This window comes from Bos grunniens, chromosome 6 (genome assembly GCF_055505025.1).
Source record: "Bos grunniens cultivar Pamir isolate PY7600 chromosome 6, Bosgru_T2T1.0, whole genome shotgun sequence".
Taxonomy (NCBI): Eukaryota; Metazoa; Chordata; class Mammalia; order Artiodactyla; family Bovidae; genus Bos; species Bos grunniens.
The window spans coordinates 25,160,977-25,305,155 of NC_141170.1; the positions used below are offsets into that span (position 1 = coordinate 25,160,977).

The window sequence follows — 144,179 nt, forward strand, 5'->3', positions numbered from 1 at the left end:
TGATAACCGACCAGCCTCCCCGGCTCGGCTCTTCACTCATGCCAAGAGAAACGAGTAAGAAAACAGCAAGGGTAAAGGAGAAAATGGGCAAGAGAACTGGCAGCCCCGCGCGCACGCGCACTACGGCCAAACGCGGCGCCCTGGGGGCGGGGCCAAGGCGCAGAGCTGAAGCTCCGCCTCCTCCCCCCTCACCCCACCCCTCCGCGCGGGGGAGTGACTGACTCTCGCCAGCCCCTCCACGTCAATCAACCCTCCTCCTTCTCGCACTCTCCGCACCTTGTTATTAATCTCAATACCGATATCCCGCGGACGCCTCTCCCCCGACTCTCGGGGGTGTGAACGTGTGTGAGCGAGAGCGGAGGCACCGAAAGCTGGCGTCTCGGTGCAGCACTCTCGGCCCCGGCAGCAGCAGGCGCAGCAGCAACCCCCGCAGCGGCGGCAGCCCCAGCGCCAGGAGGCCAAGGCCAAGGCCAGGCTCTGCGCGGCTCTCGGAGTAATAGCCGCGGCTCCAGCGGCTGCGAGGGCGCAGCTTCCTCGGGCAAGGGCCTTCGCGTCGGCGGCCGCGGCCGCGGGGCCTCTCCTGCGCGTCCGGGGTCACCGTCCCCGAAGCCCGGCGGCGCGGCCCTTGGTCCCCTCCCCGCCCCCCATCCGTCTCCTTCTCGCTCCCCTCAGCCGCCCTCCTCGCAGCCGCCTTTGCGGTTCCTCAGGCGGCCCGGCCCGGCCCGCCCGCCCCGCGTCCCCTCCGGCCGGTGCCTCTCCCCCCGGCGGGCTGCCTGCATGTCTTTGCTGCCCTCAGCCCCGCCGCCACCGCCGCCGCCGCCTCCCCCGCCGCCGCAGCACCAGCAGCAGCCGCCCCGCCGCCGCCGCCGCCGTCGCCGCCCGGACCCCGGCGCGCTGAATGCAGGTGAGGAGGGGGTCGCAGGCCCTCGGGGGACCCCAGGCCCGGGCGCTCTGCGCGCCCGTCCCGCGCGAGCTGGGTTCTGGGCCCGGCCGGCCGCCGCCGCCGCCGCGGCTTCCCTTCGGGGCGGGCTGGCGGGAGCGAGGCCCGCCCGTGGGTGTTTGTGTTTGCGTCTGCGGCCGCGGCTCCGGAGGGGAAGCATCTGTGGGGGCCGGGTGCGCGCGCGCGCGCGCGTGTTTGTGTGTGTGTTTCCCCTGCCGCGGGGAAATGGCTGCTGTTGCTCCTTCTGGGCCGGAGGAAGAGAATGAGGTAGAGTGTTTTCGTGCCTTCGAGTAGTATCCAGAGCGTTGGGCAGAGGAGCGCGACTCCCGGGGAAATGAGGTGGGAGAGGGCCGAATGTGCGAGGGGGTGTCGTGCGAGTTGGGACTCCGGCGGGCGGCGAGGCGGCCAGAGGACTCAGAGCGAGTGGGTGTGTGTCGGGTGCGGGGCTGACCCGCGTCTCTTTCCGAGGCGGCGAAGGTTCCGGTGTGTGTGTGTGTGTTGGGGGGTGGTCCGTGCCCAGGGCCCGGGACTCTGGGGGCCGATTCAGAGTGTCCGGGACCCCCGAGTGGCGCGTCCCTCCCCCCTTTGTGGCCGAGGCTCCGGAGAGCCTCGCAGGTGAGAGCTGCCCCGCGGGGACCGGGGAGGGTGAGTGTGTGCGCGGCACACGCACAGCAGCCGGGCCCGGGAGCCGCGGGTCGGGGCCGCGCCGCCGTTGCCGGGGCCGCGGCAGGAAGCGCGCCGGCCTGCAGCGAGGCCTAACCTCCTCGGCTCCCGCCCGCCCGCCGGCCGGCCTCCCTGCCTCCCGCCGGCCGGCCTCCCTGCCTCCCGCCGGCATCCCCGGACGCCTCGCGGGGCGCGGGGCCCTGCCTCAGGCCTGGGCAGGTGAGGGTCGGAGGCGGGACGCGCGGATCGCCGCCGCCTCAGCCGCCCCCGCGTCTCCTGAGGAGCGGCGGAGGCAGCTTTTGGCGTTCCAACTGCGAGCTCTGCCCGTCGCCGGCGGTGGGACCCGAGGGAAAGTGAATCTAAGCAGTAAATCTTGCGAAGACGCGGTGTCGAGGTCTCTTCTTTTAATCCTTTCCTTAAGGCTGTGTGTGGAGGGACGAAGTACATATTTCCTTTTTTTCGTTGCAAATACTTTCCCGTTGATAATACGCTTTTTTTTTTTTTTTTTTAAGATTAAATTTTTCTCAGAGGGGCGGGGGAAGAAATGGAAGCTGGCTTCCCTGTCCTGTGGTGGTGGAAGGATTGGATGGAGTCTATGGGTTTGAAATTGTTTTATCCTGCCTCCTAGGGGGAAAGGCGTGTACGCGCCGAGCTGAGGAGGTCGGTGAGGAAGAGGAAGTTACTGGAGCTGTCATCCTCCTCAGCACGGCCAACTCTCGAGCTTAGGCTGTTCAGAGATGCATTGTGTTGAGGGAGTTGGGTACACAGGGGAAGCTCAGGACTGTATTTCAGGGGATACTGCCTTACTGGCTCTAGTTCCCTTAGTTATCAATCAAGATAGTCACTTATTGAATACAAACAAGTTTTCCCTCACAGTCTCCAAAACCTAGAGCAAGCCTCCTCTTTTGTCTGCTCTAAGCGTGTGCTCTTAGAAAGCTATTTTGAGAGTAGTTTAAGCAGAACGCAGCTGTAAAGGTAGATCTGCTGCCAGTAGGCGTACGCTGCATCTCAGAACCAAGTATCAGTGGTGGTTGGATGCTTATTTGCTATTTACTTTATCTTTCCCACTCTCTAATTACGTCTAGTTAGCTCATCTAGCTAGCTCATCTAGCTGAAAGTTCAATGGATGAAATCTTTATACAGATTCGATCCTTGTCGGCCACGCTCCGTGTCATGTCCAGAGGTTGCTCCTTTCTGAACCTAGTCTCACAAAGAAATGTTTCCTGCTGTTCGTGGGGGGAAGTGTCAAGGGGAAGAGGACGAAGGGTGGCGAGCTGTTTTCTGTGACTACTACTGGAAAAACAACACACGTAGTTTAGTGGTCAGAGGACTTGTTTTAAGGACCTCAGAACTCTGTGCCATTTATCTTAGTTCTTTCACTTTAGGCAAGGTACCTAATGTCTCTTAAGCCTGTTTTCTTCATCAGTAACAACGAGATAAGACATTTATAGTAAGGTCCTGAGGATAAATTAAAAAAAAAAAAAAACTTTGGGACATAGTAGGTACTTAGTTAAATATTAGTTTTTTGTTTTTTTTCTCCTACAGCCCAGATTGTGGGCACTGAGATGCGTGTAAGTACAAATACTCATTGGATTACTGAGAGCAATATTATGTCACTGTATGTTAAAAATCAAGACAATAGAATATTTCAGATATTTCAGAATATTTCAGATATACCTTTGATATACTTAATGTATTGAATATATCAAAGCAACGTTAAATGTTGTATTTTAGAAGTCTTTTTCTTAGAACGAAGACTGTCAGTAAAATAGCCTAGTGTCCTAATTTATAGAGACTATCTGGTCATACCTAATTTGTTCTCATATTTTTGAATAGGGCATCTTTCAGTTTCGTTTACTCTTTTTTTTGAGTTCTTGCTATGTAGTCCTGTAACAAAATCTTAAGCTATATACAGCACATATATATTAAGACACAATCAAGTGTGAAAAAGGATCAAGGGCCTAGAGTTTATTTATGAATATAAGTGCCACACAATTCCCATGCAATTGTTTCAGTTCAAAACCAAAAGCTTTTGGAATATTTTCCTGAATGGAAGCAAAAATTTTCTATCAGTAATTTCAAAAATCTTCTATCAAAAATCAGCTTTCAGTAATTTTCCATTTTAAAAAATTCTGTGAGGAGTGGTAAATGTGGTGTTCATTTAATTTTAATTGTACTGTGGTGGGAAAAAATAGCGATATGGAAAGGTAAAGGCAACAGAGAGGTTAAATAGTTTTCTTCTTATTTGCGGAAGGCAGGGTGAAGATGATGTGGGAGGAGTTTCATTAGTTTAAATTTGTAATACCTCTGTTTACTAACACCAGGTTTCCTTAGGCCTTGTATCATTGTTATTTATATCAGCAATGTTAAGCTTGAAAAAACCCAAGTAAAGCATTAAAATTTTAACACATTTGTGAAGTATGTTTGTGAAGGATAGGGGAGAGAACTTTATTAGAATGGAAAATGTCATGGTTTTGTTAAAGTGTATATGTTATGGGTGTGTGTGCATTTACAGTGGACAGAATTATCTGCCATATGGTTATATTTAAAGGAAAAATTATTTAAAATTAGGAATAATTTTTAATCTTTAAAAACAATAAAATGGAAATGAATTTTGCCCTTAACTCAGGCAAAATTTGATAGTTTTTATTAGACATTTTGGATTATTATTAGACATGAATATTACTATAAGAAAATAATTTGTAATTTTTTAATTGGGAAAATCGAGGAAGACATTTTTCTATTATAATCGTGAAAATAAATGTTAATGAAATAATATATTAAGTGAACAGTGAACTTTATTATTTACAGTGGGACTCTTGCTATCATTTAAAGTAGTTTGCAAGAAAATTAAGGTGGAAAACTGTTTAGGTTTTAAAATTTAATGTTACTTAAATGGGCTTTTAGATAATCTTTCCAAAATAGCCCTTATAAATGTTTTTAATTAGGGAGAATTGAAATATTTAAGATTCATGCATATTTTACTTTGGGTAATGCTAATTAGGGTAATAAATACATTCCAAAATTTCAGTGGCTTAACACATGTAAGTTTGTATTTTGCTCACATTAACAGACTAGTGCAGGTGCTCCTTGTTAGCAGGCTTGTGGCTTTTCTCCATGTGGTAATTGAGGGACATAGATGCCTTACATCTTATGTCTCCACTGTTCCCTGGAGCCTTGGAGCCCTGCCTGTAACCTACAGGACATTTAAGAACCCCCAAAGACAAACATCTGCCCACATTTCATTGGTAATAATTTGTCACACAGCCTTATTTGAATGCAAGGGGAATGGGATTGTTGTCTCTGGGTGGTGAACAGCTTGGGGCATTTCATGAAGTTATTTCAGGTGGTAGCATATATTTGTGAAATTATGTCTAAAAGGTGAATTATAATACTTAAAATTGCTTTCCTTCTTCAAAAAGTAAAGTTGTGTGAAGAGGTTGGGGAGCAGTGGGAAGAGAAGGGAAGGGGTAAGAGCCACAGGAGGAGGAGGAGAGATGGACCTCTCTTCTAAGGTGGGTTTGAATGACAAGTAAATGTCAGGAGCTATTTAAAGATACAGATTTTACAAAGAACTTTACAACTGGATTTTATAACCTTTAGTGGGTCTCTCCTGTACTCTCCAGTTGTTGATGGCCGTTGTGGTCTACTGGGTTCTGACTGTTTGAGTTATTTCTGTTTGTACTTTGAAAGCTGTTAACTTTGAATTTCAGTTTCTGAAGTATAGTTTCGTGGGAAACATATCCTTTGAATTTTCTTTTTCTGTTGGGATAGAGCATTATTATCATTATTATTTTAAAGGAATATCATTTAGATGGACCTTACTGTTTTTTAATGTTTTCTGTTGCTGTTTTTGTAATTCTAAAGTCATTGTAATTAATATTTTGTGAGCCTTAACCCAGAAAGAGCAATAAAATCATCAAGTAAACAACAAAGACTTATTAACTTGTGCTCATGTTTCATGATGAAAATACTACAACTTTCTTTGACCACCTGCACTAATACTGAACCTTTAAATTAACTTTATTTCTGGACAACTTTAATTTTAATTGAATTGTAGTTTATCTTTTATTGTCTAGGATTGTTCTAATGTGAAAACTTGTTCTAGGTACACTTTTATTTATCTTTATTCTGAAGAATTTGATTAGGAATCTGGGGAGTTTTGTGTATTTCTCTATTCCCCAAAAGGAAGATTTTAGAGTAAGTCTGACTAACTTCTATATGCTAAGTAATTTCTAATGTTTTGCATTTTGAAAATTAGAAACCCTATTTGAGGGCCTATTTTGTACCCATTATTATGTTGTTGTTTACTCACTAAGTTGCATCTGACTCTTTTGCAATCCCATGGCCTGTAGCCTGCCAGACTCCTCTGTCCACGGGATTTCCTAGGCAAGAATACTGATGCAAGCTGCCAGGGGGATCTTCTCTACCCAGGGATCGAACCCACGTCTCCTGCATTGGCAGGCCGGTTCTTTACCACTGAGCCACGAGGGAAGCCCACCCATTATTGTACTTGGTTCTAAAAAGAAAGAAATAGAAGAGACTGTTGTGAAGCTTATAGCTTATGAATAAGTGAAGTAAGGCATATAATTTAGTTATTTCAATACAATAAGTGAACAAGTGGGAGTTACTACAATATAAACTCTTTACAGGCATTCTGAGAGAGAGTAACAAAATGGATTGGTGGGTGGGCCAGGGACTATTCAAAGTTGAGGATTTTTTTGGTTAACAGCTTTTTTTGAGATATAATTCACTTATAGAAGTAGCCCATTTAAAATATATAACTCAGTAGTGTTTAGTATATTCACATTTGTGCAGCCATCCCAAAATTTATAGAACATTGTAGTCACCTGAAATATAAATCCTGTATTCTTTGAGTTATCTTTCATTTCCCCGTGTCCTTAATTCTAGGCAAACACTGATCTACTTGTATTTCCGTATACATTTTAGGATTAGCTTATCAATTTCTGCAAAGAAGCCAGCTAGCATTTTGATAGGAATTGTGTAAGTTTGTAGCTCGATTTGGGGAACATTGCCATCTTGACAATTTTAAATAAGTCTTCCTGTTTATGAAAACGCTTTATGAAAAATCTTTCCATTTATTTAGATCTTTAATTTGTTTTGACAGTGTTCTGTAGTTTTCATAGTATAAGTTTTAAGCTTCATTTGTTGTATTATTCCTAAATATTTTATTCTTTTAGATGCTGTTGTAAAAAGAATTCTTTATTTCATTTTTGGGCTGCTCACTGCAAATATATAAAAATACAATTGACTATTGTGTGTTGATCTTGTATTTTGCAGCCTTGCTGAACTTGATTATTAGTTCTAATAGTTGTTTTTTAAATGGATTCCCTCTGGTTTTCTGTATACCAAGGATCATGTCACCTGTAAATAAGTTTTACTTCTTTTCCAGTCTGAATGCATTTTATTTTGTTTTCTTATCTGCCCTGGCTAAACCCTTCAGTCCTTTGTTGAAAAGAAGTGTCAAGAGCAGATACTCTTGTCTTGTTTCTGGTCTTGGGAGGAAAGCATTCTTTCTTCCACTGTTAACTATGATACTGGCTGTGGGGTTTTCGTAGATGCTGTTTATCAGATTGAGGAAGTTTCCTTCTGTTTTAGTTTGTTGAGTGTTTTTATTATGAAGGGGTGTAGAGGTTGAGTTTTGAGGGAAATATGAAATAAGTGAAAAAAAAAATGAAGATGCTAAGACTTGTAATAAGTGGCAGATAATGATGCTTAACTTGTTTGGGAAAGAGGGGCTAAGCTTTTTCCCCGTTCTTTTTCCCTCTCCCTTCTTTTCTTTCTTCCCTATCTCTTTCATGCTCTTTAATTGTCTTCCTATTAATCCGTATACACATTTGGAGGGTCTTTAATCCTTTAGTGAAGATTTTTTGAATAACTCATATTTCTTGATCAGTGGAGAATATTGCTTCTTTTGAAAACATTTATTAAAAACAGTGTGGAGAATTTTTAAAGTTAGTTTGATGGCTAGATTGGAGGGGGACACAGGAAGCAGGGAGAAACTAAATCATCAATGAATTACTAAACATAGAACCTTGAGTATTCTTTGGAAGGACTGATGAAGCTTCAATACTTTGGCCACCTGATGCGAAGAGCTGACTCATTGGAAAAGACCCTGATGCTGGAAAAGATTGAGGGCAGGAGAAGGGGGCAACAGAGGATGAGATGGTTGGAAGGCATTACTGACTCAATGGACATGAGTTTGCGCGAACCGTGGGAGATGGTGAAGGACAGGGAGGCCTGGTGTGCTGCAGTCCATGGGGTCGCAAAGAGTTGGACATGACTTAGTGACTGAACAACAACAAAATAATTGAAAAAAGGGAACAAACCTTTGTGGTATCAAGTGTATGTTTAATTAAGAATTCTATGTTTACTTTGAACCTGGCTGTCACCTGACTTTTTCTCCAAAACATTTCAGAATCAATTGTTTTGCCTCTGTAAGTTTTCTGCATAGTTTTCTATGAAATTTAATAGATTTTTAAAGGAAGTTTTGTGCTCCAAGGTAAGGTTATATTTCACTTGATGTAGTGATTATTCTTCATTTACTTTTTGAAATTTTAATTGTTTCCATGCAGCTACATTCTGATTAAATGTTTTTTTTTTTTTTTTTAATTTCTGTCCTTCATGTTGTAAGCCTCAGAAATCAAGTAACTTTGGGTCTCAAGGCAAAAACTGATAAGTAGTAACAATTTTTGTTTTGTATTCTCTTTTGTACCAGGATTATTTTCATTAATCTTTTAAGTCACCTTAAAATCTCTCTACAGGTAAAATTTTATTTCTAATTTTTTGAAGAATAAGTAGTTCACTTTGCTGTGAGGCTCAATATTTCATACTAAATGGATATCTGGTAATCGGGGCTTTTAGATTGTTTTCATTTATTAACAGTAGAAATTGGTGACTCAGATTGGTGATACAAAATAGAAGTTACAACACTTTATCTTTCTTAATATTCGTCTTGAACCTCTCTCTGTAATCTTACACAGCTTAGAATCTTTTTTTGTTTTCCTAAATTACTTAAATTCCCTGTGAATAAAATAGATAAGTTATATAATACCAGTTACAAATACTGCTAAGAGAATAGAATAAATTTAGGATACACCAACCTTAATTTCTTTCTATACGAAGACTTTCTTGGGATCTTTACATATATATCCGTTGCTTTCTGATCATAATGTTTATATTTAAGTAAAACCAAAAAAACTGACAGCATATGTTGTGCTGTAGATTCCTGTGTAGTGTAGTCTCCTGCAAAATTGACATACAAATTTCTGAAATAATATATTGTGATTATGTACAGAATGATAACCTTGAAATAACGAGAATGTGAATCACCAAAGTATATCTAACCTATTAATAAATATTTATTAAGCTCCTACTGGCTACGTACTGTTACATTGAGGATTCTGGGGAATACGTTCAGAATATAGTCTTTCATACTAGAAAGTGGAACTTGTGTTTATTGGACTACTGAATTCTAAGGACTATGAAAGCCATCCCCTTCACTTTTAAATATGTAATCTAAATTAGTATACATAAAATTCCTATGAATGAGACAGTCTGATTCTCATTCTCTTGCTGCTTAAGAATGTGAGCCTTTGATCCTTCACTTTTCTAGTTCTTGGGAAAATTATTTAACTTCTCCATGCTTTAGTTTTCTCATCCGTCATAGGGAGATAGTAATTGATAGTCCTTATCTTACAGGGTTGTTGTGAGGGTTAAATGAAATAGTCATAAAGTGCTTAGAACAGTGTGGCACATCAGAAGTAAAAAAGCAAAGCAAAACTAGAAAACTCTTATGTGATAGCTGTGACTGTTTCTTGTTGTTAGGGAGCCATACAAGTTAAATAACAAACCTTAAACATTGAAAAACACAGTATTTAAAACAAGATCTGTTTGACTCCAAAATATTTACTCTTGATACCACTTTCACTTAGAGTGGATGTAAGCCTGAGTAAGTAGTTAGCTAGTGAAGGCAAGTATGCTAACTAACAAAGAACATTAAGTGCTATATCATATACCAGAGTACATATGGGTGTGTAGCCTATAGGGATATAGACAGGAGGTAGAAGTTGATCTCACCTGTATAGTTAGAAGGAAAGAAAGGAAAAGTTAATGGATTACTGCAGCATTCTTGCTTGTTTCCCACATCCATTATGCTGTTTTAACTTCTGTTTCTTTGTATGTGTTATCACCAGAGAAATCCTTTAAAGATTTATTCAGTATTTAAAATTCTTAATAATGTTACTATTTTTTGGTTGTCTATTTTGTGCTAAGGCTAGGAGTTGGCAAAATTTGTATGTGAAAGGCCATAAGGTAAACATTGTGGCTCTGTGGGTCGCAAGATCTCTGTTTTGTATTCTTCTTTGGTTTCTTTCTTTTTTGTTAAATAAACAATCCTTTAAAAATGTAAAACCATTCATTGCTGGCAGGCCAAGCCATAGTTTATTGACTCCTGTGCTAGGAGATTTTTTACATGAATTAACTTCTCTTTAGAATCTTGGCAAAATTGATATTATCAATTTCTATTTTGTATTTGAGGAAACTGAAGCTTAGAGAGGCAAATTTGATGAAAGTCACATAGCAAATAAATGACACAAGAGGTCGAATTCAGATTTAGGTCATGGGAATTCCTCAACTTGTCTGCTTTCCAGCATATCCTGCTGCTACTTACTGATTTTGGAATAAAATGGAGCTTTCATAGCATTATATGTGAGGCTCATTATGATTTTGTCCCCTTGTACCTTTCCAGTTTTATTGTTTATTACTCCTCTCTCTTCAAACATATTCTCGAGCCTAGCCAAAATGAGTGACTTTTACGTAGTCTGGTTTGTGCTTTATATGTGCTTACAATACCTTATACTTTATGATCTCACGGACTTCTTTAATAATTCACGTTAGGTGCTCCAACTCCAGGAAACCTTGCCTCCCCCTTCTAGTCTTTGCTTTATGCTCTTTCTCTGTGCTCCCCTAGCATCTGTGCATCCCTCTTTTGTGACATTTACCATACTGTCTTGTATTTACATGGTTTATGTCTCTGCTTTCTCATTAGACAGATTTTTAAAGAATATTTATTTGACTGCACCAGGTCTTAGCTGTGGCATATAAGATCTTTAATTGCGGCATTTGGGATCCAGTTCCCTGACCAGGGGTTGAACCCCAGGCTCCAGCATTATGAACATGGAGTCTTAGCCAGTGGACCACCAAGGAAGTCTGTGTGCTAAGTCACTTCAGTCATATCCGACTCTTTGCAACCCTATGGACTGTAGCCCACCAGGCTCTTTTGTCCATAGGATCCTCCAGACAAGAATACTGGAGTGGGTTTTCATTCCTTCCTCCAGGAGATCTTCCTAACCCAGGGATTGAACCAGTGTCTCTTATATCTGCAGGCAGGTTCTTTACCACTGGCACCACCTGGGAAGCCAAAAGGAGTCTCCTAGACTGAGATTTAAGTATTTGTTACAAAGTAGGAGCTTAACCCCTACTATGTACTAAGTGTTTAGTATATTTTAGGGGCCTAGTAACTGTTTATTGAATGAATGAATCAATCAAATGTCATTGCAAATCATAGAAGTTATATCAGCAAATATGTAGTAGCAGAAAGTCATGCGTCCAGATTCCAGGAGGAAGAGGACATTGAGTTAATATCTGGTTAAATTCTGGAATTTCAATGCGAACAAGGGAGGTGATAAGGCAAACTGGAGCGTGATTATTATGGAGGGGTTTGAATGAGGAATTTCAGTTTGAACCTAGGTTTAACCGTAGAGCACCAGGTGGCTTTTTACATTTATAAATTAGATTTCTCTTATTAATATGTGAATTTTATGTCATGATATTGTTTGAATGATATAGGACATGGCTGTAGAATTGTTTTGATAACTATTAATAGTTATTGCAGATATGGCTCTAGAATCATGTCATTATCAATACTATTAAAGACATTGGGAGCATTGAGTGATATGGAGAGATTGGGGCAGTTTGAAAATAATTATTTAAGAAGATTAATCTGGTTGAGGTATGCAGAATCAGTTAAGATCAGAATGAGAAAAGGGAGGCTCTTTTTTAAAGAATTAAAATACGAAGTGATACGTCAGGAGAGAGATCTGTGTCAATTGGGATAGAAAAGAAAGCTTTTAAGTGACATCAGTGATTGAAAATGAAGGAAGAAGTCAGAGGTAGCTGAAAAATCTGGAGGAGGATATGATTTGGGGAAGAAAATTTTGAATTTTGTATTAGACAAACATTAAAATTGGAATTTATTTATTTTTGTCTGAATTTAGGCCCTGCTTACTTTATGCCTGAATAATTAGAATACGCTATGATTGGTTTTCCCTTCCTCTGTCTAATGTGTGGGTGTTGAGCTTGGATATGAGTGGATGTTTGGTTGTATGGACTCTTTGGCAGTCTGGAGGAGACTGTGGAGCCTTTTTAGAATAATGATTTTAACTGAATGAAATAAGATTAAAAAGGAATGTGTTATATTGAAATACATAAAAATAAATATGATATATTAATGTATGTGCCCCTGTATCAATGCAGTTAAAAAATAAGATCTAGTAGTGAGTCTAATAACTACCATAATTTTAAAGTAGTGATACATATGTAGATGATATTTTGAGGTATATGTAACAACTAACGTTATATGAAAATACAGCTTGTATTAGTGATAAAAATCCTGGGTACTGCTAGCATTACTATGGTAGATTGTCTAGGTCTGGCTGAAAGAGGTACTAAACTTTAATTAGAGGTTAGTGAACCTAGGGATAAAATTTTTTTTCTTTTACAAATTTACGTTCTCTGACATTTATGGATCCCAGGTCAATAATCTTTGCTGTTGTCTCCTGGTTTCAATTTGCTGTATTTATTTTTGTCATATTATTCTTTTTCCTTGCAGATGGTAATATTTTTTCATGTTTACTTTTGTAAATAATTATGTACTCTTTGTGTAAAAAAAAAGATGCTAAAGAGCATAATTTTCTGGTTATCCTGTCTCATGGAAATCAAGACTGTTAGTATAATATGTATAGGAATAGATATACATTATCTATTTCTGGGTAATATGACCTTATATAACCATATTAACATAATAAACTTTGTTGTTGTTCAGTCAGTCAGTCATGTCTGACTCTTTGAGACCCCCTGGACTGCACACGCCAGGCCTCCCTGTCCTTAACCATCTCCTGGAGCTTGCTCAATCTCATGTTCGTTGAGTCGCTGATGTCATCCCCTTCTCTTCCTGCCTTCAGTCTTTCCCAGCATCAGAATCTTTTCTAATGAGTCAGTTCTTCACGTCAGGTGGCCCAGCTATTGGAGCTTCAGCTTCAGCATCAAACCTTCCAATGAAAATCAGGCTTAATTTCCTTTAGGATTGACTGGTTTGATCTTGCAGTCCAAGGGACTATCAAGAGTCTTCTCAAACATCGCAGTTCAAAAGCATTATGATCCAGCTCTCACATCCATACATGACTATTGGAAAAACCATTGCTTTGACTATAGAGACCTTTGTTGGCAAAGTAACGTCTCTGCTTCTTAATATGCTGTCTAGGTTCTTCATAGCTTTTTCTTCCAAGGAGCAAGTGTCTTAATTTCATGCTGCAGTCACCATCTGCAGTGATTTTGGAGCCCAAGAAAATAAAGTCGGTCATGTTTCCATTGTTTCCCCATCTATTTGCCATGAAATGATGGTACTGGATGGCATGATCTTCGTTTTTGAATGTTGAGTTTTAAGCCAGCTTTTCACTCTCCTTTTTCACTTTCATAATAAATTAAAAGACGCTTACTCCTTGAAAGGAAAGTTATGACCAACCTAGACAGCATATTCAAAAGCAGAGACATTACTTTGTCAACAAAGGTCTGTCTGGTCAAGGCTATGGTTTTTCCAGTGGTCATGTATGGATGTGAGAGTTGGACTATAAAGGAAGCTGAGCACTGAAGAATTGATGCTTTTGAGCTGTGGTGTTGGAGAAGACTCTTGAGAGTCCCTTGGACTGCAAGGAGATCCAACCAGTCCATCCTAAAGGAGATCAATCCTGGGTGTTCATTGGAAGGACTGATGCTAAAGCTGAAACTCCAGTACTTTGGCCACCTGATGTGAAGAGTTGACTCATTTGAAAAGACCCTGATGCTGGGAGGGATTGGGGGCAGGAGGTGAAGGGGACGACAGAGGATGAGATGGCTGGATGGCATCACTGACTCGATGGACATGGGTTTGGGTGGATTCTGGCAGTTGGTGACGGACAGGAAGGCCTGGCGTGCTGCAGTTCATGGGGTCGCAAAGAGTCGGACACGACTGAGCAACTGAATTGAACTGATACTGTTATTAAAACTTGCTTTTTGATTTAACATTATATTATTGACAATTTTTCTATCAGATATGCATTAAAAATTTATAGCTTAAAAAAATTGAGGTATATGTCACAAACACAAAATTCACCATTTTCAAGTGTACACTTCAGTGGTTTTAGTGTTTTCACTGTGTTGTGAACCACCACTATTAATTTCAGAACATTTCCATCACCCTCAAAGGAATCTCATATCTGTTAGCAGTTCAGATTTTCCCATTCATTAATTTTCTGACAACTACCAATGTACTTTCTGTCTCTGTAAATTTACCTATTCAGGGCATTTAATGTAAATGGAATCATATAATGTGTGACCTTTTGTGTCTGGCTTTTTTAACTTAGCATAGTGTTTTCGAGATGATGCCATGTTGAAGCAGGAAACACAACTTCATTCCTTTCTATGCCATTGTATGGATATGGGCTTCCCTGGTAGCTCAGACGGTAATGAATCTACCTGGAATTCAGGAGTTTGATCCTTGGGTCGGGAGGATCTCCTGGAGAAGGGAATGGCTAGCCACTCCAGTTTTCTTGCCTGGAGAATTCCATGGACAGAGGAGCCCAATGGGCTACAGTCCATGCAGTCACAAAGAGTTGGATAGACAATATTTTACCTGTTCCCAGCTGATAAATATTTGGGTTGGTGCCAGTTTTTTGGCTGTTAAAAATAATTCGCCTATAAATATTCATGTAAAGGTATTTTTTTTTTTTTGGACATAAATTTTCTTTTCTTGAGTATATCCCTAGGAGTGGAATTACTGGATCATCTGTATTTCTGGGTTTAACTTTTTGAGGAACTGACAGACTTTTCCACAGCAGCTGCATCGTTTTATATTTCCATGTATCATTTTTTTAAGTAAAAAAATTTTTTTATATTTATTTTTAATTGAAAGATAATTGCTTTACAATATTGTGTTGGTTATGCTTTTTAATGACTGGATTGTAGTCAATTTTATTGATGTGCTGTATAATTCAGTCCCCTATTGATTGGCAATTAATTGATTTCCTTATTTTCTGCAGTTATAAACAAACACCTTTGTCTACTGTTTTAAAGGGTAAATTTCTAAGAGTGGACTTGCTAGATTAAAATGATTTCACATTCAAAATTTTGCTATCTTATCAGGTTGCACTTTTATGCTCCTACCGGTTGTGTCTATTTCCCCACACTTTGATATTAATCTTTGCCATTTTGATAATAAAGTCACATGATTAAAAAAGTCTTCAACTGATGATTAGTGGAGTTACATTTTTTTCACTTTTTTTGGTCATCGTATTTCTTCTTTTGTGATTTGCATGATCATGACCTTTAACCCTAATTTTTCCTTTGAGAGGTTCACATTTTTTTCTTATCGATTTGTAAAAGCTGTTTGTATTTTAGAAACATTACCTCATTGCCCATAAAAAATATTAGAGACCTTTTGCTCCACTTTGCTCTTGAGTTTATGACTTTGCTCTTTGTCTTATGGACATTGATGTTTAATTTGTCATTGTTTTTCTTTAGTCTTTACCTTGCTTTGAAGTCTTTTTACTCCAAAATTACAAGATTATTATTCTTCATTTTCTTCTAGAAATGTCTAAAACTTGTCATGGTTTAGTAGAAGCAGTTTAGATTTTGCAGTTGGATTTAGCCATGTTTAAATTCCAGTCCAATCATTCACTAGCTGTGAGGTGTTGGATATTTCACAACTTACCTGTATTTCAGCTTTCTCATTGGTAAAATGGCAATTAACAAGTAGTTTATAATTTTAGAAAAATTAAATGTATAATGCATGCAAATCATTTAGCACAGTATCTGGACATATACTGGGCTTTCGATACATGTTTTCTTCTCTCACATTTATAAACTCTTATCTTCCTTCAGCCTACTTAAAATCTAATTCTGAAGATAAGATGGGAAAGTTTCAGGAAGAGAATGGTCCTCAGTTTTTAAAACCAGAGAACCACGCAGAATGAATATTGACTGAAAAAGGGATTGAAAATCAGTTTAGTAATTTGAGTCCATATATGTTTAATAAGAATACTTTTTTATTAGAGTGGTAAGAGAGACAGACATATTTTAATAGGATGAGGACTAAATAAAGCCATACAATGTACTCAGTCATGTCCGACTCTCTGCAACCCCATGGACTTCAGCACGCCAGGCTTCCCTGTCCATCGCCAACTCCCAGAGCTTGCTCAAACCCATGTCCATTGAGTTGGTGATGCCATCCAACCATCTCATCCTTTTCATCCACTTCTCCTCCTGCCTTCAGTCTTTCCCAGCATCAGGGTCTTTTCAAATGAGTCCTTCATATCAGATGGCCAAACTATTGGAGCATCACTTTCAGCATCAGTCCTTCCAATGAATATTCAAGACTGATTTCCTTTAGGATTGACTGGTTTGATCGCCTTGCTGTTCAAGGGACTCTTTCAAGAGTCTTTTCCAACACCACAATTCAAAAAGCATCAGTTCTTCCATTTCAACTTTATTTATGATCCAACTCTCACACCCATACATGACTACTGGAAAAACCATAGCTTTGACTGTACAGACCTTTGTTGGAGAAGTAATGTCTCTGCTTTTTAATATGCTGTCTAGATTTGTCATGGCTTTTCTTCCAAGGAGCCAAGTGTCTTTTAGTTTCATGGCTGCAGTCACCATCTGCAGTGATTTTGGAGCCCCCCAAAATAAAGTCTCTCGCTGTTTCCATTGTTTCCCTGTCTATTTTCCATGAAATGATGGGACCAGATGCCATTATCTTCGTTTTTTTGAATGTTGAGTTTTAAGTCAGCTTTTTCACTCTCTTTTTTCTCTTCCATCAAGAGGCTCTTGAGTTCTCCTTTGCTTTCTGCCATAAGGATGGTGTCATCTGCATATCTGAGGTTATTGATATTTCTCCCAGCAATCTTGATTCCAGCTGTGGTTCATCCAGCCCAGCGTTTCTCATGATATACTCTACATATAAGCTAAATAAGCAGGGTGACAATATACAGCCTTGACGTACTCCTTTTCCAATTTGGAACCAGTCAGTTGTTCCATGTCTGGTTCTGACTGTTGCTTCTTGGCCTGTATACAGATTTCTCAGGAGGTGGGTAAGTTGGTCTGGTATTCCCATCTCTCTAAGAATTTTCCACAGTTTATTGTGATCCACACAGTCAAAGGCTCTAGTGTAGTCAGTGAAGCAGAAGTAGATGCTTTAGTCAAAGAAGTAGAAATAGATCACATGAAAGATGATTTTCACAAATGCAGCATGTATCTATCATTAGTATATCTCTGAGGAATAGTTGTGATTCTTCCTTTTTCTCTCATTGGTAGAATGTTGGTTAGAGGATAGGGTTACCAGTACAACATATATTGTGTGTATAAATTGTACACAAACTTAGGTCATTTTTACTGCTATTAGTTACAAATTACAATGCTTGTAGCACATTTCACAGTCACAACCCCTGAAGACTGTTGCTCCATTCAAATTTTATTCTTCTTAGTAGCTTATTGTTGAACTTAAACATTTCTTTATTAAACTACAGTTTTTGTAAATAGTTAAATATTCTTTGTGGTAAGCAACTTTAAGTACATTTTAGAAAGAGATAGGAAAGATGTAAATGTTTACAATGTGGTAATCATTGTTTACCTTTTCCTCATCTTTCCTAGACGATAAGGTTTTTGGGCCAAGGAACACAGTTCTAGTAATTAAAGATATAATGGATTTTTGATGTGTTTTTAAAGCATTGAATTTTGTTTTAGTCTTTTTTAAAACAACCTCAGAGTTTTAAAAATTTGTTAATAAAACTCTTGGCGTTCATCATAGGAAGAAATAAAAGACATGGATTATGTGCAACTGGGTTTTAGAAAATGATACCAAATTTTATTCCTTGATTCTGGGTAACTGTCTGTTGTTCTTACACCGTGCTCATTTTGTCAGCCTCAAAACAAGAAGGAGGAAATTCTGTATTGGTTAGTTCAGGAGGAAGGTAATGAGTTTAAGTAACAAAACAGGAAATTTGTTCCTCTGTGACCTTTGATGCATTTGTGAATTTGGCATTTTGACTATAAGATTGAAATTTAGAAGAGTTTCATATTTAGTTTACTTTGTTGCTTTTGGAGAGTATCTACCTGTCAGGGAAAAACAGGACTCCAAGTTAAAGGCTCCGCTGCCTTTGTGGGAAATAATGGACAATACTCTTCGTTTTGCTGACAAAATCTGGGTATCTGTGTTTTACAATGGCTGGGTTTTGCTTTCACATACAGCCAGAGTATCCTTTTCCTGGAACCAAGCGTGACTCAAAGCCTTTGTAAGTTCTCCTATTCTTTATCCTTTTAAGCAACTATTTTAGGAACTGTTTTAAAGCTGACACCCCTCCCGTTCAAATCTTTTCCTCTCAGCACAAAGCGCCACCTTCTTGGCAGTCTTTTGTATGAGTGGAGTGGGTACTCTCCTTAGGCATTTATTTCTGTCAAAAAGTGGATTAGCTGCATTGTTTAATGCTATCTCGTTCGGATCAGTGTAAGTCTGCATTGGCCTTGCCTTTTAAATTCTTTCATAATTAAGATGCTGGCACCTTGGAACTCTTTCCTGGAAGGAGCTTTTCTTTGTGCCTTTTATTGAGTCTGATCCTGGAGTTTGGTTACTAAGGTTTTTCAGTTTTATTTCACTGTTTTAAATGGAGATTTGTAGATTTAGATACAGCTTTTCCAAATTCTAAACTCTGGTTCTCAGATAAGTGAGACTTTTTAACACCTCTCTATGTATATTTGGCTATGTGTATCTAAGGCAGGTTGCTGTTTTTCAGTTGATAAATCTTGTCCAACTCTTGTGACCCAATGAGCTGCTGCACTCCAGGCTTCCCTGTCCTTCACTGTCTCCTGGAGTTTGCTTAAACTCATGTCCATTGAATTGATGATGCCATCCAACCATCTTGTCCTCTGTCGCCTCCTTTCCTCTTGCCCTCAGTCTTTTCCAGCATCAGGGTCTTTTCCAATGAATCAGCTTGGCTGTTCACATTTTGTTCAGGTCAAAAAGTATGGGACAGCGATTATGATTACTCTCAGACTTTGATGTTAGTCAGGAAAACTTAGTATTCAAGATTTAATTAAATTATTTCCCCCAAAGAAATAGAAAAGCTATTATGAAAAGGGTTCATTAGTTAAATCCTTAGTTTTTGATTCAGCTATCATGTTCAGTTTTCTAGTAATGGAAACCAAATGTTTTCTTGAATTAGTTGTTTAAATTTTCTTGAATGAAGTGTTTAAATTTTCTTGACGTAATACAACTTTCATAGTTAATACACAGATGATTTTTTTGCTTATATAAACCAACTTACGGAGAAGGCAATGGCAACCCACTCCAGTACTCTTGCCTGGAAAATCCCATGGGCGGAGGGGCCTGGTAGGCTGCAGTCCATGGGGTCACTAAGAGTTGGACACGACTGAGCGACTTCACTTTCACTTTTCACTTTGATGCATTGGAGAAGGAAATGGCAACCCACTCCGGTGTTCTCACCTGGAGAATCCCGGGGACGGCAGAGCCTGGTGGGCTGCCGTCTATGGGGTCGCACAGAGTCGGACACAACTGAAGTGACTTAGTAGCAGCAGCAAGGCAGAACCTGAAATTAGAAGATAGGAGAAAGAAAAAGATGAAGTATTCTGTTTTGTTATGAAGTATTAGCATAATACTTCACATATAACGCATTGGACTAAGTCCTATTTTTCTAGTAGATTTGTTATTTCAAGTCATAGGAACTTTCGTACTCTTGATGTGCTTACTTTTAAACAGTGTGTGACTTATCTATGTGATCTGTGATCGTTTTACAAGTGCCCTTGTAGCCTGTATCAGTTTGGGTGTGAACATACTTACTCTTCACTTTCTTCAGCTAGCAAAGATGTTTTCATTTCTGGTATGTTCAAAACAACAGACTTTGCTGTGGATTCTTAGTATGCTTTCAGATTGCACAGAGAACTGGTTGAAGAGAATAATAAGTATTCTTTGAGTAATACTTATTACTGATTAGCAGTTTTAGGAGAATGCTTGCAGTGAATTTTCTGATCTTAAATTGTAGACATCTTTAAGAATAGAAAGGCTTCCCTTGTGGCTCAGCTGGTAAAGAATCCGCCTGCAGTGTGAGAGTCCTGGGTTCAATCCTTGGGTTGGGAAGATCCCCTGGAGAAGAGAAAGGCTACCCACTCCAGTATTCTGGCCTGGAGAATTCCGTGGACTGTATAGTCCATGGGGTTGCAAGCAGTCAGACACGACTGAGTGACTTTCACTTTCACTTGAGAATAGAATACTTTTGCTTGTGTTTTTTCTCCTCTCTCTAACTTTGGTAGATTAACTGTGGTGGAGAAGAGGAATTCAAAGGAGAAATCCTAGCAATCAGATATAGTGACCTTTTATGATTAGTACGTTAAGGACAGTGCTGGAGAATAGACCAACAACTTCGCTTGTTTATTTTTGAACACATGCCAGATGTGTTGGATAGTTCCCTCTTGACTACATAATAGCATCTCGAGTATATAACAGTATGGAAATTTTTTTCTCATCCTGTGTTTTTTTTTTTTCCTGCTTACCTGGGTATCTTACAACTATCCTTCAAAGAGGGATGTGAGGGCTGTGGAATTAAATCCTCAGAGAATTTGGCAGATAAGAGTATAAAATGTAAAAATCCCAAACCATTTTTCTTATTTTGTCATTGTATTTGTGATTGAAGTAGGAAATGAAAGAGAGGAACTGCTAGTGTGAGAATTCATTAGAGAAATGGGAAAATATTTTCCCTTGTGTTATCTCAAAGTTTGTTGAATAATAAGCCACACTGTAATGGATGTTACATTTGTTGTGCCTGTAACAGAAAATAGAACTGTTTCTGAGTTACTGTGTACTCCAGGTTACTTGGATTTGGAATGTTAGGAATATGATTTCATGTTAGGAATATGATTTCAATAGGATTTGGGTAGCCCTGGATCTCTGACTGTACTCTCATTTGCCTATCTGTCCAGCTAGTTAGAGTTGTACTTGTCTCTTTGGGGTTTCTTTTTTCTTTTTCTTTTATTGGAGTGTAGTTGATTTGCTGTGTTGTATTAGTTCTTTTTCTGACTTCACTTAGTATGATAGTCTCTGGGTCCATCCATGTTGCTGCAAATGGCATTATTTCATTCTTTTCTTATGGTTGAGTAATAGTCTAGCTGTAAATCTTTATCCCTTTCTCCCTCCGTGGGGAAATCTTTATCCATTCCTCTGTCCTTGAGGTTTCTGAGGGGACTACATACATGAAGAAAAATGACAATTAGCAATTTATTAATATACAGGCTTTGTGCTGAACTGTTTTAAAGTCAAGACCTGTATAGACCTCCTACTCCTCAACTCTTCTGTTTCTAGATGAACTTCTTGAAAAATCAATTTTCCTAAGAATCAATTTGCTGAAATTACCAAAATTAATTCCATTCACTCAGCAAAATTATTTTGAAATTTATTCATGTTGTTGGGTATATCAATTGGTTGATCTTTTTTCCCATTTTCCATAAACGTCTTTTATTTTTGTTTTTATTCTTTTAACCTGTTTTAAAAATTGTGGTTAATTTATAGCGTTGTGTATGTTTCAGGCGTACAGAAAACTGATTCAGATATATATGTGTGTGTGTGTGTGTGTACATATATATTTTCAAATTCTATTCCATTATAGCTTATTCAGTTCAGTTCAGTCGCTCAGTTGTGTCCAACTCTTTGCGACCCCATGAATTGCAGCACGCCAGGCCTCGTCCATCACCAACCCCTGGAGTCCACCCAAACTCATGTGCATCAAGTCGGTGATGCCATCCAGCCATCTCATCCTGTCGTCCCCTTCTCCTCCTGCCCCCAATCCCTCCCAGCATCAGAGTCTTTTCCAATGAGTCAACTCTTTGCATGAGGTGGCCAGAGTACTGGAGTTTCAGCTGTAGCATCATTCCTTCCAAAGAAATCCCAGGGCTGATCTCCTTCAGAATGGACTGGTTGGATCTCCTTGCAGTCGAAGAGACTCTCAAGAGTCTTCTCCAACACCACAGTTCAAAAGCATCAATTCTTCAGCGCTCAGCCTTCTTCACAGTCCAACTCTCATATCCATACATGACCACTGGAAAAACCATAGCCTTGACTAGACGGACCTTTGTTGGCAAAGTAATGTCTCTGCTTTTTAATATGCTGTCTAGGTTGGCCATAACTTTCCTTCCAAGGAGTAAGCGTCTTTTAATTTCATGGCTGCAGTCACCATCTGCAGTGATTTTGGAGCCCCAAAAAATAAAGTCTGACACTATTTCTACTGTTTCACCATCCATTTCCCATGAAGTGATGGGACTATTACAAGATGTTAAATACAGTTCTTGCGCTATATATATAGTAGGACTTTGTTGTTTATATATATAGTAGGACTTTGTTGTTCACCAGTATATATATAGTGGTTTGTATATATGTGTGTTAATCCAGAACACCTAATTTATCTCCCCTTTCCCTCTGATGTCCCCCTTGGTACCATAAGTTTGTTTTCTGTGTCTGTTTTGTAAATAAGTTCACTTGTGTCATTTGTTAGATTTCACGTTTAAGTGATATCATGTGATACTTTGGAGACAGGAATGGCAATCCACTCCAGTATTCTTGCCTGGAGAATCCCATAGACAGAGAGGCCTGGCAGGCTACAGCCCATGGGGTTGCAAAAAGTCAGACACAACTGAGCAACTAACACTATCCCTGACTTTGGGCTTCCCTAAAAGCTCAGTTGGTAAAGAATCTGCCTGTAATGTGGGAGACCTGGGTTGGAGACCTGGGTTCGATCCCTGGGTTGGGAATATCCCCTGGAGAAGGGAAAGGCTACCTACTCCAGTATTCTGGCCTGGAGAATTCCATGGACTACGGTCTATGCGGTTGCAAAGAGTCGGACACGAAAGAGTGATCAGAACACACGTGATATTTGTCTTTCTCTGTCTGACTTTGCTTAGTATGATAATCTCTAGTTCCATCTGTGTTGCTCCAAATGGCATTATTTCTTGGACTTCCCTGATAGCTCATTTGGTAAAGAATCTGCCTGCAATGCAGGAGATCCCAGTTCGATTCCTGGATCAGGAAGATCCCTGGAGAAGGGATAGGCTACCCACTCCAGTATTGTTGGGCTTCGCTGGTTATTTCATTATTTCATTCTTTTTATGGCTTAATGATATTCCATTGTATATACGTACCACATCTTTAATCCTCTGTAGGTGGACATTTAGTTTGCTTCTGTATATTGACTGTTCCTGTAGTTACGTACAGGTGTGAGTTGGACCATAAAGAAAGCTGAGCACCGAAGAATTGATGCTTTCAAACTCAGGTGCTTGGAGAAGACTCTGCAAGTCCCTTGGACAGCAAGTAGATCAAACCGGTTAGTCCCAAAAGAAATCAATTCTGGATATTCATTGGAAGGACTGGTGTGGAAGCTCCCGTATTTGGCCACCTGATGCGAAGAGCTGACTCATTGGAAAAGATCCTGATGCTGGGAAAGATTGATGGCAGGAGGAGAAAGGTGACAGAGATGGTTGGATGACATCACTGACTCAATGGACAGAAGTTTGAGCAAACTCAAGGAGAAAGTGAAGAGCAGGGAAGCCTGGTGTGCTGTAGTCCATAGGGTCACAAAGAATGGGACACAACTTAGCGACTGAGCAGCAACAACAAATGGTGCTGCAGTGAATATTGAGATGCACATATTATTTCAAATTAGGGTTTTCTTCAGATGTATGCCCAGGAATGAGATTGCAGAATCATGTGGTAACTCTGTTTTTAGTTTTTTAAGCAACCTCTGTACTGTTCTCCATAGTAATTGTACCAATTTACATTCCCACCAGTGGTGTAGAGGGGTTCCTTTTTTTCCACACTGTCTCCAGCATTTATTATTTGTAGACTTTTGGGTGATGGCCATTCTAACTGTTTCATGGTGATAAATCATTGTAGTTTTGTTTTCCATTTCTCTGATAGTTAGAAATGTTGAGAATCTTTTCATGTGCTTGTCATTTATATGTCTTCTTTGCAGAAATGTCTATTTAGGTCTTCTGCCACCCAGCCCCCCCTTTTTGGATATTAAGCTATATGAACTGTCTGTATATTCTGAAAATTAAGCTCTTGTTGGTTACATTGTTTGCAAATGTTTTCTCCCAGTTTGTAGGTTGTCTTTTGGTTTGTTTATGGTTTCCTTTGCTGTGCAAAATCTTTTTGAGTTTAATTTAGTTTTTATTTTGTTGTTATTCTCATTACTTTAGGAAGCAGATCCAAAAAACTATTGCTGTGATTTATGTCAGAGTGTTCTGCCTATATTTTCTTTGCGTTTTGTAGCATCTGGTCTTACATTTAGGTTTTTGATGCATTTTGAGTTTTTTTGTGTATGGTGTTGGAGAATTTCTGATTGCATTCTTTCACGTCGCTATCCAATTTTCCCAATACCACTTATTGAAGAGACTGTCTTTTCTCCATTATGTATTGTGCCTCTTATGTTGTAGATTAATTGACCATAGGTGCTTAGGTTTATTTCTGAGCTTTCTGTCCTGTTTCATTGATGTATATTTCTGTGTGTATGTCTCAGTACCTTACTGATGACTGTAGTTTTATAGTACATTCTCAAGTCAGGAAGCCTGTTTCCTCCAGCTTCACTTTACTTTCTCAAGATTTCTTTGGCTTTTCATGGTCTTTTGTGTTTCCAAACAAATTGTAAAATTTTTTGTTCTAATTCTGTGAACAATGCCCTTGGTAATTTGAATAGAGATTGCATTGAATCTGTAGATTGGTTTGGGTATTATAGTCATTTTTGCAGTATTTATTCTTCTAGTCTAAGAACATGGTATCTCTTACCATCTGTTTGTCTCATCTCTGATTTCTCTGAACAGTATCATATACTTTTCTGAATACAGATCTTTTGCCTCCTTAGATATGTTTATTCCTAGGTATTTTATCCTTTTTGATGTGATGGTAAATGAGATTGTTTCCTTAATTTCTTTTTGTGATATTTCATTGTTAGTGTATAGAAATGCAACAGATTTTTGTATATTTTGTATCTGGCAACTTTACCAAATTCATTCGTGAGTTCTATTAGTTTTCTGGTAGCATTTTTAGGATTTTCTCTGTATAGCATCATGTCATCTGAAAACAGTAAACATTTTACTGCCTCTTTTCCAATTTGTATTCCTTTTATTTCTTTTTCTTGTCTGATTGCTGTGGCTAGGACTTAAAAAAGTATATTGAATAAAAGTGGTGAAAGTGGGCATCCTTGCTTGTTTCTGATCTTAGAGGAAATGATTTCAGCTTTTCACTGTTGAGTATGATGTTAGCTGTGAGTTTGCTATATGTGGTATTTCTTATGTTGAGGTATGCCCTTTTATGCCACTTTCTGAAGAATTTTTAACATAAATGGATGTTGAAATTTATCAAAAGGTTTTTTCTGTATCTATTGAGATAATCAGTTGGTTTTTGTTCTTCCATTTGTTAATGTGGTATAGCACACTGATTTGTAGATATTTAAATATCCTTGCATCCCTGGAATAAACCCCACTTAGTCATGGTGTATGATTCATTGAGGAATTTTTCATTTATGTTCATCAGTGGTATTGGTCTGTGATTGTGTGTGTGTGTGTGTGATTTCTTTGGTTTCAGTATCAGGGTGATAGTGTCCTCATAGAATGAGTTCAAAAGTGTTCCTTCCTCTGAAGGTTTTTTTTTTTTTAATGATAGTTTCAGAGGGATGGGTGTTAACTCTTCTCTCTAAATGTTTGCTGGAATTCACTTATGCAGCCATCTAGTCTTGGACTTTTGTTTATTGAGAGTTTTAAAATTGCTAATTCAATTTCAGTACTGGCAATTGGTCTGTTCATATTTTATATTTTTTCCTGGTTCATTCTTCACAGATAGTACCTTTCTAAGAATTTTTCCATTTCTTCTAGATTGTCCCATGTTATTACTGTTCAGTTTCTCATTGTAGTCTCTTTTGATTCATTGTATTTCTGTGGTGTTTGTTATAAATTTTCCATTTTTAAATTGTATTTTACTGATTTGAGCCCTGTCCCTTTTTTTTCTGTATGGGTCTGGCAAATAAAGGTTTATCAATTTTACTTATCTTTTCAAAGAGTCAGCTTTTTTTATCTTTTCTGTTAATTTTTTTAGTCTCTATATCATTTATTTCTGCTCTGATCTTTATGATTTATTTCCTTCTACTAACTTTCAGTTCAGTTCAGTCGCTCAGTCGTGTCCAACTCTTTGTGAGCCCATGAATCGCAGCACGCCAGGCTTCCCTGTCCATCACCAACTCCCGGAGTTCACTCAAACTCACGTCCATCAAGTCAGTGATGCCATCCAGCCATCTCATCCTCTGTCGTCCCCTTCTCCTCCTGCTCCCAATCCCTCCCAGCATCAGAGTCATTTCCAGTGAGTCAACTCTTCACATGAGGTGGCCAAAGTACTGGAGTTTCAGCTTTAGCATCATTCCCTCCAAAGAACACCCAGGGTTGATCTTCAGAATGGACTGGTTGGATCTCTTTGCAGTCCAAGGGACTCTCAGGAGTCTTCTCTAACACCACAGTTCAAAAGCATCAATTTCTTTGGCACTCAGCCTTCTTCACAGTCCAACTCTCACATCCATACATGACCACTGGAATAACCATAGCCCTTGACTAGACGAACCTTTGTTGGCAAAGTAATGTCTCTGCTTTTGAATGTGCTATCTAGGTTGGTCATAACTTTCCTTCCAAGGAGTAAGTGTCTTTTAATTTCATGGCTGCAGTCACCATCTGCTGTGATTTTGGAGCCCCCCAAAATAAAGTCTGACGCTATTTCCACTGTTTCCCCATCTATTTCCTATGAAGTGATGGGACCAGATGCCATGATCTTCGTTTTCTGAATGTTGAGCTTTAAGCCAGCTTTTTCACTCTCCTCTTTCAGTTTCATCAAGAGACTTTTTAGTTCCTCTTCACTTTCTGCCATAAGGATGGTGTCATCCGCATACCTGAAGTTATTGATATTTCTCCTGGCAATCTTGATTCCAGCTTGTGCTTCTTCCAGCCCAGCATTTCTCATGATGTACTCTGCATAGAATTTAAATAAGCAGGGTGACAATATACAGCCTTGACTTACTTTAGGTTTCATTTATTCTTTTTTCTCTAGTTGCTATAGATGTAAGGTTAGGTTGTTCATTTGATGTTATTCTTTTTTTCCTGTGGTAAGCTCGTATCACTATAAACTACCCTTTTAGAACTGCTTTTGCTGTGTCCTATAGGTTTTGCATCATCATATTTTTGTTTTCATTTGTCTCTAGGTATAGTTTTTAAATTTCCTGTTTGATTTCTTCAGTGATCTATTGGTTGTTTCATAGCATATTATTTAGCCTCCACATGTTTGTAGGGTTTTTTTTTTTTTCTGTGTATGTGTAGTTGATTTCTAGTCTCAAAGCATTATGTTGGAAAAGGTGCTTGATAAGACTTCAGTTTTCTTAAATTAACCAAGGCTTGCTTTGTGACCAGTTATGTGATCTATCCTGGAGAATGTTCCACCTGGACTTAAGTGTATTCTGCTGCTCTTGGATGGAATGCTGTGAATTAAGTCACACTTAAATGTGGTCTAATGTGTCATTTAAAATCTGTGTTTCCTTATTGAGTTTCCATCCATTGATGTAAGTGGGGTGTTAAACATTCCGTTATTATGTTTTTGTTAATTTCTTCTTATATATCCATTCACATTTGCCTTATTGAGGTGCTCCTTTGTTGGGTGCATATATGTTTAGGATTGTTATATGTTTTTCTTGGATTGATCTTTTGACCATTATGTAGTATAGATAATTTCATTTTATTGCTGAATAGTACTTCATTATGTGCATGTAGTTACCAGTTCTACTTTCTGTTAAGCTGTTGATAGTCTTTTTTTCCCCCAGTTTTTTATTCTTACAGATAAAGGTACCAAGAACATTTGGGTTCAGTTGAGTCTTTGCATATGTTGTTATTGCTCTTCAGTCACCAAGTCATGTCTGACTCTTCACAGCCCCATGGACTGTAACATGCCAGGCTTCTTTGTTCTCTACTGTCTCCTGGAATTTGCCTAAGTTCATGTCCACTGAGTTGGTGATGCTATCTAACCATTTCATTCTGTGCCATCCCTTTCTCGTTTTACCTTCAGTTTTTCCCAGTGTTAAAGTCTTTTACAGTGAGTCAGCTCTTCACATCAGGTGGCCAAAGTATTGGAACTTCAGCTTCAGCAACAGCCTTTCCAATGAATATTCAGGGTTGATTTCCTTTAGGATCGACTGGTTTTATTTCCTTGCTGTCTAGGGGACTCTTTAAAGAATCTTCTCTAGCACCACAATTTGAAAGTATCAGTTCTTCAGTGCTCAGCCTTCTTTACGGTCCAGCTGTCACACCTGTACATGACTACTGGAAAAACCATAATCCTTTTGGCAAAGTGATGTCTCTGCTTTTCTATACAATTCTAGGTTTGTCATAGCTTTCCTTCCAGGGAGCAAGTGTCTTTTAATTTCATGACTGCAGTTACCATCTCCAGTGATTTTGGAGCTTTTTGCATCTCTGTCTTTATTGTATGGGCTAGAATCATCAGTACAAAGTTGAATAGAAGTGAGATCAGATATCCTTGCCTTGTTCATGGTCTTAGTAGGAAAGCATTCAAAATTTGACTGTTAAGTATGATGTTTTTCAAAGAGTTCTTTTATCAGTTCCTGTAGTTTGTTATATTGGCTTTGTCTTCTTCAGCTTCCCTGCCCAACACTCGGCAATTGATGGCTTCTGCTTAGTACTCAAGACCCTGAGTTCTTGGTGAAGTTTCTTCCTTTTATGTTGCTCTGTCCTCAGACTTTTCCATTTCCAGCATATGAAGCGTTATTGGTTGTATTGGATAAGACTGAGACTGTAGGCCCAGACTGCTTGTGTTAAATCCTAGCTCTGCTACCCACTAGCCATGTGACCAGAAGCAAGTTCCCTTTCCTTTCCAAAATAGAGGTAATTGAAACACATACAACATAGAGTATTTATAATTACCAAGTGAACATACATAAAACACTGTAGATAATGTTTTCATATGGTTGGTGCTCATCGAATACTAGCTGTAATCTGATATTTGTCTCAAGGTGGAAATTGCTGAGATGCTCAACCTTTGGTGGGATTACTATCTCCTTCTATTAGCACCTAGAGACAACTTTAATTGGCCAGAATGTTTTTAGTCAAGAACTTATGAATAAATATAACTCCTAACCTTTGAGTTTTCCCTCTCTGTCATGTGATTTTTTTGTAATAGTATTTGATTTCTCTCAACACGTGTTTAACATACATTATACTCTGGTTTCATTTTTGTATAGGATTCCCAACCTTGGCACAACTGACATTTTTGAGTCAGATATTTCTTGTTTTGAGGGCCTGTCCTGAGTATTGTAGGATGTTTAGCAGTATCCATGAACTCTGCTTACTAGATGCCATTAGTGACATAACCCCCAGATCATGACAACCAAAGATAATGTTCAGACATTGCCATATGTCTCCCAAGGAGAAGATCACACCTGGTTTGAAAACTCCTTTTTTAGAGCAGACTCCTGTTACATGCTGTGATATGAGACTGTGAGTAGTTATTTTAGTATTTCTGGGAGATAGCTGTGATGGTTTTATTAATCAGCACTTATTTTTTAGGTTGCTACTAGTTTTATTCAGTAGATCTTTCTCATATTTTCACTTTTGCATAACTGCTTGATTATTTGTTGCTACTGGGATTGATCAGTATGTTCTCTCTCTTTTTTTGGTGACTGTTCAAACTGATGGCTTGGAAAAAAATCTTTTCTTGCCCATATAGATGCAGTGGATTTAGGCATCTAGGGAATTTTTCTTTCTGTTTTTAAAAATTAATTTTTATTGGAATATAGTTGCTTTACAGTGTTGTGTTAGGGAATTTTTCAGTGGATAACAGCATCTAGCCTTAACCTTTTTTATATGTCATTGTACTTTGGTTTCAAAAAGAAGAGACAGGAAATCACTTATCTTTTTGAAGATTTCACTTATTTTATTCTCAGAGGTGGTTGGGGAAACAAGTATTTCCTGCTGTAAGAAAGGAAATTTTTGTTTGAAGGTAGTCTGTTGTCTTTAGGTATTCATAAGTGACCTTTAAAAAGAATCTTAAAAAGAATAGTAATGCTAGGTAATTTATTTGAATTAAAATTATTGAACAACTCAAGAATAAATACATTGTAAAGTGTTATTAGCAGTAAGTTTTTAAACATAAATTTGAATATGATCTTTATGCCTCAGGCATGTGTTCATTTTCTGGGAAGAATATGGTTTTGATTTATAAACTAAAAACTAGCATTTCTTTTAGATGTGGTTTGACTTAGAACATTTTCTTAATGCCAAATCATTTTTAAAATGTTAGTATTATGTTGTGTATATGCATGATTGATAGAAGAAAAACATCTTACATTTATAGTTTAAATAATACCAAGCAAAATCAGATTAATTTCCTCAACCAAAAAATAGAAAAAAATTTAGAAAAATATGGGTTCAAAGGATGAATAAACTTTAGATAAAATTATGTGCCATAGTATGCATCTAGAGTCTTAGGCTTATAATAAAAAACCAGTTAAGCATAGAAATGGCTTGCATATACTGCTGGACAGTGATCTCTTTACATGACTCATTAATGTTGTGACTTAAGTATTCTTAAATTATCTTTCTTATTTGGCAGAATTTTATTTCTTGTTTTGTTAATCTTTGTATTTTACAGTAGGAGCTTATTATCTTGATATTTTTGCAGATATCTTTAGGTAAGATACAACTTTATGAAAGATACAACTTTATGAGTATTGATAATGTGTGAGGTAGGTTATTATCAGAATTATGAAAAATACTATTTTATACAATGTAAAAGTTTTACATATACCTTCAAATATATGTCAGGTGCCTTTGAAATTTATAATTAAAAGAACTCTTTGTAGGACTTCCCTGATGGTCCAGTTCTTGAGACTCCACCTTCCAATGCAGGGGTCATGGGTTCAATCCCTATTTGGGGAACTAAGATCTTCCATTGTTATTGGGAATGCAAATTGATACAGCCACTCCGGAAAGAAGACTATTAGGCAGTTTCTTATATGCATGCATGCTAAATCACTTCAGTCATGTCTGACTCCTTGCAATCCCATGGACTGTAGCCCGCCAGGCTCCTCTGTTCATGGGATTCTCCAGGCAAGAATACTGGAGTAGGTTGCCATGCCCTCCTCCAGATGATCTTCCTAGGTCTCTTATGTCTTCTGCATTGTCAAGTTTGTTCTTTACCACTAGTGCCACCTGGGAAGCCCAGTTTCTTATATAAGTAAATACATTATCATATGATCCAGCCAGGAGTCATGCTGTTCGATATTTACCCAAATGAATTAAAAACTTAACAGCTACCCAAAAACTGGTACCTGGATACTTATAACAGTCTCTACTCAAGATTGCCAAAACTTGAAAGCAGCCAAGATATCCTTTAGTAGGTGAGTGGATAAGTAAACTGTGGCACATCCAAACAATGGAAATATTATTCAGCGCTAAAAAGCAATGAGCCTATCAAGCCACGAAAGACATGGAGGAACCTTAGATGCATATTACTGAGTGAAAGAAGCCAGTCTGAAAGGCTGTATACTATATGATTCCAACTGTATTGTTGTTCAGTCACTAAGTCGTGTCTGACTCTGCGACCCCATGGACTGCAGCACCCCAGGCTTCTCTGTCCTTCACCGTCTCCCAGAGTTTGTGGAAACCTCATGTCCATTGAGTCTGGATAGTTGCCATCCAACTGTCTCATCCTCTGCCACCCCCTTCTCCTCCTGCCTTCAGTCTTCCCCAGCTTCAGGGTCTTTTCCAGTGAGTCAGCTCTTCACATTAGGTGGCCAGAGTATTAGAGCTTCAGCATCAGTCCTTCTAGTGAATATTCAGGATTGATTTCTTTTAGTTTGCATTGACTGGTTTGCTCTCCTTGCTATATGACATTCTGGAAAACACGAAACCATGGAGACAGTTAAAAAGATCAGTGGTTGCCAGAGGAAGGGATGAATAAGCAGAGCACAGAGAATGGTTCAGACAGTGAAACTATTCTTCATGGAGCTACACTGGTAGATTCTTGTCATCATACACATGTCAAACAGCAAGAATGGCAGAATGTGAAACAGCAAGAGTGAACCCTGTTGTAACCTATAAACTTTGATAATGTGTCAGCATAGGTTCATTGATTATAGCAAATGTTTTGGACGGTTGTGCTATGTGGGGACAGGAATATATATACTTTCTGCTCAATTTTACTATGAACCTAACTATGTGTGTGCTAAGTTGTGTCCAGTTCTTTGTGACCCCATGGACTGTAGCAGTCCATGGAGTTTCCCAGGCAAGAATACTGGAGTGGGTTGCTGTTTCCTTCTCTGGGGGAATCTTGTGACCCAGGGCTTGAACCTGTTTCTCCTGTATTGCCAGGCAGATTCTTTACCACTGAGCCACCAGGTAAACTCAACTATGAACCTAAATTTGCTCTAAAAATAAAGTATATTAATAATAAAAGAAGTCCTTTTGTCATAGAAAATGTGTTAGTTGCTTAGTTGTGTCCAACTCTTTTGCTACCTCATGGGCTGTAGCTCACCAGGCCATTCCCTTCTCCAGGGGATCTTCCTGATCCAGGGATCAAACCTGGGTCTCCCACATGGCAGGCAGGTTCTTTACTGTTGGAGCCACCAGGGAAGTGCTTTGTTACGTATTTTATATTTGTCATAGAGAATATAACTAAATAAGAAAAATTAAATTATATTCCTGTTATTGTTTTAGATATTTTTCTACACATTGGTACAGATTATGTACACATTGTTTTGTTACCAGGATAGGATTATGCCATATGGAGTCAGTTTTTGTTTTCAGTTAGCAGTACATCTTGATGTTTTCCCAAAGATTTAAATGTTCAAAAATTTTTTAAAACTTGATTTAGTGCTCTTCCACAGTTGGCAAGTGGACTGTTCCGATTTTTAGAGGTGCTCTTTGCTAAATTTAGATTACTGACTTTCTGGTTAGGCTACAGAAAATAAGCATCCACTCTATACTGATTATAATGATGTTATTCTTAAGGATTATTTATTAATAGAATTACAGATTGGCACAAATGTTAGGACCAAATGATAGAGTTCTGGGTAGACCAATGTCTGTAGTATTTATACTTCATGCATTTTGCCATTATTTGAATATCATGTGTTTTTTTAAAGTAAATGATGGGATTTTAAGGCATTTATTTATTAAAGGAAACTTAAAATAGGCTGTTATCAATGTAAAAGAGCTACTAGTTTTACTGGAGACTAGCTTTTAAAAACAAGGGTAACAAACAATGAAAGTTGATTAAAGTTAATTTTACCAAGATTGTATAGAATATGTGATCTTTTGGTTACTATTGTACATATTTTTGGTCACCATTTTGGGATGACTAGCATCACTTCTTAACCATCATTGGAGAGTCCATTTTCATTTTGGAATTATTCACTTTGGAATTGACTCCTGAGAACATGGAAGTTTATTATTTAATAGTTATATTTCTTGCACTCTTAACTTTTCCTCTTCAAAGAGAATCATGAAGAAACTGAATTGTGGAGAAAACCCCCCCTGAGGCACTTCGTTTGCTGCCTCAGTTCTGTGGACTTGGGCTGCTGTAGCTCTTTTTCATCCTGTATTTCATGTGTCTCTGTAGACAATTAAATTACAGTTTTCACTAAATAAGTATTAATTTAGAAATCATATGGTATTTTTAATGCAGCAGTTTATGTATACATTAGATTATAGTGTTTTTCATTAAGTATGTGTTAATTTTGAAGTTTTTGAATAGAATTTGCTGGGACAGCCAGTAATGAAGCATTTCTAAAATTACAGTCAACTGTCGGTAAGTGGGAATTTTAAATTAACCCTTGGGGCATAAGCTTGAGATTTTGTTGCATTTCTTCTGTGGCATAAAATCATTCTTTTAGATGTAATAATCTAAATCTGGATTTATACATTACTTTTATTTTCAAAACCTGAAAAAAGGATTTATTTTAGAACTAGAATATAGGTTAGTTGCTGGCCCTAAAGAATTATGAGTTTTGAGATAGTCTCATTTAAGTATATTTTCTCAAAGAAGAACATGCGTGCACATTTTAGGATTGGGTCTTTATTAGGTTGGTACAAAAGTGATCTCGATTTTGTATTGTTCAGCTTTGCCATTTGATATTGGAATGCATTCTTAAGTAAATGTGGTTATGTTATTAAAAAGAGAGTTGGGTCTTAGACTAACTGAATCTGTTATAATCTAGTGATTATAATTGTGCATTCTGAAACACTTGGGTTAAATGTGGTACCAGTCAAATATTGTTCTGTAGTCTGCTTTTATGATGGGAAGAAATAAGAATATTTTCTATTTTATATGGATCATATAAGGATGTAGACTATGAGACAAGTTTTACAGATTGAGCATTCTTACTACAGACAAGAGGCAAATAAGGAACATCTTTGGCAGAAAGTCTCCTAAATTACATTCAAAGATAACTCTCCTTGAGTTACAAGAACAACAAACTCTAGGGAGATGAAGTCTTTGGAAGCTCTTAACAAAGCAGCTAAAACAGGAAAACTGGCTATCTGAAGAAAATGTCAAGATTATAGAAAACTGTTTAGCAACATATGAAGTTACTGTGATATAGATTAAAGAGGTTTTACAGTTTGTGACTTTTATATAAGGTTTTTGTTGGCCAAACTAAATTCTATGTAAAGTGAACTTTTTCCTGTGTAAAGTTCTTAATGAAGTTAAGCAAGTGTTCTAATGTTGTGAACTGCATCCTGTTCTTTTTATGCTCATTTTTGAGAAAAACTAGATAGTTGTTGGGTAGATGACATTTCATTACTTGTTAATTTTCAAAATTTAAAGTAAAAATGTAGTGAATAAATAATATGATTAAGTCATAAAATGAGAGAACACAGATACGGTAAACAAGAGCCCAGAATAGAAGTCAGGTTGAGGAATCAGTCCTTCTTCTGCCATTGAGATGTGTCTTGGACAGGTTACTTATTAAAATTGAGTCTCAGTCTCTAATTTGTAAAAGGAGGGCACTTAACTAGATCTCTAACATAGTCCGTTTCTATATAGTTTCTTCCTTTTCTAGAAGATACTTTAAATAGAAGAAGTTCTCTGTATGGTAATTTTATACTTACACAAAAGTAAATGCTGGCTAGAATTTTATATTATTAACTGTTGGATTCTTCTCAATGTATTTTAAATTCTGTGTTGCTTGACCTTTGGGCTATAACTTTTTTTTTGTTATACAGCTTCCCTGGTAGCAGCTTTGATCCCTAGGTAAAGATCCCCTGGAGAAGGGGATGGCAGCTTTCTCCAGTATTCTTGGCTGGAGAATTCCATGAACAGAGGAACCTGGAGGGCTGCAGTCCATGAGGTTTCAAAGAGTTGGACACAACTGAGTGACTAGTACTATACAGGGTTTTTAAGGCCTTCATAAATTTTTCAGATAATTTATGCATTTTATTATTCATTTTAATTTTCTAAAACAAGTTTATAGTTTAAGACTGTGACAGCTGAATCAGTAGATGATATAGGTCCTCTTGGAAGTGTGACTAGAAGAAATGCTGTTGAGCAGAAGAAAGTAAAATGGAATGCCTGAAGGCGGCAACCAGGACTGATAGTGTCATGTTTATTATTAGAGTCTCTCAAGGTTGGCAGTTTTTCATGTTAGGAAAATGATCTGTAGGAAAGCATAAACAGATTTTTGAACTTTCTGTGATCTTTCCTCCGCCCACCTATATAGCACCATCTCTCCATTCCTACAGTGATATTTTTAGCAACCCTGAACTGCTTATAATCCCCCTGTACTGTGTGTGCGCACGTGTGTTAGATTTGGCGGGGGAGTGGCGGGGGAGGGATTTCCTTTTCAAATGGCCTAGGTCACATATGCTCTGATAGCATTTATTATTTAATAATGAAGTTGACTTATTATAACTCCTTGACATTGTTACTGAGAGTTCGCAAAATGCTGTGGACTGAACTTTCCTGATGTGACTTGCTGAAGTTCACTTATACTATTTTTAGGCTAACGTATTTATAAATGCCTTGAGATGAAGCTAGAGATAGGGAATCATATATTCTGTTTATTTTTGGTTTATACCCACTTACGTGGCATTTTGCATGAGAAAGCAATTTTCCCCAGATTGTTTTGCTTTACCAAGAGATAAGAAGGCTTAAGTTGTTTTGTTTCCTGAGTGTATTTCTGATGATGATATGAGTAATTATAGATTAACCAGTATGTCTAGTTCACATAATCACACAAAAAAATTCCTTTATCCTCATTATAGTCCATCTGTCCCTCCACCCTTAACCCTTGGCAACCATTTACCACTTTTCTGTTCCCATAGTTTCAATTATTCTGAAATATCATATAAATTGATTTGTACAGTACATAGCTTTTAAAAAACTTGAGATGTAATTGACACATATTAGGTATACAACATAATGATTTGTTATATGTATATACTGTGAAATAATTGTAATGAGAAAGGTCTAGTTAACATCCATCACCTCCACACAAGATCTCTCTTAGCAACTTTCAAATATATAGTTCAATATTGTTAACTGTAGTTACCATGTTATACATTACTTCCTGAGGACTTACTTGTTTTTTAACTGGAAGTTTCTACCTTTTGATTCCCCTCACTCATTTCACCTATTCCGCCCACCCCACATCACCACCTCCGACAGCCACCAATCTGTTCTCTGTATCTTATGCATGTGTGTGTGTGTGTTTTGGCTTCCATGTACGAGTACAATCATACAATTTTTTCTTTATCTGACTTACTTCGTTTAGCATAATGTCTTCAGATCTGTTTGCAAATGACAGATTGCCTTATTTTTTATGGCTGAATGATATTTCATTGTGTGTTTATATCACATATTCTTTATTCATTTGTCTGTTGATGGGCATATAGGTTGTTTATACTGTGTCTTGGCTGTTGTAAATAACGCTGCAGTGAACCTTGGGGTACAGATGTCATTTCTAAATAGTGATGTTGTTTTCTTGGGATAAATACCCAGAAATTGGAGTTGCTAGTTCATATGGTAGTTATGTAAGTTTTTGAGGAACCTCCTTACTGTTTTCCATAGCAGCTGCACCAGTTTACATTCTTACTAACAGTACATACAAGTTCACCCTTTTCCTCCACTTTCTCACCATTTATCTGGTCTTTTTAATAACAGCCATTTTAACAGGTGTAAGTTGATAATTCTGTTGTAGTTTTGATTTGTATTTCCCTGATGATTAATGGTGTTGAGCCCCTAATTATCAGGGAAATGCAAATCTGTGTACTTGTTGGCCATCTGTATATTTTCTTTGGAAAAATGTCTGTTCAGATAGTTTGTTCATTTTGGCGGGGAGGGCTTCCCATTTTTTAATTGAAGTTTTTTGCCATTGAGTGGTGAGTTCTTTACATATTTTGGATATGAACCCCTTATTAGATATATGATTTGCAAATACTTTCTCCCATTCTGTAGGTTGCCTTTTCATTTTGTTGATGGTTTTCTTTACTGAGCAGAAGTTTTTTTAGTTTGATGTAGTCCAGTATGTTTATTTTTGCTTTTGTAGCCTTTGCTTTTCTGTCAAATTAAAAAAGTCATTAATGAGACCAATGTTAAGGAATTTATGACCCCCTGTGTATTCTTCTAGTTTTATGGTTTCAAGTCTACATTCAAGTCTTTAATTTTGAGTTGACTTCTATGTATGGCATAAGATAAGGATTCAGTTCAGTTGCTTTTCTCTCTTTTTTTTGCATGTGGCTCTTCAATTTTTGCAACACTGTTCATTGAGGAAACTGTCCTTTCCCATTGTATATTCTTGGCTCCTTTGTTATAAATTAATCACATGTTTGTGGGTTTATTTCTGGGCTCTCTGTTGTGTCCCCCTGATCTGTTTTTATGCTAAAATCCTGCTGTTTTGACTACTGTAGCTTTATAATATGGAGAAGGAAATGGCAACCCACTCCAGTATTCTTGTCTGGAGAATCCCATGGACAGAGGAGCCTGTGGGCTACAGTCCGTGGGGTCACAAAGAGGTGGACATGACTGAGCAACTAAACCTCCACCACCACCACCAGCTTTGTAATATAGTATAAAATCAGGAAGCATCATGCCTCCAGCTTTGTTCTCTCTAAATTTTTTTGGCTTCTCTGGTCTTTTGTGGTTTCATGTACATTTAAGGATTGCTTGTTCTATTTCTGTCAAAAATGGCACTGGAATTTTGATAGGGTTAGCATTGAATGTGCAGATTGCTTTGGGTAGTATGGACATTTTAACAGTATTCTTTCAATCCATAAGCATAGAATATCTTTTCATCGTTATATGTCTTCTTTAATTTCCTTCATCAGTGTCTCACAGTTTTCAGTGTACAGGTCCTTTTTTTTTTTTTTTTTTTTTAAACCATGGTGAAAGTATTCCAAAGTATTTTATTCTTCTTGATGCAAATATTAATGGGGGTTTTCCCTAATTTCTCTGCTAGCTTTGTATTAGTGTATAGAAATACAACGGATTTTATGTATTGGTTTTGTATCCTGTCACTGCACTGGTTTCATTTAACATCCTTTTGAGTTTTTAATGTGTCATGTCATGTTATCTGCAAGCAGTTTTACTTCCTTTCTGATTTGGATCCCTTTTTATTTATTTTTCTTACGTAATTGTACTGGCTAGGACTTCCAGTACCACGTTGAATGAAAGTGACAAGAGTGTGGGCATCCTTGTCTTTTTCCTGATCTTTGAGGAAAATTTTTTAGGTTTTTACCATTGAGTATGATGTTTGTTGTGGGTTTATCATATGTGGCCTCTTTTATGTTGAAATTTATTGAATATTGCATTTTAAGTTTGGCATCTTTAATTTAATGTAAAGCATTTGACAGTCATCCATGTTGTGTGTGTTAGTAATTCAGTCATTTTTATTGCTGAGCGGTATTTCATTCAGAGAAGGCAATGGTACCCCACTCCAGTACTCTTGCCTGGAAAATCCCATGGATGGAGGAGCCTGGTAGGTTGCAATCCGTGGGGTCGCTAGGAGTCGGACACGACTGACAACTTCCCTTTCACTTTTTACTTTCATGCACTGGAGAAGGAAATGGCAACCCACGCCAGTGTTCTTGCCTGGAGAATCCCAGAGATGGGGGAGCCTGGTCGGCTGCCGTCTGTGGGGTCGCACGGAGTCGGACACGACTGAAGCGACTTAGCAGCAGCAGCAGAAGTATTTCATTGTCTAGCTATACCACAGTTTTATTCATCAGTTGAAGGGTATTTGTATTGTTTCCAGTTTTGGGTGATTATCAATAAACTTTAGCTGAAAACATTTATATGCGGGGTTTTTGTGAACGTAAGTTTTAATTTTACTTGGGCACATGCCTAAGGATGAGATTGCTGGGTTCTATAAATGTATGTTTACTTTTATGAGAAACTACCAGACTGTGTTCTGAAGTGACAGTACCATTGTGTTTTCCCATCCGTAAAATACTAGGGTGTAAGTATGTATATGTATTTATATACTAGACGCTTACTCCTTGGAAGGAAAGTTATGTCCAACCTAGATAGCATATTCAAAAGCAGAGACATTACTTTGCTAACAAAGGTCCGTCTAGTCAAGGCTATGGTTTTTCCTGTGGTCATGTATGGATGTGAGAGTTGGACTGTGAAGAAGGCTGAGCGCCGAAGAATTGATGCTTTTGAACTGTGGTGTTGGAGAAGACTCTTGAGAGTCCCTTGGACTGCAAAGAGATCCAACCAGTCCATTCTGAAGGAGATCAGCCCTGGGATTTCTTTGGAAGGAATGATGCTAAAGCTGAAACTCCAGTACTTTGGCCATCTCATGTGAAGAGTTGACTCATTGGAAAAGACTGATGCTGGGAAAGATTGAGGGCAGGAGGAGAAGGGGACGACAGAGGATGAGATGGCTGGATGGCATCACTGACTCGATGGACTTGAGATGGACGTGAGTCTGAGTGAACTCCGGGAGTTGGTGATGGACAGGGAGGCCTGGCGTGCTGTGATTCATGGGGTCGCAAAGTATCGAACTGAGCGACTGAACTGAACTGAACGTATCTATTTAGAAGCACACGTACAAGGATGTGGGGCACGTGTGTATGTGTGGCTTCCTTGTCAGTCCTAACTATTAAATTTTCAATGTAATTGTTCTAATAGGCATGTAGCGATATCTCATTGTGGTTTTAGGTTGCATTTCCCTAATGCCTAATGCCAAGCATCTTTTCATGTATTTATTTTATATCTATATATCTTCTTTGGTGAAGTATCTGTTAAAATCTTTTGCCACTTTAAAAACTGGAGTTTCTTACTACTTTGTTTTGAGAATCGTTTATATATTCAGGAGTACTTTTTCAAATAAGTATTTTGCAAAATTCTCAATCACTGGGTGTATCTTTTTAGTTATCTTTCAAAGAGCACATGTTTTAAATTTTCAAGAAATCTAGTTTATCAGTATCTTTTTCTTTTATGGGTCATGCTTTTCTGTTTTATATAAGAAATATTTGCTCGATCCAGGGTCACAAAGATTTTTCTCTTACGTTTTCTTTTGTAAGTTTTATAGATTTTGCTTTTACACTTAAACTTACGATCCTTGCAAGTTAATTTTGTGTATGGTGCAAGGTGTGGATTGATGCTTCTTTATTTTTGCATATGGATATCCAATTGTTCCAGTACCACTATCCTTTCTCTGTTGAATTACCTTTTTATCTTCATGGAAAATCTATTGACTCTATTTGCGTGGGTCTATTTCTGGTTTCTCAGTTCTGTTTCTTTGAACTATATGTGTCTTTCTTTCCATTAGTACCAAATGGTCTGGATTATCATTGCTCTCTAGTAAGGTTTGATATCAGATAGTGGGCATATCCAAGTTTATATTGCTTTTTAGATGGGGAAATATTCTGAAGAAAAGAGAAAAGATGACTTAAGCCATGAAGAATGGATAGGAATTTGACATCACTGAAAAAGATGAGAATGTACATACTAGAGGAAGTAGAAAACACAGGCTACATGAAGGAAAAAAGGCAGGGGGAAGATAGGGTTTTGGAAAAGTCATAGTCCTGGGAAAATTGGTGTTGAAATTTTCGATCTAGTCTAATTACCTCCTGTTTTCTGAGATAGTTAATTGTATTCCACATCTTTAGATTGAATGGGAGGCAGTAAATACAATAAGCATTAAAGACACTGATTGTTTAATGGAGACCAAGACCTAATTTGGAATGATAGGGCAAGAGTGATAAGCTTTGGTTGTCTAAATTGATTACTAGTGAAATAAAATGAAGCTTGTCTAATAACAGCATTATTTTGGAATTTTGAAGTGCTTGTAGATTTGTCATTCCAGGTCTTTATTTTTCTCTTAGAAGTTATGTTTTATGTTGCTGCCGCTGTTGTTTTCTGGTATGCTACACATGGGAGAAAATTTTTGGCTATGTAGAAAAGGAGTTATAGTTTTATTCTTTCTGCTTTTCCCCCGCCTTTTGATAGTATTTTAGTAGACTAACCCTAAAACTTACCTTTTGCAGAGTAATAGATTATCTTTCTGGAACCCTAAAATTTTCTTTCGATTACCGTTTAAAAAAGAAGTATAACAATCATTACAGCTATCTCATTTTTATCCAGGGGCTTTATCGTTACATCAGGAAGCAACAGTTATAACTGGACGTAGAACAACAGACTGGTTCCAAATAGGAAAAGGAGTATGTCAAGGCTGTATATTGTGACCCTGCTTATTTAACTTCTATGCAGAGTACATCATGAGAAATACTGGGCTGGAAGAAGCACAAGCTGGAATCAAGGTTGCCGGGAGAAATATCAATAACCTCAGATATGTAGATGACACCACCCTTAAGGCAGAAAGTGAAGAAGAACTAAAGAGCCTGTTGATGAAAATGAAAGAGAAGAGTGAAAAAGTTGGCTTAAAGCTCAACATTCAGAAAACTAAGATGATGGCATCTGGTCCCATCACTTCATGGGAAATAGATGGGGAAACAGTGACTGACTTTATTTTTTGGGGCTCCAGAATCACTGCAGATGGTGATTGCAGCCATGAAATTAAAAGACGCTTACTCCTTGGAAGGAAAGTTATGACCAACCTAGACAGCATATTCAAAAGCAGAGACATTACTTTGCCAACAAAGGTCCTTCTAGTCAAGGCTATGGTTTTTCCAGTGGTCATATATGGATGTGAGAGTTGGACTGTAAAGAAAGCTGAGTGCAGAAAATTGATGCTTTTGAACTGTGGTGTTGGAAAAGACTCTTGAGAGTCCCTTGGACTGCAAGGAGATCCAACCAGTCCATCCTAAAGAAGATCGGTCCTGGGTGTTCATCGGAAGGACTGATGTTGAAGCTGAAACTCCAGTACTTTGGCCACCTGATGCGAAGAGCTGACTCATTTGAAAAGACCCTGATGCTGGGAAGGATTGAGGGCAGGAGGAGAACGGGATGACAGAGGATGAGATGGTTGGATGGCATCACCGACTCAATGGACATGGGTTGTTTGGGTAGACTCCAGGAGTTGGTGATGGACAGGGAGGCCTGGCGTGCTGCAGTTCATGGGATCTCAAGGAGTCGGACATGACTGAGCAACTGAACTGATACTGATGCATTTCAGTTCAGTTCCGTTCAATCGCTCAGTCGTATTTGACTCTTTGCGACCCCATGAATCACAGCGTGCTAGGCCTCCCTATTCATCACCAACTCCCGGAGTTCACTCAAACTCACGTCCATCGAGTCAGTGATGCCATCCAGCCATCTCATCCTCTGTCGTCCCCTTCTCCTCCTGCCTGCAATACCTCTCAGCATCAGAGTCTTTTCCAATGAGTCAACTCTTCACATGAGGTGGCCAAAGTACCGGAGTTTCAGCTTTAGCATTTGGTGGGGTAGATAACTGGTTATGAAGGAGATCGATAAGGATAAACTGACTAGAAATAAAACATATTGAGTACTAGTATTTTTAAAGGCCAGAAAAATCCTTGGTACTACTGTTTCATCATTATGCAGTTTGTTAGTAAAGATCATAGAAAAAATATGATCATTGGATTAGAAAACCATTTGCTATTATCACCTTAAGTGAAATATACTGGTGTGTATTATCCTTTTATCTTTGATCTTATTCCTCAATTTTAAGCCCTTTAAAACTTGCCATTCTTGTTCTGGGTATGCTACTCTTTAATCCTATCCTTGTCCATTCTATAGGTTATCTATTATTCATTACTCTCATCTTCTGTGATAAAGATCTTTTATTCTCCCTTTAGCTGTATGTTTCAGCATAGTGGCTATAGGGAGAAATGCAATTACCTGATGACGGGGAGAAAAGTACTAACAAAAAGAAATGAAAAATTGTTTGTGAAATTATTTGAAATCAGAATATTCTATAACTTTATTTTTCACGTAGTAACCATGAAAATGGTGTAAGCTCCATGAGGGCAAGGATGCCCTTTGTCTTGTTCACTGTTGAAGTCCTAGTGCTTGATACAGTACATGATGATAGCAGGCCTGCAGTGAATGTTTGCTGAATAAATGTGAAAGTGGTCCGAAACAGGAAATTCCAGAAGTCCGAAGGTAATTTTTTCCTTAATGATGGGTGGCTTTACCATTGTAAAACTTGAATTTTGTTTTGTTATTGTTTAAAGTGGTGACAGATTGGGAGATACGAAGATTTTGAATGGCTCTTTTTGAGTGTTTCATTATTGAAATGATGAAACAAGTCTGTATTCATCTACAGACTTGAGTTGAATATGTCATTGAAGACAAATGTCACCCGGAGGCCTTTGGTATAGAAGAGGAGTAGGAATGTGGATGAAATTGTTGTTTATCACAAGGTGTCTTCTAAGCTCTTGTGATTGCCATCAATCTTTATTTTTATCAGTATGATTCTACTTTATGCAGTGTGATTTGCTGGAAGCTGTTTTTTAAGTATCAGCTGTGAGCTCCTGGGCTCACAGGCAAGGTATAAATTTTGTGTGACAGTTGTAATGATTAATACTTGTGTGTAGTTAAAAATAGATATTGATGAGGAAATAGAAACTTCCAGTGCTGCAGTGCAGTGCTTATTTTTTTTTTATTAAAAATGGTAAACTTAGACATATTTTCTCAGAAAGGAAAGTGGTCTTAATGATTAAGGCCAGATGGCAAGGATAGATGTTAGTCAAGGTGGGTATTCAATAAATAACAAATAATGTGTTCCATGGTCTTTGGAAATAAATGCTGACAGAAGACAGATTTATTTGAGAATATGTAAAATGTAATAAGACACTGACATCTTGGTCTAAAATGTAAGCAGCGTAGGCTTAATTTTGTCTTCTTTTAACTTTGAGAACTCTACATCTCTGTCTAAGATTTCTTCGCAAACTGCTGTTGAGATGATGACTTAATATGTCTGTGGCTCCAAGTGCCTATCTACTGGTTTATACTTTAGGGTTGGATTCATTGAGTTGGAGGTCTGGTTCACTGTGATTGGAGCATTCTTTCTTATTGTGAATGCTAAATGAAGTAGGATTAATTTCTGAAACTGTGCTGAACTATAGACTGAGATAAAATGACCTTAAATTTAGAGAAGGGGGTAATCTGAGGGAATCTGTGGTTTAACACCATAATGACTTATATCTTTATATCCACTATAGAGTCTGCTATTTTTTTGTTTTTAGTAAGCTTCTCCAGATAACCAAAATTAGCAGAAGCTTAGTTCTGGCCTTTAATAGTTGCTCTGATTTGGCTCAGATTATTATTTAGTGGGGAGGACAATAGGGCAGGGAGGAGTCATGTTGCAGTATTTTCCTCGCCCCAGATACAAAACCTGAGATTTGGGGTTCCTTGGCAATAGTGTATTTGGTGGTAATTCATGTATATTTTGCAACAATTTATTCATTGAACAGCGTGTTATATAGGAATCTTGTATTTTATTTACAGTTTGGGAATTGTAAATTTTTTAGGGCAAAGTAGCCCTAGTGTTACATACAGTGTTACTTTCAGCCAGAAAAGGACTGGAATACATCTTCCATGAAGTTAGTATTTTACAAGTTTACTTGAAGTTTTTGCGTAATTTTACAGAAGACTCCAAGAAATAAACTAATGAAAATCTTCACTGTATGTCATAATTAATCATCCTTCAGTGATGATTTTCTTTCAGGATAGTTCACGTAGAAACTAAGAAATAATCAAGTTCTTTGTTCAGGACTGACAGTTGCTCTCAGAACTAGATTTAGACTAGATTCTGAGAAGCCTGCATTGGTGATATAAGATTCAAGGAATGGAGGAGAGAGGATGGCAAGTTCAAAGAAGCTTATGTAGTCAGTATTTGGGGAGCTATGTGGAGTATTTTTCATAGTATTGAAGAGTGCAAGTTAAAAAGGCTGTTTTGTGAAGGGGGTTTTAGTTTACTCTTGTTACATTAGTAGGATCCCCTCCCCAGTGTAAATTAGGTTGATGTAATGGCATGATCCTTTGGGAACTGATGTAAGATATTGCAGAAATGAGAAATTCTTGGAAAAACCAATTGAAAAACCTGCCTTTCATCAATTTAATAAAGTTAGAGAAAGGAATTAGCTGTTAGACTTTGCAAAATAAAACATTTCTCTTCCTTGGATGAAGTGTGTCCATCCAGTATTTAAACCTTGGACTGACCTGTATCTTAGACTGTTGAGAAAGCACATTATCAGTGTCACATTTAAACATTTAAGTTATAGTTGAATTATTATTTTATACATTGTTATTTTGAAATAGGTTTTTGTGATAATGTCTCCAAGATGGAAGATTGATGCTGAGAAACTGAACAGGAAGATAAAGCTGAATAGGAGGTTCAGTAATGCCAATTTCTTAAATTTGAGCTAAGTTTTTAAGTAGCATATTTGAAAACCTGATGCTTAGGACAGTAGTGATCACCAAATCTATAGACTCTACTAAATTAGTTAATGCAAATAAGTGTTTTAACTTCAATCAGACTATCCAAATTTAGTGTCACTTTGAAGGATTAAATGACTTGTATTTTTATTGACTTCCTAATCAAATCCAAAAGAGACCTTTGATGCGTAATATAACAGTATTAATTGTACTTTGGTTTTTACATATTATAGACATTGGTAAGCATTTTATGGATATGATAAACAGATTTTGTAAATTTTAATAGACTTACAAAGATGGAGACTTATAAAAATTTTTTAAAAAGAAATATAGTTCTTATATAGTAGCAATTTCAGATATTAACATTTGTGGGCCAGAAGAGATGATGACTATTAATCTCCTCTCTAGATTTCTAAATTATTTAGGGAAATTGATTAATGACCATTTCATGAGATTAATTTTTAGAAGAGGATTGACTGTTAATTGGAATAGGTGGGAGAAAGCTGGTAGTTTTTAGGATTAAAAAGCACATGATCATTCCACAAATACTTACTAGGTGCCCACTGTGTGATAGGAGTGCTTTGCAGTGGTAAAGAATCTGTCTGCCAATGCTGGAGATGTGGGTTTGATCCCTAGGTCAGGAAGATCCCCTTGAGTAGAAAAATTGCAACCCACTCCAGTATTCTTGCCTGGGAAATCCCATGAAGAGAGGAGGCTGGAGGGCTACAGTCCATGGATTGCAAAGAGTCAGATACAACTGAGCACACACACATGTGATAGGAACTGTATAGAGACAAAGAGGATATACCTCCATTCTCATTATCCCTTAAGTAACACACTGTCCAGTGGTAGCCGTGGTTAAACTGCCAAATTAAGTTGACCGATGCACTTTTTTTTTTAATTGGGGTATAATTGCTTTACAGTGTTGTGTTAGTTTCTGCTATACAACAAAGTGAATCAACTGTGTGCATATATCCCTTCCCTCGTGAATCTCCATCCCATTTCCCCCATCCCTCCCCTCTAGGTCATCACAGAGCGCTGAGCTGAGCTCCCTTTGCTGTATATATAGCAGGTTCCTACCAGCTATCTATTTTACACATGGAAGTATATATATGTGTATATATATAATCTCCTGATATGTCCCACTCTCCTCTTTTCCCCGTTGTATCCACCTGTCTGTTCTTCATGATTACGTCGCTTTTCTTCCCCTGCTGTAGGTGCATCTATACCATTTTTTGCACTATGTTTTATGAAAATGATTTAAAATTAATGAAAGTTAATTTGAAAATTTCATAGTCTTAGTTTTACCCATTGTTATTGTTGATGAATTTGTAGCATGTCTTTGGATCTGAATCCATTTGATTTGGTTTTGCTTATTAATCTTGTGTTTTTGTAGAATCTTACATTAGTGTGTAGGAGTATCCACAGAGATACATGTGCCTTATGGTGCATAGTAGAAATTCTAAAAACCTTATTACCTAAAAATGTTATATTCAGAAATATTTTACATAGGCCACATAGGGTAAAAATCAAGTTTTTCCCCTGTGAAAAATGATCATACTCTTTGTGCTGTATGAAGATCCGGGACATTTATGGAAAATAAAACATGTTTCAGTATCACACAGTTATGTGATAAGATTAGAGCTGAAGAGCTTAACCAGGTTTGGAAGCTAATTACTGTTAACAGATGAAAAAAATCTGGAGAACTTCCTCTTTGCTCCTTTTAGTAAATGGGAAGAAATGACGGTTTTTCCTTCAGAAATACTAGGGCAAATTATGGGATGGGAAATTTTGATTGTACTCTTATAAACTAGCTTTGATTTCTTGATACATAATAGAATTCTTCCTGTTTTTCTTTCTATGTAACAAATTTCAGACCATCTGAAAGTAACTCTTCCATTGAGATAGAGGTTCTAAACTACTTGGAAACAGTCCCAGTTTTAGACATTTGGTTTTGGTGTCTGTATGTATATCTGTGTGTGTTAAAGTGTGAGCAAAGAAGCAACTATAAATAGTATGCAGATACTAATAGATGCTTTTGAATTGTGGTGTCGGAGAAGACTTGAGAGTCCCTTGGACTGCAAGGAGATCCAACCATTCCATCCTAAAGGAAATCAGTCCTGGGTGTTCATTGGGAGGACTGATGTTGAAGCTGAAGCTCCAATACTTTGGCTGCCTGATGGAAAGAGCTGACTCATTTGAAAAGACCCTGATGCTGAGATTGAGAGCAGGAGGTGAAGGGGATGACAGGGGATGAGATGGTTGGATGGCATCACTGACTCAATGGACATGAGTTTGGGTGGGCTCTGGGAGTTGGTGATCGATAGGGAGGCCTGGTATGCTGCAGTTCATGGGGTCTCAAAGAGTTGGACATGACTGAGCGACTGAACTAAACTGAAATGATAGCATGCAGGAGTTTAAGACCTCTTGAATGGTTATTTTTATGGCCATTTGTCATCTGATTCATACATTGCACACTTGAGGAGTTTTATGTCTATTTGGTTGTCACTGATGATTGTTCAATTATTTTTGCAGTTATATAAAGAAAACTGTATAATACTACTTTAAATTAGGGCAGCCATGTAACTTATCATCCAAATTGGACACTTTTGAGCATTATATTAATAGTGACCTAAGAGTAACAGATATAAACCAAGATTGGCCCATGTAAACCAAGATACATGATCTTAATTAAGATGCTTTTGATTACAGTAGCAGAAAACACAAACTAGTAGTTTAAACAATAAGCAAATAGACTGGTTTGTATAGTCAAAAAACCCAGTGCTGAAGAATGCTACAGGAGTGGTTTGGTGAGGACTCTGGCTTTGTTTCTCTGTTTTCTAGTCTCTGACTGCTATGGCTGGCTTCCCTTCTAGTTGTTGAATGATTGCCAAGAGTAGTTGGGGTTATATTCTTTTTCATGTATGACCAATAGGAGAAAGAAGCTTGCTCTTCCCATAAATGTAAAATTAGTCTTAAGCCTAGTGATTATTAGATATTTCTGAACTAATCTCTGTGACAGGGAGAATATCTTGTGCTTATTGTTTTAGACATGGAATATTTGAATAGCATGAAGCAAGGAGGATAGAATTACCTTGGTTCTCTTAGACCAATCAGAGTCCATCAAGGAAACTCTCAAAGGGTCAGTCTGTCTTGGAAAGCACAGCAGTTAAATGAAGAGGAAGGGGTGCAGTGAATGTTTGGGAAGCAACGACCATGTTTTATTGTGAAGTCCAGTGTCCCTGCTTCTTTGCATTTTCCTTGAGGCCTCTGTTACTAAATTCCTGCAGCCTAGCCTACTTTGCGTGTGTTTTCCTTCTAATGAGAATTTAAGGGTAGCCTGGTAAGGGGGAAGCCAAAGAAAACTTAGCGTCCCATTTTTCTCCCTCTGTTTTTATGTATGACTATAATAATTGGTCATCTTTTTTCTTTTTTCTCACAGACTAATAGGGATGCCAAAGGAAAAATATGATCCTCCAGATCCTCGCAGAATTTATACCATCATGTCAGCAGAGGAGGTAGCCAATGGGAAAAAATCTCACTGGGCAGAATTAGAAATCTCGGGTGAGTGAAATCTGAAACATTTAATTTGGGATATGTGGCTCAGACAGTAAAATGTCTGTCTACAATGCAGAAGACCTGGGTTCAATCCCTGGGTTGCGAAGATCTCCTGGAGAAGGAAATGGCACCCCACTCCAGTATTCTTGCCTGGAAAATCCCATGGATGGAGGAACCTGGAAGGCTACAGTCCATGGGGTCGCAAAGAGTCAGACACGACTGAGCGACTTCACACTTCACACACACATAATCGCAAGAATGAACAAGAGTTGAGTATTACATTTTTGTCATTGCTATACATTTTGAGTTAGATGAATTAATTGAAAAAATCCAAATGCTGAGGTACTTGCTGCTGCTGCTAAGTCACTTCAGTCGTGTCTGACTCTGTGCGACCCCATAGACGGAAGCCCACCAGGCTCCCCCGTCCCTGGGATTCTCCAGGCAAGAACACTGGAGTGGGTTGCCATTTCCTTCTCCAATGCATGAAAGTGAAAAGTGAAAGGGAAGTCGCTCAGTTGTGTCCGACTCTTGGCGACCCCATGGACTGCAGCCTACCAGGCTCCTCCATCCATGGGATTTTCCAGGCAAGAGTACTGGAGTGGGGTGCCATTGCCTTCTCCGGCTGAGGTACTTACTAGTGTTCAACTTACTGTTTTATCTGTGACTAAATGTCTTTGTTTCCATTGTTTCTTTTGAGATTAATACCATGGGCCACAGGTGGCATCTAGAACTGAAGGCATTGGGAGTGCAGTTTCTAAGTAAAACCTGCTTCTTTGATATAATAGATTTTGTTTTTCTATCACAGAGTAATCATTTTTGCAAGTTGATATCTTTGCCATCATCCTATCATCCCATTGTTGGCAGAGTAGGAATCCTAAAAGCTATCTGTTTATTCTATAAAGTGATAACTGCTACATGACTTTACATGTTTAGGATTTGTTAAAATAGAATCTGATTTCTGAAAACTCATAACCCCAGTCTAATAGTGAGAAAAACATCAGACCAACTGAAGGACGTTCCACAGAGTGATTGTCAGGGTCCTGAAAACAAGGAAAGAATGAGAAACTGTCATAGACAAGAGAAGACTAAAGAGACATGGCAACTAGATGCAAAATGGTATCTTGGATCAAATCTTCTAACAAAAAGGTGTAAAAACTGGTGAAATTCAAATAAAGTCTGTAAATTAGTTAATAACGAAAGTAGTAATCTTAGTTTCCTAGTTTTGACAAATGTTCTTTTTTGGGCTTCCCTGGCGAATCAGATGGTAAACAATCTACCTGCAATCCAGGAGACCCAGGTTCGATCTCTGGGTCAAGAATATCTCCTGGAGAAGGGAACTGACTCCAGTGTTCTGGCCTGGAGAATTCCATGGACAGAGGAACCTGGCGGGCTACAGCCAATGGGGTCACAAAGAGGTGGACATGACTGAGTAACTAATTCTTTCAGTTAACAGGCTTCCCTGGTGGCTCAGATGGTAAAGAATCTGCCTGCAAGGCAGGAGACCCAGGTTCTGTCCCTTTAGTTGCTAAACTGTGTTTGACTCTTTGTGACCCTACGGGCTGTAGCCTGCCAGGCTTTTCCCAGGTAGGGATTTCCCAGGCAAGAATACTGGAATAGGTTGCTGTTTCCTCCGTCAGAGGATCTTCTCCACCCGGGGATTGAACCCGGTCTCCTACATTGGCAGGCATGTTCTTTACTACCGAGCCACTAGGAAACCTTTTACAAATGTACAGTGGTAATATAATATGCTAGTAGTAGGGAAAACTGGCTGGGGGGTGTATAGGAACTGTGTTGTCTGGTAACTTTTCTATAAATCTACAATTATTACAAAGTTAAAAACTTATTAAAAATAAAAGTATAAGTACAGTTTTTCTTTTATGAATCGATATAATACAGACTGTACATAGAATGTAATTTTTTCCTCAGTAGGCTTTCATTGGAAGAGTTAAACCCACATTAGAGTATAGCAGGAACTATGTGTATCTTCGATAAAAAGTAGCTGGGTGGATAGGTGATTGGTAATTTTAAAATAATGAATATGAGCAAATCCTACTAGGTTAACCCAGGATTTCTCAACTTGGCACTGTTGACACTTCCGGGTAGACAGTTCTTTGTGGTTGGAAGTGGTTGTGGCACATCGATGTTCAGCAGCATTCCTGGCCTCTACCCACTAGATAGTGGTAGCACTCCTCTGGTTTTGACAACCTAAAATGTTTCCAGATTGCCAGAGTCCCAGTGTTGTCTCTGGTTGATAATCCCTGGTTACCCCTAGGTAAAAACTTAAGTGTTTTATTTATTAGAACCTCTATCACTTGAAAACTTTGTTTCCTATTAAAATGCAAAATCCTAGTTAATACTTTAAGCCTGATTATAGACAAGGTCAAGGAACCTGTGATAGAAAGAACCCTGGACAGAAGATCTAAATTTGAGTCTACTGCTTGATAGCCACACGAAAAACAACATTTCCCTATTAAGATTTTTTTGCCCTCTGTACCTTCCACTGCTCTTTTAATCAGAATCTTTTACCATTTCACTTTGGTAAAAAGTTTTTAAAGTCTCTTCATATAAGTTTATTGTTAAGATAATACCACGTTGTACAGAAGTTGAAACTCTGTGATTTGCTTAGGCTTAATATGGCTAACAAATGGTAGAAATTAGGACTCTGAATCAAGTCTTCTAGCTTTTTCCAGTATGTGTTCTACCATAGCTGTCGGAGGCTGAGTCACTGGTAAAGCGTAATGTGTGACCATTTCCTGGAGTGTGTTGCACTTAATGCAGAATCTTAAACCAGATTTATTAATGTATAATTGAAATAGGAGAAAGCTGGGGAAGATATCTTCTTTGGGAGTAAAATGATTTTCCTGGTGGCTAATCTAAGATTAGTTCTAAATCATAGCAGTTACTCTTGTCTATTTAAAGTATGTAGACTAATTCAAACCCTAGGTGTAGATTAGCCTTGTACTGTTAATTTTCATGAAGTATGTGAGAAGTGCTTTGTTAGTACCATGACTTAAAAAAAATTCATAACCATTCTATTGCAAAAGCTCAAGTCAGCCCCATGCTTTCTCCTTGAGACATGTGATCACCCTCAATCCAAGGGTCTCCTTGTTATATTGCGTTTTATTTTAATACATGGTAGATTTGTGAGAAAGAATGGTTGTCAGACAAAAGTTGCATGGAATTAAAGAAGGACCAGTTATGTTTGGAAGCAGTCAAAAGCATTTAATGCAAAATTAAAATGTCAGAGTCAGAGTATCTGTATGCATTTATGGGCTTTTCTCCCACTTTTTGGTGCTTGTAGCTCATTTTTTGTCTTGGACCTAGGTTTAATGAATCAATATTTTGCCTTTTAGGTAGAGTGCGGAGCTTAAGTACATCACTTTGGTCATTGACACACTTGACAGCGCTGCACCTAAATGACAATTACCTTAGTCGCATTCCACCTGATATTGCCAAGCTTCATAATCTGGTTTACCTGGATCTGTCATCCAATAAACTCAGAAGTTTACCAGCAGAACTAGGAAACATGGTGTCTCTCAGGTGAGAACATATAAATGTGACACAACTGTATAAAATTGTAAATTTACCAAATACAAATATGGGAGGTTACTCATCTTAAAGTAAGTAGGCTTTCCATATGTGTGTGAATATTAAATGATATAAATTGTCTAAGCACAGTACTTGAGTTGGCCTTCATAGAATGCTTCTTTTCCTTCCTTCCTTTAAATTTGGAGTTTTCTAGCTGGAAATGTGCGTGTATTACCAATTTCTTTTGACAGACTTGAGGTGGGATAGGGCTAAAATACTTTATTCTTGCTTTACACTCAGGTGACAAATCTCATCAGAATTATTTGGGGCTAGACTAGTAGTAGACTGGAGTGGGTTGCCATTTCCTCCTCCAGGGGATCTTTCCGACCCAGGAATTGAACTCACATCTCCTATGTCTCCTACGTTGCAGATGGATTCTTTACCCATTGAGGCATGGGGGAACCAATGAAAACAAAGATTGCTTTCCTGCCTTTTTACTGCTGAGTAGTAATGTTAAAAAATTGCTATCATATGTTTAAATTTAAACATTTAATATTTTAAAAATCTTGTTTTTTCACAATCCCTTTACTGTATGTGTTTTTTTTAATACTTCTTAGGTGTCTGATTTTATACCTTTTAGTCATTAATTAATAACACTGGCCATTTATTTTCTCTATAATCTGCCCCAAATTTCACAGTCATAAATTCAGATCTTCATGTGTGCTGTCCTGTTTATACTGTCCTATGCTTTATTTTTAATGTTTATATTTTCTGTCAGTGATTGTTGTATCTTGAAGTGATTATAGTTGTAATGCTATGAAATTTGAATGGGTTACTGGCTACTGTGTAGTAAATCCTGAAGTTTATTAAAAAAATTTTTTTTTCCCTGTGATTGAGGCTGGGTTTGAGGATATCTGCTATCTTTGGGTACATAAAATATCTCTCTCTCTTGATTTGTATCTGAGAGGAATTTTGGGTGAGCGACAAAAGGGAGTGGATTTGAGAGTGATACACAATTCCTATATCTTTAATTTGTGTTCGAGAATGAGTAAATTCATAGAAACACTGTTAATGAATGTGGTAGTTATAACATTTTGGAATGAATATAGAGAAATAATGCCTTGATTGTAGATATCACTCATGGTATCTTAAAAGGCAGGTTAAGAACAGCAACTGTGGATATGTTAATAAAGTTTGTTTTTTTTTTTTCTTTAAAACAGGGAATTGCTTTTAAATAACAATCTGTTACGGGTTTTGCCTTATGAACTTGGTCGGCTCTTCCAGCTACAAACTCTAGGTTTGAAAGGTGAGTGATTTTTCTTTTTTAAATGATAGCATTGACACTCAGTATTGAGGCTGTGTTAACCTTTTAAAGGCCATTTTGGTTACAGTTAGGTCAGGTTTTAGTATAATTTTGAGAATATAACCATATGTTCCTCTTAAGAGAAAAGTGATTCTTCTATATCAAATTGAGCTTCAGGATTTCAACAAGCTCCCATCATTTTAACAAGCTTGTATGGAGGGAACATTTTTTAATTTTATTTTTAATTTTCTGTAAACCTTTGAATTTTCTTAGAGGAGATATTTTAAGTTAACACTTAGCATTGTAGTTTTTTCCCATTTAAAAAAAAATTTAAAAACAATGATGTAACATAATAAATTATAACCTCAGTCAGAATGTCTGATTTTAATAGAGTAGATAGCATTAACATATTATATAAGGGAAAAGCATAACAGTAAAAATGAGCTACACATAGTAAGTGTAGTTGTTTGTATATAAGCATATTAATCCATCCTCTGGTGGTATCATCTCAGTTTGGGATGAAAGTCATACTCAAATCACATAAATACTTGTTTTGTATGTTTTTCTCTTACAGCATAGCATAGGAAGACGGGCTTATTTTGAATGCAGAGGACTGTGTGTAGATTTACTGTATTGGTTAAACATTTTTTGTGCTAATAAGGAATGAACATTAATCAAAGCCTTATAAAATACACACTTTGTTTTATTTTCCTTCTTCAAAGACTACTAAGTCTCATGAACATGTTCTGTTTGTGTTTGTTAAAGTCATACAATGGAGCATTAAGAAAGAAGCTCGAATAAGAGTGGTAGGATTGCTGATGTTACTTGTTGAAATGAATGAAATGGAAACAGTGGTATTAGGCTTTCTTATACAATTAACCCTTTGTAAATTAGGTCATTATATGAATGGTCTAACTTGTGATTTTAGTTTCTTTGTAGGATTTTACTGCTTTGTTTTTTTTTTTTAAATCATGTATGAAGTACAGACAGGGGGATACTTATCATCTAAAATATTTTCTTGAGGATTCACCCAAGGTGTGAATTTCACCTTACTCTCTATATGTTAAATCTTATTCTTATAGTTGAAACAATTATCCAGCTAGAGTTGGAGTGGGGGCTTCTGTTCCTCTTAATAAGTATGAATGGTTATCATTTTGTATAATCTTAGATTTCATGAAATATGGAACTCACAATTTCATACTGGTTATAATAATTGTATATTTTTTTCTCCAAGGATAACTATTATTTCTTTCAAGATCAATCAGAAGGGCTGTTTTCCTCCTTCTCATATTGATGGAGAGCATGTTAATGACAAATGAATAATTTGCTATTGAACCCAGTTAGACTTAGCCTTTATACTTTGTAACATTCCTAAAAAAGCAAATATTATATATCTTCTGTTTCACAACTCTATTCCATGTTATCTCATGTAGAGACGTGTTCTCAGAAAATTTATACTGTGTACCAACTGAATGAATCATTCTGAATATCTATTGTCTCCTTAGTCCTTCATTCTTTTTTATTGGTTAAAATGTTAGTCTTCCAAACTATAATCTTTGGTTGGCCTTTGGTTTTAGAGATTTGTCTGCTGATGATTCACATTTGTTAAAATCTCCCTTTAGACTTTTAAAGTCAGGCACCAGTTCTGCTTTACTAGATGCAACTTAGTTTTCTCTGTGCTCTTGAATAACTTCCTTTTCAGTAAACTTCGGTTTGTTCTGTGGTAAATGCCTGTATGCAGCCCTTTCCTCTTCTGTGAAGATTTGTTTTTCTGGCAGTGCTATTTTATGTTCAAGTAATCAGTATGGAGGAGTAAGGACCTTTTAGACATGAAAGAAAATCAGAGCCCTTCCAACCTTCTTTCATAACTTTAAGATGATAAAAAACAGGGTTGGTTTTATGAAGGAATTAAAGGAATAAAGGTCCCTAATGAATGGTAGCTGTATATTCTTAGGGAGGTAAAACTTGAAATAATTCATCATCAGTTTTAATAACCATGTAGTGGTATTTTGTGTCTAAAAAAGGGGGAGGGAGTAGAATGGAGCATTTAAAATAGTGTTGTGATATATTTAAAAGAAACAATGAAAATGGATTGCCTCTGAGATTCCATTTTGTCTTCAAACTAGAAAAAGGAGTTTTTTCCTGTCTTTTCCTTCCATTTCCTGTCTTCCTCTGAAGCATAGATACTGACATTTTGATAATGATTTTGATCATCCTGGCTCACCAAGTTAATTTTTAGAAATTCTGTTTTGAGACTTGAGGAGTATGAGTGGTGGGTTGGGTATTTTAGGAGTTAGGATAGGAAGAAGGCCAATTTAAAAACTACATACATGGCCAGTCCAGTAAGCTGGAAATGTTCTGTTAAGTCACTTAAAAAACAAATTCAAACTTTATTAGTTTTTATGAAAGAAAATGTGTAAGTTTTAAATAATTTGAAATTCATGTCCTAAGGTAAAGCAATGCTTTCTCTGACATACGGGCCAAAGAGTTCCTCAAGCATTAAACATTTATGTCCCCAAATAATAAAAAATTTATGACTTCAATAACTGTGAAAATTTCTACCTTTCTCCCACGAATTGCTTACCACCCTTGAAATAAAAAGGAGTGCGACAGTTTAAGATTCTTTTACTATGTGAACTTTTACATTCACTAAATATATCATAATATAAAAAGTAACATTTTAAAGAAAATAATAAAATGAATACATATCCGTTTATCTAACATTCTCAGTACCTTTTTAAAAGTAGCATTTTAAAAATCCAGTTGTCACTCATATAGGAGGCAAGGTACTTACTTCTGTATTATCTAATGAGCATCTATAAATCAGTAAGTGAAAAATAATCTATCAGAGAGCATTGTTGTTCAGTCGCTAAGTAGTGTCTGACTCTTTGTGACTCCATGAACAGCAGCACACCTGGCTTCCCTGTCCTTCACTATCTCCCAGAGTTTGCTCATACTCATGTCCATTGAGTCAGAGATGCCATCCAACCATATCATCCCCTGTCACTCCCTTCACCTCTTGCCCTCAATCTCTCCCAGCATCAGAGTCTTTTCCAATGAGTTGGCTCTTAACAGATGGCCAAAGTTTTGGAGCTTCAACATCAGTCCTTCCAGTGCGTATTCAGGGTTGATTTCCTTTAGGATTTGACTGGTTTGATCTCCTTGCTGTCCAAGGGACTCTAAAGAGTCTTCTCTAGCACCACAATTCAAAACCATCAATTCTTTGGCGCTCAGCCTTCTTTATGGTCAGGCTCTCACAAACATGCATGACTATTGGAAAAATCATATCTTTGACCATACAGACCTTTGTTGGCAAAATGATATCTCTGGCTTTTTAATATGCTAAGTTTGTCATAATTTTTCTTCCAGGGAGCTTCTTATAATTTCGTGGCTGCAGTCACTGTCTGCAGTGATTTTGGAGCCCAAGAAAATAAAATTTGTCACTGTTCTTAGTTTTTCCCCATCTATTTGCCTGGAAGTGATGGGACCAGATGCCATGATCTTAGTTTTCTGAATGTTGAGTTTTAAACCCGCTTTGTCACTCTCCTCTTTCACTTTCATCAAGAGACTCTTTAGTTCCTCTTCACTTTGTGCCATTGGAATGTTACTGTCTGCATATCTGAGATTGTTGATATTTCTCCTGGCAATCTTGCTTCCAGCTTGTGAATCTCCTAGCCCGACATTTCTCATGAAGTACTCTGCATATAAGTTAAATAAGCAGGATGACAATATACAACCTTACACTCCTTCCCTAATCTTGAACCAGTCTGTTGTTCCGTGTCTGGTTCTAACTGTTGCTTCTTGTCCTGTACAGGTTTCTCAGGAGACAGGTAAGGTGGTCTGGTATTCTCATGTCTTTACGAGTTTTCCACAGTTTTTTGTGATCTACACAGTCAAAGACTTTAGCATAGTCAGTGAAGCAGATTTTTTTTAGAATTCCCTTGGCGTTTTCTAGGAATGTTGGCACTTTGATCTCTGGTTCCTCTGCCTTTTCTAAATCAAGATTATACATCTGGAAATTCTTGGTTCACGTACTGTTGAAGCTTAGCTTGAAGGATTTGAGCATGACCTTGCTAGCATGTGAAATGAGTTTAGTTATATGGTAGTTTAAACAAGCTATTAAGTTAGCCAATTATTGTTTCATGGGTAGTGGTAGAAGACATGAGACTCTTGGGTCAGAGACAAAGAACATTATCTATCATTCAAGCTACAAGATGGGCCCAGACACCCGTTGTATACACACAGTTTGCATTGCAGTTGAGTAATCCAAGTCCAAAGGTCCAGCACTTTGCAAGCAAGCAACAAATATTATAGCTAACTACAAAAAGTTAGTCCTGCTTCCCCAGAAGTGCAAAGAGTTACATGGAAGTAGTGCTCTGGCTGCCTTGACCTATTTATTAATAGTTGCCTATTTAGCTACAGAACCTGCTCCATATCATGAGACAGATGAACCTCAGAATCAGTTACACTCTCTGAGAATGAGGAACGGAACACAGGGACACTGATGGACTGCCTTTCCCAACCATTTTTTTAAAGAGATTTTTCTTGTATGTTCACGAATAAGATAGACCTGTATTTTACTGTTCTTATTTAATTTTCTCAAAGAGTTTGCATAGTATGTAATTAATCCATTTCTTGAAATTTTTGTGGAACAAGGCTATAAAACTATCATTGCCTGGTGAAACTATCACCTCAATGTATTTGTACTTATAAGAACCGTCAAGTCCTTCTAATTGTTCATGAGTTAGTTTTGCTGGACCATATCTGTAATATTGAAATTTTTTAGCTTTTTAAAGTTTTCAGATTTGTTTGCATAAAAGTGTTGATGATGTTCTCTAGATATATTTTTAAGCTCTGTTTATATTACCCCTTTCTTCATTAGTAAGATTATTTGTGCCTTCTCTCTTTTTTCCTAATTTATTTCCCGAGGGGTTTGTCAGTTATGTTCTTTTCAGTGAATCAGTGTTGCCTTTTATTTTTTAAAAACTGGTTTGTTTCTGTTTTTCTTTATTCTTTTGTTCCATTTATCAGTATTATAATTTTTTCCTTTTTAAGTTGGATATATGGCTTATTCATACTTTGAGTTCCTTATTTGAAAATAAATAAAAGTATTTAAGATCATACATTTTTTTTGTCAAGACTAAATTTACTTGGCAGTTTTTTGGCATCCTATGCTTTTGATATGAAACATTATCATTGTTTTGGCCTAAGTATTATTATTATGCACGTGTGCCTGCTAATTCTCTTCAGTTGTGTCCAACTCTTTGTGACCCTATGGAGTGTAGCCCTCCAGGCTCCTCTGTCAATGGGATTCGCCAGGCAAGAATACTGGAGTAAGTAGCAATGCCCTTGTCCAGGGGAGCTTTCTGACTCAGGGATTGAACCTGTGTCTCTCATGTCTCCTGCATTGGCAGGCAGGTTCTTTACCATTTATGCCTCCTGGGAAACTTTATTATTAGGTTTATCATACCTTCTTTGACTCATCAGTTATTTAAAATTTCCATGCATGTGTGACTTTAGATTAGCTTTCTTTTATTGTTAGCTTTAAACTTAATTGCATTATAGGCAGTTAAGGTAGCCTGTATGAATCAGGTCTTTTACATCTATTGATTCTTGCTTTATGGCCTTGTATGTGATCAATTTTTATAAATGTTTTACTGCATCTGAAAAGAGTATTGTTTCTCTAATTGTTGGGCACACGTCTATATATATTTCTCCATTATATCAAATTTGTTGGTGTTCCTCAGATTTTCTGTATCTTTATAAATTTTTGGCTGTTTGCTTTTTGAATAATTAAGTTGTATATGCTAACATTTCCATTTAAATTCTGGATTTGTTCATTTTCCCCATGCCGTTTTGTTAGCTTTTGCTTTATAGCCTTTGAGATTATTTTATTAGGTATACCATCTATGCCTGTATATTTCTCTTGTTGTTGTTCATTTGTTAAGTTGTGTCTGACTTTTGTGATCCCATGGACTGTAGCATGCCACCTTTCCCTGTTCCTCACTATTTTCCGGAGTTTGCTCAAATTCATATCCATTGAATCAGTGATACTGTCCAGCCATCTCATCCTCTATCTCCATCTTCTCCTTTTGCCTTCAATCTTTCCCAGCATCACGGTCTTTTCCAGTGAGTTGGTCGTTTACATCAGGTGGCCAAAGTATTGCTCTACCTTCAGGTAATTTGAACCTGATAGTATGTCTGAGTCTTTTGTTAGTGTTTTCATCTTATAGTCTTTGTTATCTAATGTAATAGCTATTCAAGTTTTCTTTTGGAAATTGTTTGAATGTATCTTTTTTCATTTGTTTACTTTCAGCCTTTCTGTGTAATTATGCTTAGATGTCTCTTATAAATAGTATATAATTGGTCTTTGTTCTTAATCTAGTCTGACTTTTTTTGTTTTTAATGTGTAGGTTCAAACCAGTTGCTTTAACTCTATTCCAGTTGTTGATATTCTTGTATTGTTGCCATCCTACAATTTGATTCCATTCTTTGTGTGATTTTTCTCTTTTTGCCTTTCTAAAACAGATTTTTTTCCCCTTGTTCATTTCTCAACCTGTGTATTTCTGTTGGTTTGGGATTTGTACATTTTATTTCTGGATTCTTAGTGATCACTCTTGAAATTGTATCTTGAATATAGTTTTGAAAAAATTAAATTTTTATCAACCTTTTTACCAAACCATTTGCATGGAGTGAAAATGACCTCTTTGTTGACAGACATTCACATTTGGTAAATGTTGACAGATGTATGCAGTTGCATAACCACCAGTACAGTTGAGACATAAGATTGTTCTGGTATCCTCCAGAATTCATTTGTGTTTGTTGAAGTCAACACCTTCTCCTACTATCAGCCCTCGGCAAGTACTTTCCCAGAAATGTCATACATGGAAACATAGTATGTAAACTTTTGAGTCAGGATTCTTTCATTTAGCTTAATGTATTTGAGGTTCATCAGGGTTGTGTATTTTGATAGTGCATTTCTATTGCTGAGTAGTTTCTGACTGTGTGGACATACTACTAAATTTTATCTGTTCACAAGTTGAAGGACATGTGGGTTGTTTCCAGTTATGGTTGATTAGGGATTGTAAACATTTGTATAGATTTTTGTGTGAAGTAAGTTTCTCTTTTCCTTGGGTAAATAGATGGGACTGGAACTGCCAGGTGGTATGGTAAATGTATGTTAAACCTCATAAGAAACTGCCAGACTGTTTATCTGGCTGATAACGGAGCATAGTGGATTTTTCATTTTGTATTCCTGCCAAATATATGAGAGGATTTTATTTGGCTGTGCCTTCTTGTCAGCACTTTTTGGTATTATCAGTATGTTCTATTTTTTTTTTTCATCCTAGTAGGCTATAGTAATATCTCATTGTGGTTTAAATTTGTCATTTCTCTGATGAGAAATTATGGCAACTTTTGCATAATTGATATTTTCTAATTACTGAGATTTTGAGAGTTCATGAAATGTTCTAGATTCAAGTTCCTTTTAAAAGTATGTTTTACAGATGTTTCCTGGCTCGTATGTTTATTTTCTTGATTAGAAACTTTTAAAAAGCAATTTTCCATTTCATTGCAGTCCCATTTATCCCTTGTTTTCGTCTATGGTTTGTCTTTGGTGTCATACCTAAGATGTATTATTTGCCTTATTCAAGTACATGAAGATTTTCTTTTAGAAATTTTATAGTTAGGTTTTACATATAGGTCTGTGGTCTGGTTTGAGTTAATTTTTGTGTATATGGTGCAAAGTCTATTCATTTGTGTATGCACACCCAGTTATTCCAGCTGTTTATTGAAAAGATTATACTTTCTACATGAGTTTTCTTGCAACTTTGACAAAGTTATTATTTGACCCAAAGATATGTGGGTCTACTGTTAGATATATTATCTTATCCACTGATCTGTGCCAATACCAAAATGTTTGATTACTGTAGCTTTATGATAAGCTCTGAGATTATATAGTATGAGTTCTCCAACTCTGTAGTTATTTTTCAAAATTGCATTGACACATCTAAATGCTTTGCACTTCCATATAAGTTTTAGAATCAGCTTATAATTTTTGCAAAATATCCTGCTGGAATTTTAATTGGAATTGTATTGAATATGTAGATCAGTTTGGAGGAAGAATAAATATCATAATCTTGACACTTAATATTGACTCTTCCAATCTATGAATACTGTGTACCTCTTCATTTATGCATGTTTTTTTTTATTCCTTCAATGTTTTGTAGTTTTTAGCATGCAGATCTTGCAAATATTTTGCTAGATTTATATATTTTTGCTGGATTTGCTGGTTATTTGATGTTATTGTAAATGATGTTGCCTTTTAAATGTCCAATTATTCACTGATATTTTATAGAATTGTAATGCAGTTTATTTAAATGTATATTGATCTTGTCCCTTGAAACATTTGTAAACTTATTACTTCTAGGAACTTTTACAACCTTTTAATCTGTGAGTACAGATCTTTTCATTTCTTTCTGTGTGCTTTTTTTTTTTTTTTTGCTTTATCACACTGCCAAGGACAATATTAAATAGAAATGGTGACACTGCACATCCTTGCTCCATTCTCAATTTTATGGAGAAAAAGTGCTCAGTCTTTCATTGTGAATTATATTATTAATAACTGCAAGTTTTCTGGTAGATGCTTTTTCAAGTTAAATAAATTTCCCTTCTGTTACTTTGGGCTTTCCTTGTGGCTCAACTGGTAAAGAATCCACCTGCAATGCAGGAGGCCTGGGTTTCATCCCTAGGTTGGAAAGATCCTCTGGAGAAAGGATAGGCTACTTACTCCAGTATTCTGGCCTGGAGAATTCCATGGACTGTATAGAGTCCATGGCGGGGACAAAGAACCGGACATGACTTTCACTTTTCACTTTCCTATTACTTCACTTTTGCTGAGGATTTTTGTCGTTAGTACAAGTTGAATTAGTCAAATACTTTCTCTGCAACTGTTGAGATGAGCATGACTTTTCTTCTTTACTTTATTTGCTAAATTACATTGGTGTTTTTTCAGTAATAATCAGCCTTCTATCAATAGATAGAACTCACCTTCTTGTCCCATTTTAAATACCACTTGACCATAATGTGTTCTGTTTTTAATATATTGCTGAAATAACTGTATTGCTAGTGTTTTGTTGAAGATTTATACATTTATGATAATAAGACATTCTGTAGTATAATTTTTGCAGTGCTTTTGTCTGGCTTGATACCAGGATACTGCTGACTTTGTAAATTGAATTGAATAGTGTTACTCAAACATCTTGAATAGTTTCCATTTATATTATTGCTTTATTACCTTATGGGATGAATCTTCCAGTAAAAATATATGGGCCTGAAATTTTTTTTGTTGAAAAGTTCTTAACTAGTAATTCAGTTTTTCATTAATACAAGACATTGAGGTTATCCTTATCTCAATGTAGCCACTTCTGTTCTTTTGGTTACTGTTTGTAAGGTGTATCTCTTTCTGTAAAAGATTACTTTCAGTCTATTTTTGTCTTTATAGTGTGCCTTTTTAAGATAGCATATAAGTCTTGTTTTATTAGTCATTCTGCAGTTCTCTGCTTTTTAATCTGAGTTTAATCCACTTACATCTAATGTGTTTGCTGATGAAGTGGGATTCATGTCAGTTATTTTGCTATTTGTTTTCTGTATGTGTTATGTTCTTTTTGTTCCACTGTCTCTCAATTAATGCCTTCTTTTGTGCTAGATGGATATTTTCCAGTGTATCAATTTAATTCCCTTGTTTCTTTTGCTGTATTATTTTGAGTTATTTTCTTAGTGATTACCTTAAAGATTACAGTTAACATCTTAGTTTACAGTAATTTAATTTGGACTAGTAGCAATTTAATTTCAGTAATATAAAAGAACTTTGCATCTGTATCTCCATTCACTTCTCTTTTATGCTGCTATCATTACAAATATCATCTTTTTACCTTGTGTGCCTGTCAACATAGATTTCTGATTATTGCTGTGTGCAGTTATCTCTCAGATAGGAGGGAAAAAGTTAGAAAATTAAATGTACACTGTCTTTTATATGTTACTGTGTGGACTACCTTTACTGGTACTCTTGAGTTTTCATGTGGATTCAAGTTACTATTCTGTTTTCTTTCAGTTCAGCTAATAGAATCTGTTTAGTATTTCCTGAGGGGTTAGCATGCTAGTGAGAAACTCAGGTTTTGTTTGGGAATATCTTACTATCCCCATTATTTTTGAAGGATATTTTTGCTGGATATAGAATTCCTAGGTTGAAAGTTCTTTTTATTTTTCCTTTAGTACTTGGAATGTGTTATTCTACTGCCTTTTGGCTTCGGTGGTTTCTGATGAGAAATAGCTGTTAATCTTATTTTGAGGCTCGGTGCACCATGTGTCATGTCTATCTTAGATTCTTTGACTTTGCACAGTTTTATTACAATTTGTCCAGGGTCTCTCTTACATTTTATTTTACTTGGAATTTATTTGGCTTCTTCTGTTAATGTTTTTCATTAAATTTGGGATGCTTTTGACCATTATTTCTTTAAGTTTTTTTCCTGTTCTTTTCTCTCCTTCTCTTCTGGGACTCTCATTATGTATAAGTTGGTATACTTGTTGTCTGATAGATCTCTGAGCTCTGTTAATTTTTCTTCATTCTTTTTTCTTTGTTTTCCTCAGACTGTGTAATTTTAAATAACTTCTCTTCAAGGTCACACATCTTTTCTTCTACCCTCTGCTCTTGAGCCCTTCTAGTGATTTTTTAAAAAATTTTATAATTTCTATTTTGTTCCTTTTATAATTTCTGTTTATTTTTTGATATTCTTTATTTGGTGAGATGTCATTCTCATACTTTAATTCTTTAGGCATGGTTTTCTTCAGCTCTTTAAGCATATTAAAATAGATTTCAAAATTTTTTCTAGTAAATCCTTGGGTACAGTTTTTATTGTTTTTAGGGACAGTTTTTATTGATGGATTTCTTCTCTGTGTTTGGGACATACTCTCTTGTTTCTTTGTGTGTTTCTTAAGTTTTTGGTTAAGAATTGGGCTTTTAAAATAATGTGGCAACTTTGAAATTAGACTGTCTCCCCTTCCTGGGGTTGTCTGTTGTTGCTGCTTGTTGTGTATGTTGTTTGTTGCTTTAGTGATTTCTCAGAACTAATTTTGTAGGCTTTATCATATGTGACCATCGAAGTCTTTATTCAGTTTATGGTCAGTTAATGCTTGGCCAGAGATTTTGATAAATGCCTGTAACCAGTAAGTCTCCCACTCTTGGCCAAGTGGCTGAGTGTGTGTTTGGGGGCAAACAATCAGTAATCAGCCAGGAAGTTTATAATTCTGCTTTGTCCTTCACTTCTTTCATTGCATAACCTCAACGACAGACAGAGGTGAGAGCTTAGGCTGTTTTTAGGTTTTTTCCTAAACATGTGCATAGGTCTCCATATACATATTACCTCTGGAATCCCAGGAATATGTCAGAGCTTTTCAGAGCCCATATTTACATCTCATTTCCAAGCATTTTCTTTTAAACCTTTTGGTTAGTCTGCTGTTTGCTCCAGGTGTTTCCTTGATCTTGGGCACCAACAAATTTAAGACATTTGCCAATGATAACTTCCACCCTCTCCTCCAGGAAGAAGTCTCTTAACTCTTGGCAAGAATCAACTTCCAATCTCTTTACATATTGGAGCAGAAAACAAAGTACTGATCTCTCTAGAGCTCCAATTTATCATACATTAAGATTTCTTGTTCTAAGTCCCATATTTTTATTGTCTCATGCTTTACATCTTTTTGCTGCCCAGTGGTGCATTCTGGGTAATTTCTTTGGATATAGTTTTCCTGTTCATTTGTTTTATTTTCAGCTGGTGTAATCTACTACCTAACTCATTCATGGTTTCTTGTTTTGTTTCATTTTGTTTGTGTTGTTTTTTGGGCTTCCTTGGTGGCTCAGATGGTAAAGAACCAGCCTGCAGTGCAGGAGACCTGGGTTCAATCCCTGGATTGGAAAGATCCCCTGGAGAAGGAAATGACAACCCACTCCAGTGTTATTGCCTGGAGAATTCCATGGGCAGAGCATCCTGGCATGCCACAGTCCCTGGGGTCGCAAAGAGTTGGACATGACTGAGCAACTAACATACTTGAGCAGCGCCACACAGCATGTGGGATCTTAGTTCCCCAGGCAGGGATCTAACCCTGCATTGGAAGTGTGGATTCTTAACTACTGGATTCCCAGGAAAGTCCCTCATTCATGGTCCCCACCCCCCAGTACTTTATTAGTTATGATTACATACAGTGCGTGCTTGCGTGCACACTCAGTTGCTTCAGCTGTGTCCAACTCTGTGACCCTGTAGACCATAGCCAGCCAGGCTCTTCTGTCCATGGGATACTCCAGGCAAGAATACTGGAGTGGGTAGCTATATCCTCCTCCAGGAGATCTTCCCAACCTAGGGATTGAACTTGCATCTCCTGCACTGCAGGTGAATTCTTTAGCACCGAGCCACCAGGGAAGCCCAATTGCATATAGTAAAATACCTAAATACTTAAAGATGCTGCTTGGCTAATTTTGACAAAAACACACATCTGTGAAACCACTACCTAGCTCAAGATGTAGAACATCTCCATCAACCCAGGAAGTTTCCTTTTCCACTTTCAAGTCAATTGGAAACAGCTCACCAGGTTTTCACCATGGTCGTATTATTTTACACTTCCACCAGCATCCTGCAACTTCTGAGAGTTCCAGGTTCTCCATGTTCTTTCTAACCACTGCATTGGTCAGTGTCATTTAATTTTAGATATTTGTGTTGGTGTGTGTTGTATTGAAGATTTTGTTTAATAGTTGGAACTTTCATTTCTGGAAGTTCTACACTTTTTGTTTTTTCAAATCTGTTTACTATTTTTGCATGCTTGTCTTAACAAATACTGTCTTTATTTCTTAAGAAAACATTTAGGCTGTTAACAGTAGCTTGTTTTGTTTTTAGTATTCAGATATCCCTGATCAATGTCATTTAAAAAATACTTATTTCCTTCTATATTTCACTAACTCATCTTGGTAATGATAAGTTTTCTTTTCACTTGAAGGATCTTCCTTTTCTCCATGTGTAATATTCTAACTAGGAAGACCCTCCTTTTTAATAATATCATTCATTCTTTCTCACACAAAGCCTGTTTTTCTTTCATTTAGAATATTGTCTTCAAAGATATATGTGGAACCTATGGGGTTACTTTGTGATATTACTTCAGAATTGACCAAGATTAATATGTATATTTGTGTGTGTATGTATGTATATATGTGATTTTGACACACCCAAATTATAGATATGCAGTATAAACAGTGACATCTGAAAGAAATAGATCTTTTGAAGTTTTTCTTTATGACTGTCTCACCAGAGTATTTAATTCATATGATGTCTTTCAATTTATGTAACAGACTGAGTACAGTAAAAGTCACTTTAGAAAATTAGTATTTTGTTTTATCGTTTATGTTTGTTTTGTCTTCCAATTGTAACTCTTAACAGATTTTATTTTTCTGTTCTTTAGGCAATCCTTTATCACAGGATATTCTCAATTTATACCAGGACCCAGATGGAACCCGAAAGCTACTGAACTTCATGCTTGACAATCTTGCAGGTAAATGTTAATTACAAAGCAGTAAACTCAACAGATATTACTGTTAGCTAAGTATCCCATGTTGCTTAAAAGCATCTGATCAGTTTTTAAAACTGCTTATAGGATGGAATTTCTGGCATTAGTATATCCCATGGTAGTGGGACATTCTTTTTTTGCACACAGTCAGTGCTTTATATTTACCAAGCAATATATTAGGAGCATTAGTTACATTATCTTGTCAAATCTTTTAAGGAGTCTAGGAGATAGGAATTTTTACTGGCATTCTGAGATTGAGAGAATAAAGTAATTAACTTAAATATGTGGCTGACAAATGTCAGAGCTGTGAACCCAAGATGGTCTTGCTCTTAACCACAAAGATACCTAGTTATCAGTTGTTTGAATTGGATGCAGATTACTTGGAACCCACACGTGGTACACATTTTTCATGAATGAAATGATTCGTTTGATTCAGTCACCTTTGTGGAAATTACGCCAGCAAGATTTTAATTAAGCACATCATATTTATGTGATTAATATAGTTGTATTCCAAATGAAAATTTTTAATATAAGAAAGCTTTTAAGTATTTTGACTGAATTTTTTTTTTTTTTTTTGCTTAAACACTCAAAATACAGGTAAAATAATGGAGATGCTGCTAAATTTAAATATTTTTCCTGGAATAATGGCTTTCTAAAATACAGAATCCTGAAACAATGCTAGAGAAATCTAGATTCAAGCATAGAGGCCGTCATCACAATATTTTTGCAGTACGCTTTTTAATTCTGACATAGAAGACACCCATCTACATATGAAAAATTTTTTTAAATAGTAAGATTTACAATAAGGGGAAATCAAATTAATGTTATTTAAAATTTTTTTGGCTAAAAAGACAAAGTTGATTGATGGAGAGAGACATCAGATTTATTAAAGAAGTCCTTTTAGTATTTAGAATATGTGGTCATTTAAGTTGTATACAAATCATGTGTTTGTTATTTTCTTCTTGTTTTGAAATAGTATTTGTCTTGTCTGTATGAATATAGCCTGTTGACCCAGCCATATGGAATATGTGGTGTGTGTGTGTGTGATTTTTAAAGAGTTTTTCTTGTGTTTTAGATATAAGCTGTTTGTTGCTATGCATGTTGTAAATATCTTTTCCCATGCTGTTATTGGTTTTCACTCTCTTAATCTGTCTGTTGATGAACAGCAAAAGTTTAACATACTCTGCTTTATTGATCTTTTTAGTATGATACTGCTTTTGTGTTCTCTTTAAGAATTTTTCCCTACCTCAAGCTCATGGATGTATTCTGTGTTATTATCTAAAAGCTCTGTTTTTCACTTGTAACATTTAGAGCTATCATCTTCTTGGAACTGATGTTTGTGTAACACAGGATTCAATTTTTATAACTTTTCCATTTGTAAATTAAATTAACCCATAGCCATTTATTGAAAAGGCTGTCCTTTCATTACTATTTTTTGTGCCCTTTTGTCATGAACCATAAATGTTTGTATGGATTTATTTCTAGAACCTCTGTTTTTTGTTACCTTCTGTTAGTCTTTATGGCAATATAAAGTTGTTATTTACAGTAGCTTTATAAAATGTTTTGAGATGCAGTAGAGTAAATCTTCCCTCTTGATTTGATCATAAAGTCTTGGCTTATTTTGGCCCCATGCTTATTTTGCCTTATAGTTTCATTAAAATTGCTAGAAACAGCCTTTGAAATTTCTCCACTCCCCCAAGTGAAAGTGTAGGGATTTTATTGGGGATGCAGTAGACTGCTCAGCAACACAGGTTTGAACTGCACAGGTCCACTTAGATGCAGATTTCTTTTCAATGAATAGTACTATAGGATCTAAAATTGGTTGAATCTGTGATGTGGAACAGAGGATACAAAGGGCTGTAAGGTTATATGTGAAGGTGTTGACTGTGCAGGGATCAGGGTCACTATCCCTGTTTTTATTCAAGAATCTACTGTAGTTTGCTTTGCAAAGAATCAGTATATTTACAATACTACATTTTCTTCTTCTTTTTTGTTTTTTTAAACTTTTCAGTTCAATCACTCAGTTGTGTCTGACTCTGAGACCCCAGGGACAGCAGCAAGCCAGGCCTCCTTGTCCATTACCAACTCCGAGTTTACTCAAACTCATGTCCATTGAGTCAGTGATGCCATCCAACCATCTCATCCTCTGTTGTCCCCTTCTCCTCCTGCCCTCAGTCTTTCCCAGCATTGGGGTCTTTTCAAATGAGTCAGCTCTTCACATCAGATGGCAAAAGTATTGGAGTTTCAGCTTCAACATCAGTCCTTCCAATGACACCCAGGACTGATCTCCTTTAGGATGGATTGGTTGGATCTCCTTGCTGTCCAGGGGACTCTGAAGAGTCTTCTCCAACACCACAGTTCAAAAGCATCAATTCTTTGGCACTCAGCTTTCTTTATAGTCCAACTCTCACATCCATACATGATTACTGGAAAAACCATAGCTTTGACTAGACAGACCTTTGTTGGCAAGGTAATATCTCTGCTTTTTAATATGCTGTCTAGGTTGGTCATAACTTTTCTTCCAGTGAGTAAGCATCTTTTAATTTCATGGCTGCAGTCACCATCTGCGGTGATTTTGGAGCCCCCCAAAATAAAGTCTGTCACTGTTTCTTCATCTATTGGCATAATGTGATGGGCCCAGATGCCATGATCTTAGTTTTCTGAATGTTGAGTTTTAAGCCAACTTTGTCACTCTCCTCTTTCACTTTCATCAAGAGGCACTTTAATTCTTCTTCGCTTTCTGCCATAAGGGTGGTATTATCTGCGAATCTGAGGTTATTGATATTTCTTCTGGCAATCTTGATACCGCTTGTGCTTCATCCAGCTCAGTGTTTCTCATGATGTGCTTTGCATATAAGTTAAATAAGCAGGGTGACAATATACAGCCTTGATGTACTCCTTTCCTGACTTGGAACCAGTCTGTTGTTCCATGTCCAGTTCTAACTGTTGCTTCCTGACCTGCATACAGATTTCTCAAGAGGCAGGTCAGGTGGTCTGGTGTTCCCATCTCTTTCAGAATTTTCCACAGTTTATTGTGATCCACACAGTCAAAGGCTTTGGCATAGTCAAGAAAGCAGAAATAGATGTTTTTCTGGAACTCTCTTGCTTTTTCAATAATCCAGCAGATGTTGGCAATTTGATCACTGGTTCCTCTGCCTCTTCTAAAACCAGCTTGAACATCTGGAAGTTCACAGTTCACGTACTGTTGAAGCCTGGCTTGGAGAATTTTGAGCATTACTTTACTAGCGTGTGAGATGAGTGCAATTGTGCGGTAGTTTGAGCCTTCTTTGGCATTGCCTTTCTTAGGGATTGGAATGAAAACTGACCTTTTCCAGTCCTCTGGGCACTGCTGAGTTTTCCAAGTTTGCTGACAGATTGAGTGCAGCACTTTCACAGCATCATCTTTCAGGATTTGAAATAGCTCAACTGGAATTCCATCACCTCCACTAGCTTTGTTCATAGTGATGCTTCCTAAGGTCCACTTGACTTCACATTCCAGAATGTCTAGCTCTATGTGAGTGATCACACCATCGTGATTATCTGGGTCGTGAAGATCTTTTTTGTACAGTTCTTATGTGTATTCTTGCCAACTCTTCTTAATATCTTCTGCTTCTGTTAGGTCCATAACATTTCTGTCCTTTATCGAGCCCATCTTTGCATGAAATGTTCCCTTGGTATCTCTAATTTTCTTGAAGAGATCTCTAGTCTTTCCCATTCTGTTGTTTTCCTCTGTTTCTTTGCATTGATTGCTAAGGAAGGCTTTCTTATCTCTCCTTGCTATTCTTTGGAACTCTGCATTCAAATGGATATATCTTTCCTTTTTTCCTTTGCTTTTGGCTTCTCTTCTTTTCACAGCTATTTGTAAGGCTTTTTCAGACAACCACTTTGCTTTTTTGCATTTCTCTTTCTTGGGGATGGTCTTGATCCCTGTCTCCTGTACAATGTCATGAACCTCCGTCCATAGTTCATCAGGCACTCTTTCTATCAGATCTGATCCCTTGAATCTGTTTCTCACTTCTGCTGTATAATCGTAAGGGATTTGATTTAGGTCATACGTGAATGGTCTAGTGGTTTTCCCTACTTTCTTCAATTTAAGTTGGAATTTGTCAATAAGAAATTCATGGAGTGAGCCACAGTCAGCTCCTGGTCTTATTTTTGCTGTCTGTATAGAGCTTCTCCATCTTTGACTGTAAAGAATATAATCAGTCTGATTTCGGTATTGACCATCTGGTGATGTCCATGTGTAAAGTCTTCTCTCGTATTGTTGGAAGAGGGTGTTTGCTATGACTAGTGAGTTCTTTTGGCAAAACTCTATTAGCCTTTGCCCTGCTTCATTCTGTACTCCAGGGCCATATCTGCCTGTTACTCCAGGTGTTTCTTGACTTCCTACTTTTGTATTCCAGTCCCCTATAATGAACGGGATATCTCTTTTGGGTGTTAGTTCTCGAGGGGCTTGTAGATTTTCGTAGAACCATTCAACTTCAGCTTCTTCAACATTACTGGTCGGAGCATAGACTTGGATTACCGTGATACTGAATGGTTTGCCTTGGAAACGAACAAAGATCATTCTGTCATTTTTGAGATTGCATCCAAGTACTCCTTTTCGGACTCCTGTTGACTATGATGGCTACTGCATTTCTTCTAAGGGATTTTTGCCCACAGTAGTAGATAATAATGGTCATCCATTCCAGTCCATTTTAGTTCGCTGAGTCCTAAATTGTCGACGTTCACTCTTGCCATCTCCTGTTAGACCACTTCCAGTTTTCCTTGATTTTATTTTTATTTGCATTTATTTTTTGCAGCCTCCCCCTACCCCTGACCATAAGTTTTGTTTCTTCAGTTTCTTTTAGGATATCTTTTTCTTCTGTGCAATCTCCTCTTTTGGTTTAGGGACAATGTTCATTTTCAGTTCAGTTCAGTCGCTCAGTCATGTCCAAATCTTTTCGACTACATGGACCACGGCATGCCAGGCCTCCCTGTCCATCACCAACTCCTGGAGTCTACTTAGACTCATCTCCATAGAGTCAGTGATGCCATCCAACCATCTCATCCTCTGTCATCCCCTTCTCCTCCTGCCTTCAGTCTCTGCTTTTTACTATGCTGTCTAGGTTGGTCATACTTTCCTTCCAAGGAGTAAGCGTCTTTTAATTTCATGGCTGCAATTACCATCTGCAGTGATTTTGGAGCCCCCAAAAATCTGACACTGTTTCCACTGTTTCCTCCTATATTTCCCATGAAGTGATGGGACCAGATGCCATGATCTTCGTTTTCTGAATGTTGAGCTTTAAGCCAACTTTTTCGTTCTCCTCTTTCACTTTCATCAAGAGGCATTTTAGTTCCTCTTTACTTTCTGCCATATGGGTGGTGTTATCTGCATATCTGAGGTTATTGATATTTCTCCCAGCAATCTTGATTCCAGCTTGTGCTTCTTCCAGCCCAGTGTTTCTCATGATGTACTCTGCATATAATTTAAATAAACAAGGTGACAATATACAGCCTTAATGTAGTCCTCTTCCTATTTGGAACCAGTCTGTTGTTCTGTGTCCAGCAAAGAGTTTCAGAGAATACCAAGGAGAGATAAAAAAGCCTTCCTCAGCAATCAATGCAAAGAAGTAGAGGAAAACAACAGAATGGGAAAGACTAGAGATCTCTTCAAGAAAATTAGAGATACCAGGAGAACATATCCCCTCATTTAATTTGTGTATTTATTAGACTGTTTACATTTAAAGTAAGAATTGATATGTAAAACTTGAAATCAGCCATTTTATTATTTGTAGTCTGTTTCCTTTATTTCTCCTTTATTTATCATTTGTTGGTTTCTTATGGGCTATTTAAACATTTTTTAGGATACCATCTTGCTTTATTTATGCTGTTTTAGAGTACCTGTCTTGTATAGTTTTCTTAATGATGACTTTTTAGATATCACAATATGCATACTTAGAACAGTCTATTGATAATAGTGCCTTCTCATTTTAAGCCAATTATTGATGCCCTACTTCCATCTGTGTCCCTTTGCCTTCTCCACTTTTAAAATATAACTGTCTCTAGTATGTCCTCTACTTACACTGAGAACCACATAGATGTTACAATTTTTGCTTCAGCTATCAGATACAATATAAGAAGCTCAAGCAAAGAAGGTTAATCCACTACATTTATCCTTTCACTCATTCCTTGTTCTTTCCGTTTTGATGTTCCATTTTTTCTGCTGTTAACATTTTCTTTCTGTCTTAAGAGCTTCCTTTAGCCATTCTTTAAGGGGCAGTCTGCTAGCAACGAAGTCTTTTAGTTTTCTTTTGATAACATCTTCATTTTTCCTTGATTTATGAAGGCAAGTTCTGTTGGCCACAGAATTTGAGGTTGACAGTTATTTTCTTTTAGCTCTTGAAAAAATATTATATCAGTTCCTCTGGCACCATGGTTTTAGAAAGAAACCTATTGTTTCCTTTTAGGTAATGTATCATTTTTCTGGTGTTTTTGAGATTCTTTGTCTTTAGTTTTTAGCAGTTTCATTATGATGTGGTTGGTGTCTGATTCTTTGGGTTTATTTTACTTGAAGTTTGCACATCTTCTTGAATGTGTAGATTTATGTTGTTTGTTAAATTTGGGAATTTTTAGTCATTATCTCTTTGAATATTTTTTAAGTCTACATTCTGTCTCCTCTCTTTCTGAACTTTGATTTTATGAATCTTAGATCTTTTGAGGAACCCACAGGTTCCTCAGGCTTTGTTCTTTTTTTTTTTTTTTTCTGTTTTCTTCTTGTTGAGTAAATTCTCTTGATTTGTTCTCAAATTCAATACTGTTATGTTTGGTTGTCCATATTATTTTGCCCTTCTACTTCTATTGTGGGCTTCCCTTGTGGCTCAGCTGGTAAAGAATCTTCCTGCAATGCGAGAGACTGGGGTTCGATCCCTGTGTTGGAAAGATCCCCTGAAGGAGAGAAAGGCTACCCACTGCAGTATTCCAGCCTGGAGAATTCCATGGACTGTATAGTCCATGGAGTCGCAAAGAGTTGACACAACTGAGGTACTTTCACTTTCCACTTTTTTGCTGGGGTTTTCTATTTTTTCATCTGTTTCAAGAGAATTGGTAATTACTTTATGAAGCAGTTTTATGTTGACTGCTTTAAAATTTCTGTCAGATAATTTCAACAGCTGAATACCTCTGTGTTATTGTCTGTTGGTAGTCTTTTCTCAAATAAATTGTAATTTTCCTGGTCTTTGGTATGACCGGTGATTTTCACTTGTGCCCTGGATATTTTTTAATACTATGTTAGGAAACTCATGACCTTTTAAAAACCTCAGTAGCAGGCAACTGCCCAGTTTAGGTTTAGCATGTGGGTTTTGTTGGCTCTTCAGACTCAGCTGGCACCCTCACTGTGGGAAACCAGGCACAGTACTGTTGATCACTGTGAGGTGTGGGAAATCACACTTTTCTTACCCCCTCTCTCAGTCCCCCTCCAGGTCTATTCCTCATGGCTTCAGGACTGTCTAGCACTTAGTGTGGCATGTATGGAAAATAAAAATGGGAGAATTGTTTTAGATCACATTTTTAGGTATGATGTTGAAAGATGCTGTCTCTTCTGTTCATGATGAGAGTAGTCTTCAATTTTGATCCACATTCTGGTACTGTGCTAGGACCATACAGATTTAGCTATTAAACAGTCTTTATTTGATGGTTGGCTTATATAAACATAGTCCTATCCTTTGGAGTTTGAGTAAGCTCTGGGAGTTGGTGATGGACAGGGAAGCCTGGCATGCTGCAGTCCATGGGGTTGCAAAGAGTTGGACATGACTGAGTGACTAAACTGAGTGATCCTTTGTCAAATCATTGGCCATGCAATATTATCTTTGAAAAAAGTCAATGTTAAGTAATATATGTCACACATGAATATATTATTCTCTTTGAAAGAAATATTAAAATTCTGGTGTGTATCCTTATAGACATTTCTAGACATTTATATATAAAAATTAAATCAGTAGAAGTTTTCTTGGCATTGTATTACTTTGCATATGTGTTTTACGTTTTTTCTAATAAAATACATCCTACTATATTATTATCTAATTATTAATAAAATGTATTTTATTATTATATATTTTCTACTGTTTCCTCACCCAGCAGAATGTCTCATATACCTTTCCACTTTAGCATGCATATATCTTTTTTCTTTTAAACTATGGCATAGACTTCTGTGAAATGGATAAACATTTATCATTGTTTCTGATATTATAAACATTGGCATAATTAATATGTTTGCTGCTTTAAGCAGATAGGGCTGATCCCAAGAAATAGAATTGCTGGGTCACAGGGACATGAATGTTTTAAATTTTAAAAGATGATGCCCATTTGTCCATCCAGCTATACCAGTGTATATTCCCACCAGTTGTATGTGCAAATATCTATTTCTTATCACCTTCACCAACCCTGGATATAATTAAACCTAAATTTTTTTTGTCAACCTAGATAAAGACATGCTATCTCATTTTTAAGTTTTTCCTTGTTACTGGTGAGATACAGTATCTTTTCCTATGTTTTTGTTCTTCAGTTATTTTGGGGGAATAGTGTATGTTTTACTTACACTGTTAAATTGGGCTGTATTAAGATATGGGAAGTGTCAGAATGTTGACATCACTTTTATTTTGATAATTTTGGTGCTTTCTGAGTTTTTAACTATTTGCTAATAAGAATCCCAGCAGCTGAGGAGTTCTTTGTTTACTCTCCATTATATTTATATAATGAACTTCTGTTTTAGAGAGAGTTGCCATAGTTCTGGAACAGCACTCCCAGGAGGCAAGGTTATTTCCCAGGATTCAGTGTGTTGAACCAGCTGGATGGTTTGTTATCTTATGATGACCTTCATTACTTTCTTGGCAAGATATGGACTATGCAAAATAACATTCATTTCACTTTGTGAACAGTATGGCTTCTAAAAGAGGCATCCTTTAGCTAGACTTTTGGAACACTAAAATGGTTAGTAAAATGACACTTTTTTAAAGATCTTGGATACTTTGTTCAAAATTTCTGAGACTGGGTGGTGATGGAGTGTTTCTGCTTAAATGGGAGACGTTTCTTAGCCACTAATTCGCTGGGTAAATCTGAAAACTTGAATCAAACTGTCCTGTAATTGCAATTGTGTTTAAAAGTGAGAAGAAAAAATAGGTAGTTAAATCTTAACTTAGTGCATTTTCTTTCATCTGATAGTTTGGTAGAATTTAGTTCCATTAGTATTGACAGTCATATCTGAGCAATTAATGTTTAACCAGTGCCTTCCTTTTTTCTATATATACAGTGTCATTCTAATCTCTGACCTTGTATCAACATTATAAAAGAAAGAATAAAATTAGGAAAAGAAAGCCCTATTAGAAAATTCAGTAGTTTTTATTATACATGCATTTTTTTTTTCTGTTTTAAAAATATTTGAGTAATTTTGTTCATCAGTGTGTTGAAACTTCACGTACCTTTCATTTTCCCTCTGGGAACAAGACTGAGTCAGTACAGTTTACGTGTATAATTAAGACATAAGCCTCTTAAGGATTTAAATAGGTTCTTTTTAAAATAAATACCGTGTAAGTATAAATGCCATTAATGAATTTCTTTGTGTTCTTTTCAGATGTTAGTTTTGTGTTTTCTGCATAACTCTTCATCAACTTCCTTCAGCTTTTAAATCTTCATTGTATTTCAGTACTAGATTTTTAAGACCATATGGATTTCCCAGGTGGCACTAGTGGTAAAGAACCCCCTGCAGTGCAGGAGACATAAGAGACAATGGTTCAGCCCCTGAGTCGGGAAGGTCCCCTGGAGGAGGGCTTGGCAACCCGCTCCAGTATTCTTGCCTGGAGGAGAATCCCATGGACAGAGGAGCCGGGTGGGCTATAGTCCATGGGGTCACAAAGAATTGGGAGGACTGAAGTGACTTAACACATACGCACATGGGCTTTTATAGCTGAAGAGAAAACAGAAGCTGATTTGACATTATAAATTAGTAAATAATACTGATTTTGGAAATACAGGAAATTACATTAAAAAAAATTTTTTTTTCCAGTTCATCCAGAGCAGCTTCCTCCGAGGCCATGGATTACATTAAAAGAACGAGACCAAATTCTGCCATCAGGTAAAATAGTTTTTCTTATTCTTTCTTGACTTTTTTCAGATACACTTGAAATGCCATTTGGGTTTTGTAATCGAATTAACCTTCAAATTAGGCCTTCATTTTACCTCCCCTGAGTTTAGATGAGTTTAGAAATACTGATGGGTAGAGTTAAAGTCCCGGAGAAGGCAGTGGCACCCCCCACTCCAGTACTCTTGCCTGGAAAATCCTATGGACAGAGGAGCCTGGTAGGCTGCAGTCCATGGGGTCGCTGACAGTCGGACACGACTGAGCGAGCGCTTCACTTTTCACTTTCCTGCATTGGAGAAGGAAATGGCAACCCACTCCAGTGTTCTTGCCTGGAGAATCCCAGGGATGGGGGAGCCTGGTGGCTCCCGTCTATGGGGTCACACAGAGTCGGACACGACTGAAGTGACTTAGCAGCAGCAGCAGAGTTAAAGTCCACCCTAAGGCTTATGTACAAGAATCTCGTCTTTGACCATGATGGGGCTCTTGGTTTGAAAATTATTTCTTATAATAGAGCTTTCCAAATGGCATCTTCACATAAGGTTTGGTGATTTAAGAAAAATGAGGAGTAATGAATTTTTTTCTGAAAAATTTTGAACTACTTAGATTTATCTTTCTTTAGTGGGTAGACTGATAACTCTTGTAGAGTGATAATTTAGACTGAACCAATTTACTATATTGGAAACAGAATACGATACCAGGCCAGGGGTATAGAAATGGTATAGGGTGAAGATTTGAGCAGTTTAATTACAGGATTCAGCATTTCTTGAACTTCAGTAAATGTAGAAAATATAAACCTTTATCTTTTTGTTCAGACCAATGATAATTTGACATTTATAGGGCTTCGTACTGTTTATTAGACATTTTATAGTTCAGAATTCTGCTTAAAATAAGTTGTTACTAAAGTCACAGTTTTTATGATACCTAATTTTATTTTGAAGATGAAAATTTTACTGTTTTAATATGAAGTAACCAAATGCTGATACTTAATTTTAGGGACGTTCAGTTGTTAAAAGGGTGATTTATAGCCCCAAAACTATAATGGTAATTAAACTTAAGAATTAATCCTAGATGGTGAAAGAGGTACCAGTATACATAATGACCACCAGTCAGATCCCCAGGAGACCTCTGAACTAAGTTTCTCATAATACCTTCCTATCATCTGACTCTGAATCAACTTCAGTTGAGCGTTACTTCATTTCTTGTATTCCTTACCATTTATTAAGTATTTGATTCTCACCCATGTCTGTCCATTGTAATTACCTGGGATGCTTTTTAAAAATATTAATCTCCAAATCCTAACATACTAAATTAGTCTGGAGTGATGAACATTTTTTTTTTTTAAAGTTCTATAATGTGATTCTAATGAATAGATAGGGTAGAGAATTAGTGATAAAAATCAGGGATTTTCAAACTGGTGTGCTTCTGCATAGAGTCACCTTAGGATTTTGTTAAATTGCAGATTCCAATTCAGTAAGTCTTTGTGAAGCCAAAAATCTTTGCATTTCTGAGTTCCAAGGTGATAACTGATGCTGCTGGTTCCTAGAGCACACTTTTGAGTAGCAGGGGATACAAACTGTTTTCTTGTTAGTTTACTTGTAGTCTTTTTACTGGCTTCCTTGGTGCGTCAGTGGTAAAGAACCCACCTGCCAATGCAGGAGATGCGGGTTTGATCCGTGGGTCAGGACTATCCTCTGCAGTAGGAATGGCAACCCACTGCAGTATTCTTGCCTGAAAATCCCACGGACAGAGGAGCCTGGTGGGCTACAGTCCATAGGGTCACAAAGAGTTGGACATGACTTAGCAACTGAGCATGCACACAGTCCTTTTACAGTTCAAGGGAATTTTAAAATGAGAATTTAATTTTAAAAATGAGCGTTTGATTTGGTTAAAAAGGTTTCTCTTATAACTAAACTTTGTTAGTCTGTATTCTTCTGGCTCAGAGCAGTGAGAGAAGTAAGAGACTCAAAGAAGTACTAAGTGTGAAAATTTTGTTAATGAAAGGTAATGAAAGCCTTTTAAAGAGAAAAAAGTTAAAATTTACTTTTGTAATTTACTTTTATGCCATTTATAGAGAAAAGTTTTGCTCAGCAAATTATGTGTAAAAAAGTTAGTATTGATTTAAAATTAGATTATTTTTGGCCACACCGCATGACTGGCAGGATCTTAGTTACCTGACCAGGGATTGAACCTGTGCTCCCAGCAGTGGAAGTGCAGAGTCCTAACCACTGAGCAACCAGCGAATTCCCTGAAACTTGAATTTTTATTTATTAAAATATCCTTTAAAAAATCTCAAATATGAGCTATAAGTCTGATTCTGGTAAAAGAACTTTGGTAAGGTGGATGGACTCTGGTGAAGTTTTTATATAGTTTAACAGAATCTTGCCCAAGGCGTTTCACAGTGGTGATATTTGAGTTGTGTTTGTATGGCATGTATGATCGTGTAGGTGTACATGTGATATTGCTTTAGAAAAGGTTGCCTAATTTTCTCCCTTTTGTTTTGTTTTTTTCTCCCACTTCTTAGCATCATTCACGGTTATGTGTTACAATGTGTTATGTGATAAATATGCCACCCGGCAGCTATATGGCTATTGCCCATCCTGGGCATTAAACTGGGAATACAGGAAAAAGGGAATTATGGAAGAAATTGTTAACTGTGACGCAGATATCATTAGTCTTCAGGTAACACTATAGAGATTGAATTGTCTGTAACTTAAAGGTGAATCTAAAAATTACAAAAGATATTACTTTTGGGAGAGATTTTGTGTTTGAAGGAAAACCCAAAGGAATTATTTTCTCTCTTAAGAAAAAAAGATATTTCCACAGTGAAACAGTTTTGTATAGGCCATAAACTTATACTCATTTACTGTTTTCTTAAGTGAAAATAATTTCACCATGATATTCATGTTAATTTGTGTTATGAACAAATCATTGGTATTGCTGAAAGAGAAAACTACTGAAGATTGAATCTTTAAGAAATATAAATTTAATTTATAATGGGATCTATAAAAAAATTACTTGTCTACCATTGTTCATCAGTGATAAACATATAAAAATATTGTACTATAAATCATGCATTTTTGCCTTATTTTTAAAAGCAACCTCAGAAATTTAGATACTTTATTGAATTTAACGTGACAAAGCACCTTTTGATTGAAATAGTGTTTTACTGCTTTTCAATGCTCAGCTAATGAATGGCCAAGAAGGTTTACACATAGTTTTTAGTACTTTTTTTCTTAGCAGTTTTCAAGGCATATTAAATGCTTTAAGGTATTTTAAAACTTTAAGTGTTATAATTTCACACCTCCTTTTCTGCATAGCTTAAGAATAAAGTCATTACTTTTATAATAAATTTTTTTTGTGTTAGAGTAGCTTTATTATTTACTTAAATTTGTGTTATTAGCCATGATTCATTTGACTCTGGAAAATAAGGAAGTAGTAGACGTCTTCAAAAGTTAAATTTTCTTTTAAACACTAAGAACTGACACAAAATGAGGGGAGGAAGAGGCCAATATGGGCTTACCAGGTGGCGCTAGTGGTAAAGAGCCCAAATGCCAGTGCAAGAGACATGAGACACGGGTTCTATCCGTGGTTCAGGAAGGTCCCCTGGAGGAGGGAATGGCAACCTGCTCCAATATTCTTGCCTGGAGAATGCTATGGACAGAGGAGCCTGGCCGGCTACAGTCCATAGGATTGCAAAGAGTCTGACACAACTGAAGCTACTTAGCACACATGGAGACAAATAAGCATAAGCTTATGTTATTTAATTTTCCTCCTTTTGATTCAGTATTTATAGTAATAACAGCCTCACACTCTTGCTTAGTAAGTAAAGTATAGTATGAAGCATAGAAGCATCATAATTTTAAAAATGTTACTATAAAAGTAATACTATGTTATAAAGTGTTCATTCCAGAGAAGTTGGAAATATGAAAAGAACATAAATAATAATAGAGTAAAACATCTAATCCTGTACCCCAAAGAAAGTTGCTTTAACTCCAGGGTTAAAACTTCTGGAGTATTTCTTATATTCTTTTTAAAACATTCATTTGCCTATTTATTTACAGGTATGTTTTCAAAATAGAGATCACACTATTAATGTATTTTGTTTCTTACTTATTGCATTTAATATACATTTTCTGCATTACTAAAATTTCTCAAAGCCAATTGTATGAATACATACTAACTGATTTAGCATTTGCCCTGCTGTTGGACATTAAGGCTGTTTGTTTTCATTGTTACAATATCATGTTGTTGTAAACATTAGCACACATAAATCATTATCTTCACGCTTGATTATTTCATTTGGAAAGATTTCTTAAAAGTATGTTATGGGTCAAGTAATAAATTAGTCTAAATATGGTATTCAGGTAACTAAAAATTCCTTCAAGTAGGATTTTTTGTTGATAGATCTTAAACTTCTCAGTTTTGACTATCATTCCTTTCCACCACAGTTGAGAAATACAAAATATTTTTTTAAATTACCTCCTAATACAATTTTTTCAATTCCCTACTGTTTAATGTGTAATATGACCAACTTTCATATTTTGTATTTCAATTTTGTTCGATTACCAGTTGAGGAAGTGAAGTACAGTAGTTGTTGTTCAGTCACTAAGTCGTCTCCCACTCTTTGTGACTGCATGGACTGCAGCATGACAGGCTTCCCTGATGAACTCTAAATTGGAAGTCGAGAGATTTGGGACCAACTAACTACCTGTGTAAACCTGAGAAAATCATATTTTTTTTTATTCTTTTAGGCTTTACAAAGCTGCCATTGTCAAATGGTGGCTGCTATCAATAAGGTAAGGTAGTTAGATAATGTTTGTTAAATGAAGTATTTTAACTTAGTAGCACTTTACTCACAGTGTTGCATAGTTTTACATCTTAGTTTTCCTCTGTCATGTTGGTGATAATGTATCTTCCATCTCAGGAAGTGGAAACAGAGCAATACTTCACTCTCTTTCTGCCAGCATTGAAGGAGCGTGGATATGATGGATTTTTTTCCCCAAAGTCACGTGCCAAAATCATGTCTGAGCAGGAGAGAAAGCATGTGGACGGTTGTGCAATATTCTTCAAAACAGAAAAGTGAGTTATGGAAACAAAGCATAATTTCTTTAATTACCACACATTTGAAATTGTCTTTGGTTTGACCCTAAAATAGACAAAAAGCTGAAAAACAGGTAATATAAAAGTTAAAACTATTGGTAAGATTTTATTTCTTAGGCTGTGTTTTGGAAATTAGAATGTTTATCATATTCTTTATGCTTTTTTGCCAGATTGTACTAAAAATATTAAAAGGGGTATATACTTAAATATGATATTATCATAATTTTATATATATTTCCATGAAGTAAAATATTAGTTTTGGTGTAAAAAAGAAAGTAGTACCCTTTAAGATTGGAACTAAGTGATCTGAAGTTTCTTTTAGTAATTTTTTTTCATTTGTTGTTATCATGTCTGACTCTTTGCTAGCCCATGGACTACAGTATGCCAGGCTTCCCTGTCCTTCACTATCTTCTGGAGTTTGCTCAAACTCATGTCCATTGAGTCAGTGATGCCATCCAACCATCTCATCTGTCACCTCACCCACTTTTTCTCCTGCCCTCAGACTTTCCCAGCATCAGGGTCTTTTCCAGTGAGTCACCTCTTAGCATCAGATGTCAAGTATTGGAGCTTTAGCTTCAGCATCAGTCCTTCCAATGAATATTCAGGGTTGATTTCCTTTAAGATTGACTGGTTTGATCTCCTTGCAGTCCAAGGGACTCTCAAAGAGTCTTCTCCAGCACCATAATTCAAAAGCATCAGTTCTCTAGCACTCAGCCTTCTTTATGGTTCAGCTGTCACATCCGTACATGACTACTGGAAAAACCATAGCTTTGACTAGACGGACCTTTGTCGGCAAAGTGATGTCTCTGCTTTTTAATGCACTATTGAGGTTTATTATAGCTTTTTTCCAAGGAGCCAAGCATCTTTTAATTTCATGGCTGCAGTCACCATCCTCAGTGATTTTGGAGCCCAGTAAAATAAAATCTGTCACTTCTTCCACTTTTTCCCCTTCTCTTTGCCATGAAGTGATGGGGCCAGATGCCATGATCTTAGTTTTTTTGAATGTTGAGTTTTAAGCCAGCTTTTAGTTGGCCCTTTTCAGAATCATTCATATTTTATCAACTTTTCACCTTTTCCAGTTAATATTGTGTATGTTTATTTCTTGTCTTATGAAAAGTCGCTCAATTGTGTCCAACTCTATGGACCTCATGGACTGCAGCCTGCCAGGCTCCTCTGTCCATGGAATTCTCCAGGCAAGAATACTGTAGTGGGTAGCTGTTCCCTTCTCCAGGGGATCTTCCCAACCCAGGGATTGAACCTGGGCCTCCCGCATTGCAGGTGGATTCTTTACTGTCTGAGTCAACAGGAAGCTTAGTCGCTTGCTTATTGACTAAATGTTTACTGAGCATTTGCTTTATGATGAGTGCTGTGCTAGTCACTATAGACCCAAAAATACATGGTTTCTGATCCCACTCAGAGCTCCAGTAGGAAAAGGAAGGAGTAAATATCACAGTATAGTATGGTATATATGTGTTAGAGAGATGCCTGGATAAAATAAGGGAAGGCGAAGAGAAGCACAGAGCTTATAGAGGTAGGGAGTTAAAGAATTGATTGAGACAAAACAGTGGAAAGTGGTCATTACCTGAAATGGAAAACAGAAAACATGACCTTTTTGCTTTTTCAGGGCTATAATGTAGTTGATGAAAGTATGGTCAAAGATAAACCTATTATGACTGCTTATTAAAATATATGAACAATCTTGTAGGGGCCTCTGTGCTTTAATATTCTTGAGTTTAAAATGGAAAAAAGTATATATTCAGAGGTAGTTACAAGAATGAAATGAGATAATGAATGGAGAGGTACTTTTTAAATCATTAAGTGTCCCAGAAATATGTTTATTATTGTCATATTTCTCTTTTTGTAATACTTTGCAATTTTAGTATTTCTCTCTTACTAGGTTTATGATGCTGTGTGCATTGAATTTAGGAATTGCATTTCTGACTTGAGGGTTCAGAACCGTAACAAGCTTAGAAGGCTATGTCTGTCTCTTTTTCTTTTGTTTCCATTTGGAATTATGAAGAGTTATTATATTACTCTCTGTTTCATTCTTTTATTTGTTTTATTGAAATATAGTTGATTTACAATGTGTTAATTTCTGCTGTACAGTAAAGTGATTCCATTATGCATATATACATTCCTTGTTAATACTCTCTTTCATTGTGGTTTATCACAAGATACTGAATATAGTTCCCTGTACTGTACAGTAGGACCTTGTTGTTTATCCATTAGTTGCATCTGCTCCCCCTAGACTCCCAGTCCATCCACCCTCCACCTCCCTTCCCTCTCCCTTTGGCAACCACAGATCTGTTCCCTGTGTCTATAGGTCAGTTTTTGTTTCATAGATAGGTTTGTTTTTGTCATATTTTAGATTCCACATATAAGTGATATCATATGGTATTTTTCATTTTCTTTTTGACTGACTTGACTTAGAGTATTGAGATCTGAGTCCATCCATGTTGCTGCAAATGGCCTTATTTCATAGAAGGCTGTCTTTTGAGTAGCTGACTGAGTGACTAGATGGTTAGAGGCAGATTCTTTTGGTTATCATCTTGAGGAAAAGAGAGAAGTATATTTTTGCCTCATAAAGGCTGCCAGTTTTACAGTGGAAAATTTGAAAGCACCTCCAGACTTCAGAAGACTGAAATGTATGGAGTGAGATAGAGGTGGTATTATATAGTTAATAACTTGAGTTTGATACATTAGATAAGAAATCATCTACTAATAGAATAGGCACATAAACACTTGTGACTATTTTCCTGTTATAACAAAGCATTTCAATGTTTTTATTAATATAGGCCTATTTATTACCAGCATGACTTGTTTTGAATAAATGAATTAAGTGAATTTGAAAGCTGTTTGAGTCACTTCTCATTTATTTGTCCCTACTTTCATATCTTTTCTGTGAATTTTTAATAGAGATTTTTCATTTGTTTAATAATTAGTACACAGCCCTATAGAATTTGAGGTCAGAATATACTCTTCTAGTGAGTTGATGTAATTTTTTTTTTTTTTTTTACAAATTTTAGCCTAACAATAGCCATTACTTTGTAGTATTTGCATGTCAGCCTTTTTCTTTTTTTTTTAGCCTTTTTCTTTTATTCGCACTGATTATCTTAATTTTTAAAGCAATCCTCAGAGTTAGAAATACAACTATTTCCTCATTCTTACAGATGAGGAAACCAAGACATGGAGAGTACCTGGCTTCACAGTCAGTGCTTTTAACCACTGTACTAAACTGAATCTTTAGACTTCTTTTATATATATACAATTTGTATATTTTTTTAATTGAAATGTAGTTGATTTACAGTGTTGTGTTAGTTTTAGGTATGTAGCAGAGTGATTCTGTTTTACATATATATCCTTTTCAAATTCTTTTCTCATATAGGTTATTAGAAAATATTGAATATAGTTCCCTGTGCTATATACTAGGTCCTTGATGTTTAGACTTATTTCAGCTTTTGCTATCACTTGTATCTCTTAAAAGGTTATCTCATTTGGAAAAATTACCTTGAATTTCATATTAGTTACCTGTATTCACACACAAATTTCCTTGAAACATCATAATTTTAAAAAATTACTGATAACACTGATAAGATGTGACATCAGCTCGTTTTTCCATTTGCCGTTGTTTCTTTCTGAAGGATGATATTATCATTTTTGATTCCTTTCACAGTTTTGAGAGGGAACTCTAGAATGCCTTGATAGTTTATTACAGGTAATTAAGATTTTGAACTCACAGTTACAACTGTTATTTAGGAAACTTTAGACAAGTGACTATTTGAAAACAGGCTTGAATTATTTAAAATGCTGTGAATTTTTTTCACTTTGAAATATTTTGTAAAACACACATGTGCATATAGGCATGTATTTTCTCTCTCTTTGTGTGTTTGGAAAACTTATTATAGGTTAAATTTTTTTAAGTCAAAAAGTTTCTCTTTGCCATATTTTGTCATATAGACTAAACAGTTAGTAGAAATGGAGTCTTGGAGCCCAGTGCACAATTTGAAGCAATCAAAAATGTTGAAAAATGGAGCTGAAACCAGACCTAGATACTAGACATACTTGCTGTTCTCGAGTTTAGCAGTTCTGATCTAATCATACTTTGCTTCAAATCAGTGAGAAAGGGAAAGATGAAAACAGCAGTTTTAGAACAATGTGACCATTACACTGTGACGAGGCAGTTTCTTCCGATAGGGTTGGTGACTAGGTTGTCATGTGCTTAGTCCTTGTTATAGTGCCTCTGCTCTCTGTCTCAGAGATACCAGGTAAGACCAGGTCCTTGTTTTGCCTTCCATTTTACAATAGGTTGTTTTGTGGTTGAGAAGAGGGCATTCATTTATAAATTATATAGTATTGTCCCAAAATGACCTATTCTGATAATCCTATCTTACTAGTTTCTCAGTTACTAATTTTGTCTGTCATAGGTGGTGGTTGCATTTAGAACTTTAAAATCGGAGGTTGTGATTTCTAGTTTCCAGTGTTAGCTTTCCCATTTATTCAATCTGGAACTTTGCTTTATGCCAGTTTCGTTACCTTTCGAGTATGGATGTTAATAATAACTGTTCTGCCTGACTTCAGAGGTTTTTTATGGGGCTAAAATGACCAAAAATGTGAAAATGCTTTCAGTGGTTAAGAGAGTTGTACAAATATATCTAGAATGGTTAATATCCACTTTTTTCCCCTATTTATCTCACTCTCTAAGCTTACCTTTTCTAGATTATTTTTTGGAACTCCCATGATTACTTTGAAGGGACCCAAGAACACATTTTATAGCATCTTATACTGCATATACAATAAAAATTTCTATTTGGTTTAGGTTTAAAACGAGTGAGTTAAATGTGATTAGAAAAGATCATGGTTCACAGAAAGGAGAAGCAGAGTAGAGATTATTTGGTTGAGGTGAGAGGGGAGAAAGTAAGAATTGTTCTAAAGCAGTATGGAATAGAATATGGGTAAACTGTTTCTTACTATATTATAGATATATTATAATTATAAATATAGTATAAAATAAACACAGAAACAGGATGAGTTGTAGGAGATTATCTAGCTCTACTGGTGCTAGAAATCTTATTTTCTAAAAGCAGAGTCCCTGAAAAGTTCTTATAGCCCAAGAAGCATATCTATGCCCTTATTTAATTCTTACTGGAAAAAAAAGGAATTTTGCAGAAAAAAGGAATTTTCTGTGGTGCCTCAGTTCTCAGCTATCTCTTTGATTCTTTCAACTGTTGGTGAAACTGAGTAAGATTGAGAGTGTCATTCTGACCGTTTCTGTATCTCTGAGCACTAAAAAGGGGAGTATTTGGTTATAATGACATGTGCTCTATTTAGGAAAACTGATTTTATTTTTCTGAACTTTTTGAAACCAAAGACATTAGAAAGTAGATACCTCAAGAAGATTGGGATGCTTAAGTCAGAAATAGGGCAATACAGTAATAAATCATACCAATGAGGAAGAAAACTGAAGGGGTAATTTGAGGCAGTTAATGAACCAGGTAATTGTTCAGGATTCATTTTAAAAGAAGTGTTTTTTTCTTCCCCCCCAGTAAACAACTCAATAACCAAGCATGTATTAAAGAAAAAAAAAGAGCTTATGAACCTATCTTCTTTGCCATGAAAATTAAGAAAAAAGGGAAAATTGGATGAACGTGCTAAGGCAACAAGGAGAATATTTTAAATAGCATCTGCACTATACCCATGTGCATTGTGCAGTCACTAATTAATGATCAAGGAAAAAGTTCTATTTTGCTTTCATGGTCTCTATTGAGGAGAATTGTTTTCAAACTGAAAAGGCTAAGACGAGGTAAGGGGGAGATTGGGAAACCAAGAAGAGGAGCTTGGGAAGCCAAGCAAATCACTAAACTGCCTTAACTAGTTAGGTTTCCAAATCAATATAATTATATCCCATGGTATTAAAATATCTTGCCAAAGTATGATTAGAGAAGTAGATGGCATGAGTCATCTATAGTGAGCATTGGAGTATAGGAGCAGTTCTAGTATATTGGAGACGAATAAACCACCTCATTTGCAAGCCTCAGTTTTCCTCATCTTTTTAGTGGTAATGAGCATTGGTTTGGCCAAAAAGTTTGGCTTTTTCCACAAGATATTAGTCGAATGAACTTTTTGGCGAACCCAGTAGTATTGTCTGTCACAATTTGAGTTCTCCAGAAACAAGACTCCCAAGTTAGTTTGGTGTTCAGGGGTTTATTAGGGATCAAAAGCTGTGACAAGGAAAGGGGGGAAGAAGAATTGAGCATAGAGAGTAGAACTGTGTTGCACATCAGACAGCCTCAGTTGACCCCACCTGTAGCTTTGGAGCTGAAATGGCCTGTGAGAGTTAATCTAGGAGGAACCAAAATCCCCAGACCTTTATCTTTTGCTTTTGATCTGTAACGTGCCACTCCCAGAAGTACTTGGACTTTGGTGAGGCTGCCCTCTGCAACTGGAGCAATTCCTGAAGGACTGATGAGGCATCCAGGTAGCATCTCTTCATGTCCACACTTTGCAAAGTTTTAACAAAGTTTTAGGACTAATAATATGAAGTAATTTCACAGGTCTTGATACAGAGTAGATCCTCAATAATAGATGGCTTATTATTGTTTTAAATTTGTTCTGCACTGTTCAGAATTTTGATTATATAAGAGAAGACATATGCATACATATAAGATTTATAAAAAACCAAAAAGCTGGCAAGGATATTTTAATCTTTTGGAAAACTAGAATATTGTTTCAAAGTGCCCTTAATATCTGAATGGGTGAACTAATGAGCAGAAATATAAATGATACTCAACAGAAATAAAGTCTGCAATTCTTCAATTATTAAAAGAAAGAGGAAGAGAGAAAATTATTTGAGATCACAGAAAAATGTTTATATGCAAAACAAAATATTACTACACTAATGAATCTATTACTATAACTAATCTCATTAATTATAATAACTTATATCAGAAGTACCTTAAATGCCTAACAGAATAGTTCAATCATGGTGAATTTATTTAGTGGACTATAATGCAACCATCGGAGAAGGCAATGGCACCCCACTCCAGTACTCTTGCCTGGAAAATCCCATGGACGGAGGAGCCTGGTAGGCTGCAGTCCATGGGGTCGCTAAGAGTCGGATACGACTGAGCGACTTCACTTTCACTTTTCATTTTCATGCATTGGAGAAGGAAATGGCAACCCACTCCAGTGTTCTTGCCTAGAGAATCCCAGGGACGGGGGAGCCTGGTGGGCTGCCGTCTATGGGGTCACACAGAGTCGGAGACGACTGAAGCGACTTAGCAGCAGCAGCAGCAATGCAACCATAAAAATTGATTGTTGAAGCAAATATATCTATAAACCTGGGTTTATCTGTGGACCTGATAGATATAGATATACCCAGGTCCCCTCCCTCCTGGACCTCCCTTCCATCTCCCTCCAGTCCCACCCTTCAACCTGTCACAGAGCCCCTGTTTGAGTTCCCTGAGTCATACAGCAAATTCCCATTAGCTATCTGTTTTATATATGGTATTGTAAATTTCCATGTTACTCTCTCCATACATCTCATCTTCTCCCTCCTCCCCTGCCCCCATGTCCATAGGTCTGTTTTCTGTATCTGTTTCTCCATTGCTGCCCTGAAAATAAATTCATCAGTGCCACCTTTTCAGATTCCATATATATGTGTCAGTATGCAATATTTATATTTCTCTTTCCGACTTCCTTCACTCTGTATAATAGGCTCTGGGTTCATCCACCTCATTAGAACTGACTCAGATGTGTTCCTTTTTATGGTTGAATAGTATTCCATTGTCGGAGAAGGCAATGGCACCCCACTCCAGTACTCTTGCCTGGAAAATCCCATGGATGGAGGAGCCTGGTAGGTAGGCTGCAGTCCATGGGGTCGCTAAGAGTCAGACACAGCTGAGCGACTTCACTTTCACTTTTCACTTTCATGCATTGGAGAAGGAAGTGGCAACCCACTCCAGTGTTCTTGCCTGGAGAATCCCAGGGACGGGGGAGCCTGGTGGGCTGCCGTCTATGGGGTCACACAGAGTCGGACATGACTGAAGCGACTTAGCAGTAACAGCAGCAGTATTCCATTGTATTTATGTACCACAGCTTCTTTATCCATTCATCTGTTGATGGACATCTAGGTTGCTTCCATGTTCTAGATATTGTAAATAGTGCTGCAGTGAACTTTGGGGTACATGTGTCTGTCTTAGTTTTGGTTTCCTCAGAGTATATGCCTAGGAGTGGGTTTGCTGGGTCATATGGTGATTTTATTCCTAGCTTTTTAAGGAATCTCCATACCATTTTCCATAGTGGCTGTATCAGTTTGTGTTCCCTTTTCAGCACACCCTCTCCAGCATTTATTGTTTGTAGACTTTTTGATGATGGCCATTCTGACTCGTGTGAGGTGATATCTCATTGTAGTTTTGATTTGCATTGCTCTAAAAATGAGTGATGTTGAGCATCTTTTCATGTGTTTGTTAGCCATCTGTATGTCTTCTTTGGAGAGATGTCTGTTTATGTCTTTTCCCTATTTTTTGATTGGGTTGTTTGTTTTTCTGGCAATGAGTTGTATGAGCTGCTTATATATTTTGGAAATTAATCCTTTGTCAGTTGTTTCATTTGATACTACTTTCTCCCATTCTGAGGGCTGGCTTTTCACCTTGTTTATAGTGTCCTTTGCTGTGCAAAAGCTTTTAAGTTTAATCAGGTCCCACTTGTTTACTTTTGTTTTTCTTTCCCTTACTCTAGGAGGTGGGTCATAGAGGATCTTGCTTTGATTTATGTCATCAAGTGTTCTGCATATGTTTTCCTCTAAGAGTTTTATAGTTTGGGGTCTTACATTTAGGTCCTTAATCCACTTTGAGTTTATCTTTGTCTATGGCATTAGGAATTGTTCTAATTTCATTTTTTCACATGTAGCTGTCCAGTTTTCCCAGCACCCCTTATTGAAGAGGCTATCTTTGCCCCATTGTATATTCTTGGCTCCTTTGTCAAAAAGAAGGTACCCATAGGTGCGTGGGTTTATCTTTTTTTGGTTCTCTGTCTTGTTCCATTGGTCTGTATTTCTGTTTTTGTGCCAGTACCATACTGTCTTGATGACTGTAGCTTTATAGTATGGTCTGAAGTCAGGAAGCTTGATTCCTCCAGCTCCATTCTGCTTTGGCTATTCAGGGTCTTTTTTTTTTTCCATATGAATTGTGAAATTTTTGTTTTAGTTCTGTGAAAAATGCCATTGGTAATTTGATAGGGATCACATTGAATCTGTAGATTGCCTTTGGTAGTATAGTCATTTTCACAATATTGATTCTTCCTACCCGGGAACATGGAATATCTCTGCATCTGTTTATGTCGTCTTTGATTTCTTTCATGAGTGTCTTACAGTTTTCCATGTACAGGTCTTTTGTTTCCTTAAGTAGGTTTATTCCTAGATATTTCATTCTTTTTTGTTGCAGTGTTATATGGGATTGATTCCTTAATTTCTCTTTCTGATTTTTCATTGTTAGTATTTAGAAATGCAAGTGCTTTCTGTGTATTGACCTTATATCCTGTGACTTTGCTGAATTTACTGATTAGCTCTAGTAATTTTCTAATAGTTTCTTTTGGGTTTTCTATGTATAGTATCATGTCATCTGCAAACAGAGTTTTACTTCTTTTCTGATCTGTATTCCTTTTATTTCTTTTTATTCTCTAATTGCCATAGCTAGGACTTTCAAAACTGTGTTGAGTAATAGTAGTGAGAGTGGACACCCTTTTCTTGTTCCTGATCTTAGAGGGAATGAAGCATATGGTATTTTATAGGGAAATGTCCCTGTCTATATTAGAGTATTATTAATAGGTAAAACTCTGAGTAGTATTCTAATTGTATAAAAAATGCACACACATGCTTGAGAGAAAAATCTGGGGAAATATGTTGAGATGTTGATGGGGGTGTTGGGATGCAAGTAACTTGACGTTTTCTTTATTTTTTTCTCATTTCCCAATCTTTGTATGTTACTTAATAAAATAATTTTTTTCACTTTTTTGTTCTTAAGCATCTATAAATATGGAACTGAAGAGACCTGGTTTAAGAACTAAAATACCAAAGAGTTGTGGAGATATATTATTATTTATTTAGCTTACAATTAATATGGCTTTCCCCACGGTACATTTTCAGTTTTTATTAACAAAAATTAGTCCAAAATGAAGGAGACAGTAGTTCATTTATCTCCAGTTCTAGGTACTGCACCTTTGAGTTTAAACTTGAGTTTTTCAAATGAACAACTGTTTTACACCATATATCATGCAAAGAATTGATTTCTTTTCTGGAGAAGACTTGGGAGTTATATTTAAAGTAGTGTCAAATGTAAATTCTGTGTTCCTTTAAAGAAATGGTCCAGATTTAGGTTTGATTTAGGTTTAGGTTACAGGTCTAGAAATGGTCTAGATTTAGGTTACAGGGAAACAAATTTTAGTAAAGACAGTTCTATAATTAGATAGTCTCACTCCACCACCCCTACCAAATAATATCCTGACTCTGGTAGAAGAAAAATATTACAGTATTAAGCTGTTAAACAGCAATTTCAGACTTTCCTGCAGGAGCCTAGATTCCTATAAATAAGCCTTAAGAACTCTGTAAATATTTACAAGATATTTCAAAAGTTAAATCCAAATAATTAAACTAAGTAATTTTAAAATAACACTCAAATTTCCAAATACCAAATTTTAACACTTTGGAAATCAATAACATGTTCCTGATACACTGCTTAGTTGACTTGTTGCAGACCTCTGAATTGAGTTTTTGCCTACTTGCTTGCTTTTTTCTGAGTTCAAAGCCAGTTATTTACCACTTGTATCTGTGTGTTTGTGTGAATCAGGGTTTTTATTAATACTGTGTAACCAAAACAGAATAGAGAAATAAGCTGGATACTGAGACCGATAGAAAACTATAATTATCATCTATACCCTCTGATTTCAAATTTTTATAAACATCAAAACAGATTCATCATTTTCAATGATTGATTTATTCAGATATAATACTGCTTTTATCTATTTTATATATGATAATCTTACCAAGAGTTGTTTAAGAAAGAAATTCTATTGCTTAAAGACATTTTTAAAAGTCCTGATATTGAGGATGATCCATTATATCTGTGGAACTCATTTTGTATCTGCCTGCTTCTCTTTATTTCTCTTGCCTTACCTTAAGCCACCATTATCAGTCATCCAAACAACCTGAGAAACTTTCTGATTCGTCTCACAGTTCTCAAACTTCGGCTCCTGTAATTCATTGTCTACAGTGGAGCTGCAGTGATCTTAAAAAATATAAATCAAGTACTATCATATCCTTGCTTAGAATCTACTTCAGTCACTTCTCTTCCTCTTAATCTCCAGCATCATTTCATACCCTTCCATTCTTTTATAACCCATAAACATACAAAGTTCTTTGCTAGCCCAGAACCTCTCACTTCTTCCTCTATCTGGAATGCACTTAATTCCATTCTTCACCTTGGTAATTTCTCATCATTCATATTCCAGTTTAAATATCACCTCTTTACAGGGTGGAAACTCTACTCCTTTAATCACTCTGGCTTGGGAGTAGGCACATGACCCAAACTTATATTCTTCTCAGCCCATCTGAGACATTGAGACTGGGAGTTGGGAGAGGAGTATTATTTCTTTCATCTAGCACAGTGTCCTGCAACACAGTACAGTCTTAGTATTTTTGAAGGACTGTGTGCAGGCTTCACTTTCAAAGCTAGGAGAAGATGGGGTAGGGCCCTTTTATAAAAGTAGAGATGTCTTTTTCTCCTCTTAAAACCTAGTGAAAGGCAGACAGTATATTTAGTAGGTTTTGGCTGTTTATAAATGCTTTACAAACTTAGTAAAACTTGACTAACAGAGGTTAAATGGCTTGACTAAAGTCATCCTGCTATTAAATGGCAGTGCTGGACTCAATTCTGTTAAATCCTACAGTTCCTACTTTGGCACTAAGGAAAGGAAATACTGTTAGTACAGATGCACAAGCTGTAATCCCAGGGAGAGCCATCCCTCATCTTGTAGAATCATTCCTTCTGTTTACTTATATTCACCCAATGCCAACTTTGTAGTAGAAGCCAGATGGAAAAATTGGCTTCACCTTAGCTGGGATAAGGGTGTGTCCCTGCATTTTCTTGACAGATTTCTTGATGTGGTGAGAATAAAACTGCCAACAGGGTAGGTAGATTTTTTTTCTCTTCTGTCTTATTAACTTGCTGACTCAGTTAAGCTTGTGTTTACCTTTGAATACCAGAAAATCCCAACTGCCACTTAAAGAAATAGGAGAAGAGTAATTTTCTCCCACAGGAAGTCCAAAAATGGCAATCCAGAACTAGTTCAGCTGCTTCTCCATTTATAATGGCTGTCTTGCCTTCCTGTCTCTTACCACATGGGTAGAGATGGAAAAGGGTAAAGGAGTACACACATACACACATACACACCGTCTTTGCTAGGTGGCACTTCCAAGAAGGTTTCTACAGTAATCAGACTTTTTCCCTCTCATTGGCCAGAACTGTATCACAAGACCCCTTGCAGCTAGAAGATGACTAAGGAGATAGTGAGTAGTGTCTATATCTTGTGCTCTTCTCATACCTGATACCATAATACTAATGCATTGTGACCTTTTAGATTTACATTGGTGCAGAAGCATACAGTGGAATTTAACCAAGTGGCAATGGCTAATTCAGATGGATCCGAAGCTATGCTGAACAGAGTGATGACAAAAGATAATATCGGTGTCGCTGTGGTATTAGAGGTCCATAAAGAACTATTTGGAGCAGGTGAGTGTGGTTTAAAATCATCCTACTAAAAATAAACACCATCTCAAGTGCAGCGTGTCATGCTGGTATTTATTGCATAGTTATTTTCTCATCTTTTGAGGAAAGTTAAAAGAGATGGGCAGGAAAATAGTCCTAATTTGTCATCTATGTCTTGGGATATTACTTGCCAGGTACTCTGTAAAAAGGAAAGTCTTTAATATGCCATTAATTCTAAAAGGTTATTTGAAATAAGAATTGTTTTAAGCTGAATTTAGAAATTATGATGACTTTTTAGCCGTATTTTTAGCTTCTTGACTGTGAAATCTTTTGTCTTAAGGTTAAGTACTTGGCACGTTTTCTTTTAATGTCTTTGTTATATTTCAGTCATTGTCAGGGTAAGAGCGGGATCTTTTATCTACCTGGTACTTTACTTTTCCATTTTAGATATTTATAGCTTCCTTCAAAGTCAGAAACTCATTATGTACTTTGCATATCCAGACCTTTTTCCTCCCCTTCCTACTGCCTGCCTTTGAGCATTTCATTGCTTACCTAACCGTATTTCAGGTAAAACCAGGGAGAACGTGTCAAGACCCCATCAGGGCTTTTATTTAAAATGTTTTTCTTTACTTAATACCTGTAGAAGAAAAGATTTTTGCCTTAAGTATTGATTTGAATTATTCAGACCATGCATATTTGTCATACCTCCTTTTCTCACTGTTCTTCAGTTTATCTGTCATCAAAGATGATCAGTCTTTGATATATGATTTAAAATTCCTTCTTCTTTTTTAGCCTCTTACTTGTACTTACTTTTATGTCCTTTCCAGTCTCATTCTTCTCAAAAGCTTGGTACCTTTTTTCTGGTAATGCGAACATTGAATTTATTTTGGAGTTTTACTCTCCTTTTAATCTGTAGAAGAGTAATTGTAAAGTATACAGTTGACACTTTTATATTCTGAAATATCTCTTGTACTCTTAGAGGAGGAATTTAATATTATAGAAGGTGCTTATGGCCTCTTTAAAGGGGCAAGTTTTTAATATTTAATATAGTGAATATTTAATCTACAGCCACAAATGACACTATAAAACTTCTAGGAAAAGACGATAGAGAATTTGGGCTGCAGGGTTTTTGTCCTATGATCAAATTGCTTTAAAATGACTGTTTCTATCACATATGAAAGATAATTCGGTTACTTGTTTACTCAACATTAAAGATAATTATAGCTTGGTAAGATGGAAACTTAACTTTACCAAAATAATAGACTGAGAAAATCCAGTCTTTCTGCAGAGTTTATATTTTCAATAGAAAAATTTTTAAGAAATCTGTTATAGAAATTTCAATAGAAAAGTTAATTTTGTATGTATCTAGTATTCCAACAGTACCAAAGTATATAGAGTAAAACATGAGCATCCCAGCTTATTCATACCCTCTAGGAGTAACTCTTACTCATTATTTACACATTACTAGTGTATATGTGTATACTTTTATTTAAATGGCATCATACCATGCATATCGGTTTCCCTGGTGGCTCCAGCTGGTAATGAATCTACCTGCCAATGCAGGAAACATAAGAGACATGGGTTCAATGTCTGGGTTGGAAAGATCCCCTGGAGAAGGAAATGGCAACTTGCTCCACTATTCTTGCCTGGAAAATTCCATGGACAGAGGAGCCTGGTGGGTGACAACTCATGGGGTTGCGAAGAGTCAGACACAACTGAGTGCGCATACACACACACACCATGCATATTGAGTTTTGTGCCTTAAAAATTTTATGGATATCTTTCTCTGTCAGTATATCTTAACTGAGTTGAATTTTCAGTTTTTCCCTCCAAACATGCTTATCGCCTCTTTCAAGGGGCAAATTTTTAATGTGCCATCCTCTCCCACCATGTTAATATTTATTTTGGCAGAATTATAAAACATTATTTTAGGGGAAAAAATAACCTCAGAAATTTTGTAGTTGAATACCTCATTGTCCAAATGAGCCTGAGTACCAAAACGGTTATTAGTAATAAAGGTTAGTAATTAGTAACAAAGCCACATCTGAAAGCCATGCCAGACTTTGAGAGCATACTTCCTAATTCTCATTTTTAAAATTACTTCTTCTCAGTGTATGGTATGAAGATTCTGGTAGCAGATTCATAGCAAATTCACTTCCTTACTTTATTTTGTATAGATTAATATCATGTTCTTGCATTTAACTACTGACCTTGTCATTGATGTGCTCAGAAAATGCGAAGTGAATGAGTACTGGGCAGTGGAAGGATTTAAATTAAGGTTTAGGTGATTCAAATGACTAAAAACCTACTTCACTAGGTTATTGTGATATTTACATGACAGATATTTAAACTACTTTTTTTACACTAAACTCAGCAAATCAAGCAAATCAAACCAATATAATCAAATATTGGTTATATGATGGGATAGATCCTAACTTGGCTAGAGAGCAGGATTTGGCAAACTTTTTCTATAAAGGAGCAGGTAGTTAATTAATAGTTTAGGTTCTGTGGGACACATACGGTGTCTATCACAGTCTTCTTTTGTAGAACCCTTTAAAAATGTAAAACCAGCTTCAGCTCACACAGGCTGTACAAACACAGGTGACGGGGCTGTGGGCTACAGATTGTCAACCCCCATATTGGGATTATCAGAATCTCAGCACTTTAGCTTCTAAGAACTACTTTATGAGTTAAAGGGGGGAAATAGAAATTAACGGAAAAGAGTAAAGAAGTGATTATGGGTTTGAGGGAAAACTCTTTAAGATGCTGCTTTTTTATAATAAAGTATAATTTTAACCTTTGTTTCCCTAATGCTTAAATTTAGGTATGAAGCCTATTCATGCTGCAGACAAACAGCTGCTTATAGTGGCAAATGCCCACATGCATTGGGACCCAGAGTATTCTGATGTGAAGCTCATTCAGACCATGATGTTTGTCTCAGAGGTTAAAAACATTCTGGAGAAAGCCTCAAGTAGGCCTGGCAGCCCAACCGCAGATCCTAATTCCATCCCGCTGGTGCTATGTGCAGATCTTAACTCATTGCCAGATTCAGGTATTGATAACATGATTTACTCTTTGCGTTCAACTTTGCTTTTACTTGTAGTTGAAAGGTCAGCTGGCTCTTAACTTTTGAGCAGAGAATTTCTCTTCTAAATTCAAGGGTGTATCTGTAAGAATCCCAGGAATAGGACATGGGCTACTTGAGAAGAGTTTATTCAGCTAAGCTATTTCCAAAGGTTAAGGGACACAAAACAATTAATGACACAGTACTCTGCTCCTGGGAGAATTAGGGAAAGTGGTGGGAGCTGCTATCAGAACTTGGAAACAGTAGTTATGAGGAGAGGGCCATGTAATAGGAGCCGCGGATTTGAACTGGGATGCAGTCAGTCCCTGGCAAACCAACAAGAAGGGAGCCAGGGGAGTATATATCTTAGCCTCTCTCTGCTTCTGTCCTCTGATCTCTCACCACTGCTGTCCACTGACCAAATCCAACAGAGTGGGGAGGGGTTTGCAGTTGATGTAAGTCAAGGCTAGCCTCCTGTGTCAGAGAGTGCAGTGGAGAAGGGTGACGTGAGAGGCAACTAGAAAATGTTCAGCAGGTACAGCTATCTAGTTTAATAATGTTGGTAACCTTTAAGTGAGTTCATTAAAATCCTTTAATTCTGATATTAGGTGGCAGAAGAATGATCAGAATTACCTTAGGATTTCACATTACATCTTGAGCTCCTTTTAACCTCTTTATGTCCTAACTTAAATTATTTTAGATCTTTGTTAAAAAGAAAAAAATCAGTTCTGCACTTAGATATTAAAATTCAAATGTAAAACATTATTGTTGTTTTGCTGTTACCAAAGCATATTCTAAATTTTGTATATTTTCAGTAAGCTACTTTAAATTGTTTAAAACAACCACTGAATAATAAATGTAAAATAACCCAAACACTTACAACTGTAATATAAATAAAAGTCTCACATGTAGAAAATACCTTTGCTTTCTCTCCTTAGCAAATAAATGCCGAAATCATCCTTTGACAAAAGTTTGTTTTCAGCCCCTGGCCCCTTTGACACCTTACCCATGTCCTCCTCTTTGACTGCATTGCCCTCTAGCACAAGTTTCTCCCATCTCATTTGACTGTCATTTGGCATCACAGCAGAGTGAGTTGGCTCAAGCCAGACTCTCAGGGCTGGATCCTGGTTCTCCCTCTTAGGAGGTGTGCAATCTATGACTTAAGTTCCTCATTTTTAAATAAAGGGATAATCATTTTATCCACTTGATGGAGTTGTTTGTGAGGTTTAAATGTGTAGGGCTCTTAAAACAGTGTAAGAGAATGTAATAATTGCTAGATAAATGATAGCTCCTTTTCAGCTATTCACAGTACTGATGTTCTGCTCATCATTTTTTCTTTATGTATGTTACTGCCTTTCCCGACTCACAAATAGAGATGTGTGACAGCGTTAACTAATCATCATCGTCAGAAAAGTTGCGGTATTTTTTTCCCATGTTTACTTACTCAGTGGAAGTGGTATACTTTTTTTCAGTGCTTCTACTCTCTTTAGCTTTTTAGACACATCCAATATTTTTGACCAAGTGATCTGCCTCCAGCATATAATGTCTTATTTAGTGTGACTGAAAAGTCTCACTGTAGCCTGAAACAAAGATTGATGTTGCCTTCCTGAAGCTAGACATTGCAGTGTTGAAGATGCAGAATCTATTTTTGTTGTGAATGATTTAAGAAATTTTATAACGTAGTCCAGAAATTGTTAACTGACTGGATAGAATGGTGAAATACTAAAGAGAGGTTGCTTTGAAATAATATTCTACAAACATGTAGGGTCAAGACTTTCCTAGTGAATGCCACCCTAGACCCTGGGAATCATCTTCATCTTGAAGAGCCATTAAGAAAACTGAAGCTGTTCCTGGGTGATCCAGATATTTTGCTCTGAAATAGGCAAATAAATAACCCTTCAGTTTGATTGGACCATATGAAATTGCTGATATTTGATTTCTTAACATTAACCTGAAGAAGGCAATTTCATAAGTAAAATGTTCAGTGTAATAAATCCACTCTGAACTTGGGTACGTGTACTTGGCAGCAGATTTTGTGTATGAAGTCTTCTGTAAGGTCTAAATGCTAAATGGTAGTGTTTCTTCTTTCTTTATTCTGCCAGGTGTTGTGGAATATTTAAGCAATGGAGGTGTAGCTGACAACCACAAAGACTTCAAGGAACTGAGGTACAATGAGTGTCTTATGAACTTCAGCTGCAATGGGAAGAACGGAAGCTCAGAAGGGAGAATCACACATGGCTTCCAACTGAAGAGCGCCTATGAAAATAACTTGATGCCTTACACCAATTACACCTTTGATTTCAAAGTGAGTGAAGCCTCTGGGCTGGCATAGAAATTATGTCAAATACAAACGTGTGACAAGAAAGAGCCAGAGATATGTTACTTACATTTAATTGTATAATCTTTAGGAGTTTTTACATTCTCTAAATGTCTTGGCTAAGTGTGCACCTGAATATGTAAGGAGGTTTGTTAGGTTTTGTGGCTGTTATTGTGGAATTGAGAATCCTCTTTGAAAACTCATTTCTTCAAATTTCAAATAACCATGATAATAGCAGAAGTTTCCGAAATACTGTGTATGTGCCAGGTACTTTTCAAAAGCACTTTGTATTTATTAATATAATAATAATAAACCATACCATCCCTGACTTTCAGTAGGAATCCAAATAGTAAGCAACTTGATAAAGCTAAACTCATCCTAAATGAACTGTAGAGTATTCCCTCAAAATTTTCTTGTTCTTTCCATTGATATTTATCTTAAAATTTTCCAGGTTTCTTTGTGAAGATGTGGTTAGAAAGGTTGTACTTAGGGTTTATTTTATATCCACGTTGTCATACTAATAAATTACCAGACAGTGGACCACCACTCTAGCTTAGTAAAAGAACAAGAAAGATTTTTTTGCAAAATAAGAAAAAAATTAAGAGGATCAGCTTTATAGGATCAGTTGTTCTTTTGAAACATTGATTGATAGTGGTTTTTCTGTAGTTAATCCCTTTCCATTTGCAAATTTTCTGATCATTCTGTCTGCTTGTAGCTCTTTTCTTGTACCTTTGTTTGACTTTCTGGCATTTCAGGAATCTATCCTAAAGTCTTATACTATCCTGAAAATGCAGATGTTGGAAAATAGTTAGGAGTAAGAAGCCTAAAGGGAATCTAATAAAACACCAAAGGAAATTTATGAATTGGGCTCTGGCACATCTCCAGTAGCCTTTTTCCATTTTCAGTGCTTGTTAGCCTGTTTCCAGGAAACAGATAGTAGGAAGAAAACAGGAAATGTATGTGCTGATGTTATTCATCAGTTTTTGTAATCAAGAAATGGAAACAAATTGTTTATAGGTTGAATCTAATTTTAGTATTTTAACTGTTAAAGTATGTAATACTATGCAGAGATAATTGATTTTGTTCAGATCACTCATATGCAGTAATGTGCTAATAAATATTTAATAACCAGCTTTCTGAGGAAAAAACCCAAGTTTTTAGTGTTTGTAGATTTCTGTCGTACAGGTACTCTCACTCTCACTGTAGTACATTTCAAGCTCCCAACATCATACCATTGAACACTTGAGTTGGGATGAAGTGTCCACTTGAGTTGGGATGAAGTGTCCAGCGGACCCTGTCACTCCACTGCTCCTGTGTAAGCCTAAAGGAAAACCTCTGGACTTGATACACAGTTAAATATATAGGTTAAATCCTATACAGTGGTATATAATACATCTCTGCCTGCACAACCCAGAATACCTACAAAAAGCCTCCCTAAAGTAAATATTCAGTGGTTTTACAACTCTTAGTGTTGTTTTGGTATGTGTGTACTTAAAAAGACTTAAATCATTTCTCCCTTAACTAGGCTTTTATAAAGGTTACTTTTTCCTTGTCCATAAAGTAAAAACTAGGGAAATAAAATCTACAATATTAATCTAAGCCATCTTCTTCAATCATCTGAGTAGTTTTAAAATCTTTTCTTAATATTTCTTCAAAAGATCTAATGTGTTAGTATTGAATTAAAAAATCTTGTTGAACCATTTATACTGTTTACAGAAGTAGAGTTAAAGAATCAAAAGTGCATGGCTCAGAGAGTGATGTTTACATATATATGATAGGATGAGAAAGGACAGAACTATAAGTATATGTGAGAGAGGCATGAATGGGAAGATAAATACGATCTCTGGCTGGTAGATAGACGGGAGAGTGGAATAGGGTGGAAAAGAAGAATGATCAGAGAAAAAACTAAAGGCATACCTGACTAGAGAGAATTAATTTTGGTGTAAGTAGCAAACAATAAACTTCAGTTTCATACAAAGAATTTTATGTAACTGGTGATGTACCACTTTTGAAGGCAGTTGGTAGAAAAGGATAGGTAGCATCACATATAAAAATGTCATGTGCATAGTGTTAAATACAGATCCAAGTCTAGTATCCTGCCATTGCATCAGTGGAGAACTGTTAAATTTTGTTCATTTTGACCTAGCATTTGTCTACTTTCTTGGTTCTTGAATAAATTAGAAATGTAGAAAAGTGGTACTTGGAACTGAGTCATTTAATCTGGAACTAATTTGGAGTCACTTGAAGCAGTTAGGAGAATTACTTGTAGACCAGGTATCTTAGTGAGTTTAGGTTGCCATGACAGAATACCATATACTGTGTGGCTTATAAAACAACAGAACTTTACTTCCTACAGGTCTGAAGGCTGGAAGTTTAAGATCAGGTGCCAACATGATCAAGTTCTAGTGAGGCTTGTCCTCTGGGTTGCAGGCAGCTGTTTTCTCATTGCATCCTCACTTGGTGGAGAGAGAGCTCTCTGGGGCTCCTTTTTATAGAGCACTAATCCCTTCATGAGAATTTCATCTTTATGACCTACTCATCTGCCAAATGCTCCACTTCCTTATACTTAGGGATTAGAATTTTAACATGAATTTGGGGGAATACAAATGTTCAGTCCATGACACCCCATCAGTTGAATCAATTGCTGATTGAAACTGGCTGCTGCTTTTACCACCCACCCCTCCTTACATCAGTCTAAGGGTGTGTCTGAACCATTTAATGAAAAGAGGGAGGACTTTTTTTCTGTTATGTCAAATAGTAAATCTTTGTTACATTATGAAATTTATAGTGTATAATTTTCTCACATTCTTTACAAAACAAAGCTTAAAATATTGCTGGCTCATAAACTGTTTTTGCTTTTTACTTTTTTCTCGTACACCATTCTAGATTTACCTATAGTCTTTAGTAATACAAAGACTATTTTCCTGCATTCAGTTTAGTCGCTCAGTCGTGTCCGACTCTTTGCGACCCCATGAATCGCAGCATGCCAGGCATCCCTGTCCATCACCAACTCCCGGAGTTCACCCAGACCCACGTCCATTGAGTCAGTGATGCCATCCAGCCATCTCATCCTCTGTCATCCCCTTCTCCTCCTGCCCCCAATCCCTCCCAGTATCAGAGTCTTTTCCAGTGAGTCAACTCTTCGCATAAGGTGGCCAAAGTACTGGAGTTTCAGCTTTAGCATCATTCCTTCCAAAGAAATCCCAGGGCTGATCTCCTTCAGAATGGACTGGTTGGATCTCCTTGCAGTCCGAGGGACTCTCAAGAGTCTTCTCCAACACCACAGTTCAAAAGCATCAATTCTTCGGCACTCAGCCTTCTTCACAGTCCAACTCTCACATCCATACATGACCATTGGAAAAACCATAGCCTTGACTAGACGAACCTTTGTTGGCAAAGTAATGTCTTTGCTTTTGAATATGCTATCTAGGTTGGTCATAACTTTTCTTCCAAGGAGTAAGCGTCTTTTAATTTCATGGCTGCAGTCACCATCTGCAGTGATTTTGGAGCCCCAAAAAATAAAGTCTGACACAGTTTCCACTGTTTCCCCATCTATTTCCCATAAAGTGATGGGACCGGATGCCATGATCTTCGTTTTCTGAATGTTGAGCTTTAAGCCAACTTTTTCACTCTCCTCTTTGACTTTCATCAAGAGGCTTTTTAGTTCCTCTTCACTTTCTGCCATAAGAGTGGTATCATCTGCATATCTGAGGTTATTGATATTTCTCCCAGCAATCTTGATTCCAGCTTGTGCTTCTTCCAGTCCAGCGTTTCTCATGATGTACTCTGCATATAAGTTAAGTAAGCAGGGTGACAATATACAGCCTTGACGGACTCCTTTTCCTATTTGGAATCAGTCTGTTCCATGTCCAGTTCTAACTGTTGCTTCCTGACCTGCATACAAATTTCTCAAGAGGCAGATCAGGTGGTCTGGTATTCCCATCTCTTTCAGAATTGTCCAGTTTATTGTGATCCACACAGTCAAAGGCTTTGGCATAGTCAAGAAAGCAGAAATAGATGTTTTTCTGGAACTCTCTTGCTTTTTTGATGATCTAGCGGATGTTGGCAATTTGATCTCTGTTCCTCTGCCTTTTCTAAAACCAGCTTGAACATCAGAAAGTTCACGGTTCACGTATTGCTGAAGCCTGGCTTGGAGAATTTTGAGCATTACTTTACTAGCGTGTGAGATGAGTGCAATTGTACAGTAGTTTGAGCATTCTTTGGCATTGCCTTTCTTTGGGATTGGAATGAAAACTGACCTTTTCCTGCATTAGTGTCTTTTAAAAAAGAAAGAGTTTGAATCAGAAAAGGTTGAGAATTGTTAGTTTGTAACCTTATTTGTGAATATGATACAGTGTACAAATGTACCTGCTGCTGCTAAGTCGCTTCAGTTGTGTCCAACTCTGTGCGACCCCATAGATGGCAGCCCACCAGGCTCCCCCGTCCCTGGGATTCTCCAGGCAAGAACACTGGAGTGGGTTGCCATTTCCTTCTCCAATGCATGAAAGTGAAAAGTGAAAGTGAAGTCGCTGAGTCGTGTCCGACTCTTGGCGACCCCATGGACTGCAGCCCACCAGGCTTCTCCATCCATGGGATTTTCCAGGCAAGAGTACTGGAGTGGGGTGCCATTGCCTTCTCTGACAAATGTACCTACATATGTATAAATAGTCGGGCCAGTTCAGACATGATCTTTCTAAGGCTTTTGATAAGAGCTTTTACTCTGGATGTTTCAAACCAAGAAAATAGTTACAAGTGATGTCTCCAGTTAGTCTCCAGTTAAAATACATCTACTTTCTAGAATGCTTAACATCTTTATTGGGGTCTGTATTTACAAAGGATTCTCTAGCCCTAGTAACTAATGTGCATAATGATACATTATAATAAAATGATAAGATATAGGAAGTTTTATTCAACAGAAGTAGTTGAAAATGTTTTATTTGTGTAAAACATAAATGTTTTAAATGTGTTTGCTGAAGTAAAAGGTGGTCTCATAAAGGAAAGGAAAGCCACTGTGACTCTTGTTGACCTTTTCCTAAAATGGCACTGCAAAACTAGGCATTAGCCAAAAGGAAGGGATAAAAATACATTGTACTAATGTCATTTCTTTACTGTTTGGACTTGGAACATTGATGGCAGAGCTACTCCCCTGGATTCAAGTAGGTTCCTAAATTTGTGGTAAAGTAGGGTTAAGGTATACCTATTGTTGAATAAAGCCCTCTCCCTCAAAAGAACTATTTGGTTGTTTTGGTCTTGATTGTGTCCAAATTAGCAAACTAAGGTAATTGTTTACAGAATTTCACAGTATAATTTTTTTTCATTGAGTTCTTTTTTTGGGGGGGGTAGCCCATTTCACTGTGATACTCTTTAAAATATTAACTGGAACTCACTATATGTAGTATTTATAAATAAAACAAGTGCTTCCAAGTGTGGAAGTCTTTCTCCGTGCTTGGGTTCAGGCTCTGTTGATGTTGGAAGGAAGAAAGTTGACTTTACTTTCTTGCATATACACAACCCAGGGCAAAACCAAACACACTTGTTTTGAAACTTGCAGTTCAGATAAAGCAAATCATCTAACTCTGAGATGTACAAATGAATACGTACATAGGTCTCTGCTGAATGTGTTTTGCTGAGGTATTTTTATGCAGCAAGGAATCCAGAATTTACAGTATACCAGGATTTGTGAAAATGAGTATTCTAAACTAAAGAACAGATTAGAATGATGAAATATATGCAGTATTTTGTATACATGTATAAAATCTGGGAAAGCTGAGCTAGGATTAGCAGTCTGGAAACATGCTTTACAATGGTTTCATTCAGATGTGTTGGGTTGATGTACAAATAACTGGAAGTAATGCTAGTTTTCATTAAAAGAATTACTTTTGTCATACCTTTTCATTAACTATGTATATGTATAAATATCTTTATTTTCTGCTTATTGGAACAAGAAGAGTCAGTGCAGTTTCCATAATGTTTATACTGATAAATGAGATTTCACTGGCTCAAGCAAGCCAATTCTGGAGAGGCTTAGACATGATTTGGTAGGCTTATTTAGCTTCTCAGTTTGCTTACCACAGTGCACATGTGAGGTCTTCCCTGTAGCTCAATTGGTATAGAATCTGCCTGCAGTGCAGAAGACCCGGGTTTGATCCTTGGGTTGGGAAGATCTCCTGGAGAAGGAAATGGCAAACCACTCCGGAAAATCTCATGGACAGAGGAGCCTAGCATGCTACACTCCATGAGATCACAAGAGTCAGACACGACTTATTTCATTAATCTGCTTTATATGAGCACATGTGCAAGGTATTGTGGTTCTACTAGGTACTGTGTTTCCCTCTTTAGCCACCTTTATTTCACATAATTCCCATTCAAGATTTGAGCTTTATTTGACCCATTGTGAAGACAGCAGGTACCAGAAATACAGGTTACCCAGGTATTTGTCATTTACAAATTATGAATTGTTCTTTTATATATCTTGGGTTTTTCTTTTTATCTAAGCATATATTTTTCTCTCTTTTTCCAACCCCCAATCTCTTTTCAGGGCGTGATTGACTACATTTTCTATTCCAAGACTCATATGAACGTGCTTGGTGTCCTGGGGCCTTTAGATCCTCAATGGCTGGTTGAGAACAACATCACTGGGTGTCCACACCCTCACATCCCTTCAGACCACTTCTCACTGTTAACACAACTTGAACTCCACCCTCCACTCCTGCCTCTTGTCAATGGTGTTCACTTGCCTAACCGGAGGTAGTGGAGTACTACCCCGCCAAGACGGGGATCTGTTGCTATGGACCTGTACAGTTGTAAATCAAAGTATGTAGGAGTGAAGTATGGCCATCCTTAAGCTGCTTCTTCAGGTTCCTTTCATTATGTGTTTGCTATAAGATTTTGTACAATTTTGTGCATATTGGTATCATTTGGCACTAGGGCTGGAACCAAAGTATTACTGTTTCCAATTTTTTGATTTAACATGTTTTTAAGTTGGACTGTCTTCATATTATATTAGGAGTCAGCATTCATAATTGATAAATCACCAATTCAAGGCCCAACAACAAATGTATTTGTTTTTCCAAAACAAATACTTTGTTTTGAATGTTTTCAAGTGAGCCAACCATTTTTCATCTTTGTTAAAGGCAGTTTTTAAAGACTATAAATGTGAGATTTTAAACTGAATGATGATATGCCTTGCAGGAAACTTTCTTGAATTTGTTTTCCATAACAAACTGATTTTTGGCTCCCCAGTCATTTGCACATTAACAAAGCACTTATATTTGCTAGATCTGTACATAAACTAGCCATAATGAGGAAAATTGAGAAATTAAAGATGATTGCACAGTATGCTTTAAAAATCAAGCATTTAACAGCACAATTTGTTGGGCAAGCGCTGGTCGATTTTTTTGTTTTGTTTTGATTTTTGAGGAATCATTCTGTATTTTGTTTCCCCTATTAGTTATAACCTTACTAGAAATATTAATTCTAAGCCTGTCTCTCCAGTTTATTTATAGGAAAACAACGGGTAATTTCTACTGCCACACACCTTGAAAACAGAATTTGGCCTATCTAGGATGCCCCTAAAATTAGTGTCCAGTGTTGTTTTTTTTTAATTATTTCCATCCACCCTTTTCTGCCTGGTTGTGCTAGAAAAACAGATATTATATGATCTGTTTCATTTTTGCTGTTAAGGGCATATGTTAAAAGAAATAACTACTGAATGAAAAGGCCCTGATCAGAGTCTTAGAGGTGGAAAGCTATACAGATATTTCTCATGTTTTCCAAAGCAGGTCAAGTGGCTGTTGGTTTTTGCTTTTTGAGGTGACAACGGAAAGGATTTGGGGGAGAGAAAGAACAGGAAGTAGTTGAAAACCTTGAATCATTTTTCCTGACTCTAGTTGCCAAATGGCCGTTACATGCTTTTAATCTTTGTTTCTGTTGTCTGTCAGGGTTGAATTAAGAAGCTACTGGTTTATTCCCAACTATTGATATGCTCTTTAGATACGTTGGAATCCTTTTTTTCGCCCAGGAGGGGCCAGTTGAAAATCTGTGATTCAAGAGGCAGTGAACGCAATACCGTTTTCTGGGGGAAAAATTGGTTGGCTACTTGATGTTAATTATGGCACAGTAACAGGAAAAGGTTGTGTCTGTGTTTTTAAGTTTTTCTTTATTCTGCTTTTTTGCTGCTATAAGAGTTTTCTGAAATTTATATTTTAAACTTTTCATGCACTTTACTGTTTCTAGTCTCAAAATGTGATATTTTTAATAAACAAGAAATTTTCCATTATGTGAATGAAATTTTAAAAGAAAATAGCCTATATTTGTGTCTCACTAATATATAAAGTACAGGTCAAATTTAAATTATTTAATTAGTTTTAAATATATACAATTTGTCTCCTCTTTGAAAGCTGACATCTTAGGCTGTTTTATTAGTCTTAAATGATGCATTTCCTTTGGTCATTTTATACTAATTTCTTCCATAGTAAATTAATCAGGCTACATAAGATAATATTTCCCCTGAAGGGTAATTTTAGTGGGACAAGGGTGGTGGGATGATGTGATATCAGATATAGGATTTCATCAGAAGGGTTCTGTAAAGCCTAAACTCCCTTTTAAAAGTGCCTAGTGATAGAGGCGTGGTTTGTCATCTATTATAATTGGAATGTCATTGTAGTTGAGTGAAGTTTGATGTAAATAAAATATTCTTTTAAAAATGTCAAGATACCAGAATAAACAAACAAAATAAACAACCCTTAAGATGACAGATTTTCCTCAGTGTGCAGGTATCCCTTCTTATATACCTCAAGCATTCAACATCTAGCCATGCAAATTGATTACCTGAAGCATAGTACTGGAAAGTAGAATAGCATGAAAAACTTAATTTTGTGGACATTACCTTTTTTTGTAATCAGCTACTGTATGTTTTATTTTTATCTCTTGTTTTGGGTGGGTTTTCTGCTCTGGAGGTATATGCACTAACTAATACATTTTCCTCTTCTCATATACGCATGTTAATTAGCAATGTGAGCAATATTTCTTACCATACTTCACTCCCAATATTTTTTGAGATGTTTGTATAAAATGGAATTTAAAGTTCACTTATGATTGTATATGAACCACAGAGGAGCCCATTTATTAATAAAAAACTTTTTTAATAGTTAAATGTAGAGGGAAAAATAAAAAAAAATTGGGAAACATTGTAAACAGCTTAAGTTTATTTTGTGTATGATCGAGGCACTCTGTTGCAGGAAGGTGTGTAATTGGGTTCTCTCTGCTTCCAAATGCACTCTTTCAAACCATTCATTATCCTGTGTATTTTTAATGTGGTTTTAGTAAATGTTGGTAGTAGCTCTGTTGAAGTAGGTAATTGTGTTATGTTTTGGGTGGCAAACACACTTGGGGCATGGTAACCCAAATTTCATGTGCACGGTTTCCCTTGAGCCCACTGCCCAAATTTCACACACCCTTCACCCTTTGTTCCCTTTGTAAAAGGAGTGGTATCTGTTTTGAGCTGCCAATTCAGATGATCAGAAATGCTGCTCCCCTCAGTATTGTCTTGTTGAAACGCATGCCATTTGGAACCTTGGCATGAGAAGCCAAAAGGAAGAGGTGAATGACATACGGTATATATTCAATGAAAGTAAAATATTTATGCTCATATACTTTCTGGTTCTCAGAATAAGTTAATAAGCTTTATGCCATGGGACTGCTGCATATTTTATCTGAAGGTTAAAGAAAATGTGGGCATTTTTAGATTGTGATAATGTTTTATTTTTTTAAACTGTTAAATATGATTTCTGATATCTGTCTAAGAACTGGAGTGTTCTTTAAATTTATCAAAACAGTGTTGTTTGAGGAAGGGAAAACTGCACTGTTTGCCATTACAACAGTCATACAAGTGCATGTCACGTCACCCACTCTCTCAGGCATCAGTATCCGCCTCATAGCTTTACTATTTTGATGGGGAAATCTTGCAGCATCCTCAGGACTGACATCTGAGAAAGGCTCAGATCCACTTACTGCTCCTTGCTTGTTGACTTTGTTTTAAAATATTGTGCCTGGTGTCAACTTTTAAGCAACAGCACTGCCTAAAAGCAAGCAGAGAACAGAATCCCAGCACCATTCTATAGGCAACTTTTTAGAATTCAGATATAGTAAATCTGTTCAAGATTTATGATGTTTTATGTAAAAAAAAATTTTGTACAATGTAGCTGAATATTTTTGTTTCATTTCTTTGATGTAAGGCGTGTGAACGTTCGTTTGAATATCACATGTTAAAGTCAGGTATGGCACAATGGGTTCTGAGACCAGCTTTTCCTCCCTCCCATTTGCCTTGTTCCAAGCTCTTCTTTTCAAATTACTTTTCTGATGGTCGTAGGCAGATATTTAATTTGACTAATACGCATCCTGTGTGAATGTATTAAAGAAGCCACTGTGTTTTAGTGTTAGAGTTTGCAGAAATATAAAGCTTCATTTCTTATTTGTCCCTATTCTTTGACAAAAGCTATATATTCAACCATGTCAAAGTTATATATTAAATCACAGAGAAGCAAGGGAGAAAGTTGAAAGATACTGAAGGCTCATATCACTTGATTCTATGGTGGGTTGTATTAGGACTGAGGATGTGACACATTAAAACTGGAACATGAGCAAACATACAGTGTTCCATTTTAAAATTGTATCTCCTAAGTATATACTTTAAATGGGTGAAAAATTAAGTTTGTATTTGCATTTCTAAGAGCTTCTAAAAATCACTAGTGCCAACTATACTTTTAAATCAAAAAGCAAGGAATAGAGAAAGCACAAGGAAAAAATAGGTTAAATGTGTTCTTCGAGAGAACCAGAGGCATATGGTTTGGCATTCCTAATCCAAAGCTAGATTTTCTAGCAATAAAAGTCAACTGTGTCCCAGTACTTACTTCGTTTCTAAGGCCTTACATTCTGAGTTTCTGAGGGATTTTAATCGCTTTATAAAATGTACTGACTGATAGTAGCTTCAGTCACAAACAGCATCATCAGTTTCTGATACATCTGGCAGACCATAAGAATAACAGTTTCATAGCAGGCAAAGACTTTATTGCACATTTTCAAAATAGCACTCATATATACTTAACAGTTTGACAGAAGTGTGAATTCTCACATTGTAAGGTAGTCTTTCTCTTCTACCTGTCCTCTCCCTTTTAAAAAAAAAATCACCTTTCTAATGTGTGGAAGATTTAACTTTTTCCTTCTGAATTGTATCCTGTTTCTAGAACTCTGTGAATTATAGGTTCATAAATTAACTAGGGAAATTAGAGTATTTTTCTAAGCCAGGAACTTCAATTAAAGTTTTGAATTTGTAGACAGAGAACTTTTATACTTATGGTTGCTTTGAGTGATTGTAATTTTTTTTAATGGCATCATGATCACTGAATTTGAATTCCAACACAAGTAAATTAGTACATCTTACCCTGGCCTATTTACCAGAAATGTAATCTGTTCAGGAACATGGTGCCAAAAGCATCTTGGATTTTACAACATGATACATGTTTATTGTGTGTCCACCTTTGAGCTTAAAAGAAACAAGTTCTTTGTACTGCAGGATGTTTTGAACAAGATCCACAGAAAGAAAAAAAAAAGCAGTTCTTTTCAGGAAGGTAGTAAGTAAACATGCATGTTTCTTGTTTTTAACCAAGTACCTTCTTTGTATAAGTGTCTCTGTTAAACAGTCACAAATTCTATAAGAAATAGGGAGAGTCCAGGGAAAGCAAGCTTCATTAGCCTAGTTAGTCATTTCTTTTGGCATACGTTTGTTTGGTTAGACTTGGGTTATTCTTGGAACCAAAGGAAAACAAGCATGTTGAAGTTTTGTTCAACAAACATCATGACACTGAAGAAATGGAATGTTTTTAGGTAAAGTAATTTTTACTTTCAAAGCATAAGAAATGACATTTCTGCATTTTCTTTGCAGTGGTAAAAATTTAGTAGCATTGTACTGAAATGAGAAGTTGTGTCATCAGAAACAAACCACATTATGAAGAGCGTATGCAAACACCAAGTGATATGACTCTTGGCACAGTAGCATTGGGTATATTCAGCTCTCAGTGGCTTTCGGAAGGCATAGTTGGATGCCTCCTGGTAGTTGTTTTTGTTAAAAGTCTCCCCAAGTTGAGATAATGTCCCTATTTGTATGTCTGTCACTTTCCACCCTTAAGCATAAGAATCATGGTAGCCCTCTCAAAAGTGGTCCTTTATTGCTCTTTTCAGTTTTGTATTAATTTCTAATTACTGATATATGACTGTATTTCCTTTCAATTTATCAGTGGTTATATGTACCACATTTGTTTAATTAGTTAACTCACACAATTGGCTCAGCATTGATGTGTCAAACAATGGCTTTGCTTCTTACTGAACAGGCTTAGTTTCTCGCTACTTGTTTAAATCTCGATGCAGTAAGTGATGCAGTAGTCTGGGTGTGTATTTATTCAGAAACTGTACTTTCCTTTTTCTCTGTGCTTAACTTGCTTAAAATATATTTCCTTACCTTTGAAATTCCTGAGCGGTGCTCTGCCAAGTTGGGGGCGGGGGTGGGGAGGGGGTGGGGAGGGGTTTGGATGGCTGTGTTACTGCACACTGGATCTGGAAGTGTTCAGTGTTGTGAGTGGCAAATTTCTTAAACACCAGCAGCACTGAGAAGTGCACTATGGGCATTCGTACAGTTGTCCAAATGCAAGCAGTTCTTTCATCTAGGAGAAGTGGAGGAATAAAGTTCATTGGCGTACTTGGTATATTTTGAGGGGGAATGAATGTTTCAGCTTTGGGTTTTGTTGTCTCTGAGTGGAATGGGGTGGTAAGGAGGGAGGTGATTTTTTTTTTCTTTTTTTTTTTTTTGTGTGTGTATGTACCTTTTCTCTCTGAAAGGGCCAGAATGTTGGTCAAGTTCACCGTGTTAATTTATATATATTTTTTTCTATTGCGATTTCTTTCAACCATAAAACAAGTGCCAACTAATCGTCCATGAGATGACTTACTCTTCCACTCAATTTACCATTTGAATAGAGAAGGGTTCATTTATTTTCCTTACTTGGCATTAAATTAATAATTCATTGTTTTGCGTACATTTTTGTCATTCAGTGGCCTCTAAAGTGTTTTTATAACTAATTTAATGGTTGCAGAGCAAAGCACATGAGTTTAAAACTGAGCAAGAAGTTTTGGTAATTTTTTTTTTTCCTAAATACTGGTTAGTTTCTACTGATACTATTCCAAAATGAATTCTGTTTTAAGTTGTGTGTTTACTTTGCTTTTGTCCTAAGAAAAAGCCAAGCACTAAATCAATTTGTTAGTATGTTCTAATAATCAGTTCAAAATCTGAGATTTCCTTCCTTTTTTAAAAAATTAGATTTAATGAAGTGCCATGAATTGTAGCTTACTAGTGTTTAATGTTTAATAGACTGGTTCTGTGGTGTTCTAATCATTTAACACTCTGTCATCCCTGGAGAAAGTGGTTCTACTCTTAGGGAACACATTCTCTCTGACAAAATCACCAGCTGCTTTATTTTTCTATTTATTACAGTTAAACAGTTCATGAGGTCTGAATCTTGACCAAACTGCTCAGCTGAGATGTTTTTCACAATAGACACTGTACAAAATGTGTGTGCGAAAGGACACAGTTGGGTGGTAGTATTTTTTCATTAATGTGAACATTGACTAAACAAAGCAGTCCTGCCTTTTAAATCTTGTGGCAGCTCAGGAGGGAGGTGCTTAAGAACCTTAACTACTATGTCAGATGACAAAATACTTTTTTCCGTTTTGGAGATTGGGTACTGCTCACACATGATGTATAGGGCTAAATACATGCTTGTTTCCTCGCACCTGTGTACTTCCCCTTCTCTCCCTCCCGTCCTTCCCCTGTAGGCAATAAATGGCCATTTTGCAACTGCATACCTTTGTCTTGGTTTTTTACTCTTTATGTGTGCAGTGTAAGGGTCTGCTTTAAGATCAGCATGTCTCTTCTAAAGTGAAGTCGGGACCCAGGGTCAGGCACAAATTACAAATTCATATTATGTAATATTTTTCCTAGAGCAAACTAAGGTACACTTTGTTTAGAAAAGATTTGTAAGATAATTGTAGCTATGAGACTTACTTTGGCTGGAGAAATCTGAACAGAGGGACATGTGACTTCTGAATGGGGCTTTAATAGCCAGTGTACAGTTTGTCATAGGTATTCCGTTTTCTTGCCTTGATAATCATAGATACATGTTGAGATCAGACCTTTCATCCTAGGTCCTTGTAGCTTTGATGAACAGAGCTCCTCTGCTGACCAGCATAGGACATGAGTGTAAGTGAAAACAACTGCCAAGTCACAGGGTCGTCCTTGAATAAATGTTTGTTATTAAAGCATAATCTAGCCCATTCTGACTGACAGACAACTGTCAGCCAGATATGCTGAGTTACCAGTATGGACCAATCAACAGGCTGACCTGCCAAGATGTACAGTAAATTCATTCAACAAACAAGTCTCTGCTATGAACTAGATGCTTTGTGCGGCATAAAGATGGACAGGCTCCCCATCCTCCAAGAATTCACATTCCAGATCCTCTTCTATTTATGACTAAGAAGAATGAAGTGTTGTAGTTAAAGGTGTCTTAAACCTTAGAATCTTGGAAGAGGGGAGGGAATGGCACACAGTGAAATAATTAGGAATTCCGAAAATTACAGATATTCAGTAGAAAAATACTATTAAGGCATGGTGTGATTGAGATAAGATGATTCCTTTTTTTTTTTTTTCATTTAAATGCAAATTTTAGTACTCAAAAGTTTTAGGAGATTAAAAAGGATAATAAAGCCAAGTTCTTTTCCTGTTTGTTAGTAAAATTCAAAACAAAAGCTACTGCAGTAGCTAGTAATAAATGTAAAAAAGAAGATTAACAGGGAGACAGCATTGGAAAGAAACGAGAATTTGTTGTTTAGTCGCGTAGTTGTGTCCAGCTTTGCGACCTCATAAACTGTAGCCCACCAGGCTCTTCTGTCCATAGGATTTCCCAGGCAAGCATACTGAAGTGGATTGCCATTTTCTTCTCCGAGACAAGATTATTCTTGAAGAGAGTGGGGAAAAAGAAAACTGAACTGTCCAGTTTAACAAGTGTTTAGGAAAGATATTGACAGATTACTTTGGACAGATCACCAAGAACAAATCCCTAGGCTGAAAGCTCAGTGCCTACTGATTGGTCTCCTACCAAAGACCCAGTGTGAGCCTGTTACTGACCCTGAGGACCCCTCTTTACAGAGGCCTTGATGTTGGCCAGCCTTTTGTAAGTCTTGCAAAAGTAGAGTCATTCACCTCTGAAGTGGATCTTGAAGGGACCAGGTATCAGGATACTGCCTTATTAAGAAGACATGTGGATGCAGTCAAGACGTTCAGCAGGTGACCTTATTATATTTCACCATGTGATCTCAGGCAAAACATCATCATCACTGGTAAAATGAAAATGAAAGTACATCTCATGAAATGGTTCTCTCAAAAAGACACCAGAACAAGGGCTTAAATGCAGGTAGTTTATTGAAGTGATCCTAGGAAAGCAGAGTAGGGCACTGAGAAGAATGAAATAGGGAGTGAGGAAAGCCATGTCAAGGGTGCATTATTGAGCCTATCACCTCTGTGAGCATCTGGGGCTAAACCTGCCACGAACCCTCTAAAAACCTGAATGGAATGCACCTCAAAAATATCTTCATGAGGGATGGGCAAGGAGAGGATTTGCTTATAGACTCCCATCTCCCATGAGGCAAAGGTTACTCCCTGGGTGCTCATTTCCTTCTTCCATCCATGTTTGTGCATCTATCAAATCCACTAAGCAGGTTCCTGCGGGCGTCTTATACAATAATAGAGAAATGGGGTGTGGGTGGTACAGAAAGTGAGAAACATTTGATGTGGCTGAGGCTACAAATAATAATAATGTCATCCTCTTCCACCATGCGTTCCACATCTAGCTTTGCACCACTGCATCAGTGGGTCTAGGTTGCTTCCCTAACTTTGGGTGACCCAGACCTTCATCCCAACGAGGTATTTTGTTCTTATTGGGCCATTGGTGACTGAATTTGCTAGCTCATCCCTGGCATGAGAGAACCAAGAGCTCCCCAGTGAATCCCTTGGGTTCCAGATATGCTTCCTCCTGTTGCGTAGTACACCCCTACTCCCTACGTGACCCCTTCTGGGGGGCAGCCTACATTCCAACACCTGGGCAACATGTGGGCATAGAAGCCTATCTTAGTCCACACTCCAGCGACTCTTCAGAGTTCCGCATGGTGCTTGGTGGAGACTGTAACCCAGCTACGCCCTTGGTCCTATGCTTCCCAAGAAACAGAACCTGCCACACCAGGTTTTACGGAGTCATGCCAGAAGCATATTAGGACTGCCTCCAGATCTCTGCTAAGATTAACTCTTGAGTCACTGGAGAGTGCTACTGTGTCAATAAATCGTTCCTAACATGCTCTTATTGAGGTCTCTCAGGCCCCCACTTCCAAAGTCCACGTGTACCTCCAGTTCCTGGTCATAATGTTAGGCCAGGTCTTACAATTCTTTGGCAAAGTTGTTTTCTTGTGGTGTGTTCCTCTGCACAGTCTGTGCTGGGATGTCAGCAGGGGGGAAGGGCACTAGCCCTTTAAATTTTCTGGAAGTCTCTTGAGCCAGAGGAGGAGGGGCTTGCAACAATAAGGCGAAGGGCACGGGCGGTCTGTTTTCTCTGCACCTTTGTGATCTGAAGCAGCAACTGGGCGATCAGAGCACAAGTGCCCAGTATTTGGAGAACTGGGTTCTTTTTGCTCACCCTGCCTCTTGCAAGCTGTGTGCTGGCTGCTCCAGGAACAGTGCACAGCTGCTGCATGCCATGTGGCTGAGGTGGGGGGCAGGGGCAGGGGCGTGGGGTGGGGAGCTGCTACTAGCTAAGAGCTGACAAGGACCAAAATGAATCACAATTTTACCTTCCAAGACTTCCCCTGGAAGTTTCAAGTCTTCAGTAGACTCCAGAGTTCTCAAAGAGTTCCATCAGACCGATTATGCCAGTGTAATGGTTCTCTAGGTGGGGAGACAGATTCCTGGTGCTTCCTACTCTGCCATCTTCCTAGGGTCCTTCTCCACATCTAAGCTTAATTTCGAATAACAACCACAACCTGATGCTGCTGTGTAATGGACGGCAACAGTCCATTACACAGCCATGTTCCCGTCACGGATTATTTCTTAATATTGTGGCAAAAGACTGTCTCCTGAGCCCTTCGAGGTGAGGGAATGTTTGGCAGTGGCTAAGCAGTTCACACATTATGAACCCATTCCAAATTCTCATCCCTAGGATTCTCCGGATGCCTTTGCTTACACCCGGGCTTCCCTGTGTGGTAGCCACTGTCCTCATGTGGTTATTGAGTACTTGATAGTTTAAAAAAATATCAGATTCAGATATGGGTACTAGAAAGCTAGAAATGACATGTGGCTCATATTATATTTCTGTCTGAGAGTGTTCCTCAATATGCCAAGTAAGGTCTGCCATCTCTACTTCACATGTTTTTGGCATTATCTTTACTAATCTAACAGAGTGGTTAGTTCCATCCTCTGGTGTTTCAATGAACACATTTAATCCTGAATCCCAGGCAGGTGTACCCATGTCAATACATTCACCGTGATTAAATCTTCTGAATGTCATTCTTCTGAATAGCCTTAGAATATATTCTGCTATGATCTGAATGATTGCATTACCTTAGAATTCATATGTTTCAATCCTAACCCTCAAGGTTCGTGATTAGGAGGTAGTGCCTTTGGAAGGGGCTTAAATCTTGAGGTTAGATGTCTCATGAGTGGGATTAATGTGTCATTATGTAAAAGACTCCAGAGAGATCCTTTGTCTCCTCACCTTGTGACGACACAGCAAGAAGGCACCAGCTATTTACTAGGAAAGAGGCTTCCCAGGTGGCACTAGTGGTAAAGAATCTACCTGCCAATGCAGGAGAAATGAGGGTTAGATCTCTATGTCGGGAAGATCCCCTGGAGGAGAAAATGGCAACCCACTCCAGTATTCTTGTCTGGAAAATCCCATGGACATAGGATCCTAGCGGGCTATAATCCCTGCAGTAGCAAAGAATCGAACATGATCGAGCATCTGAGCACATGGACTAGGAAGAGGGGCCTCACCAGAAGGTGATCATACTGGTACTTTGATCTAGTGTTTCCAGTCTCCAGAACTGTGAGAAATTTTTATCATTTATAAGCTACCAGTCTGTGGTATTTTGTTATAGTAGCCTGAATGGATTAAGACATATTCCTAAACATATCTTCCAGATTTCTTTCAATGCACACTGACAAAATTCTGCATCCCCTTTGGTGTATTTGTTGTCTTCTGGAGCAGGTCCTGCCCTTTTCCCTCTGGGCCCAGTTGGGAAAGAACTTTTGTTATGAGGCTGAAGACACGGATGGGAGGTCAGAACATGTTCTGAGGAGAGTAAGCCTCTTCTCAGGCAACTGCCACAAGTGAAGTCATGTAAAGGTTTTATGCAAGTGAAGGCTGGTTGCCTTGGGTGGTATGTTAAATTGAGAAATTGATAAGGGGAGGACTACTACTGCTAGCTGGGAGGATCCAGGGAGTTGGAGAGTTCAGAGCTTGCAGATTCATCTCTGCTCAGATGTTACCATCCAAAGTCTCAGTGAAATACTCCTTTGCATCCAGAGCCCTTATCTTAGCATAAAATACCTGACAGTCCTATACATTGAGGCAATGTTGCAACTTTCCAATCTACATTATCAGCCATGTCTGCCCTATGACTACAGGACAATGGAATGTGGCTAGGAGGCCTCAGGTTTTGTGTTATAAGTTTTAGGCATTAGGCTTATCTTTTTCTTTGTGTATACTCTTCAGGGCAATCAGATACATCTATACCATCTAACAATTCTTACTGATTATTATCATAGCAGTGAAGTGCATCAGGACTTCCGTGGTGGCTAAGATGGTAAAGCGTCTGCCTACAATGCAGGAGACCCGGGTTTGATCCCTGGGTAGGGAAGATCCCCTGGAGAAGGAAATGGCAACCCGCTCCAGTACTCTTGCCTGGAGAAATCCATGGATGGAGGAGCCTGGTGGACTACAGTCGATGGGGCCGCAAAGAGTTGGACACGACTGAGCGACTTCACTTTAAAAGTGCATCAGTTACTTGACCAAAGCTTTGTCTTAACCCTGTACTATGTCTCAAGAAACCACAGCTTAGTAAGTAATTATGATGCCACTGCTTACTAGTGTTCATTTATCACCTATAAGGAGGTCTTCACTGCATTCCTGCTTAAACAGATAACCCAATCTCAGAGCTACATGTTGGGTATCGGTTTTATGCCACCATTCCTGGTCCCAAGAGCTTTATCAGTAAGGAGCCATTCAGAAAAATAGAAACCACTTTGGCCCCTACAAACAGAAGAAATCTAGTGCAGGGGATTGGTTACAGGTAATGGAAGAACTAGGAAGCCAAATAAGAAAGTATTGAGGCAATTCTAAAATTTGGAGAAGCAGGAAGCTGTTATCACCACTTGGATGAATGGAGTATAAGCAAGACAGAGTGCTACCAGAGCTCAAGATGAGCCATCTCATGAGAGCTGGAGCCTCTCAGTGGCTGTCTTGTGAATCTGAAATATATAGGAATGATTATCCCGTGGGAACTGGTGTTATGGAGGGAACATTGCCAATGCCAGAGAAGCCACCAAAAGCAGAGGAGGAGAGGGCAAAATACCTGACCACTTATCTTTCCCACCCCCACATAATCCAGCAAGGCTTCCCTTTTGCCAAACCTTCTCAGAAACCACTTGTTAAGGGACCCTGGGAAATGCAGATCCTGAAATATAGGCAGAACTGGGAAAGGACAGGAATGAATCTGAAAGCAAGGAGGGAAATGACCAGCACAAGAAGTATATCCCTTTTTTGTAATTATGTATACACTTGGTGCTATCTGTGGATTCACAGAGATGATACAGTACAGACCTTGTTTCAGAAAAACTTGCTAATACATGGCTATGTTTGTGTCATTGTAGTAACAGCATAATGGCTAGATGAATCTTATGTAATCTTAACATTATTTCCTGGTAAAGATACCTACATATTTTTTATATATAGAAGAAATTATCATATATATCATCTTGTAAGAGGCATGGAATTAAAATAGCAAGCTTTTAAATGTGACTTTCCTTATTTTGACTACTTTATTCAATATTTCACCTGTAAATAGAGAAAATAAGAAAACCCAAAGAACAACACACCTTCCCTTCTATAAAGCTTGGCTTTCTTTAGTAATTTACAACTACATAGCCAAGATGATTTGTCTAAATTTAGTAGACCACAGATGACATGTCAAAATGAGGTAGTAAACATATGGAGAAGAAATAGTATGGAGAAACCTGCTCTGAGATATTTATTTCTGTGGAAACTTTAATCTTTAGTGTTTCCACATCTATAAAATATTCTGTTGGGGGACAGGCTTCCCTTGTGGCTCAGTTGATAAAGAATCTGCCTGCAGTGCAGGAGACCTGGGTTTGACCCCTGGCTCGGAAAGATCCCCTGGAAAAGGAAATGGCAACCCGCTCCAGAATTCTTACCTGGAGAATTCCATGAACAGAGGAGTCTGGTGGGCTACAGTCCATGGGAGAGCAAAGAGTCAGACACGATTGAGCTGGAAAAAGGGGAACTTTTTTCTTTTGTAAGAGTCTTATTCTAAGTGAAGGTACTTGTGCCAAACTTTTTGCTTATGCCCTTGACGGTTTGTAAACTGTATCTAGCAAAAAATCAGATAAGTTTAGAAAGTTTTCATTCTGTATCAAGTTTAAAAAAGAAAGATTATGTTTTGACTTATGTGAATTTTCTTCCCTGTGATCAGGAAATTAGATTCAGGCATTGACCCTATGATCCAGGTAACAGCTTCCATTTTTTTCTTCCCCCGCCCCACCAAGAGGATAGAGGGAAGGTTTGTTAGAGAGGCTTACAGCATGAGAATGTGCTACTTCTTTTAAGCCTCCAGATTGGGTTTCTCCTCAACACAACTGGCCAAGCAGTTGTTTCTGAAGAGTCTTGGATGCCCTCCACATGACCAGGTTCTCAGTTTTATATAGTAATGCCTTCCATTAGAACCAAGAAGATATCTTTGGCCATCACCACAGACATCTGACCTGACAAACTCACCATGTACAAGCTATGTGACACTGAATACTGGCTTCAGCATGAAGATGGCAAAAGGTGAATGCTGCTTCTACTGTCCTGATGCAGGCCAGCTTACAGGCATACTTTTGGAGGGAAAAAAGGCACGGAGCCATTAGGAAATGTGTAGACTTAAGTGAGGGATGTGAGAAGATACCAAAAATTGAGTTTCTTTGGCAGCTTCCCATTTTTAGACAGTGCAGCAGCTTTTATCATCTCTTCTCAGTGCCCTCAAGAAAATTTTTATTAAATGAATTCATTAAAGAAGACCTAGAAATATGACAGCCCTTCAAATATTTGAAAATTGTTATATGGGCCAGGAATGATTGAGCCTGTCTTTAATAGCCACCCTTTAATAGTCACCCTCTGTTCTGAGTTTTCCTCCCTTTAAAGATCCAGAGAAAATAAATAGGGGAGTTTTAAAATGATTGCTTAGGCGCTCAGTCATGTCCAACTCTTTGTGACCCTTGGGATGGTAGCCCACCATGCTACTCTGTCCATGGGATTTTTCAGGCAGGAATACTGGAATTGGTTTCCATTTCCTCCTCCAAAGGATCTTCCTGACCCAGGGATTGAACCCTCATCGCCTATGTCTCCTGCATTTCAGGCAGATTCTTTACTTGCTGAGTCACTAAGGAAATCTTTAAAATTTAAAATTATTCAGTTCAGTTCAGTTCAGTCGCTCAGTCGTGTCCGACTCTTTGCAACCCCATGAATCGCAGCATGCCAGGCCTCCCTGTCTATCACCAACTCCCGGAGTTCACTCAGACTCACATCCATCGAGTCAGTGATGCCATCCAGCCATCTCATCCTCTGTCGTCCCCTTCTCCTCCTGCCCCCAATCCCTCCCAGCATCAGAGTCTTTTCCAATGAGTCAACTCTTCACATGAGGTGGCCAAAGTACTGGAGTTAAAATTTTTAAAAATATGTAAAAACTGACCACATATTTTCTTACTACCACTTCTTGAAACATCATAGAAGAAAATATGGTTTCTGTAGACAGTCTAAATGACCACTAACTATTTGGCCTCCCAACTCTGGCATTTAGAATCAGAATCTTCAATATTCATCATCATTCAGATAGTTACGTTCATAGTCATTAATAAAAATGTCTTCAAAGTATGCAAAGAATTAAAATATAAGTGGGACTAAAGGGAATGTAATGGCCAATTTATTTATATATATATGAGTAATTGAATAAATAGTTCAACTCCCAAATGGACACAGCCTCTTTCATTCTGTAGAATGTTCACTTGATTCCTCTTATCTTGAAAGGACAACAAAAGAAAGGGATATTAAGAAATTTGACAATAAAGGAAAGGAGAATTCTTATTCTTTGTTTCTTTCCTTGCTCACTCACTCTTTAGACCCTCTGGACCGACAGAAAGATCAGGTTAGTGGAGTAGTGGGTCACGAAGCCCAGAGATGGTTTCAGTTCAGTTCAGTAGCTCAGTCGTGTCCAATTCTTTGCAACCCCTGCGGCACTCCAGGCCTCCCTATCCATCACCAACTCCTGGAGTCTACTCAGACTTAATGTCCACTGAGTCAGTGATGCCATCCAACCATCTCATCCTCTGTCATCCCCTTCTACTCCTAACCATCAGTCTTTCCCAGCATCAGGGTCTTTTCAGATAAGTCAGTTCTTCGCATCAGGTGGCCAAAGTATTGGAGTTTCAGCTTCAGCATCAGTCCTTCCAATGAATATTCAGGACTGATCTCCTTTAGGATGGACTGGTTGGATCTCCTTGCTGTCCAAGGGACTCTCAAGAGTCTTCTCCAACTCCATGGTTCAAAAGCATCAATTCTTCGGCGCTCAGCTTTCTTTATAGTCCAACTCTCACATCCATACATGACTACTGGAGAAACCATAGCCTTGACTAGACGGACCTTTGTTGGCAAAGTAATGTCTCTGCTTTCAATATGCTGTCTAGGTTGGTCATAACTTTCCTTCCAAGGGGTAAGCGTCTTTTAATTTCATGGCTGCAATCACCATCTGCAGTGAATTTGGAGCCCCCCAAAATAAAGTCTGCCACTGTTTCCACTGTTTCCCCATCTATTTGCCATCAAGTGATAGACTGGATGCCATGATCTTAGTTTTCTGAATGTTGAGTTTTAAGCCAGCCTTTTCACTCTCACTTTCATCAAGAGGCTCTTTAGTCCCTTTTCACTTTCTGCCATAAGGGTGGTGTCATCTGCATATCTGATATTATTGATATTTCTCCTGGCAATCTTGATTCCACCTTGTGCTTCTTCCAGCCCAGCGTTCTCTCATGATGTGCTCTGCATAAAGTTAAATAAGCAGGGTGACAATATACAGCCTTGCGGACTCCTTTTCCTATTTGGAACCAGTCTGTTGTTCCATATCCAATTCTAACTGTTGCTTCCTGATCTGCATACAGATTTCTCAATAGGCAGGTCGGGTGGTCTGGTATTCCCATCTCTTGAAGAATTTTCCACAGTTTGTTGTGATCCACACAGCCAAAGGCTTTGGCATAGTCAATAAAGCAGAAGTAGATGTTTTTCTGGAACTCTCTTGCTTTTTCAATGATCTAGCGGATATTGGCAATTTGATCTCTGGTTCCTCTGCCTTTTCTAAAACCAGCTTGAATATCTGGAAGTTCACGTTCACATATTGTTGAAGCTTGGCTTGGAGATGGTTTGGCAACTCCCAAACATCAGATCAGGGACCTTGACCTGGACAGCCTTTCTGTCACATTCATTCATAATAAACATCCATTGCTTATAAAAATTTCCATTCTCTCAGCCATTGTGAACCTTCAGAAGCATTGAAAAAGACTCAGGAAAAATTATTTCTTCTCTGTTTGTTCCTATTCTTTCTCTCCTCACTCGCCTTGAATTATTCCAACCATCAGCCCTATTTGCTGCCTTTCCTTTTCATTATTCCATCCATCATTTCTACTTAGATGACTCCCCAGTGTCTGTTTCCACCTCCAATGTCTTTCTTTATCATTAGTCCTCTATTTCTGACTGCCTCTTTGGAAATTCTTGGACACAGCTAATTTCACTGTATTCCAAATTAAATGAATCTTTCCATCACTCTCCCCATTCCTCCTCTTGGTTTCTTAGGTAGAGTAAGTGAAAGATTCCAGTCAGGAGGAACTAGGTCTAAGGTTTAGGGAACCATGGAAAGAAAGAGGTCAGTCAGATGCATTACAGATGTATGACTGGTAGACTTAATAACCACTATCTTTCTCTTCTCCATTTTATTAAGTACAAGCCCATTATTATTGTGAAGTGAAAGTTGCTCAGTCGTGTCCGACTCTTTGCAACCTCATATGCTATACAGTCCATGGAATTCTCCAGGCCAGAATACTGGAGTGTGTAGCCTTTCCCTTCTCCAGGGGATCTTCCCAACCCAGAGATCAAACCAGGTCTCCTGAATTGCAGACAGATTCTTAATCATCTGAGCCACCAGGGAAGCCCAAGAATACATATTATTAAGTCATACCAAAAATCATTAATAATCTGCTGTGCTGTTTCATAGTTTTATGTTTTATCCTAAAAGTTTCCATTCTAAAACTTTTATCCTAAAAGTTTAATACTGATCTTGGTCTGCCAACTCTGCTCATGCTTTAGCCTCCTAAGTTTCTCAAATTTAACTGCTCCTATTTTGTAGATATTTTGGGAACTTGATCACCACAGTTGAGAGGTGGTGTATATTTCCTATAATAGATTATGAGCAATGAAAAAATAATCCAAGTGTGGGGATTCATAAAAATGGAAAGCTTATCAAGGAACTGATCGCATCCATATTGCTTTGTCCCTTTCCTCTGCATACCTCCTCCTCAATGCAAGCTACATCAGATGGATTTTGTTTCTGGCCAATACAGAACGTCTCTTTTGCTCTAATGTTACCTAGGTGTATTCCTCTCACCTGATTACTTTCTGAATACAAATGGAACGACTAGAAATGGTTCTTGGTTTGACACGGCTGAACTGTTTTATTAATAAAAGTCTGCTGTCTAAATACATATTAAAGAAGTTCCTCCAAGTAATGCCATTATCTATCCATGGAAAATACTCAGCTGTCTGGAGGGACAAGTGTTATGTCATACGAGATCTGAGTCTTTTGCCCTGTCCTGAAAATGAATGTGGGAGAGAGGAATAAGAAATCCTTTCAGCATTCATGCCAAGGGTCTGAGAGTGCCTTACAGTACAGTTGTTAAAAGCACATATAATATTTATTTGTGTATTTGCCAGAATTATACAATTACCATTCAAAATTCTGATCTTGTCTGTAACTGCAGTAGGACTCTCATTTCGAATGGAACTGTGGACTCACGGGCCACCAGTTTTTCTCTAGTGACAGTGCCCTGTGTATTTTCAGGAATGCAAGGAGGAGGTTCTTGGAGAAAAGATGAAATAGGGAGGAATGTTTGCTTTGATTTGCTATTTTGTTCCCCTTATTTGAGACTCAGGTGCAAAGAAGAGGATCTGGGATGACTCTGGGAAGAAAGAGAGAGAAGAAAGAAGAGAAATGAAAAGCTTGATTTTTTTTATGTTGGTAGTGTTGAAGAATTGGTAGTAGAAAAGAAGGAATTTTAGGACCTGGAGGAAGCAATAAAAATGGTTTAGCTCACCTGTAGGTTTATGCTGGTTAATATGCAGTACCTACAGCAGAGCTAATGTATTTGCATTGATTTGTTATTACTATAAACATACAAAAGTGCTTCTTAAACTAACAGCAGTTCCCTTTTTTATATTTTAAAGAATATTTGTGCAGGAAAAAAATGGATGAAAACACATCAAAATGGTTACTAGGTTTTAATTCATTTTTATATGCTACTTCTTTTCCACTTACCATTATAACTTGAGCATTTCTCCAGGTTAATAAATATAATTCTGAACCCAACAGAATATGATAGAGCCATTTAAAATGTTCGGTTGTGTTTTCATGGGGCTGAATTTTTTATTTAATGAATATAATATTCATATTAAATGAATTAAATAGCTATAATCTTTTGCTATTATATTTTGCTGAAACTAACATAAATATACTAAAATTTTACATTTTCAATATCAAAACTTACTTTGCCCACATTTAGAATGACTGGAATTGCAGAGGAGCATTAAGATATTATGTGCCTCAGACCTGGGCCCCTTGAGACTTGGGTTTCTAATCCACCTCCACATTACAACCCGGAAGCCAGGGGTTAAACTCCCAGCAGATGGTGCTGCTGCTCTTGATGCTGCTGACTGAGCAGCCCAGGAATTTAAAGACTTGCTTAAACAGGGTTAATACATGGAGGACAGCTGGTCTGCAGCAGAATTAGAGGTCAGGAGGTTAGTCGCATTTCCCTGAACACAGAGGACACACCAGTCAGGATCAGTGAAAGCCATTTAGGGAAAGGAAAAAGCGGAGGAGTTCTATTGGAGGGAGCAATTGAATGAGAGGGTAGATGGTGTTAGGATAGTACACCAGATACGGAGGGAGGAGGAGGGGGAGATGAAGGAAGACCAACAAACCTGGGGGAGCACTGCCCCTCAGCCTCCAGGTTTCAGATGAGGAGAGAGACCATGCTATGCTGTGCTTAGTCACTCAGTCGTGTCCGACTCTTAGCGACCCCATGGACTGTAGCCTGTCATGCCTGTAGTCCATTTCCCAACTCCAGGGATCATCATCCTGTATTTTCACCAGTATGTGGATGTGAGTTAGGAGGGCTTTGATCTTGCCAGCCAGTTAGACATTTAATGTGGCTAATTCACTCTGTAAGAGGACACAGTGGGATGTTGTCAAGTTGGAAGAAGCTATTAATGTCTTGGAATTAAAATCTCATCAAGGACAGTGATTGACATCTACTGCAGTCCAATTTCTGCAAATGCCTTGAGGGTCTATTCTTTGTGAAGCACTGTGATAGATGTTAAGGGATTTGAAATGGAAAAAAAAGTTAAGACAGTTTTGGCTCTCAAACAGTTTACTAAGTAATACATGGGCAGGGAACAGAGGAGTTAGATGGATGTGCTGATGATTGCTATAATATTGGATTGGCCAAAAAGTTCATTTGTATTTTTCTGTAAACTGTTATGGAAAAAACCCGAACAATCTTTTTGGCCAACCCAATACTAAGTTCACTAAGAAAACTATTACAGAGAAAGTGGTAAGTGGTTCAGAAGTGAGAGACAAGGATTAGTGAGAAAGACTGAATTTTTATGAAGGATGTAGAAAAATATTAGCAAAGATGTATAAGTGAAAGAATCACATAAAAAAAGGCACCAAGGAACTGTTTCCACTTCTTCCCTCATCTCCCCCCTGCTCTACACCACCCTAACACACACACACACACACACACACACACACACACGGCCAGGCACACATATACTTCATCTTCAAATACTCTAAGGTTGCCTTAGGGAATAGATAAATCTATCCTCAACTTCAATTTCTGACATTAAATACTGTGTTCCGAAATATGTTTTGAATATTTGAATATTAGCCTACAGAATGACACAAGGAAAGACAATGGGCTTTAATACTAGACAGATTGGGATTTAAATTTCAATCCATTTTCCAGTTGTAATGATCTTGAATAAGTTACTCAATCTCTATGAGCTAATATCTATAAAAATGGATATCGTAAGAATGAACATTGCATAGTTGTTGTAAGAATTAAGTAGAAAAACATGTTAACACATTTTCTTGGTAAGAACTGCTTTCTCTGCCTTCAATTCTGTCCTGACCAGGTCTGCGCTCCCAGCCTCCTTGGTCACACTAGAGGGCGACATCATCCCATTCTTACATCCAAGGCTTCCAGAAGTGATAGTCTTCTCAGCAGACAGGAGTTTTCTAAATGCCTCAGCAAGGGAGGAATCAGAAACTCTGTGCTCCAGACTATGAATAAGGTGAAGAGCCGACTCATTGGAAAACACCCTGATGCTGGGAACGAATGAAGGCAAAAGGAGAAGGGGACAGAGGATGAGATGGTTGGATGACTCAATGAACATGAATTTGAGCAAACTCTAAGAGATAGTGGAGGACAGGGTAGCCTGGACTGCTGCAGTCCATGGGGTCTCAGAGTTGAACATGACTTAGCAACTGAACAACAGCAAACAACAGCAGTAAGAGATAAACTGTGGAAGGGCTTTGGAGCAGCTGCTGTGTCCTCTGTGAGCAATAACTGGGCATGCAGACTGTCCTCAGAAGGCAGGGTTCCAGTGTCTATTTTTTCCAGCTGGGTTGGGAAGACTTCTGATGCTATGAGAGCAGCAGACCTGTGGACTGGGCATCTAAACCTGCTGGATTGCTGCTAGAAATCCACCATGCTTGGACAGAATCTCTAAAAAGCCCACTGGATCTCGTTTGCTAGAGAGTCAGGACTGTGAGGGCCATGTGTTCCAGTTTGCCTGAGACAGTCCTTGTTTATGCCTGGAGTAATTATTCATGAAGTGAAGTGAAGTGAAAATCGCTTAGTCGTGTCCAACTCTTTGTGACCCCGTGAGCTATACACGTCCATGGAATTCTCCAGGCCAGAATACTGGAGTGGGTAGCCTTTCCCTTTTTCAGGGGATCTTCCCAACCCAGAGATCAAACCCAGGTCTCCCACATTGCAGGCAGATTCTTTACCAGCTGAGCCACAAGGGAATTACTGGTAGTGCCCCTTTTACTCTCAGTGTCCCGGTCTGGAGACTAAGTTATGTGGCCCCCCTTACTCAGAATATTAGGATGGGTACTTACTGATAGTGAGGATCTGACCTAGCAAGGGTCCTTGGGTCTGGATAAGACCATGCATGGGCTTGGAGTCAAAAAGTGACAGACGTATCTGGGTTAAAATCCTGGCTTTGTCTGTGTGTGATTGGCAAGTTATTTAACTTAAGTCTCAGTTTCCTGATGTATGGATTAGATATATTAATAATAACAGGACATGAATGCATTGTACCTTCTAATTCTAATTAAAGTTCTTCCCAGAATCTCTGACATGTAGCAATACATGGTAGCTATCCTTGTTACAGTTTTTAAGAGTCACTGTAATATTCAGGTTCTCCTCTAAATTCAAGGGAATTTAAGCTGTATTAGTTGAAGAAGAGGTGAAGAAATAATTGAGGACCAAAGTAAAATGAATTGCTCAAGGTTACAAGAGATTTATTGAGTCACCCCAAATCAGAGCCAATGAGCACGAGTGTCTCAGAATTCCCTGGCTGGTGCACAAGGGGTGTCACTGTTTCTACAAAGACTGTTCAAGGGTAAAGACGTGGCCTAGTTTCTGTTCTGCAGCTTTAGCAAATACTGGACACAGTACTACTCTTGAGTTTAGAGGACAGTAGACATTTGACTACTTCATTTTGCAATTTTTATTGCAAATGTTCAAGCATATGAATAAGAATAGAGAATCTGGTAATGAACGCCAGTGTAGGCACCTCCATCAAGTCTTAACATTATAGGCTACCTATGCAGGTCCTTCGGAGAAGGCAATGGCACCCCACTCCAGTACTCTTGCCTGGAAAATCCCATGGATGGAGGAGCCTGGTAGGCTGCAGTCCATGGGGTCGCTGAGAGTCAGACACGACTGAGCGACTTCACTTTCACTTTTCACTTTCATGCAATGGAGAAGCGAAATGGCAACCCACTTCAGTGTTCTTGCCTGGAGAATCCCAGGGACGGGGGAGCCTGGTGGACTACTGTCTTTGGGGTCGCACAGAGTCAGACACGACTGAAGCGACTTAGCAGCAGCAGCATGCAGGTCCTTTTTTCAATGACATCAAAGGTCATAAATATAATTAAGACCTCTGATGCACTCTTCCTTTCCATAAGTCTCTTCCTTTACTTTCTAGTGTTATATAACAGGTTTTAAACCTTAACTTAAATGGTATCATATGTATCTCATTGCAACTTTTTTGTTTTGCTTAATAGGTTTTTAGGATTTATCCATCTTCGTAAGTACTATACAGCAGGCCATTATATAAATAGTCTACCATTCATTATCCATTTTCCAGTTTATGGACATTTTAGTTGGTCCCCAGTTTTCACCTGCATGAGGCTTTCTGTAAGGTTTGTAGACAAAAGTGGGCTTGCAAGGTCTTAGGATATAAGTATGTTCAACTTGACTCAATATTACCAAATTTTGCCAAAAATTACCAAAAATTTTCCAAAGTGGTTGTTTCCATAGTCCATTGTATTAAAATATTTTCCCCAGATGAAAATATATTACAGGCATGCCTGAGAGGTAATTCAGGTTCAGTTCCATACCACAAACATTACAATAAGGCAAGGCAAACACTTTTTTGGTTTTGCAGAACATATAAGAAGTGATGTTTGCATCACAAAAGTGATGTTTTTATGTATGTATACAGCTATATGTATTCAAGCACCCCCTCCCTCTTGAGCCTCCCTCCACACCCCCACCCCCGGTCCACCCATCTAGGTCATCACAGAGCTCGGAGCTGAGCTCCCTGTCCACCCCCCCACCCCTGGTCCCACCCATCTAGGTCATCACAGAGCGCGGAGCTGAGCTCCCTGTGCTATGTAGCAGCTTCCTGCTAGCTGTTTGTTTCCCAGATGGCAGTGTGTATATGTCAGTGCTACCCTCTCAATCCATCCCACCTTCTGCTTCCCACCCTGTGTCCACAAATCCATTCTCTAAGCCTGCATCTCTATTCCTACCCTGAAGTTTTCAAAGTGGGGAAGAGCATATGCAAAGTAATGGAAATCTGAATGTTGTTTCTACCACCCCCACCTCCAGGCAGATTTACCATAAAACACAGCTTTGAGTGATTCATTCTCTGATGTAGGTTGGGAGGAGCATTGGAGATGGCTTGCTTCGGAAAGAAAGGATTATTTGAATGACTCAGTTATGTAGCGAAACCATGTAACATAACAACCAATGTATAACATATAACTTAACTGAGACACTAAAAAAATTGTGGTAAAAACATATAATGTAAAATTTACTCTCTGAGACATTAAAAAAATTTTATTGGGGGACAGGTGATTTGCAAGGTTGTTTTATCTCTTAACCAGTTTTAAGTGTACAGTACATTGTATAAAACTGAAACTCTGTACCCACTGAACAGAAACTCCCCTTTTCTCCTCCCTGTAGTCCCTGGCAACCACCAATCTATGTTCTGTTTCTAAAATTTCAGCTATTTTATTACATAAGGAATTATGTAATATTGTTCTTTATATGACTGGCTTATATCACAAAATAAGCAAAATAAGATGTTTGCTGTGGATTTTTCATGTATGCGCGCATGTGTGGGTATGCACAGTCATGTCCAACCCTTTGTGACCCCCTGGGCTATTAGCCCACCAGGCTCCTCTCTCCATGGAATTTTCCAGGCTAGAATACTGGAGTGAGTTGCCGTTTCCTCTTCCAGGGGATATTCCTGACCCAGGGATCAAACTCATGTCTCATGTTTCGTGCATTGGCAGACAGGTTCTTTACCACTACACCATATGACTTTTACTCTATAGAGGTAGTTTCTTTCTAGTTTGTTGAGTGTTTTTAATCATGAAGGGGTGTTGTATTTTGGAAACACCTTTCCTGCATCCATTGAGATGATCATGTGGGCTTTCACTCTTCATTCTATTAATGCAGTGGACTACATTGATTGATTTTTGTATATTGAAGCATCCTTGCATTCCAGAAATAAATCTCATTTGGTTGTAGTGTATGATTCTTTTAATGTGCTATTGAGTTCAGTTTGCTAGTACTTTGTTAAAGATTTTCATGTCAATATTCATCAGAGGTATTGGTTTAAATTTTTCTTATAGTATCTTTCTCTAACCTTGGTAAGCTGGCCTTGTAAAATGTGTTTAGAAGTGCTCCCATCTTTTCAATTTTTGGAAGCTTTGAGGACTAATTTAATTCTTCTTTTTTAAAATGTTTAGTAGAATTTCATAAAGCTATCAGGTCCAGGGCTGTTCTTTGTTGGGAGGTTTTGGACTAATGATTTAATCTCCTTGCTAGTTAGAAGTCTGTTCATATTTTTAAATTTCTTCATGATTCAGTCCCAGTATGTTTTATGTTTCTAAGAATTTATTAACTTTTCTAGCTTATTCAATTCACTGACATGTAATTGTTCATAGTAATCTTTAATAATCCTTTATTTTTTGGCATCAGTTGTAGTATCTCCTCTCTCATTTCTGATTTTTATTGTCTTCTCTCTTTTATCTTAGTCCAGCTAAGAGTTTGTCAATTTTGTTGATCTTTTGAAAAACCAACTCTTAGTTTTATTGAATTTTTCCTGTTCTCTACTCTTCATTTATTTTGACTCTGACCTTTATTATATCCTTCCTTTTGCTAACTTGGGACTTGGTTTATTCTATTTTTTCAATTTCAAGGTGAAAAGCAAGGTTATTGAATTGAGATCTCTTCTTTAATGTAGGCATAAAGAAGACATACTACTAAAGACCAAGGCATACTACTACAAACTTCTTTTAGTGTTGCTTTTGCTGCCGCCTGAAAGATTTGGTTCACTGTATTACCATTTCTTTTAAAATTATTCTTATTTATTTATTTATTTGGCTGCACTGGGCCTTAGCTGCTTCACAAGGGATCTTTGATCTTCGTTGCAGCATGCAGGATCTTTAGTTGTGGCCTGTGAACTCTTAGTTGCAGCACATGGGATCCAGTTCTCTGACCAGGGATCGAACCTGGGCCTCCAGTATTGGAAGCACACAGTCTTAGCCACTAGAACACCAGGGAGGTCCCTATCATTTCCATATCTCATGATATTTTAAATTTCCCTTGTGATTTCTTCTTTAACCCATTTGTTGTTCAAGAGTGTGCTTTTTATCTACCAAATATTTGTGAATTTTTGAGTTTTTATTTTGCTGTTGAGTTCTAATTGCATACAATTCTGATTGTGTTCCATTGTGAAAGGAAAAGATACTCAGTATTGTTTCAAAATCTTAAATTTGTGAAGACTTGCTTTGTGGCCTAACATGTGCTATAGAATGTATCTATGCTGCTGCTGCTAAGTCGCTTCAGTCGTGTCCGACTCTGTGCGACCCCAGAGACGGCAGCCCACCAGGCTCCCCTGTCCCTGGGATTCTCCAGGCAAGAACACTGGAGTGGGTTGCCATTTCCTTCTCCAATGCATGAAAGTGAAAAGTGAAAGTGAAGTCGCTCAGTCGTGTCCGACCCTCAGTGACCCCATGGACTGCAGCCTACCAGGCTCCTCCGTCCATGGGATTTTCCAGGCGAGAGTACTGGAGTGGGGTGCCATCACCTTCTCCTATAGAATGTATCTATAGAATAGTCCATATATACTTGAGAAGAATTTGTATTCTGCTATTGTTGGGCAGACGGTTATGTGTGTGTGTTATGTTCAGTTGGTCTGTAGTATTGTGTAAGTCCTCTGTTTCCTCTTACTGATCTTCCATATGGTTGATCTATCCATTATTGAAAGTGGGATATGGAATCTATTATTATTATTGTGTAACAGTGTCTTCCTTCCTGTCAATGTTTGCTTCAAATATTGAGTGCTCTGATGTTAGAGCATATACATTTATAATTATTATATTGACCTTTCATAATTATATAATGTCCTTCTTTATCTTGTGTGACAGTTTTTGACTTAAAGTCTCTGCTGACATAAATATGACCATCCCTGCTCTCTTTTAATTCCCATTTGCAAGGACTGTCTTTTTCTGTTTTTTCACTTGCAGCCTATGTGTGGCCTTACAGCTAAAGTGAATCTCTTGGGACTTCCCAAGCAGTCCAATAGTTAAGACTCCATACTTCTACTGCAGGGGATGTGGATCTGATCCCAAGCAGGGAACTAAGATCCTGTGTGTCTTGTGGTGTGGACATGAAAGAAAAAAGAAAAGAGAAGAAAAATTTGAACTGGGCTATCTGGCTTTAATGTTTAAAAAAAAGTATAAAAAGGTGAGTCTCTTATAGGCAGCATATAGTTGGATCCTGTTTTGTAATAATTCATGCAGTCATTTGATGTCTTTTGATTTGGGAAGTTTAATTCATTTATATTTAAAGTAATTACTCATAGGGCAGGACCTCTATTGCCATTTTGTTCATTTTTTCTTTATGTCTTGGTCTTGCTGTCTTCCTTTGTGTTTCATTGGCTTTTTACAGTGTGGGCAGTGATTCTGTTCTTGTTCTCTAGGTATTTTCTTACCATGGGGATTATCTAAAACATTTTATAGTATAACAATCTATTTTTTAAACTGAAGTGTAGTTGATTTACAATAGTATATTAGGTTCAGGTATGCAATATAGTGATTTAAAATTTTTTAGGTTACATTACATTTCATCGCAGCACTGTTTATAATAGCCAGGACATGGAAGCAACCTAGATGCCCATCAGCAGATGAATGGATAAGAAAGCTGTGGTACATATACACAATGGAGTATTATTACTCAGCCATTAAAAAGAATACATTTGAACCAGTTCTAATGAGGTGGATGAAACTGGAGCCTATTATACAGAGTGAAGTAAGCCAGAAAGAAAAACACCAATACAGTATACTAACGCATATATATGGAATTTAGAGAGATGGTAACGATAACCCTGTATGTGAGACAGCAAAAGAGACACAGATGTATAGAACAGTCTTTTGGACTCTGTGGGAGAGGGAGAGGGTGGGATGATTTGGGAGAATGGCACTGAAATATGTACAATAACATATATGAAATGAAAAATAAAATAAAATAAAGCACACCCCTGAAAAGTTTAGCTTAAAAAAAAACAATAAAGTTATTATACAATACTGGCTAGGTTCCTTGTACTATATAATATATTCTTATAGCTTACTTGTTCTATGCATAATAGTTTTTAACCTCTAAATCCCTTACCCCTATCATGCCTCTTGCCCCTTTCCTCACCCCACTGGTAAGCACAAGTTTGTTCTCCATAGCTGTGAGTCTGTTTCTGTTTTGTTATATTCATTCATTTTATTTTTTAGCTTCTACATATTTAAGTGATAACATACAGTATTTGTCTTTGTACATCTGACTTATTTCACTAAGCATAATACCCTCTAGTTCCATCCATGTTGTTGCAAGTGGCAGCACTTCATTATGTTCTATGAGTATCATTTCATAGTATGTATAAACCACATCTTCTTTATTCATTCATCTGTTGATGGGCACTTATGTTGCTGCCATACCTTGGCTACTGTAAATAATGCAGCCATGAACATTGGGGTGCATGTATCTTTTTGAATTAGTGTTTTTCTTTTCTTTGAATATATACCCAGGGGTAGAATTGCTGGGTGATATGGTAGTTCTATTTTTAGTATTTTGGTGAATTCCCCATATTGTTTTCAATAGTGGCTGTACATATTCACATTTCCACCAGCACTGTATGAGGCCTCCCTTTTCTCCACATCCTCACCAACATTTGTTATTTGTAGACTTTTTGATTCTGACAGGTGTGAGGTGGTATTTCATTGTGGTCTGGATTTGCATTTCTCTGATGATTAATGATATTGAGCATTTTTTCATATGCCTGTTGCCCAGTTGTTTGTCTTCTTTGGAAGAAAATGTCTATTCAGGTCTTTTGCCTGTTTTAAAAGTCGGGTTTTTTTTTTGGATGTTGGGTTATACGAGCTGTTTATGTATTTTGGATATTAAACCCTTATCAGTCATATCATTTGCAAATATTTTCTCCCATTCAATAGGCTGTCTTCTTGTTTTGCTGAAGGTTTCTTTGCTGTGCAAAAGCATTTAAATTTAGTTAGGTCTCATTTGTTTATTTTTGCTTTTGTTTCCTTTGGCTTAGGAAACAGGCTTAAAAAATATTGTTATGATTTACATCAGAGTGGACTCTCTGCCTCTAGGCTTATTGACTTGTTCCTGCAACAGAGAAGGGTAAAGATCGAGAAAGAGATCTGAGAGGACACGCTGTGTGGTAGTGTCAGGCCAGGTAGAAAATTTGTGTTTCCAGATAGGTACAGAAAATGAATTTTGCCCATTTCCGTGCACTCAAGAATTGGGACCATGAAGCAAAGTTTGAGGGCCGGACTTGTTGTTACGGGGTGGTGGGGAAGCATGTGCATCCAAGGAATACAGTAGGAGGCTACCAGCTGGAAGATATGGCTGGATCTCTAGATCCAGCTAGACCTAGGAGACCACTAGACCTAGGAGAGTTACTTGGAGTAAATTTGATTCTCCACAGCATTTCTATGGGCAGTAAGCATGATCAATGGAGATGACCAGGAGAAAGGAAGCATCAGCATTGCTCAGTTTGTCCCAGAACCAGACGTCTTTTTTTTTCTCTCTCTCTCTCATTGCTCTGTGCTGGGGCTCAGAAGGTAGGAAACTTCAAGGAAGGAGGGGTGTGGTGTGAAAGAGCCAATCATATTCCACCTATACTCGACTAAGCTGAAAATCAGTTTGCAAGGTAGGAAAGGAGAGTCTCTATCAAACTAGTAATTGAAATTTAAAAGTAAATAGAACTGAGTCCTAATAACCAAAGACATTCTGTTTTAACAGCTGAGAGGGACAGCAAATTATGGGCCAGAACTGAGATGATATTAGGCATCCTGCTGCCTAGCAAAAAGGAGGATTAACAGAGTAGAACTGACAATATTTCCTGGAAAAATAAAACACATCTATGTTTATAACCAAGTTATTGAGACTGCTCAGTCAAATTAGTTACATAGTTTGATGTAAATTACTTGGTTAATGTCATCCTGTATCAATGTCATCCTGCATCTGTTTTTGCTCCCATCAGGATATGGCCTGTTATGAGCAGGTTTTGATTCAGTATTTGCTGAATGAGTAGCCTGAATGATCTGTTTTTCTCATTACCATATTTTTGTGTTATAACTAAAAAAATTACACACATTCCTAATGATAATTAAAGTCTTTCTAAAAGCAATCATCCATGAAAGCACAATTCCACCTTATTCAATTTGCAGTGGCTTTTGAAAAATTGAGCTTTGTCTTCTAAAATCAATGATGTGGTTAAAATGATAGAGATTCTGCTCTTTAATTGGAAATGAGTATTAGTCAATCTATAATTTATTAGCTTAATTGAGAAAAACTGAACAGCAAAGTGTGGTTAGCAAATTAAACAAATACTTTATTCCATATGTCTACAAGCTGCTTTCCAAATTAGTTCACTTTGCAATGGAGAGCAGATTGGGTTATTAAGAGTTGCTGTACGGGGTTTGAACTTCATAGTATTTTTTATTTCTTTGAGAAATATTTTTTCCAAGAAAATCCAATTATAAATGGCATGGTTTAGGCCAGCAGCAGAATGGGCAATACATGGGACAGGATGAGTGGGACAGGATGAAACCATTATCTGTTTAAGTTCTGTGTGACCAGGGATCTACTCACTTTTTCATGGGGATGGGGAATAATGTTTCAGACTTTTAATTACTGAGGCACTAAAGGAAGCTCTTCCTACAATGATCATATATAAGGTAGTTCTCTTGCATGAACTCAAAGACATTGGGCTTCCCAGGTGGCACTAGTGGTAAAGAACCTGCCTGCCAATCCAGGAGAGACGTAAGAGATGCAGGTTTGATCCCTGGGTTGGGAAGATCCTCTGGAGGGCATGGCAATCCTCTCCAGTATTCTTGCCTGGAGAATCCCATGGACAGAGGAGCCTAGCATGGGGTCGCAAAGAGTCAGACATGACTGAGCGGCTTTCACTTTCATTTTCAAGAACATTTTTACAGCAAGGTTCATATCAAGTCATTTATATTCATTTTATTTAATAATCTACTAGGGACCTATACTGGAACAAACATTTCTCTTTTTATTTTTAATAAACTTTTAATTTTAGAACAATATGGGTATACATGTTCAAGCTGGATTTAGAAAAGGAAGAGAAACCAGAGATCAAATTGCCAACATCCACTGGATCATAGAAAAGGGAAGAGAATTCCAGAAAAACTTCTACTGCTTCATCAGTCAGTCAGTTCAGTTGCTCAGTCGTGTCTGACTCTTTGCGACCCCATGAATTGCAGCACGCCAGGCCTCCTTGCCCATCACCAACTCCCGGAGTTCACCCAAACTCATGTCCATCGAGTCAGTGAGGCCATCCAGCCATCTCATCCTCTGTCATCCCCTTCTCCTCCTGCCCCCAATCCTTCCCAGTGTCAGAGTCTTTTCCAATGAGTCAACTCTTCGCATGAGGTGGCCAAAGTATTGGAGTTTCAGCTTTAGCATCAGTCCTTCCAAAGAACACCCAGGACTGATCTCCTTTAGGATGGACTGGTTGGATCTCCTTGCAGTCCAAGGGACTCTCAAGAGTCTTCTCCAACACCACAGTTCAAAAGCATCAATTCTTCGGTGCTCAGCTTTCTTCACAGTCCACCTCTCACATCCATACATGACCACAGGAAAAACCATAGCCTTGACTAGACGGACCTTTGTTGGCAAAGTAATGTCTCTGCTTTTGAATATATGTCTAGGTTGGTCATAACTTTCTTTCCAAGAAGTGTCTTTTAATTTCATGGCTGCAATCACCATCTGCAGTGATTTTGGAGCCCAAAAAAATAAAGTCTGACACTGTTTCCACTGTTTCCCCATCTATTTCCCATGAAGTGATGGGACCAGATGCCATGATCTTCGTTTTCTGAATGTTGAGCTTTAAGCCAACTTTTTCATTCTCATCAAGAAGCTTTTTAGTTCCTCTTCACTTTCTGCCATAAGGGTCGTGTCATCTGCATATCTGAGGTTATTGATATTTCTCCTGACAGTCTTGACTCCAGCTTGTGCTTCTTCCAGCCCAGCATTTCTCATGATGTACTCTGCATATAAGTTAAATAAGCAGGGTGACAATATACAGCCTTGACGTACTCCTTTTCCTATTTGAAACTAGTCTGTTGTTCCATGTCCAGTTCTAACTGTTGCTTCCTGACCTGCATATAGGTTTCTCAAGAGGCAGGTCAGGTGGTCTGGTATTCCCATCTCTTTCAGAATTTTCCACAGTTTATTGCTTCATAGACTACGCTAAGACTTTTAACTGTGTGGATCACAACAAACTGTGGAAAATTCTTCAAGAGATAGGAAGGAATACCAGATCACCTTACCTGCCTTCTGAGAAATCTGTATGCAGGTCAAGAAGTAACAGTTAGAACCAGACATGGAACAATGGACTGGTTCTAAATTGGGAAAGGAGTATGTAAAGGTGATATATTGTCACCCTGCTTATTTAACTTCTATTCAGAGTACATCATGTGAAATGCTGGATTGGATGAAGCTGGAATCAAGATTGCCAGGAGAAATATCAATAACCTCAGATATGCAGATGACACGACCCTTATGGCAGAAAGTGAAGAAGAACTAAAGAGCCATTTGATGAAAGTGAAGGAGAAGAGTGAAAAAGCTGGGTTACAACTCAACATTCAAAAAACGAAGATCATGGCATCTGGTCCCATCGCTTTGTTAAGGGCATTAAGAGTATTTTAATAATAAGCAGGGTGGAGCGATATTGCCTATTAGAGGGCAGGGTCCTCTAATTGTTGTTGAGGAGTTAGTAAGTGACTTAAGAACAAATTGATATGAGGCAACAAACCAGATGTTCCATAAAAGTGAAGTGGAGATTTAATCCAGGGGTAAGTATGTTTGTAACTTTAGGAGAAGGGTGGTAAGGGTCTGGGCCCAAATAGCCTGCAGGGCTAACTTCCAAAGTAGCAAACATTATCCCAGGAAGCTGAATTGCCCTTGAAGGGATTCCACTAACAGAGGGACTTCTAGCAGGAGTTGTGTGCCTGTTACCCACCCTAACGGATTCACTGAGAGATGCTGCTGTTGCACGTTGTAGGAAACATGGAAGAGGAAGGCCTGAATATCTAGAGGGATTGGATATTATACAGTATTTCCCTCCCAAGGGCCAGCTGTTTTCCGGTTGTCCCTCCAGAAGTTTGTAGAGGCAACATTGTGGGCCCAGACAGGGCTCATGAAAAGAGCAAGAAACAGGAGGGAAGGGGGCAGGGCACAACTTTTGAAAAAATGATATAGCCCAAGGGCATAACATAAACTGATGGAAATCAAATGGGTCCAAGATGACAAGTCAAATTCAACTAAACCTTGATTCTCAATCTGCAAGCTAAATGACACACCCAGAAGCACCAGAACTGTTGCAAGGCACTATCAGAAGACCAAGGAGTTGATGGTTCCCCAATGGTTGGAATGATCCTCCCACTCATTAGCGTATGAAATCACCCAATTCACAAAAACTAACCACACCACATTCCATGGCTGCCACACTCTCCTCTGTGATGGCCCACACTCTTGGAGTGTACTTCTCTCTAAATCTGAACAACAGATCTACCTCTTACCTATCACTGTATCTCTCACTGAATTTTTTTTTTTTTTTGCAATGAGACATCAAGAGCCTGAGCTTCATTAGGTCCTAAAACCAGGCACTGTGGGTTTTGGCTTTGCTCAAGTCCCAGTCAGATAAGACAGAGTGAGTAAGCATAACACAGAGTCCCTGCAACGTGGGTTTGAGTCCCAATCTTAGGTAAACAGTTTCAAACACAACTTTCAGAAATGGAAAGATGATGACCTGCCCAATACTTTGTAAGCAGTGGCATAGATGGAGAGAGGAGCTGTAGGACGGGAGGAAAAAGCAGTGGGAAAAACTTGCTGAGGAATCCACTTCATAACCTGCCAGAAAACCTGCTAAATACCTGACCTGTGCCCACAGTTTTCATTGACCTGTTCCTTGGCACAAAGAAGATTAAGGACAGAAGCCCCACCCGCTTGGGCAACAGCTAGTAAGTAGCCCCTGCCAGAGTCCCTCAGTTACACTCACTGCCGCTGGCCTGTTTGCAGGGGGTTTGAGGAAACAAGAAATGAGAGATTGTAAAGGAATTAAGATTTTGTTAGCCATATGTCCTTCCAGCCATAGGAGCGAGGACCTCCTAGCTTAACTGGAGGTCTCCTGGAATCTGAGACTGAGCCATGTGAGCTTTCTGCCGAATTGATTTTGCTTTCCCAGTTTCCACCAAGCTGGGCTTCTTGTCACTTCCACTGCGCTGGGTTATCTTTGTGTTCAGCTTCCACCATGGGGGCTTTTGCCGAGTTGGGCTTCTGCTGTGCTTGGCCTCCACCTTGCAGGGGCCTAGCCGAGGTTGTTTCGGCCAGGTTAAATCTGAGAAATGGCACCATAGCTTCATGGCAAATAGATGCGGAAACAATGGAAACAGTGACAGACTTTATTTTCTTGGGCTCCAAAATCACTGCAGATGGTGATTGCAGCCATGAAATTAAAAGATGCCTTTTCTCCTTGGAAGAAAAGCTATGACCAACCTAAACAACATATTAAAAAGCAGATACATTACCTTGTTGACAAAGGTCTGTCTAGTCAAAGCTGTGGTTTTTCCAGTAGTCATGTATGGATGTAAGAGTTGGACCATAAAGAAAGCTGAGCACCGAAGAATTGATGCTTTTGAACTGTGGTGTTGGAGAAGACTCTTGAGAGTCCCTTGGACAGCAAGGAGATCAAACTAGTCCATCCTAGAATATTCATTGGAAGGACTGATATTGAAGCTGAAGCTCCAGTGCTTTGGCCACCTGATGCGAAGAACTGACTCACTGAAAAGATCCTGATGTTGGAAATGATTGAAGGCGGGAGGAGAAGGGGATGACAGAGGATGAGATGGTTGGATGGCATCACGGAGTCAGTGGACATGAGTCTGAGCAAGCTTCAGGAGTTGGTGATGGACAGGGAAGCCTTGCATGTTGCAGTCCATGGAGTCACAAAGAATCAGACACAACTGAGTGACTGACCTGAACCGATGGGTATAGAGAGTTCCCATATACTCCACACCCAGTTTCCCTATTGTTAACATCTTGTATTAGTATGGTACATTTGCTATAATAAATAAATCAATATTGATACATTATTATTAGCTCAAATCCATAATTTATTCAGACTTCCTTAGGTTTTTTTTTTTTTTGAAATTTAAAGTAGCTATGTTTATTATTACTTTTCCCCAGCAATCTTCAAAAGAGGCAAAAGTGACATTGAAATGCATGAGACAAGATATAGGTGAGTTGCCAAGGCAGATTTCCTTTGTTTTTAATCTATTATCTTTTTATTTTATTTTATTTTATTTTTAAACTTTACATAATTGTATTAGTTTTGCCAAATGTCAAAATGAATCCATCACAGGTATACATGTGCTCCCCATCCTGAACCCTCCTCCCTCCTCCCTCCCCATACCATCCCTCTGGGTTGTCCCAGTGCACTAGCCCCAAGCATCCAGTATCGTGCATTGAACCTGGACTGGCATCTCATTTCATACATGATATTTTACATATTTCAATGCCATTCTCCCAAATCTTCCCACCCTCTCCCTCTCCCACAGAGTCCATAAGACTATTCCATACATCAGCGTCACTTTTGGTGTCTCGTACACAGGGTTATTGTTATCATCTTTCTAAATTCCATATATATGCGTTAGTATACTGTATTGGTGTTTTTCCTTCTGGCTTACTTCACTCTGTATAATAGGCTCCAGTTTCATCCACCTCATTAGAACTGATTCAAATGAATTCTTTTTAATGGCTGAGTAGTACTCCATTGTGTATATGTACCACAGCTTTCTTATCCATTCATCTGCTGATGGGCATCTAGGTTGCTTCCATGTCCTGGCTATTATAAACAGTGCTGCGATGAACATTGGGGTACACGTGTCTCTTTCCCTTCTGGTTTCCTCAGTGTGTATGCCCAGCAGTGGGATTGCTGGATCATAAGGCAGTTCTATTTCCAGTTTTTTAAGGAATCTCCACACTGTTCTCCATAGTGGCTATACTAGTTTGCATTCCCACCAACAGTGTAAGAGGGTTCCTTTTTCTTCACACCCTCTTCAGCATTTATTGCTTGTAGACTTTTGGATTGCAGCCATTCTGACTGGTGTGAAATGGTA

At 37.7% G+C, this 144,179-nt stretch overlaps 1 protein-coding gene across 9 annotated transcripts; it reads left to right on the plus strand.

Annotated features, from left to right (window-relative positions):
- The first annotated feature begins 761 nt into the window (after positions 1-761).
- Positions 762-111,387, plus strand: CNOT6L (CCR4-NOT transcription complex subunit 6 like). Of its 9 annotated transcripts, none has more exons than XM_086405192.1 (12): positions 762-904; positions 49,282-49,403; positions 52,755-52,937; positions 54,146-54,231; positions 67,729-67,818; positions 77,873-77,941; positions 80,469-80,626; positions 82,872-83,026; positions 95,678-95,829; positions 98,630-98,857; positions 100,972-101,174; positions 107,725-111,387. In XM_086405192.1, the coding sequence occupies exons 3-12, from the start codon at positions 52,924-52,926 to the stop codon at positions 107,935-107,937; spliced, it is 1,368 nt and encodes a 455-aa protein (XP_086261318.1). In that variant the 5' UTR covers positions 762-904; positions 49,282-49,403; positions 52,755-52,923; the 3' UTR covers positions 107,938-111,387. The 9 variants fall into 9 exon arrangements, with proteins under 9 accessions (XP_086261318.1, XP_086261315.1, XP_086261319.1 ...); XM_086405189.1 differs by having other exon boundaries at positions 768-904; positions 52,751-52,937; XM_086405193.1 differs by lacking the exon at positions 762-904 and adding an exon at positions 1,077-1,207.
- The last annotated feature ends 32,792 nt before the right edge of the window (positions 111,388-144,179 follow it).

Coding starts and splice junctions, on each gene's coding strand:
- CNOT6L (XM_086405196.1), top strand. Junction 52,938..54,145: donor GGAAACATGGTGTCTCTCAG/GTGAGAACATAT, acceptor TCTTTAAAACAG/GGAATTGCTTTTAAATAACA. Junction 54,232..67,728: donor ACAAACTCTAGGTTTGAAAG/GTGAGTGATTTT, acceptor TCTGTTCTTTAG/GCAATCCTTTATCACAGGAT.